The sequence below is a fragment of the Odocoileus virginianus genome, chromosome 20 (assembly GCF_023699985.2).
Source record: "Odocoileus virginianus isolate 20LAN1187 ecotype Illinois chromosome 20, Ovbor_1.2, whole genome shotgun sequence".
In the NCBI taxonomy this organism is placed as follows: Eukaryota; Metazoa; Chordata; class Mammalia; order Artiodactyla; family Cervidae; genus Odocoileus; species Odocoileus virginianus.
In genome coordinates, this window is record NC_069693.1 from 46727255 (window position 1) to 46868842 (window position 141588).

The 141588-nt window shown below is 53.3% G+C and overlaps 2 protein-coding genes across 4 annotated transcripts; one reads left to right on the forward strand and one right to left on the reverse strand.

Annotated features, from left to right (window-relative positions):
- The first annotated feature begins 5708 nt into the window (after nucleotides 1–5708).
- Nucleotides 5709–37704, forward strand: KLHDC4 (kelch domain containing 4). Of its 3 annotated transcripts, none has more exons than XM_020890174.2 (12): nucleotides 5709–5907; nucleotides 9155–9246; nucleotides 11709–11787; nucleotides 12362–12460; nucleotides 16345–16481; nucleotides 27777–27869; nucleotides 28880–29039; nucleotides 33129–33204; nucleotides 34979–35187; nucleotides 35637–36039; nucleotides 36508–36639; nucleotides 37192–37704. In XM_020890174.2, the coding sequence occupies exons 1-12, from the start codon at nucleotides 5809–5811 to the stop codon at nucleotides 37359–37361; spliced, it is 1749 nt and encodes a 582-aa protein (XP_020745833.2). In that variant the 5' UTR covers nucleotides 5709–5808; the 3' UTR covers nucleotides 37362–37704. The 3 variants fall into 3 exon arrangements, with proteins under 3 accessions (XP_020745833.2, XP_020745834.2, XP_070307524.1); XM_020890175.2 differs by lacking the exon at nucleotides 5709–5907 and adding an exon at nucleotides 7291–7554; XM_070451423.1 differs by lacking the exons at nucleotides 5709–5907; nucleotides 9155–9246; nucleotides 16345–16481.
- A 2200-nt stretch (nucleotides 37705–39904) lies between these two features.
- Nucleotides 39905–117765, reverse strand: JPH3 (junctophilin 3). Its single transcript, XM_020890177.2, has 5 exons — nucleotides 116737–117765; nucleotides 85621–86398; nucleotides 45115–45239; nucleotides 43206–44104; nucleotides 39905–41631 (listed from the first exon to the last, which is right to left on the reverse strand). Exons 1-5 carry the CDS (start codon nucleotides 117116–117118, stop codon nucleotides 41551–41553), a joined length of 2265 nt encoding a protein of 754 aa, XP_020745836.2. The 5' UTR covers nucleotides 117119–117765; the 3' UTR covers nucleotides 39905–41550.
- Nucleotides 117766–141588: the final 23823 nt, after the last annotated feature.

The window sequence follows — 141588 nt, forward strand, 5'->3', positions numbered from 1 at the left end:
CTGAGTTGGTTCCTGGGTCAGGGAGGATTAAAGGGCCAGAGACTCAGAATTGTTGTAAGGGTGATATTGTTGTTGCTGACACTAAGTCGTGTCCGACTTTTTGTGACCCCATGGACTGTAGTCTGCCAGGCTCCTTCTGTCCATGGGATTCCCAGGCAAGAATACTGTAGTGGGTTGTCATTTCCTTCTCCAGGGACTCAGGGATTGAACCCACATCTCCTGCACTGGCAGTGGGATTCTTCACCATTGCACCACCTAGGAAGCCCATGTGATGTTATAGGAATTTAAAAACTCAAAGAACCACACTGATATTGCCAACTATTTGGTCAAGGAGTTTTACCTTTTTAAAAACAAATTTAACCTTAGGAACAGTTTCACAGACCGCATGTCCTCTAGGCTGGTGCCTCCGAACCCCATGTGCACGGGAGCTGGCTTCGGGCTGCATCTGGGTGGGTTTAGGGGATACAGTGACTAGTAAACAGATGCATGGCTGCAGGCTCACAGGGCAGCATGCAAGGTCCTCAGCTTCCTCACACCCTGCCTGCTCCCAGACTCTCTGTGATGCAGCAGTTAGCATAGCCGCATGGCTCTGTCTTCTGTTCCATTTCCTGCACTACTGCCTGGCAATAGCAAGAATGAAGGAGGCCCTGCACTTGAAAGCCAGGCAGCTGAGTGAAACTACAACATGGAACTTTGCTTTTCTCCCCCCGCCTGCTTTTCTAAATTAATTCATTATTTGTTTATTTTTGGCTGTGCTGGATGCTGGGTTTTCACAGCTGCGTGCGGGCTTTCTCTAGTTGCAGTGATCAGGGGCTGCCCTCTAGCTGCATCTGTGCAGGTTTCTCATTGTGGTTGTTTTTTTTGTTGCAGAGGATGGGTCTAGAGTGAGGGCTCAGTAGCTGTGACCCATGGGCTTAGTTGCCCCACAGCATGTAATCTTATCAGAGCAGGGATCGAACCTGTGTTGATCCTGCATTGGCAGGTGGATTCTTAACTGCTGGACCACCAGGGGAGTCCCAGATCTTTGCTTATTATCAGTCAGCAGGAAATTTCCTCCATGCTAAGCATGCTTGTGAGTGGAAGGAAGATTGTGGGTGACTTTGGGGTTTCCTTCATCACACGTGCCTGTATTTTCCAAATTTTAAACTTAGTATACGTTAACGACACTCTGAAAAATCCATTTGAAGACTGAGCAGTGCTGTAGTATGGTAGACTAGGTTATTTGGACCAATCCTCCTCTTCAAACTAGAAAATGATGGATAACCGTTGAAATGAGTCTTCTTAATGGCATCAGAAAGCTAACAAGGAGTCAAGAATCACCAAATGGGAACCTAACGGGACATACATATGAAAAAATTGGGTAGAGGCTGGGCTCAGGGATGAGTCTCTTCTGGGCATGAGCAGGCATTGCCACACTTTACTTCAGTTCAACAAGCTTGAAGTGTAAGGAGTGCTGTTAGTCGCTCAGTGGTTCTGACTCTTTGCAATCCCAGGGACTGTATCCTGCCAGGCTCCTTTGTCCTTGGGGGTTCTCCAGGCAAGAATACTGGAGTGGGTTGCCCTCCTCCAGGGGATCTTCCCAACCCAGGGATCGAACCCAGGTCTCCCACATTGCAGGCAGATTCTTTACTATCTGAGCCACCAGGGAAGCCCTGAAGTGCAAGGAGAGCTCAGTAAATCCTCAGGGGCAGGGGGCGGACCTGAGAGGAAACACCCTGCAGATGAACAGAGATTCCCTGAGGATCCTGACACAGCAGAAGTAGGCGGGCTCCCCAGAACCCCAGCAACTGGGGAAGTCACCCCAGTGCCAAGCAGGGTGGGAAGGCAATATCCCTGAGACACTGTGACCACATCCCAGCCCTTCCTTGGATTTGCAGCCTCAATTTGCCTCACCTGGATTGTCCAAAAGAAAATCAGGACTGAATGTCATGAGCTGGCAGTGCCCATGGCTGTCTGGCAGCAGCAAAAGCAATTCCCCCTGGGAGAAAGATGCTCTGGCTGAAGTCTTTCAAAGGTTATTCACAAACAGTTCTTCAAGACAGAAGCAGCGTCACTGCAGCACAAACGGATTGATATACTTACTCCAAGGACAAGACACACTCGGAAATGTCTGCAGGGAACTGAAAGCTATAAAAGCTATCCAGCAGATTTGATAAAAACAGAACCTTTGAAAATTACTAATCATGATCAAAAGTTATATGGACAAATTAGACAGATTTGATGGGGTTCAGCAAACAATTCATGAACCAGTAGGAGGAATTTTCCAGAAGGAGAGATTATCCAGAAGTGCAGCACAGAGGGACAAACAGAGGGAAAATGGGGGAAATGAAGAGAGGTTAAGAAAGCCAAAGGAAAAGAGAAGGGAGCCCCAGAAGAGAAAGGAGCAACAGCATCTTCTGAAGGGAGGGTGACAGAGAAATCCTGGACCCGGTAAGGCTGCCACGCGTGGCTTCATGGGGACCAGCCATTTCCAAGCAAGATGAATAAAAAGAAATAAACAAACATATCTTAGTGAAATGGCAGGATAATAGAGAGGAAGGTAAAATAAAAAGCGGTTAGAGAAAAAGAAAATTAATTTCCAGAAGGATCTTTAGAACATCTCCAAATATCTGGAAACAAACTAACACACTTCTAAGCAACCGAAGGGCCAAAGAAGAAATCAAAAAGGGAATTAGGAAGAAGCTCGAGTGGAATGAAAATCAAAGCACAAATATCAAATTTTGTGGGATGCAGTTGAAACAGAATTAAAGGGAAATGAAGAGCTCTCAAATCAATGAATTGAATACAAATAAATAACAAAAAGATCTCCAAATATTTGGAAATTAAACACTTGAATCCCAGAAAGGAGAAAATTTTGCTATCAGCCATGATGAAGCAAAGAGTCTGGATTTACCCCTTTCCCTCAAATGTCTAGAAAACCGGACAAAACACATGAAACAAAGGTTTTGAAGCCACTCCTTCCCTTCTCTTCCCTCTTTCCGTTCTCCCCCATCCCCTCCTTCTGTCCTTATTCCCAACTTCATTTCACAAAGCATTTGAGGAATGCCATCAAGCTTGTCTCATTAGAACAAAATCGCCTGGAAGCTGGTGGCTGGGTCTTCTGTTTTGTATCTCATGTGTCCTGGTACAACATCGCCAAGTTGTAGTAACCACTGAATGTTGTTAAATGAAATGATCATCTGTCAGTCCACAACCATTGTGACCCCACTTTGCAGCACACAGAATCTCTTAAATTTATATGTTGCTTTTTATTTCTCAAAGCTTTTGAAAAGTTTTATTTCATTTGATTCTCTCAGGAGTTCTGTGCAGTAGGTGGGCAGGTTTAATATGATCACTTTCCAGGTGGTTAACTACAGAGATCAACTTCATCTGTAGCACACTTTGAACATCTCTCCTGTTACACTGATTGTTCTGGTAAGGATGATTAGACGCATTGTTAATCTTTTTTTCTCTTCTGGATTTCATCTTGAAGACAGCAGAGGGCGCCTGACTACACAAAAGGTACGCTCTAAATGTTAATGATAGGTTAGATTGAAGATTATTCATTAAAGTTTCAAAAGTGTGAGTTTCACTAAAATAGGACTCTGTTCATCTTTCTACTATTTTTGGATTCTGATCTCATTTTAAATGTTCTCTTCTTCTTTTTTGGTAATGAGAGTTTCAACCTCACGTAAATCACCATGACACTATTAATTCCAAGAACCTTCCAATTTAGCTTCAAGATACTTTCAGATAATTCAAGTTTTAAATCCTGCATCTACCAGATCCTTCCAAATCTTCAGTAGGGAATAGGATCCCCCTTTTGTAACTCTTAAGAGGCGACCACTATAATGTGTTGCAAACAGACATGCTGTGACTGAAGGGCCATCTTGCTTCAAGTGCATTGCCTCCAGATTACCCAATTGTCAGAAAAGAATACCAGGATTAGGTATGTTCTTAGTTGTATTGCACTAAAGGGAATGTAACAATTTCTGAGAGGCAGTATTGAGGCTTTGACCCCTTGTTGCTCACAGTTGAGGGTAATTATGTCTGCAGGCTCAGGGGCCAGCTTCCTGTGAAGTTATGTATTCCCTTCTGACTGACTTCTAGCTGGTTCTTTTCTCTGCCATCTGGAATGTCCTCCTATTCTCCTACCATCAGTTCAGGGGACAGCAGCAGCAGCCTGAATGCTAGTCTACCCTCGCACTCATAGTCCCCCAGTTATATTTTTCTTCCTGAAGACTAGGTTTATGGACAAGGCTTGGAGTTGGCTGAAAAAGCACTCCTCCCTGGCTGCTCACTGATTAATAAATTGATTGGATCTGAGTTGATTTTGCTACCTAATCAGGATTCTTGGACTTCTTTGGCAACCCACTCCAGTATTCTCGCCTGGAGAATCTCATGAACATCAGAGGTTGGTGGGCTACAGTCCATGGGATTGCAGAGTTGGACACGACAGAAATGACTTAGCACAGCACTCATAATCAATAGAAATTGATAAGAGGCTAGAGAAGAAATTCAGGCAAAGTTTTATTGGGACTTCTGCTGCAGCAGGAGGGAGCGAAACCAAGTAGCGGGTTCCCTTGCTTGCTCCCAGACAGGGGATGGGGCAAGTGAGCTGGTCCCTTATACAGGTGAGGGTAGGGTTGGTCCAGGGGTGGCTTGCTCACTCCCTTGGTGGTGCTGTGTGCATGGACCATGTACAGTAACCGCGCTTTTGTTTCTGACTTATCAGAAGTGGCAGTTGGGGTTTTTGTCTTTTTGTATCTTGTTCATAATTTGCCCCAACTGTGCACGCATGCATGCAGTTAATTTTTAATCCTTTATAGTTTCTTTGCATTTTGTTTATGGAGGAGGCATTTGTCCACGTGCAAGCACTGAGGGAAGGGTCCCAGGTCCCAGCCTGTATCAATTTCTTTAAGGCTGAGTCTTGCTGTGGTTCACTCACAAAGCAGATTATTTCCTCGTTTATGCTTTCCCTTTGCTGCCTGTTTGCTTGTCCTTGTCCTTAATTTTTTCTATTTCCTGATTCCGAGCATGAAATGATACCTTCTAAGCAATGAGAGACATTTTCACTCTGCTCTGCCCAAACCTCAGCAGTCCACGTACTATGTGTGTTTTTTCACATTTATTACGTTTAGTCAAAAGCTAGCGGGCAGTTTTGGTTTTCCAGACTTGGAAACTGACTGCTCTTGGAGAGGGGTCATTAGCCCTGCGCCATGATGGGGAAAACAAGTCCGCTCACACAGTACATTTGAGGACAGTCACCTAGAAGGCGGATGAGCAGGGCTGTTTTACTTGCTGAGCACAGTATCCTCAGCCCCTAAGAGTATCTAGCCCGTTTTACATCTTCGCTCGGAGTCTGCGAACCCTGTAAGTGCATGACCAGGGCTTCCAGTGCTGTGGCTTCCTGCCCTTCCAGGGCAGGAAGCCACAGCAATCATTTAACTTGCACAAGGGTTCGTGCTACCGAGTAAGCCAACTAGGTCACTGTGCACGGGGCTCAGCATTGCTGAACAAACACGTCGGAGCGACAGGCGCCGCGTACCCGGTACAGCTGAAGGGGGGAGGGGAAGGGGCGCGGCCTCGCTGCTTCTCGGCGGGCACCACCCAGAGCCCAAGGCCCCCAGGCCCCTTTGTATAGGAGGACCATAAAGGACTACGAAAGCAGCCATCTCCAAACCCAGGCCCCACTACCAGCCCAGAACCGCGAGCGAGGCTAACCGGAAGTGACGCCCTCTCTGCGCGCCCCCCAGCACGTATTTCCCTGCGCGCCGCGCGCCGCTAGAGTCTCACAGGCAGTTCAGAAACCTCCTTGGACACGGCACGATGGGCAAAAAGGGCAAGAAAGAGAAGAAGGGCCGTGGGGCGGAGAAGACGGCCGCTAAGATGGAGAAGAAAGTGTCCAAGCGCTCGCGGAAGGAGGAGGTGAGCGAGCCCGGGGTCGCGGGCTTGTCCGGGACCCCCTGTGAGGGGCGCTGGCGGCGACCGGGCTGAGCCGGATCATCTCTGCAAGCCTCAGTCCTTGGCTTTAAGCGGGGCACGTGAGCCTCAGGGCAGCCCGGAGCAGTGAGCGTCGTTGGAGTGAGTGGGACTGTGGGAAGTTCCATAACGGTTGATGGTGACCAGGGGTCTTTCTCTGTGTCTGTCCCTGTCTCCCTCTGTCTCTCCCTTCCTCTCGCTCCCTCCCTCCTTCCTCTCCTACCCTCTTTGTCTTTTCACATCTTTAGCAGGGTGTGCAGATGGGTCAGTGCTAAACTTAGAGGCGAGCGCTCTGTTCCTAATTGACTGTTGCTCAGGGACTCCCCAACCCGGGATAGTTTATAATGGTTAATGAGTGTTTGCTGCCTCCAGGCTTTGTGCTCTCTGGGCTTTCTCACAGCCATTTGAGTTAGGTAGCTTTGGCGTCTCCATCTGACAGTCAGGAAATCAGAAGCTAACAGGTTACGTAGTTCAGCTGTGAGGTGGCTGGGAGCTGAAATTTGACCAGACATCTCACATCCCGAGCTATTGAATACATACCCTTGTCCCTTTTCTTCCTAAGGCATTCATGTTTCCATTTAGTTATCTGTCAAATAATGAGGTTGAGCTCTTTCTATCTCCATCTCCCATCATTTTTCAGCTGGGTGGCTGTGGGGGAGGGACTAAGCTGGCGGTTTTTAGGGACAACTTAAAGAGTTCTGCCCAGCACAGAACTCATGTCTCAGATACCTGGTGACATCTGCACGCAGCTGGCAGTCACACAGATTGATTCCTCCCCTTCTGCATGGTCCTGCTGAAGCCCCATTTCTTCACCCTGTCTGGGCGACCTGCATCTCCTGGGCTTTGCCTCCTCAGCAGCTCACTCCCCAGAGGCTTTCAGGGAAGGTTTTTAAAGACAGGGTGAGGAAGGGAGCTGGACATGTCAGCTCGTGGACATTCTTCTGGTTGGTTGATAGTGAAGTAATTGGGAGTCAACATTATCAACCTTCTGATTCCAGTTGGTCTGGGGACTCCATCCTTGTGGACAGCATGCAGTTAACTTCTTCCACCTGGTAAGGGTTTCAGTATCTGCAGAACAGCTCAACGGACATGGCTCAGAGTATCATCTGTAGGCCTTGGAGAAGAACTAAAAGCCCTGACTTTAAGGCTAAGTTACTTTTATTTTGTCTTGCTTGTTTTCTGCAATTTCCCACTCTTCTGATTAAATTTGCTCTTTGGAACTCGAGAAGGCCTGGGAGGCTAAAGTTTTTCTGCAGACAAGAGGCAGGCGGAGGACATGGCAGGGGTGTGCAGTGGGGTGGGATGGGGTGGTTCTGTCCCAGGAAGACCCCAACAACCCCAAAGTCTTGGTTAGAAGATGACAGGGCCTGTGCTTCTAACAAAGGGGGTGACCAGGCCTGCTCCCAACCAGAGACACCATGGTCACTCCTGCTCTCGAGTGATGGGGGGTTCAGTGCTTCCTGCTGACCTCGGCCGGTGTGCATCAGTGCTATTCGCCCCATGACTGATACAGCAGCTCTCCCTCCAGGCCTGCTTGTCGCAACCACGCCTTCCTTCCACCTTGTTTCCATCTTCCCTTCTGCCTTAAGGAAGGTAATGACACTGGACTGGGACCCCTGAGCTCATCAAGGTTCCAGTAGTCCCTTGTTCACCTGTCCCTTCCTGTAAAGAGCCAGTGGTTCAGTAACTTGTCTTTAGTACCTAGAGGGGCATGTTTTGCACTCAGGACTTGGAGACGGCAATTACACAGAAGTAACAGGACAAAAGGTGATTCTGTGGACTCTTGTGAGGGTGCAAATTGGTAGAGTCAGTTGGGTCTTAAATTACATACAAGAGTGGCAGATACAACATAGCAGTTGCACACATAAAGATTTAGCTTGGAAAAATTACCCCCAGCTCCGCAAAGACATGTCCTCCAACAGCCATGGTAGTGTTGCCTGTAAGGTTTTGAAGTTGAGTCAGACATTCAGCAGCAGCAGGATGAGTGGAGAAGCCATGTGGCGCTGCCGCCATGACAGCGAACAGACTCGGGGCATCAGACCGCTCCTTCAGCAGGATAAAGCAAAGAAGCAAGTCGCAAGGGAATATTCAGTGTGATGACATTTATATGGAATTGGAAAATCTGAGACAGTAATGCACAGGGATATGTTAACAGGTAGTGAAAGTAGAGAGAGAGATGCCTGAGAGTCAGGAGCCCTCAGTTTCAGACAGCGGCTCCTTCTGGGAGGTGAAGGGGGTCAAGTGGGGAAGGGGGTTGCAGGTGGCTGTTCAAGCCCAGGGCAAGTGATGTTCTGCTGAAAGGAGCCAAGAGGGAGCCTGGGCAGCTAGAGAGTGAGGAGGTGGGGTGAGACATGCGGTGGGCGAGGGAGGAAGAATGGCCTGAAAGTGTTTGTAGGTGCAGGAAGGACGCCTCACCGACTTTCAGGCCCTGCAGAGTGTGGAAGCTGGGGGAGAGCTGGTGTGAGGTGAAGTGGGGAGGAACGATGGAGGGCAGATGCCAGCTGTTAGCATGAGCCAGGTGCTGGGATGAGTGTTGACGGGCAGGTGGGAGACTTTCCCTTGACAGATGGGTCAGCATCCCTGTGGGCTGGGGGACACTAGTGTAATTGCAGAGACTGGGGGTGGGAAGTCTGAGCTCCAGCACTGCCCAGCTGTGTACAGAAATAGGCACCTTAACCTCTAAATCTGTGGTTGTGACAGTGGAGATGTTCTTACACAGATTGGTTGCAGCTGGTAGATGACGAGCCCCCCGCAGCGTGCAGGCACATGTCAGTAAGCAGACAGACATGTCTGGGTCACTTGGAACTTACATTCTGTTATGTTGGTAGAAGGTAGAAACTAAATAAATGAACATAGAAATTTCAGACCCTGCTCTGCGGACAGCAAAGCAGGCTGGTGTGGTGGCCCGGGCCTCGGTTTCCAGCGGTGATTGAAGGTGTTGGTGTGAAATTGGGTGTGTTGTGGCGTGAAATTGTCTGAGAAGAAGGCCTTTGGTTGGTGTGGGGAGTGAGGGTTTGGAATGAGATGACGCATGTGCCGTGTGCCAGAAGCTCAGGTTCTAAGTGTTTGTGTCTGTGTCAGGTTTTGTATCTTTTAAATGGAAGAAACAAGTTCTAATTCTGGTCAGGTCAGGGGGGTCTGAGGAGAGCTGACCCAGGCATTTGGCCACGTGTAATTGCTTATCTGTCTGCAGGAGGACCTGGAAGCCCTCATAGCCCACTTCCAGACTCTCGATGCCAGAAAGACTCAGGTCGTGGAGACACCCTGCTCGCCACCTTCCCCACGGTAAGCAAGCTACAGGGTAGCTTCTGACAGTTTTCTGGTAGAAATTGGGAAGCTGCTTGAAACAGGCACTATGTTTTCATAAGTAACTGGGCACTTGGGGCATTTTCATCATTAGAACCTACTAGATCAGCTCCTACAAGACAAGGCGGTTTTTTTCACTTCTACCTCTGACAAGTGGGAGGGAGGCAGCTCAGCTCTGTTGTCACACGGAAACACGGAGAAGAGGTCCCCCAGCACTGCTGCTCATCAGGGAGGTTATGTGGGTTTGAAACCCCATCTGGTGACAATCTGTGTTTGAGGGTTTTCTTTCTTTTTTTTTTTAAACAATGTTATATTAGTTTCTGCCATACAGCAAGGTGCCTCAGTTATACACACATACATATTGTTGTTGTTTAGTTGCTAAGTCATGTCCAACCTTTTGCGACCCCATGGACTGTAGCCCGCCAGGCTCCTCTGTCCATGGGATTTCCCAGGCAAGAGTACTAGAGTGGGTTGCCATTTCCTTCTCTATGTGTCTGAGGTTTTTAAAGGCTCCTCAGAGGTCCAAAAGTTAAAAAATCATGATGCTTTTCACTGTGCTCATTCATAGCGCTTTTATGTTCTCAAGCGTGACCATTAAACATAAAACTGTAAGCCATTTTAGATGAGTTCATAGTTTATGTGAGGGGCTCCAATGTCTTTTGTAGGATTTCAGACCAGGTGGAAGGAGGAGGAGGGAGCAGGCTGTGGTTTTTCCCTGGCTCCTTATCCCTTCTTTCTTGCCTCCTCAGCTCTTGAATACCAGCGGTTCTCTGGTTTGATGCAGGACCCAGGGCTCCGTCATTCTTATCCCTTCTCTGGGCAGAGCAGGGCCAGGACACAGAGCACCTCGAGCTAGGAGCCCAGGGAGGCCAAGTGACCCTGATGGGGAGATGCGTGCCCTTCGGAGAAGGGGAAATGCCTAACTTCCCGCGCATCCAGGGCTGTCTTGTTAAGCTGAGAAATGATTTGCTTCATTTCCTTCAGGCCTGAGTGGAGGCCTTGGTCCAGCACATCAGGAAGGGAGGTGGTGGAGTGTCCCCTCTGCCTCAGTGGGGTGCAGGGCATGGCTTGAATCCCACGACCTCACCCCCGGCATGTGGTTGTTACCTTTCAGGGTCAGGGTCAGGTGCTCACCCCTGAGTGGACACCAGGGGCTTTTCCTTAGCTCCCAAAGGTCCCTCCTGTCCTTCAGTTCATAAATTCCCCTGGGAGTCTGGCTTTATTTTCATTTTATTTGTCATGTTATCTTTGGGTCAAGCCTAAGGGTCACATGTGGTAGCGGACATGTTCATCTGAATTGTTGAAGCAGATAAATCCATGAGATCGTGAAGTCTTTATTTGTGCAGCACCCTTGAGGGAACTCACTTTGAATGTGGGTTGATTTTTTTTTTTTTTTTTGGATGACATTTGCCTTAAAGTATGTTGCCCTAAAAGCCAGTGTAATGTACCAGTATAATTTGAAACCTTGGTAGTGCCTACATCACCAGGTCACTGGGCAGCCTCCTGAAGGAAAAGGGCCGGTATTCGAGCTGAGATCTACTGGGACACAGACCTTTCAGGGGTTACCTCAATACCCTCTCATTTCCTACCTCTCCATCGAATTATAGGAAAAATCCATGAAAATCACCAAGTTTAAGTGTGTATATCCCCACATCTTTGCTCAGAGGTAGCTTAATGGTAGTATGAGGGCGAGGTGCTTGGTTGTATTGGAGACTGGGGTGCGCTATTTTGACTTGAGGGTTTGACTGCAGGGTTTCTCAGCCTATAAAAGGTCTCTGTGTATAATAAATCCCCAGTTGAAAAAAAAAAACAACAGTTTTCCCTTTCCCTTTGAGAAGCATCGTTTGGCATTGATGTGGTAAAGGACACCTCAGGAACACTGCCCCAGGGGCTTCAGCACAGAGAATTTTTCCCTCCCAGTGGCCTTACCCTTCAGTGCTTCCTGCTGAGATGTCAGGGCACACTTAAAATTCCCCTAGAGCTGTTGCCTTGTTCTCATGTGTGAAAGTAAGCAGAAAGGTGTTTGTGTTTTCCAGATGGAAGCAGTCTGGGATGTATATTTAAAAGCTTGAATAGTGGACCTCTGAGGACAGTTAGATTATAATGTAGAGGACAGAGCTGGAAGCAGGACAGCTCTGGGAAGAGTGGCGCAGAAGTCGGAGTCCCCAGACCCCAACCTACCTGATGATTTTTAGCCAGATGCTGTGTGAGAGGCCCTGGGCCCTCCTGGGAGGCTAGCCTGGGTGTCAGTGTCCCGAGGGTGAGGCTGCCATTAAGGGCAGTGCCTCAGCTTCTGTCCTCAGCCCTGGTTCCTCTTGCGCAGAAGTTCAGGATAGGCTGTTCCCCGGTGGCACAGCCTATGGAGGGAGGGAGACGGGCTCTCTGTCTCGGCGTCATATGGTTTGATTTTTGTGTTGAGCTGCTGCTTGTGTCTCTTGCAGGTTAAATGCCTCCCTCTCCACTCATCCTGAGAAAGATGAATTAATCCTTTTCGGAGGTGAATATTTCAATGGCCAAAAAGTAAAGTATATATTTTATTCTTTCCCTTCAAATTTTCATGAGTCTCATTTAGAGGAAAATTCCTTTTAGGCACTGATGTCAAATACCCATTGGTCGTTTAACTCCGCCCCTCATGTGTCCTGCCTCCATGAGGCAGGACTGGCTTGGGGTGTGGTCCTTTAAGCCACCAGGATCCTTCCAGGCCCTTGAGTGTCACAGCTCTTCCTGCCTGCATGAGGTGGGCCAGCGCCCTGCTCTCTTTCCTCTTAAGTTTCCAAAGGTGTTTGAATAGGCAAAGTGCTGATATATGGTAGAGCAATTAATAACATCATAAAAACTGTAATTTTGATTTTTGAGCAGAGCAGATAGCCCTCTGTTTCAGAGCTACAGATGAAATAGTTCCAAAGTCCTGAGTTCAGCTTCCCTGCATGGTGATCCAGAGGCGGTCTTTGTGTCACCATCCTGGAGGGTCTGGGAACTGGCCTTAGGAAGCACACTGCCCAGGGAGAGCTAGTGATTGAGCTCCACCTTCTGCTTGCCGTCAGTTGTGTGGAAGCATCATTCATAACACTGAAGTTCCTCTTCCTTCCTGCAGACTTTTCTTTATAACGAACTCTACGTCTACAACATCCGGAAGGACAGCTGGACCAAAGTGGAGATCCCCAACCCACCTCCGAGGCGCTGTGCTCACCAGGTACGTGTCTGTGTGACGTCGGCCTCCCCTCTTCTCATGCTGGGGTCCGGACGCAGGATTCCGTGACGGACTTTCGAGCTGGCAGCCTCCTCACTCTGCTGTCTCCGCCTGGAATGTGTTTTTTCTATTTTTTGGCTGTGCTGGGTCTTCGTTACTGCGTGGGCTTTTCTCTAGATGAGAAGAGCGAGGGCTGCTCTCTAGTTGCAGTGCATTCTCATTGTGGTGGACTATCGCAGAGCATAGTCCCTAGGGCACGTGGGCTCAGTAGTTGGTGGTGCACGGCCTCAGTTGCTCCGCGTCATGTGAAATCTTCCGGACCAGGAATAGAACCCATGTCCCTTGCATTAGCAGGCGGACTCCCACCCACTGGACTTTCTGAGACCACCAGAGAAGTCCTCTTGTTCATTCTCATAACCAAGTATTTGAAACAGTGTTGGGGCTCAAAAGGTAGTTTGAAAGAGTGAACCCTCTCCAGTGTCAGCCTCCCAGGGCGTGACTGAAACATCCCTCCACACTGTGGTTCTCCTTCTGATTCAGTGCTCAGAAGTGGCCTCCTGATTTGAAATTGGGTCCACAAGGAGGACTGCCTGCCTGAACTGCATCGACATCTCGTGCACAGCAAGGCTTGCAGCCATTTGGACTAGTTCATATTTTGAAAGAGAGGCATGCACTGCTTTTTGATTTAGAAAGATCTTGGTAAGCCTGGGTTTTAATTAGTAAATGGCTCTTGATAAGTTCGAGTCCATTCACCTGAGCCTATTCCAGCTCTGAGAATGTATTCACCCAGGCCTCCGGGCTAAGCACCAAGTCCTGTCCTGGTCCAGGGAGGAGTACTGTAAGTGACCCCACCCGATGCCTGGCCAGTTCCTGGGCCCCAGGCATGCAGACTGAGGGGCTTCTTTGGTGTTTGTTTTCTTATCTGTTTCAATTAGTCCTTGAAGAACTAGTATCTTAAGAGTCTTTGAGATTTTAATTCAGTCATTTGGGCAGGTTCTGATTCATACGCATATCTTGTGAGCACTTTTTGAGTCTGGGACTTAATATTATCCCTGTAGGTGAGGTTGGCTTGCTATTTACTCTGTGAATTTTTCAACAAATCAGAGCTATGGGAAATAGAAAATTGGGGGTGAAGTCTTTCGCCTAGAGGTCATTACAGTTCAAATTCCACTACATTATATTTGGAGCTGTAAAAATTTCCTCATTTTGGACTAGTTTAATCAATGTGATAACAAAAGCCACGTTCTTCTCTCTAAATCAATCAGGGGCAGAAGGAGTAGAAAGAGAAAGCTTATATGTGCACCCATCATTTGTCATTTCTCTGAGATCCTGGACTTTTGGGGGTGAAGTTTATTTTAGCTTGTAATTTGAAAATTTAATGCCATTTTCTAAAACTAATATAGCTGGTGAGAGGAAGGAAAGGGTCACAAGGCCCACTGACGGTGTACCCAACAACCTCTTGGGCCTCACTTGTCGGGTCCTGCCTGGTGCTCCCCTCCCGGGACCCTCCCTGGGTAGAATGTTCAGATGCTCCTGTTCGGATGGACTGAGCAGGAAGGACTGTTGAGAATTGAAGGGTGGGGGAGGAGGAGTTCGGGCGCTGCTGAAGTTCTCCTCTTCTTACTCACCTGATGGTTTGTTTTTCCCAAAGCAATAACTCACTTGAAACAAAATGCTTTCTTGCAAACAGTAGAACAGACAGTTCCCTATGGTTTAAGAGAGCCACCTCTGTTCTCATCAGCCTTTGTGTGTGCATGAGCAGGAAGTAGTCAGTGTTTACGGAATGCCTACTCCCGGGTGATCAGAATCGTGCCCACAGTGCCCAGGGGAGCTGCAGAAGGCAGTTCCTTGCAGCTCAGCCACGGCTCTGTCACACTCCACCGGAGCAGCAGGGGTGGCTTGTTCACTGGGAACTCAACATCATACACACGAGCTGCGCTTCCAGGGCTGAGATGCAGCAACAGAAAGGACACATTTGCCATTTTTTTATTATGTCCCCCGGGTTCTATTTTCTTTGGTCCTGGTGGCCTGGCAAGTTGTTAGGACTCGACTTTCACAAAGCTGATGCATGTGGCTGACATCAGAATCTAGTCAGAGTTTGTATGTTGTTTTGGACTCCATTGTGTCTTTTTTTTTTTTTGGCCTTTGGAGGGAAAGTTGTGACCTTACGGTTTTCTGGACATGATTTTATTCCATTGAAGACAACAAGACAGAAACCCAAATGCCTGGGAAGCGTACAGCCTTGTGTGACACGTAGGAAAGTAGACGCTGGTGGGGGAAGCCTTGCCTCAGCCCCGGAGCAGAGCCGTCCTGCTTTGGTCACGGGACAGTGTTCGACCTTTGTTAGGTCCAGGGAACGTTGGCTGTCAGTCCATCCAAACCGTTACTTCAAAACCACTGTGTGTATGTATATGTGTGCGTGAATGTACGTATGTAAAGGAGTTTATTTTTATTGATTTATTTCAAAATACATAAATTAATCACTCCGAAGATGGCCGGGGGCTCAGTGGTAAAAAAAAATCTGCCTGCAGTGCAGGAGACACAAGAGATGCGGGTTTGGTCCCTCATCGGGAAGATCCCATGGAGGAGGAGATGGCAACCCACTCCTGTATTCTTGCCTGGAGAATCCCATGGACAGAGGAGCCTGGCAGGCTACAGTCAATGCAAAGAGGGGTTGCAAAGAGTTGGACACAACTGAGCGTGCGCACACGTGTGTGTGCATCTACATATGTGTGTGTGTATATTTTCTTTGTACTGTTCTTTCCAGTTGATGCATTATTTGTAATGCTATCTCAGGCATTAAATAGCTTCTATAATAAGATATTTCAAAACCACATTGTATTGCATAGCATGAATAGACCATCCAAACTTCATTAAACTCAGAAAAATGTGTTAAGTTTGGGCCTAAGCTAATTTTCATGTCTCATTTAAAGATTTGAAATAGCTCCTTACAATCACTGGGGTTTTAGAGTCACAGGAAACTGATTTGTCTTCTGATAGGTCAGTGCTGAGAGGATGCACAGAACTGAGTGGAAATGGGGTGGGGGGGCCACATCACCCTGCATGTGTCATCAGGACCCTCCAGTTAGTCCAGGGCAGGGGCAGCATGGTGATGGAGCTGCAGTTCTGCGGCCTTAAGCTTAGTTAAGTGACAGGCTGTGCTGCAGTGGAAGCCTGGGGTGCTCCGAGGGTGCCTAGGGGTGGGCATCCTGGGAACCACTGTCTGACCGCCCAGCGTGTGCTTGTCCGTGGAGGTTTGCAGGGGCAGGAGGCATTCACCCAGAATGCTTGGGAGCGCCTGGCATCCAGCTGCCCCAACCCACTTCTCCTGCCCCAGCCACACTGTGCTTCCTGCCGTGGGCACTGCTTCTGAGCCCCCGGCCAGGAGCTTAACTCGGCCACTTGGTTTGAAGATGTGCCCTGTGGCCTGCTTTGCTGCCAGAGCCCTGGGACTTCTGACACTGGGGCAGGTTGGCCCCCAGTCTGCCCCCTGCAGGCATTCATTGACTAGGCAGCACCCCCACATTTCTGGGGTACTGGCAGAAGAAGTGATTTCTGTGAAGTCTGTTCCCTCACGCGATTCACATAAAAGCCAAGTTGAGACTATCTCTGCAGTTGTGCCCTCCTTGGTTAGGGGGCACTCCAGGGAGGAGTACTCCAGGGAGGGGCTCCATTGGCCACTGGCCTCCAATGACTTTGTGGCTCTGTCGGCCCAGGCAGTCCTGCATGGTCCCGTGTAACCTGTGAGTCTTGGGCCTTAGGCAGAACCAGAGGGGCAGGCCTTTGAGGCTGGAGTGTGGGCTTGGAACTGAGTGACTGGGGGCAGGTCTCCAGTTGGACCAAAAGCTGTCTGGCTGTGCCCTGACCCATTATCGTTCTCTCAACAGGCCGTGGTGGTGCCCCAGGGTGGTGGGCAGCTGTGGATCTTCGGTGGGGAGTTTGCCTCTCCTGATGGAGAGCAGTTTTACCACTACAAGGACCTCTGGGTGCTGCATTTGGCCACCAAGACCTGGGAGCAAGTCAGGTGAGGTGCTCGGTGATGAGTCCAACCCCTGGGCCCGCTCCTGTCCCCTGCCAGCATTTGGAGTTCACAACAAGTGGCTCCGGGAAAGCACATTCGTGCAGGCCTGATGGTGGTGGTGGTGGCACGTGATGGGGTGTCCCTCAGTGACCTGCCAGGCTGTGTGTGACGCATGCTGTCTCGTGGCCTTCAGACTTTCCAGGTCTGTGACAGGTGTTAGTTCCAAGGAAGCAGGGAGGCACTGGGGATATACAGTCACTGTCCTTTGCCACGGACTCCAGCCCCCGCTGAGTGCCCCACTCAAGCTGCGTTCTGCTGCTGTTAGCTCGGTAATGCTTACAAAGCATTCGAAGCCTCTGTCCTGAGTCAGAAGTTGTTCCTGCTGAGCAGGTCATTATTTCATTGTTGATTGTAACTGAAGGTGAAGAATTCTTTAAGGAACATTGTGGAGCCTGCTCCATGCTAATACAGAGGTGCAGAGACAACTCGGCCTCTCTGTTCCAGCCTGGGTAAAGTGGTATGGCAGGGGAAGTGTTGGGTGCTTTATTTCTTATCTTTTTTTGTCTGATGGACTTCCAAGCCTGCCTTCTGGGCCGTGGTCTCTGGTTCTCAGTGAGGAGATGAGCAGAGGAGCGGAACTGTGCTGAGCTCTAGGAAGAGCTCAGTGGCAGGGCGCAGCTGTGCGACTGACCAGAGCCCTGGTCCCTGTGAGGTGTAAGTCAGGGGATGGAGGCTGTGTCCCCGGCTTGGCCTCTTCCTCTCTTTGCCTCCACTCCCCTTGTTACAGCGCTGGGCTGCAGCCCCTGCGCCGCCCAGCCCAACATGGTCCGTAAGATGGCACACAGCATGCCTCGTGTGGCCCCTTCTCCTGATGTTACAGGGCCTGCGGACACCACGGGTCGGGGGCAGGTGTCTCAGGGCGGGGTCCTCAGTGAGCCACACCCCAGAAGCCACAGGAGAGGGACTCCTGAGCATGGCAAGTAGGAAGCCTTCTCTAGCGGAGATGACGCCACCAGGACAGTGGGGAGTCATGGCAGCTGTACAGCGGAGAGTGAGCTCGTGTCCAGAATAGACTTTTGTTGAGCGGTCAGCAGCAAGCCCCTGGATGTGAGACAGCAGCCTCGAGGGCTCCCAGAGCAGGTTGGGGCTGTCCAGTGGGGAGGGCGGGGCGAGCACGGTCATGCTGGCCAGAGCGTTGGCAGCTTGCTGTTGCATGCCTGCCATCGACCCCGTTCACCTTTAGGAACAGACCCTAAAGAAATACTGCCTTTCGTTTCATACAGAAAAGCGTGTATGGAAATATAGTATATGCATGAAAAACTAAGATGCAGAGCAACACATGCCTGAGTGTGTGTGCACACAGGTGCCTGCAGAGTGGGCCAGAGAGAGGTGCAGGCCCATGTGTGTGCACACATACACGCACACACGAGTGCATGTGTATACACATGGTCCAGAAGGGTCTGGATGTTTCCAAGTTTTCTTTTGACTCCTAGATCTTCTATTTGTACCTGTTCTAGTATCGCTCCATTTTAATTGCTATATGGTTTTATAGCCAGAAGGTTTTTCTCATTTACTTAAAATATTTCTTTGTTGTGCACTCATTGTTTTCATAAGAGCTTTAGGATCAATTTTTCAGGTTCTGTCTTTAACCATTCTAATGGGATTTCGATTGGATTGCAGTTTTTAGATTGCACCTAGGGAGAATTAACACCTTTCTAATCCTCAGTGTCTCCCTCCCACACCGCATCCCAGGAACGTTTCACATAACCTGCTCTTAGGAGTCTTAGTTAGATTTAATTTTTATCATTCAGTAACCTTTAAACTGGCCCAGAAGTAGACTTTCCAGTCAGAGAGCATGTGTTCCTAGAGCCTTCTCCTGTGGCACTGTGGGCACAGCTCTGAGCAGCGCCCAGGGGTCTTGTCTGGGGTGTTTCTACTTGTTCTCAGGCTCCATCCTCGCTTCACAGTGCAGCAGGCACTACTGCAGGGTGGCTGCCTCGTCTGCACTAAGAAGGGGTGTCCTATAGGACTCAGGAGGTTCAATAGCACGAGTTGGTGGTGGAGTGGCTGGAGGACTTGTCAGCCTGTGAGGAGGGCTCAGAGCCGAGCGGACACCTGTGTTGATGATTCTTGGACTGTGATGCCCGGGGAGCTCTGAAGATGCATGTTCTTGCCTTCCTCCCTCCAGATGTCATCTGATCCAGACCCGCTTTCAAATAGGGCTCAGGAATCTGCATTTAACAGCAACCCCTCTGCACTCCTCAGTGACCCTGATCCAGACGGCCCTGGATCTCAGCTGAAGGCCTCGCCTACCAGTGGGTCTCATGCTTATCTTAGGCACTGTTCACTAATGTGAAAAACGTCTGCTACCCTGTAAGAAAACTCACATAAAATGCCTCTTAGATCCTTCACGTTGAAAAAGAGTGTGGATATGGCTTCTGTAACTTACTGCTTACTGCAAAATGAAAGCATCTCCCCACTTGTTTGGCAGGGACGTGAGGGCCTAATTGACGAAGCCCAGCAGTTTGAGGGAAAGAGAGAGTGAGAAAAGGTTACCCAACAGTGAAGGCCACAGAGGCGGGCTTATATCAGCACTGGGGTCTGCGGAACCTTTCTCAGCTTGTGAATTAGGGTTTATGAAGCCGTGCCTTAATACTGGCATGGGAGCTGATCCACGGTGCTCTTAATGTATGAAACCTGGACATTTCTGCCAGTTTTTCTTGAGCAGTGACACCAGGAAGTTGATAGCTAAGTGGATATTGTGCCCGAGCTCCTCCTCTGTCATCTCCATGGGGCCAGCAGCCACTGCCAGACCCAGCACCATCTCCATCTGGAACTTGATCCTGGACTTCACTTCATCCACTTTGGCCTCCGTGTTCTCATTGTGTCTGCAAAGAAGGGAACCTGCCAGCCTTCTTCCGGCCTGGGCCCCACATTTGTGGGGTCTACTTAATCAGACTCTGAAGCCAAAACCACATCGTTCTTCTTGGCCGGCTTATTCCTATTGAATTCCTTCAATGTCTTGATGTCCGCGTGGGGGATAACCACAGCCTTGGCCTTACGACAGTGCTGCTGGTCCCCCAGAACATGTATGGAGAATAGGGACGGGCAGTGGGCTTAAGCCTGATGGTCCTGAGAAGCATTTGAGGGTCATCGTTCTTTTCATTGTTGTTTTGGCCAGGCCATGCAGTGTGGGATCTTGGTTCCCTGACCAATGTTCGAGCCCATGTCCCTGCATTGGGAGTGTGTAGTCTTCATCACTGGATCACCAGGGAAGTCCCTTCTTGGCTTTTAAGCGGGCTTTTCTCCTGGGAAGCAGGGTGATTCCCAGATGTCCGCTTTGTCCTTGATGTTTGCCCTACTCATGTTTCTGTAGCACGTTTACGAGTAGCCCCTTTGGAGACTTTGCTGTCTTCCTTTATGCATGCTCTCCATTCTAGTAACGTTTAATAGACATCATGACAGTTTGAAAACAAGAGGAAAAGTCCTGGTGTTACTAACGTCAAGGAGACCAGAGCTTAAATGTCAGCACGGCCTCCTGATTTATGTTGGACAAGCGTGACCAGCTTTACCAGATGTTTTGAGAGTCCTTTCAGTCTCTGCCTTTGGTGGTAGGTGCCTGCACAACTGACCTGATTTTAAGATTCTGTCTACTAATCCTGTTTTTACTTTCATAACATATACAGCCTCTCTCCCTATCCTCAGCTGCATTTCCTCCAGAAAGTAGAGGAGGAGAGTGGGCTGTGTTCCATGGACGTGCAAAGGCAGGAGTCAGCATTTACCCACCTGTCCCGTCTCATGTCTTTCCTGAGGAAAAAAATGGCAACCTGCTCCAGTATTCTTGCCTGAAACATTCCATGGACAGACTGCCTGGCAGGCTATAGCCCATGGGGTTGCAAAGAGTAGGACACTGCTGAGCTACTGAGCACCTGTCTCTTATAGCACAGACTTCTCTGTGGTAGTTTATTATTATATGGACACCCCACAAATGGCGGTTTCATTGCTGATCATTAATAGTTAAAAGAAGGACAGAGCTCTGATAGGCTGCCTGGATTCTAGAGACTGCTGCTAATTATTCTGTGCAACATGATTAAATACTTACTAACCCCCCAAATCTGTTTTTTGAGTGGTGCTTAGAAAAGTGGGGTCAGATTCTGAAGGTACCTGTTTGGTTATGGGGAAGATGCTGTTGCCTGTGGTTTGAGTCTGGCTTCCGGCCATGTCAGAACCAGTCTTGCAGGAAGGTCCCTTCTTTTTCTGAGGATGGGCCGATAGATCAAGTTAGCTGTCATCTCAGCCTGTGTGGCCTTGAAACTCTGGGGTTACGAGAGAAATTTTTCCTCTACTCAGTAAATGTCTCAGGAACAGCATGGTACTATGGCATATCTTTTGTAAGGTGTAAACTTTAAAATAACTCGGGGACGCATTTGCATACTGAGTGCCTAACGCTCTGTTTGTATCTGAAGCCCATGGAGTTACTTGATGTGTGTGCATTTTCTGTAAATGTCACTGCAGCGGCAGGTTGGAAAGGGCCTGGGTGATGCTGAGTGGCAGCGTGCCCTGCCAGAGCGCCGCACCACACGTAACTCGGATGTGCTGAGAGCTCTCCCTCCCACGGCGGGACACATGTATTTTTGTGCCGCTTATAGATCTGGCTGAGTAGGACATGTGAATTTTTTAAGACTCCATATTTAGGAGTGACGGCAGTTGAAAAGTGCCTGTTGAAGATTCAAATATAAACAGGTTTTTTTGGGTGAGTTTATTTTTCTGATGGGGCATATAGAGCCTTTTTATAGAAAAAAAATTCCCGTTTTGGTTACAAAACACAGCGATACTTGGCTACTGCCAGGAAAGTTAATTGAGTCCTGCGTGCCTGGCCCATGGAAGGACGACACTCCCTTCAGATTCTTGGGCCGGTGGCCCTGACCTGGCCACCTGGGGGTCATCTAGCGGTGGCTCGGCCTGCTGGCACTGTTTCCGTAGGCCACTGCGCCTCTGCAGTCACGGCTACTGGAGTGACACCGGGAGCAGTTGGGCTCTCCTGCGTACCTTTTCTTGAAGTAGAGTTGGAAGCGAACCTACTAGCTTTTGAATGAAAACCTGTTTCCCAGGTTGTGTATTTGTAAAGTGTTATAACAGAAAGTTTCTCAGAAGGGGAGTCTGCTGCGCACCCAGCAAGGTGGTGTTTTTCTCATTCACCTTCTCTGTTGTGTAGGTAGCTGTATGGTATGGCTCATCACCACGGCACCCGGCATGGGGGCATGGGGAGGTGGTGCGGCAGCTTCTGCCTGCGGCCTGCTCCAAAGACAGTGCCGCTTCCTCTTTGCAGAGAGCACAGGCATGGACCTGTGGTGTCACGGCCTGGCACAGCCCCTCCTTCTGAACCTTGTCCTTCTGGTGTTTTTTATTACGAATTTACATGAGAAAACATGCTTACTCAGTTTGTGGGTGATAAAAAGCTAGGAGGGAAAGCAAATAAGTTGGTTGGCAAATTCAGCTTTCAGAATCATCTTTGTGGACCAAATCAAGCAAGATGAAATTGAAGTGGGGTTGAGTTTTCCTTGTAGGTTGCATTTGAAAGAACTGCCCTTGCTAGAAGGGAAGAAGGATTTAGTAAGTTGAAATCCTGGTTGTCTGCATCTGGTGACACTACCCCAAGGCTGATGCTTAAAGATTGGATTAGCAGGATATAGTCTTCAGGGACAGGGACAGATAGTTTTTGGTTGACTTTCCATGGCTGAGTACATTGGTCAGTTTGAATGACATGTTAAAAGGGAAGTTAGTAAACTGGGCGTTAGGAGAGAGAGACTGGGATGCTGAGGCGTTTGAGGAAAGGTGAGAGAAAGGGATTTGTTCTAGATTGGAATAAGGGAGGACTCTGGGGGTCCTCATGGCCTTATGTGATGAGTCATTCATCTGAGATTTGCCAGTGGGGAGACGCTAGGTTGGGCAGCTCAAGCTTCTCGTTCATTTTGAGAGTTTCTGTTGTGTCTTTTAGGGCCCATGGTTTGGGGGAAAGCTTTGCAGAAAAAAGTGGAAATAAATGGAGAATAATGCCTTCTATAGAGAAGAGCTGGGTTGGGGGGCTCAGGTTGTAACCATCCTTTGTAGCCTGGACTTGGTGGTTGGCTTGTGTAGGTGGGAGAGTCAGATGGAGACAGCACCAATGCAGAACAGGGTGAGCAGAGGTGGCCTGGCAGACGGGTCTGGCCTGACCATGTCAGCTCTTTTTAAACCAGCTCATTTGTTTCCTTACTCTTGAGTTTTAAGGGCTGCTTGTGTATTTTGGATAACAGTCCTTTATCAGGTGTGTTTTTTGCAAATATTTTCTTCCAGACTGTGACTTCTAATTCTCTTGATACATATTTTGCAGAGCAGAAGTTTTACATTTTAGTACAGTCCAGCTTGCATGCGTGCTCAGTTACTGCCGTGTCTGACTCTTTGTGACTCTGTGGACTGACTACAGACTTCAGTCTGACTACTGTGGACTGTAGTGCACCAGGCTCCTCTGTCCATGGGGTTCTCCAGGCAGCAATACGGAGTGGGTTGCCTTTTCTTCCTCCAGGAGATCTTCGCTACCCAGGGATTGAAACCAAGTCTCCTGCATCTCCTGTGTTGGCAGGCGAATTCTTTACCACTGAGCAATCTGGGAAGCCAGCTTGTCTGTCATTTATTTTACATGTAGGCCTGTGACCCATTTTGAGTATTTTTTGCAAAAGGTCTGCAAAAGGACACAGAAGGTTTGTTTTCAGGTTCATTCTTTTGCATGTGGACATCCAGTTGATCCAGCACCATTTCTTGAAGACACTGTCTGCTCCATTGTATTGCCTTTGCTCTTTTGTCAAAGATCAGTCGACTGTACTTTTAAAAAGTTGATTAGTTAGTTTTTGGCTGTGCTGAGTCCTTTGCTGCACAAAGGCTTTCTCCTTGCGTTGAACAGGGACCATTTTTTATTGCGGTGTGCAGGCTTGCAGGCTTCTCATTGCAGTGGCTTGTCTTGTTGCAGAGCATGGCCTCTAGGGCAAGTGGGCTTTAGTAGTTGCTGTGCATGGGTTCAGTAGGTGTGGCACATGGGTTTAGTTGTTGCCTCATGGCATGCACGGCCTTCCCTGAAATCGCGGCAGGCTGACTCAGCCACTGGAGCACAAGGGAAGTCCTGGTTGACAGTACGTAGGAAATCTGTTTCTAGGCTGTCTTTTCTGTTCCACTCACTTGTTAATTCTTTCACTAGTACCCCACTGCTCTGATTACTGTAGCTTTGTAGTATAGTCTGATGTCAGGAAGTCTGGTTCTTCCAGCTCCATTTCTCTTTCTCGGGATTGTTTTGGCTATTTGAGGTCTTTTGTGTTTTCATACAAATATGAAAATCTTAGTTCTATGAAAAGCACCCTTGGTAATTCAATATGGATTGCACTGAATCTGTAGATTGCCTTGGGTAGTATCCTTTTTTTGACAACGTTGATTCTGCCAATCAAAGAACATGGTATATCTTTCCATCTGTTTGTATTGGTTTCAATTCCTGCCCCCCACCCCATCTTCAGTTTCTTTCATCACCGTCTTATATTCTGAGTACAGGTCTCTTGTCTCCTTAGGTAGATTTATTCCTAGGTATTTTATTTATTTATTTTTTGATGTGGTGTTAAATGGGATTGCTTTGTTAATTTCTCTGTGATCTTTCATTGTAGTATATGGAAATGCAACAGGTTTCTGTGTGTTAATTTTGTATCCTACAACCTTAATGAATTCATTGATGAGCTCTACTAGTCTTCTTTTCTTTTTTTTGTAGTTTTCTGTTAGCATGTTTAGGATTTTCTGTATGTAGTAGCTTGTCATCTGCAAATACTGACAGATAATTACTTCTTTTCCAATTTGGATTCCTTTTAATTTCTTCTCTGATTGCCATGGCTAGGACTTCCAAAACTGTGTTGAATAAAAGTGGCAAGAGTGGACATCCGTGTTCTGTACCTGATTTTAGAGGAAATGCTTTTAGCTTTTCACTGTTGAGAATGATGTTAGCGGTGAGCTTGTCATATATGGCCTTTTTTATGTTGAGTTAGGTTCACTCTGTGCCCACTTTCTGGAGATGTTTTGTCAAAAGATTTTTCTGCATCTATTGAGATGATTATATAGTTTTTATTCATCAGTTTGTTAATGTGGTGTATCACACTGGTTGATTTGCAAATGTTGAAAAATCCTTGCATTCTTGGGATAAATCCCACTTGATCATGGTGTGTGATCCTTTTAATATGTTGTATTTAGTTTGCTAGTATTTTGTTGAGAATTTTTGTGTATATGTTCATCAGTGGTGTTGGCCTGTAATTTTCCTAATGGTATCTTTGTCTGATTTTGGTATTAGAGTGATGGTGGCCCCATAGAATGAATTCGGAGTATTTCTTCCTCTGCAGTTTTTTGGAATAGTTTCAGAAGGGTAGGTGTTAACTCTTCTCTAAATGTTTGGTAAAATTGATTTGTGAAGCCATCTGGTCCTAGACTATTGTTTGTTGGGATGTTTTTAAGTCTCAGTTTCAGTTTCAGTGCTTGTGATTGGTCTGTTCATATTTTCTGCTTCTTCCTGGTTCAGTCTTGAAAAGTTAGAACCTTTCTAAGAGTCTGTCCATTTCTTCCAGGTGGTCTTATTTTATTGGCATATAGTTGCTTGAAGTAGTTACTTGTGATTCTTTGTATTTCATGATGTCAGTTGTAACTACTCGTTTTTCGTTTCTCACTTTATTGATTTGACCCCTCTTTTTTTCTTGGTGAGTCTGGCTAAAGGCTTATCAGTTTTGTTTATCTTTTCAGAGAATCAGGTTTTAGTTTCATCAATCTTTTCTGTTGTTTTCCTTTTTATTACGTTTATTTCTGCTCTGTTCTTTATGCTTTTTCCGTCTGCTAATTCCAGTTTTGTTTCTACTTCTTTCTCCAGTTGCTTTCAGTGTAAGGTTAGGTTTTTTGTTTGGGACTTTCCTTGTTTCCCGAGATAAGATTGTATTGCTCTAAACTTCCCTCTTAGAACTGCTTTTGCCACGTCCCATAAGTTTTGGATTGCCATGTTTTTGTTGTCATTTGTTTCTAGGTTTTTTTTTTTAATTTACCCTTTGATTTCTTCAGTGATACATTGGTTGTTTAATAACATTTAGCCTCCACATGTTTGTGTTTAAAGTTCTTCTTAGGATTGATTTTTATCTCATAGCGTTGTGGTCTGAGAAGAAGCTTGATATGATTTCAGGTTTTCTTAAAATTACCACAGCTTGCTTTGTGACCCAGCTTGTGATCTGTCCTGGAGAACTTTCTGTGTGCACTTGAGAGGAATGTGTATTCTGCTGCTTTCAGGTGGGATGTTGTATAAATATCACTTAATCCCATCTACTCTAGTGTGTCATTTAATGCATTGGAGGATTTTTGCAGAAGCTAACACCTGTGGCTGGCAATTTGTTACATAAGTGAGTTTTTTAAACAACTGTTTATTTGGCTGGTTTGGGTCTTAGATGTGGCATGTGGACTCTCCAGCTGCAGTACATGGTGTCAGTAGTTGCAGCACACGGGCTCTAGAGTGCATGGGCTTTGGTAGTTGCAGTACCTGGGCTTAGTTGCTCTACGGCATGTGGGATCTTCTCAGACCAGGGATCGAACCTGTGTCCCCTGCATTGGCAGGCGGATTCCTGTCCACCGTGCCAACGAGGAGTCTCCCTTGTGAGGCTTTGATAAAGTAGTCTGTGTCTGTACATATACAGGATCGTTTCAAGTTGCTAGTATAGTAATTTCAAATGCACTTCCAATATCCTACATTTATATTCTCCTCACGATTGCTGAGTTTGGTGTCATATTTGTGTGTGGGTCATTTCCTACCTTCACTGTGTGTTTGCCTTTATTGATGAGCTTTTCTGTTCATAATTTTCTTGTTTCTAGTTAACGGGCTTTTCTGCTTAGAGAAGTTCTTTTAACATTTGTCATAAAGCTGGTTTGGTGGTGCTAAGTTACCTTAGCGTTTGGATGGCATCACTGACTCGATGGATATGAGTTTGCGTAAGCTCTGGGAGTTGGTGATGGACAGGGAGGCCTGGTGTGCTGCAGTCCATGGGGTCGCAAATAGTTGGACACGACTGAGTGGCTGAACTGAACTTGCTTATCTGTAATACTCTTTAAACGATGTGTGCTTACTGGGCTGCACTGGGTCTGTGTTGCAGCGTGCGGGCTCTTTGTTCAGTCTGGACGCCTGCTGCCCGTTTCCTGGTGTGTGCTGGCCGCCATCCCCTCGGCACGGGGGTGCAGGTGCTGTGGCCCATGCACACTCCTGACGTGGTGGGGCAGTGGCCAGCGCCTGCTTCCGAGTCTCTCAGAGGTGTCGGCCTGCGGGCTCCTGCGACGGCCAGGACAGTGACTGGCGCCTGGCACACCCCGTGCGCACTTCCCATGTGGAGGGGGCCGGTACTTGTCACGTGCTCGCGGGTCTCTGGACAGTAGTGGTGGACTGTGTCCTCGTACAGTGGGAGCAGTGCCTGGTGCCTGCTCGTGGATCCCGTGGTGGTGAGGGCAGCGCTTGGGCCTGCCCGTGGGTGTCTTAGCTGTTGCGACGCCCACGCGTCTGTGGAGCTCATGTGGGTGCGTCCTGCTCGCTGAGAGTATGTGTGCAAGGACGGGAGCCCTGTGGCGGTCCTGCCCCTCCTCTGTGTGCCCTAGCAGTGGCGCCTTGCCTTTGGCAGGCCTGGGCTCCTTCCCAGTGCTCCCTCGGTGGCCACAGTCCAGCCTCTGCAGGCTGTCTCTGCAGCTAAGCCCGATCCTGCCCCTGAGCCTGACCTCCGATGCCCAGGCATCAAGCACAAGGCCCCTGCACACACCTGTGGACACGCGTCTGAGGCTGGGCCGTGCAGGGTGGCGGTCCCCCTGCCGTGCAGGGTGGCGGTCCCCCTGCCGTGCAGGTCACCTGTTGTGCCTTCTGCTTGCTGGGTCCTGTGCTCTTCTCTGAGGCTCCAAAGCCCCTCCTATGTCCAGGCTGGTCTCCCCGTCGGTGAGGGGCCTGCCTCGGGTGCAGAGCCTCTCCCCCTCCTCAGCCCCTCCACGGTTGTGGGTCCCTTTTCACATCCGTTTAGTTTGTTTGCTTTTTTCTTTTCTCCTGCCTGGTTACGTGGAGGTTTTCTCACGTTTTTGAAAGCCTGAGGTCTTCTGCCTGGCACTTAGTGGATGCTCTGTTTGAGTCGTTCCACGTGTAGACGTGCTTTGATGTGTTTGTGGGAGCTCACGAGCTCCAGGTCCTCCTCCTCCGCCTGCCAAGCACCTGTTTTTTGTGTTTTTTCAATTTAGGTCACCAGGTGGTCCTTCAGGCCGGAGTGGACATCGGATGGTGGCCTGGAAGAGACAGCTGATACTTTTTGGTGGCTTCCACGAGAGTACAAGGTCAGTACCAACAGGAGGGTCCTCTTTCCTGGCACAGTAAGGAGGCAGCCTCTCTACGGGAAGATCCGCTTGGAACACACGTGGAGGACGCCGCCCATACCTTAAACCAGGGCTGATAGCACGGGCACGTTGCTTGGGCAGTCGCACAGGCGGGCCCTGAGGTTGGCTTACTGCTCTGCTGTCCCTGTTGTGGGATTCTTCATAATTGTTAAAATGACTGTTTATGAAGTATTTCAAGAGTACAGAAAAAATTTAAAGTTTCTCGAAGAGATAATCTGTGTGGTCACCATCTGTATCAAACAAATTAGTTCAACCTTCAGAACCCAAATACAGTTTTTATTTATCCTACATGCAGAATTTTTCTGCTAGATATCTGCCATGTGAAATCTGAGAAAACAGTGGAATGTGATGGTCTTTTAAGAACTGAGCCCCCAGCTTCCTTAGTTCACCTACTGAAAGCCTTGCTCCCACGGAAGGGTGCATTTGGTGGTGGGTGCCGGTCAGAGAGTTCACATGTGCCCCTGTCCTATTCCCAATGCCCTGCTGTGGATGGGTCTCCCAGGGCCACAGTGGCCTGCATGTGGGCGCAGGGCCCGAGGCCTGGGTGACCCGAGTGCAGCAGGAGTGACAGGAATCATGTCTAAGGGGTGAAGCTGCTTGTTCCTTCCACGTGTCCGTGCGTCCTTCCTGCGGAAGCAGGCCCAGCTCTCTCATCATGTGACTCTGACCTGAGCCCCTTGCCTGTGGCTGCCTCTGACCTTCCCTCAGGACACCATTCCCCCTGTGTGTGACTTGGGCAGACCCACCCTTCCCCATACTCTCCCTTCTCAAGACCCCATCTGAGTTTTGAGCACTTTGCCTCTGAAGTCCAGGAGTGTGGAGTGAGCAGGACCACCGTGCCTTTTGGAATGCCTCAGAAAGCACAATGTGTAGGAAAGGTACCTCTATTTTAAACGAAGTTCACATTTTCATGTTGCTGCCTCTTTGTTTTTGTTCTTGTATTACAACAGAGATTACATCTATTACAATGATGTGTATGCCTTCAACCTGGACACTTTTACATGGAGCAAGCTGTCCCCATCCGGGACTGGGCCCACACCCCGGTCGGGCTGCCAGATGACCGTCACCCCTCAGGGCAGCATCATCATCTATGGTGGCTACTCAAAACAGGTAAGACGTGAGGGATGCAGGGGACTTCTGTCTGCTGTGCTTTCAGTCTTGCCGATGATGAGAACCTCAAATAAGATTGCATGTTAGTTTAACGTGAACGGTCTTTTCTGTTATTTAGATGAGACATGGACAGAGGTGTGTTGTCCACTCCTGTGAACGCACTGAGGTTCTGTATAGCCTTGCTGTGTTCTCACCCACGTGCCACAAGGTGGCCCTTTCTCCTCCTCCTGCCCTGCGCCACCCCGACTCAGCCAGTGGTCATCCCTTGCTCTGGAAAAGAAAACGGACAGTTGTGACCTGCCCGGGCCTTGTCCAGACGTGAGAGACATGGGCTGTGGCCAGAGTTGCCTCTTAATCACAGCAGATGCTCCGCAGAGCCAAACAGGATGACGAACAGCAAGCTGCATTAGGCTGACCCTGTTTTAATCAAGGCCCTCTTTCCCCACTGCTGGTCTTTGACAGCTGCACAGCAAGGGGGCAGTCCTAGCACTACGATTCAGAGGCGACTGACGCCAGGCCTTGGCATTGGATGGAGTGAGAAGCTGGTCTGTTTGCCCTCATGGTGGTTTACCAGAATTGATGAAAGACGTGGATGTGATGGTGTGGTTGGTCTGGGTGGGGACACTAGTCACAGGAGCAGCACGTGGCTCCTCCTGCCCAGGTCACCACCCAGCCCGGGGTGTCTGGCTGAGCTGGGCAGCATCCAGTGAGGCAGCCTGTACCACCAAGCCCTTAGCTCATGAGGATAGATCTCGTGGTGGCTTCCATGTTCCACAAACAGTCCATCTGGGGACCTCAGCCATCATCACCCCCAGTTCTGAAAAATTCCTGCCGTTGTCAGACTAGCAGAACCAGTGATAAGTGGTGATAAAGACTGACCTCTTGTTGCCAAGGTGCTGAGGGCGGCTTCTGGCTGGCGGTCATGCTGGCAGGCGGAGGAAGGCCCCATGTGCCTCACTCTTCCGGACACAGAGCCAAGAAGCAGTCCTGGCAGGTTTATTGCAGTGCGTCCTGGCCTGTCCAGAGGGCGCCTCCAGCACACACAGTAGGGCTGTCCGTCCACCTGCTGCGAGGCGGCCCATCGTGCCCTTGGCCTCCCTTGGTGTCCCCCCATGCTGACCAGGCCTCCTGCTCCGCTGTCAGGCTGCTGCTGTGTCAGCGCTCAGGCCAGGAGTGACATGGGGGCCCTTGGCCCCTCCCTGGCAGCTCTGTCCCCCTCATCTTGGTGCTCCCACGCCCCCGCTCCAGTCCTCCCCCAGTGCTGTTGGAGTCCTTTCTTAAGAGTGGCCGGGAGTCTGGTCCACTGCAGTGCTGCCCTTGGAGCGCCAGAGCGCGTCCCCTGCTGGGACCAGGTGCACCAAAGTCGGGAGCCTGGCCAGGGCTGTCTCCTGCTGACAGTTGAAGGGCTCGGCTCTGAGTGTGAGCCTGGGGCAGTAGGAGACTCAGGACACATGTCCAGAGCTCGTGGTCCAGGCAGGAGGGTGTGGGGTGTGTGTACAGGCTGTCCTGGGCTCTGGGGTCCCTGATGGTTGTGCTGTGACAGCTTAGCGCTGTCACGCTTGGCACATGTCTCTCAGATGTCCGTGTGAGCAGAGGAAGGAATCCTGTGTGAAGTGCACGCCCTAGTCACCACTCTGTGGAGTTAACGTCTGCTCACCCAGAAGGAGAGCTGAGACCCTGGGTGGACACGCCACAGCCCCTAGGAGTCAGGCCCACCCCATGTCCTCTTCCAGCACAGCTGAGTGTCGTGCCAGCGTGCTGCGTGTCACCTGGAAGGACCGCACAGGCCACCACAGGAGAAGCCAGCGCACGGTGGCCTCCAGTCACCCCCATGTGGATCAGGGGTGGAATGGGGGCGTTGCACACTTCGGGAGGAGCCCCGACAGCTGTAGCATCCTTGCACCCTGGCTGCTCTGTGGAAGCCATAGACCCGGCTGGCAGAGCGTCTGCTTGGGAGGGGCTCTGGCTTATAGGCCACAGGGGGTGTATTTACACATGACGGCCAGGTAGACCCGCTCCGCTTATTGGTCTAGGAAAGATAGAGCAACACCACGGATACCACAGGTGCGGGAGGACGACGGGAGGAGAGGGAAGGGCTGCACTGGCGCTGTGATTGGTTTCTAGTGATCCGTCTGCGGTGCCAACTTCCCTTAAGTGTCCCCGCGGGTGAGGCCTCAGTGTGGGCTTAGCTCCTGTGAGTGCAGGGCGTTGGCCTGGAGGGTGGGCCTGGGAGTGGCAGCCACTTCCTGGTCAGCCTGCAGGACGGGAGGACTGTCTCGGGGACTGTGGTGTGCATAGGCTGGCCGCCTGACTGTGAGAGTCCCCGCAGACGAAAGAGGAGGCAGGGTCCCGGTCTCGTCCTTGGTTCTAGGATGCTCAGGCCACAGTCCAGTCACAGACAGGTGGATTGTTTTGTTTTCCAAAAGGAAGATAGCTTTCCCCCTTACGGTAAACAACACGAACTCATTAGTAAACAAGACAAGATGAATTTGCGCACGTCAGCTGAGAGAACAAAACCATACTGCCCAGTGATAAGGCCTCGCACCCAGACTTGGGATTCTAGGACTGTCCAATGAAGTCACAGGGTTCTGTGGGGAAGTGGCTGATTCCAGAACTAGGGCAGGAAGTGTGTGAACAGTGCCGGGGCCCAGGAAACCCAAGAAACCTGCACCAGTGGGGCGCATCAGGGGCTCATGACCTGCCCTCGAGAGTCCCCAGGGGCCAGAGCTGGAAGCATGTGAGCAGTGGGATGAGTCAAGTGGTATCAGACTGTAGTCCAGAGGAGACCCAACGGTGCACGGGTGCATGTGATCACAAGCCAGTGACTGAATAAATTCAGTACACGGGGAGGAGAGGCAGATGCCCTGTGCACTGTTCCAGCCCAGGGCAGACCCTCCACCCTCCAGGAGGTGGAGCATGACAAGGGGCTGCACACAGGGATGCTCTTCCCACAAGGACAGGCTGGGAAGTTGGGGTGGGGGCGGTAACTGGACCACAGAGAAATCCGATGAACACCTCAGCCAGCTGACCCAGGTCCACGTCTGCGATGGCGGTCATGGTGACAGCATGCACCCTTGGGAGGGTGGGATGGAAGGGCACTTGACCTCTGAGACCCCACCCGGAACCCATAGCCTGTCCAGTCATGAGAACAGTGTCGGACAGGTCCCAGTGGAGGGCGCTCTACAGGACACATGACCAGCACTCCTTAACGGCAGGGTTACCAGAAACAAGCCAGTCTGAGCAGTCTTCATGGCCCAGGAGGCCAAAGGATCCACGACAGCCTAGTGGGCCCTGGGACAGGAGAAGGATTTTGGGGGGAACAGGAGTGTGAGTGAGCCATTGGCTCAGGTATGGCTCACTGATGGTGCACACACACCCATGAAGGCAGGGGGTCAACAGGAAGGGGAACAGTGCAGGGCATATGGAAACTCCGTACCAGCTGCTCAGGTTTTCTGTAAACATAAAAATAGTCTGGAGTTAAGAGTTTATTAAAAATCGGGAGTTTGAAGGACAAAGACCTGGAAGTAAAAGCTGCTGCCCCCAGCAGCTGGAGCCCCCCAGGAGAGTTGTACTGCCAGGTCGCCGTCCAGACGCCTGTGCCCTGAGGGGGAGGTGCAGTGTGCACACTGGGTGTGCTCCAGAGAGCCACAGTGTCTGCCTGCCCAGGCCGTGAGCCTGGTGTGAGGCCGGCGGCGCTGCTGAGAAGCTCAGCAAAGCTTTCGGGCGGGTATGCTGGCGTCTGCACAGAGTTTCATCTGGTCCTTGGACCAAAGCTTGAGTCCCGATATTCGGAGGTGATGGGGATGGAGGGCACATGGGGTGAAGGTGGAGGAGGGCCATGTGATGACTGGAGAGGTCCCTGCGCCAGCCCATCCACCCTGAGCAGGGCTCGCCTCTCGGCCGCAGGTATGGCCCTGAGCAGAGGGCTCTGGGGGGCTTGGAGGGAACCTGTCCTGTTTCAGATTTTGAAGCTGATCTGAGTGAAGTCTCCTGTGTCTCCTCCACAGGAACCGGGACCACGAGCTTGAGGGGCCATGCATGGCATGGTATGGCACGTGTTCTTCTCACGGCTCCCTGTTCCTTTTGCAGAGAGTCAGGAAAGATGTGGACAGAGGCACCCAGCACTCCGACATGTTCTTGCTGAAGGCTGAGGAGGGGAGAGAAGGTATGTGTGCTGTGCCAGGGACAAGCCACGTGGGCGGCTGTGTGTTGGCGGAAAGGCAGGCAGAGGGTTTGGGGCTGGCGGGGAGCCCCTGCACGTGCCCCCTCGCCTGCGGGCAGGCCAGTGGACGCCTGCGAACAGCTCCCACATCCCCTCCGGGGCACCGAGGATGCACTGAGTTAAAAACCCTGGTGGTGTTGGTCCACCCACGGTGCCTGTGTCAGCTCATTTCTTCATGCTCAGTGTTAGGACGTAGACTCCTGGAAGGCTTATGGTGGGGTTGAAGTCACCACTGTTCTTTTTTGTTAATTGCAGTATAGTTAATGTTCAATGCTGTGTTAGTGTCAAGTACTCAGCCGAGTGATTCAGTTATATCTAAGTATATCTGTTGCTTTTCAGACGGTTTTTCTTTACAGGTTGTAAAATACTGACTGAGGTCTTGTGCTCCACAGTAGGTCTCTGTTGATTTTACACATAGTGGCGTGTGTCTGTTAATCTCATACTCCTAATTTATCTCTCCACACCTTCCCCTTTGGTAATCCTAAATTTATTTCTATGTCTGTGAGTCTGTTTCTGTTCTGTGAGTAAGTTCATTTGTATTCATTTTTAGATTCCACACATAAACTATACCGTGTGATATTTATCTCACTCAGTATGATCATCTCTAGGCCCATACATGTTGCTACAGATGGCATTATTTCATTTTTTTTAATGACTAATATTCCATTGTGTGTATGTATGTGTTGCATCTTCATCCATTTCTTCTGTCAGTAGTCATTTAGGTGTCTTCCCATTTTCCATTTTTTAAAGCTCAAAAACTAGTGATTTGGTGAGAGAAATCACTACCTCCTCCCCGACCCTACTGCCATCCCCTGCACTACATATGAGTTTAAGTTTTATTATTGCTGTAACAGTGCTTTATACTGGCTTTTCTCAAAAAACAAGGGAGTTGTGGGGGAGGCGGTTAGCTGGCATGGTGCCAGTGGTGGGAGAGGCTTAACAGGACGGGGCCTGTCTCGTCCTGGGCTGCCCCTTGGCCCTGGGACGCACGTCTCTGCGGGACCAGAGGCCTGCTGGGCAGGGACCTGTCCTCTTTCCTGCTGTGACGTTCTTTCTGTACAAGGCGTTTCTCTGGTGCAGAGGTGATGGGGACGTGGAGCCAAAGTCTAGAGCCCCTTTCACCTGTCAGCGAACCTGCACTTGAAAGTGGACTGTGTTCTAGGCAGTGGAACCCTAGCCCTTTCAGAGTTGGGGGAGTACCCCCCCCCATGCGAGGCACGCTGAAACTCTCTTATTTAAACACTGAGCCGCTGGTTGTCAAGAGTGATCTTAATGGCCTGCTAATGCATGCAACTGGGGTCGTGCCTCCAGGGGATGCTTGCTGTGGGTCGCTTCATTACAGAAAAACATCCCTGTCCTTTTCTAAAATCTGCTGGGGAGACTCCCTCACGTTCCACGCCCAACCCCCTCTTGAGGGTTATTGTGCAAATGCAGTGCCCGCCCAGAGGGAAGGACTGCAGTGCTGGCCCGCCCTAGGGCGTGGTGTGCAGCGAGGGGGGGGGGGGGGGCGGCAGCGGGCCAGCCTCCTTTTCACGCCTGCCTTCACAGCACCACTGCTCAGTACCCCAGGCGAATGTCGGGAGGCTGTGTGGACGGGTGACCTCTGCGTAGACTGGCCCTCGAGGAGGATGCATGACCTCCGGGGTGGCTGGCCCAGCACAGACCACGGCTGCGCCCTCCTGTGGGTCCATGGGTCCCCACCTCCTCTTCTTGGCAGACAAGTGGTCGTGGACACGGATTAACCCTTCTGGAGCCAAGCCCACACCGAGATCCGGATTCTCAGTGGCTGTGGCCCCAAACCATCAGACGCTGCTCTTCGGAGGGGTGTGTGATGAGGAGGAGGAGGAGAGCCTGGAGGGGGACTTCCTCAACGACCTGCACTTCTATGACCCTGTCAGGAACCGCTGGTTCGCAGGGCAGCTGAAGGTAGCGTGGGCCCCGGACCTGCGACACCTCCCTCACCTCAGGGCCGCCCCTGTCCCCGTGTCTGTGGGGCTCTGTGGAGCCATCGTCACCATTTCACCGTCACTGAAGGCGGGGACTGGGTCGCCCCTGCCCTTGCTGCCAGCACAGGCTGGGAGCGGCTCAGGGGCTGCTGTCCTGGGGCTCAGCTCCCTGGGGTGCGTCAGGTCGGGGGCCTCAGAAACAGGGCCCTAGGGCCCAAAGTGGGGGCAGTGCACCCTGTGGGGAAGACTGGCTCCGGACGAAGTGCCCTGGCACCTCTGACGGGTCGGACGGCGTGAGCGCTGTCTGTGGCTCGTTCCTCCGAGAGGTCACACCGGCGGGCGTGTGGCCCTGGGTGAGCCCGGCGGTGGACAGGGGTCCTCTGACACTCGGGCGCTCGCCTCATTGTGCTGCCTGCTCTCTGTCTGCAGGGGCCCAAGGCGGAGAAGAGGAGGCGTAGGCGGGGCAGAAAGGCGGAGCCCGGGGGCGCCGACAAGCAGGAAGTGAAGGGGCCCAGTGCCCAGGAGCCCCTGGAGGTAGTCAGGGAGGTGGTCTCAGAGGACGGGACCGTGGTCACCATCAAACAGGTGCTCGCTGCCCCGGGAGCGGTGGGACAGCTGGAGTCGGATGACGACGACAGCCCCGAGGAGGCAGGTGTCGCCCCGGTGGAGCCCAGCCCTCGCTCCAACGCCATGCTGGCCGTGAAGCACGGGCGCCTCTACCTCTACGGTGGCATGTTTGAGGCCGGCGACCGCCAGGTGACCCTCAGTGACCTCTACTGCCTGGACCTCCATAAGATGGAGGAGTGGACAGTCTTGGTAGAGATGGACCCAGGTGAGGGGGAGCGCCGTCCACCCCACACCCACAGAGAGTGCCTACAGGCCAGGGGAAGGGTGTAGGCTCACCCAAACACCACTCGTGACCCTGGACCCGCCCCAGGCAGTGTGGACTGGATGCCTGCCTCCCCGAGGGGCCCTGTGTGCCCGGAGTGGACCCTGGTCCCCACCGCCCCGTCACACCACAGGCAGGCTGCATGGACGTGATCACTGCTCAGTCCTGGGCTGAGGCTGAGATACCTTCAGATCCACACGTGTGGGGAGAGGCTCTGAGTGGCTGAGTGTGAGACCCTCCTGTCTCGGGAGCACAGCCTCGGCCCAGCCCTACCGGGAGACGCAGGGATGAGGTGTTGGCCTTGAGCCCCAGACATGCTGGGTGGGCCCTGCACTCACGTCCCGGTGTTTAGGCAGACGGTGGCGTCCTCGGGGCAGCCGTGCTGACACTGATTTTCCCCTTTGCTTAAAGAATCTCAGGAGTGGCTGGAGGAGACCGACTCGGACGAGGACAGCGAGGAGACTGAGGGTGCCGAGGGCGGCGGAGAGGGGGCCGAGGAGGAGGAGGAGGAGGAGGAGGAGGACAGCAGCGAGGAGGGTGGGGGTGAGTGCCGGGGGGTGGGGGGCACATTGGGAGGAGGGGGAGGGGCCAGCTCCCCCAAGCTCACAGCTCCCCTCCTTTTTTTTTTGGTAACAAGATTTTAAAGTTTACTAAGTCTTTGTTAAAGCTTACTTTGCTGTGTGGCTTAGATGGTTAAGAATCTGCCTGTAATGCAGGAGACCCGGGTCCGATCGCTGGGTTGGGAAGATGCCCTGGAGAAGGAAATGGCTACCCAGCCCAGTATTCTTGCCTGGAGACTCCCATGGACAGAGGAGCCTGGTGGACTACAGTCCACGGGGTCGCACAGAGTCGCACACGACTGAGTGACTAACACTGTCTTTCACTTCTTTCACTTTGCTGTGTAGACATGCCCCCGAGGCAGGCAGCTGGCGTGTGTGTCTCACTGTGTGGAAGGTGTGTGAGCACCTGCTGTGAGCGGGGCCTGTGCTCTTTCCTCGTGCAGTCCTCCATGGAAGTGGGGTGCTCACACGCTCGCTCCGCAGGACGTGGGCCCCTTCCTCACTGAACATGTTTCTCTCTGCTTCCCCACCAAAGAGGAGCACCCCTCGGTGGCACCAGGCGAGCTGTTTGCAGACTACCTGCCCAGGACGGAGCAGCACTGGCTGAGGTGTGCGCGGGACGACATCGGGCCTGGCGCCCCGGAGAGGAGGGTGCTGCGGGCCGCCCAGGCCCTGGCCCAGGCCTTCTACGACGGCTCGGCCTGAGCGCACTGCGGACGGAAGTTGGACCGAGGGAGGTGCAGTCCCCTGCAGCTCAAAATAAACTGATCTGGCCTGAGGCCGCTGCCCCTCTCCTGTGCTGCACGTCCGGCTGGGCCGCTGGCAGGTCGGGACTGGACTAGGGCGAGGGTGAGCCATGCCCACGGTGCAGCGCCTGGTGGGATGCAGGGCTCACAGGGCTTCCCCTTGGCACAAGCAGGTGTCCAGCTCTGCCTGACTGCGCGGTCAGCCGTCTCATTCCTGTCTAAAAAGTGCTGGAAGCCTCCCACCGCTTGCTGTACAGTTTTCTTGGTTCTTTGGAAAATAAAGTGCCTGTCGGTGGGTGGTCTGCTCGCTGTGCCGTCGGGCCTGGCCTGGGGTCTCCTGGAGTGTCTGCCATGTCAGGGTTGCCCGGGCCCTCCGTGGGCCTCCTGCCTGCTCTGTGCTGTGTTGACTGGCTAGTGAGCCCACCTCCTCTCCCCGCCTTTGGATGGGCTCACCCCTTTGTCTCACTGGCTCCCCAGGATGGAGTGGGGGCTCCCCAGGATAGAAAGGGGGCTTCCCTGGGTGGAGAGTGTTCCCCTGGATGGAGAGGGGGCTCCCTTGGGTGGAGAGGGATCCCCTGGATGGAGTGGGGGCTCCCTTGGGTGGAGAGGGATCCCCTGGATGGAGTGGGGGCTCCCCTTCAGGGGACAGTCAGTGTGGCGCCTGCTTCCGTCGCCCTCGTGGGGCCCTCTTGCTGGCCCCCCTGCCTGGCCTGGCTGTCTCTGTCCCGCCGCTCCCTGGGGTGGCCAGCGCCCCAGTGTGTGTGTGCCCACACCCTCACACCCCCACTGCCGGGGCACAGTCTGTCCCAGAGGTCGTGTTCCCAGACTCATGGACACGTGGTGCAAGTACATCTTTGTCTCTGGTTTTACAAAGGCAGCTGCGCTCTTCCTTTCTGAGTCAGAGACATGGTTGGTAACTGGGGCCTGTGGTTTCTCGGTCTTGCTTCCTGCCGGGTTCCTGACGTGGGCAGCTCTGGGCAGAGCAAGACCAACCAGCCTGAGCCTGGCTGCCCGTCACTCCGCCCTTGTCTGGGCTCCTCCTCTTACCAAACTGCCTGGTGGAAAACCCTTATCCCCCACAAGACTCACGACACCAGGACAGTCCTACCTGGGTGTCGTGAGTTGACCATGTGTAGCTGTGGGCAGAGGGGTTGTGATGTGTGGAAGGTACCGTTACGTCAAGTTTCTGAGAGAAAAGCAGGAAGAGTTGGAGGCGAGCCCTGTGGGCTGAGCTGAGCTTCACCCAGAGGAGATGGCCTTCGCCCAAGGGGCCCGGGGGACCTGCAGGGCCGGTCCTGCTGCTGGGTCAGGAAAACTCAAACTAAAAAAGGGTGAAAGACAGAGACAGCTTGTTTCACTCTCCCCAACATTCGTCTCCTTCAACAAGTCCGCCACGTCCTGGGCTTGTTACCTGGACCTCTCCCTGGGGCTCTTGGGTTTTTAAGTGGGGTGGCCATATGACTTACTGTCCAAAGTGGGGCTCTAGAAATGAAAGGGAGCCGTTTGATGAGCAGGCCAGCACGCTGGGGTACGTTCACCAGGCCGTGCAGGAGTCTGGGCGCCCGCCCTATGCTCTGCACACTACCTGGGGGAGTCGTGGGCTTCGTGAAGGTGGGAAAGTGGAGAGTGCCCTTAGCTCCCACACAGCCCCTACAGAGGTCGTCCAGCAGGGAAGCAGGCCCACTTGTGTTCCTGCAGCCACGCTGAGCTCTTCTGCATGGACCCCATCTTCCCTGTCAGTTGTCTGGGTGCAGGTGCAGCTCCCAGCCTGGGGACAGCCCGGCCCCACTCTCCAAGGCCCAGCCGAGCAGCCCAGGTCTCGGTTTCTCCGCCCTGGTTTTCACATCTCGAGCTCGGAAGCAGCTGTCAGGGGACAAGACGCCTCTCGCGAGGCTGCTTTGGGGTTAATTAAAGCCTGCCAGCGCTCTGCACTACTGGGGCCGCCGCTCCACTCGTTCTTCCCCGTCCCGCATGTCCACCAGGGATGTGCCCGGCAGTGGTGGGTCAGCCGGCCTGGCCCTGAGGGAGCCTGTGGACGTGCTTGTTGGGAAACCCGGGGTGCTGACAGGTAGGCCGGCCAGCCTGCGGGGCAGTCCAGTCTTTGACCACCGTCTGGAAACCAGTTAGAAACTAGCTTGTGGAGCCCATCGGCCCCAGGGTGTGATGGTCTGGGTGGAACCCACTTGGGATTCCCTGGGTGCAGGGAAATGGCAGCAGTCCAGGCGGGTGCTGCTTCGCTTTTCAGGGGTGCTGCCAGCAGATGGACGCGGGGTAGGACACCAGCCTGCCCCTGGTGAGACCCCTGCCTTGAATGATGGACGTTTGTGCTGCCACTGTTTTGCAGGTGGCTCAGGATGTTTGCGTGTGAATGAGTATGTGCCCTGCCTGTGTGGGTACCATCTGGGTCCTGCAGTGCCCAGAAGGTACCAGAGGTCTCTGACCTTTACCAAGTGTTGCAGACGGAATCACAGGACACACCCAGCACGGACAGACGCGCAGAGCTGCGAGGAGCAGGCATGTTTATTTGGTTCTCTCCAGGGCTGCGGCAACCACGCGGTAGTAAAAAAAAAAAAGAACCAAAGATGTACAAAAACATGGAACATCCCTTTAGAAAGTAACAGCATCAGAAATGTATCTTCTGCAGATCCTCCCTCCCTCTCTTGTGTCCCCCACTCCCCCAAAGAAGACCCCCAAACTCAACCCAACTGGGAAAAGGAACAGGGGGTGAGTCTGTAACAGAAAAAAAAAAAAAATAGAACTGAATTTAACTGGAACATGCTCTAATCTTTAGTTTATTTCTGGTTAAAAATATAGCAATCCAGTGCAGTGTAGTAAAGAAATCTGCTCGAAACGTAGCAGAGAGACAGCTGAACAAAAGCAGAGCAAGCAGAGCCCACGGGCGCCGAGCCCCGGGCCCCCCCAGGCTGAGCGCGGGCCCCACACACGTGTCCACGCACGCGCCCGCCGGGCGGGCACCCAGACGGTCTGGGACCTTGGTGTTTAGTTTGGACAGTGGACAGCGCTGGCGGCAGACACACCAGAACCTGGTCTTGTGGGGCTGAAACAAGTACGTTGCATATTCTGGAGGTGGATATGTCATGACTGCTCAGGAGCTGTCAAGCCCCCCCTGGGTTGTGACCACATTCCTGTCTTGGGACCCGACCAGCCCCTGAGTGCGTGTGAGGCATTTAGGAGGAAAATGCGGGTCTGCCGGGGCAGTGGAGGCAGGCACAGGACGAGGTGGAGACCACGGGCTCAGAGACAGCCAGAGAGGACCACGTGGTGTGGGGCCGACCAGGCTGTGGACCTCGGCAGGAGCCTGGACAGGCACTTGCGCCCGCAGTGCACCAACGCCACGTGCTGGGGCCCGGCCCGACGACAGGCTGTCCCCGTGAGGTCTCCCCCCGGCCCCCAACCACAATGTGCCCCCTCCCCTGCCCCCACTGCCAGTCCCCTGGAAGCCCACTGTGCAGCAGCCCTGGGGGCCTGGGTTGGTGGGGGAGGGAGAGACAGAAAAATAAGGACTTTGCTGTAAGACGGTGTGGGGAGGCGGCCTCTAGAGGGCCATGGGGCAGCGCCAGGGGCCAGGGTGTGATGGCTTCACGGGCGCCCCCCGGGGTGTACAGCAGAGGTCTGAGATGGAACAAGGCCCAGGGGGATGCCCACGCCTGTCACACGCTCGTCCAGAACAGGAACGTAGGGTTACCGGACTCCCCATGTGCGGCCATCCCCAGCCGCTGGCCCCCGCCCCGCCCCCCACAGCTGGACCACTGATCCTCCGCCCAGGCTGCCCCCTCCACATCCCAGATGAAGTGTGATGACAGCGACGGTTTGATTTTTTTTTTTTTTGCCGCGAACTTGCCGGGATCCCTTTTCTTTCCACGTCAAGCTGGAGGGTCGGCGTGCTGGCCTCCTTCTGCCATGCCACACAGCATAGTGTTATACAAGCAAGGAACTGTGGCTAAAATCCAAAAAACATTACCCAGAAAAAAAGGCAAACTGTGAGTAATACCCAATCGTGTGGTTCTGTGAAAAGACTCGGAAGTTGTCATTGGGTGTCCGAGCGACGAGCCTTCCCTTTTGTTGTTTCGCTTTGAAACGTCCCCCGTTTGTACCCCAACTGTTTTTTTGCGAAAGTGACAATCTCCTCAGATGAAAAAGTTAATAAACAAAATGGCAACTCCGATGTTTAGCAAGATCACCATGGCAACCAGGATCGGCGCCGAGCCCTGAAACAGAAGGCGAAAAGGTGAGGTGAGCCTGTGGCGTGCCCCTCCTCCTGAGCCAGACTAGGGGTTCCCAGGGGGCTGGGTGGGGGGAAATGGACATGGATCGCTTAGGAACCGGTCAGAGGCTCCCATGAGCGTCCAAGTCTGGACTCTGAAGCCCTTCAGGTCTGCACATCTCCCGCCCCGGGTCTCTGAACACAGCCGCCCCCTGGCCTGCGGTGTCGTTGCCTCCAGCTCTGCACAACCAGTCTTCAGAAGCGGCCCCTCTACCCAAGCGTGGCCCCAACCCAGGGAGGGCGGAGCTCTCTCAGTCCTCTCCCTGAGCTGGCGGTGTGCAGCCACGGGAGCGCCCTGTGCAGTCCTGGGGCAGGAAGCCCACCGGGGCACGCAGACCTTGGCCCTTCCCTCCCGGGGCCCTTCATCCTCAAGCCTCTGCAGGCCCCAGGGCTGTACAGGGAGAACAGAGCGGCTGCCCCGGCCACCCCAGGTCGCTGTGGGAAGCCTTTCCATGGAGGGGTTCGGCACTGGTGGCGCTCCTGTAAGTAGCTTTGTCTTAAAGCACCCAAGACGCGCTTTAAGAGGTTTTAAAGCAGGAGCGTGGTTCAGGGGGCTAAATATAGAGCCCTTCCTGCATCTCCCACCCTGCCCGATGCTCGGCTTCCTAAACTAACCGTGTGCATGTGCACACACACCATGCGAGTTTCTGGAAGAGAGCTGGGCGTTCGGTCCGCGAGGACCGCCTGAGTTCAGAGAGGGCGGGCACGTCTCAGGACCAGCCCTCCAGGCTCACAGTGGCTGCTGGGGGCTGAGCACGCTGCGAGGGGCCCCAAGGGCTGGTCACATGGGGCGTCCGTCAGCCGCTGGGCTGTGGTCGGAGAGGTTTCATGGGTCCTGCCTGCCGTCATGCGGTCGAGGAAGCAGGGGGCGTCTGCTTCCAGGTGGGAGCGAGCCAGCGGTGGGGGGAGCAAGGGACCTGGGGGGTGTCCCTCGGGGTGCAAGAGCCCCAGCACTCAGTCTGGCTCAGGCCTCTGTCCTCTCCTCCAAACCGCCTGCCCTCCGTGGGGGGGGGGGCGTGCACGAGACAACGTGGACCTCACAGCTGAGCAGGAGGCACCCCACCCCCCACAGGGCCCCAGGAACCTGGGTCACAGCCTGCCTCGCCTATCTGATCCCACCAGCCCGAGGCACTGTGTCCATCTCACCCACGTGGGAGCGGACATGCGTGTGTCCCGCCTGCTCTGTCTGGCCTCTGGGTTTCCCTCCAGGACACAGAACTTTCCTTAAAGGTGAGGACAGCAGGGGGAGAGGTCCGAGAAAGCTGAAGGAAGGTTGGGCGGGGGGGTGTTCCAGGGTGCCCGTTTCTCTTGCGGGAGCTTTCAGAACCACCCAAGCGCTTTTGCTGGAAAGATGGCCCGGGGGAGTAACCCTCGCGGGGACCTATCAGAGGCAGTTCGGGAATCCCTGTAGGTGGGCTTCCTGCGGCGGAGGGTCCTGAGAGCTGGATGCGCCGGGTCAGGCTCTCGCCGCCCAGCCCCCATCCCCGACCCCGCCGCGGACGGCTGGTGCCCACTCACCGTGCTGGCCTTGAGCTCGTCCCCGTTCTCGTCGTCAGACTCCAGCGCCACGGGCGAGGACCTCTGGGGCGGGGAGAAGGTCAAGTCCCAGCGCAGCAGCCGCGGCTCTGCCCGGTCCCCCAGCCTCAGGCTCTCCAGCCTCTGCACTGCGGGCTCCGTGCAGGGGGCCGGCCTGGCGTGCTCTTTGTTCTGGGACTTGGACCGCAGTCTCTGGGCCCCGAAGGCCCGGTCGTCGGCGCGGTGGTCCTCCCCGGGGCCCCGGCCGGCGCCCCCCTTGCTGTAGCGTCTTTTTGGGGGGTGCACGTCCTGTGCATACGAGTCCATCCTCAGCAGGGGCTTCATCTCCATCTCGTAGTTGCTCAGCTTCTCCTCGTCCAGCTCCAGCAGCTTGGGGCCCCCGGGGCCGGGGTTGCCGGCCCGGTGGTGGGAAGTCCAGGAGAACGTGGTGGGGGACTCCGTCCGCCGCTCCCGGGGCTTGGGGTTGCCGGACTGCTTGTGGCCCGCGCCCCGGATGCGGAAGTCATCCGCGGGCTGGCTGCTGCGGAGGGCGCCACTGCGGATGCCGCGGGAGCCCCCGGCCTTCTCCTCGGCCCAGCTGTTGCGGGCGTAGTCCCCTCCCCGGCCCTCCAGCAGCATCTGGATGTCCCCGCCCCGCTCCTCGTCCACCGAGACCTGCCGGGAGAAGTGGGCCACCTTGTTCCTCGCGGCGGGGGCCGGGGGTGGGGTGGCCGTGGGGCTGGCGGGGAAGCTCTGCAGGGGGCTGTCGTCGGGGGTCAGGTCCGAGGGGGTGGTGCCCTTGCGGTACAGCTCGGGGCTCTCCTGCTGCGGGGGTGTCCCCGTGGAGGTCACCTCGATGTCGTCGCTGGAAAGCTGATGCTTCGGCCGCTGGTACTCTAGCCCTGAGGCAGGGAGAAGACAGGTTAGGGTGGGCTGGTTACTCGGGTGTTCTGTGCTCAGGCCCAGTCTCGCCTGAGAATGGAGGGGACCAGGATTGGGCCAGATGGCACTCACTGCCTGCCACCTGGGAGTGGGGGAGGCGGGGCAGAGAAAGTGGGAGGACAGTGTTCTCAAAGCCCCGAGAAGACACCCATTCTCATCTGTGGGCACTTTTGAGGGTGACTGGATCAGGATGATGGGGTGGCCCCCAGCTGCAGGGTTGACCTGAGAGTGCATCCCCAGGTTGCACCCCCATGCGTTCCTGTTGAGGACAGAACATCTCATGCTGGGTGACTTTCCGCAAGGCAGGACGTGGAGCCTAAGTGACAGTCCCACTGCCTGTGTCCCCATCTTGGGTTCTGGGGTTCTCTAGGCTGCCCCAAAGGCAGGGCTGAGAGCAGAGCTCCGGAGGGTGGTTCCAGGATGGGACCTCAAGAGCCCACCCCAGCGCCTCAAGAGCCTTCTAGTTGTTCTCAGAAACGTGTGTCTAGAGGAGTGATCCTGAGCTGTGGGAGGAGGGTAAGGAGCGGGCTGCTAGGAAAGACCTCGGCCTTGGCAGACCCTTGGACCAGTCACCCCCCACCGCTCCCGAGGAGGGAGGAGGATCTTGGCTGACTCGAGGGGCTTCTAACTCCTTTCATCCATTCCCCACTCCGAGAGGACAGGTGGGGGCCCCTTGAGTATCTCCGAGCTTCACTGACCAGCTCGGCCACCAGCTTGGTCATGTGTGGCCGCTGATGTTTAAATGTGGACTGAAGAGCAGGCCAGGGGCCACAGTGGCCACAGTTTCTGCGTGGCGGGCAGCCACCTGGTTGGACAGAGCAGGGACAGAGTTTTAGAACAGCCCTGGTGGGGCACGGAGCACACTGGAGTCTTGGGGGAGAGGCAGGCAGGAGGGATGCAATGGGCTGGCAGGGGGCTCTGGGGCACAGCCCATGGGAGGCATCCGGGGACCCCGGCCACACGGACTCACCATTTTCCCGGTGCTGGAAGGAAGGGGAGAACTCTTTGGCAGTGATCCGGGCGATGCGCGCCTCCTCCTGGGCCTTCTGGGCCGCGGTGAGGGCCGCCTCCGCCTTGGCCCGGGAATGGGAAGTCCTGGGTGGGAGAGACAGGAAGGTGGTGAGGGCATGGGACGGGCCAGGACAGGGCGCCTGACACCTCACTGGAGGGCATCTCACCCGACAGCCCCTCCAGGGTCTTGGTGCCCTCCAGCCACTGCGGGCACAGGGCAGGCCACACTCGAGAGCGGGACCTGGCCTGGGACGAGCCCAGTCCTGCTTGAGGACCCCTCCTCCCCAGGTCCTGGCCACAGACTAGACCCAGGCTGACTCGTCTCAGCCTCCAGGGGTGGGCTGGTGCTCAGTGTGACCCTGAGCAGAGACGAGGGTTCTGGGGTGGCTATTCCCTGATGGGCGGGGAAGCCTGGCATGCTGTCGTCCACGGGGTCGCAAAGAGCCGGACATGACTGAGCAACTGAGCTGAACTGAACTGATGCCACATCCACCAGCGCGCAAAGTGGGCTGTGCTGGAGCAGGAAGGGGTGCGACCTGCCGGCCTGGCACAGAGAGGCTGCCAGGGCCCAAGGAGTGCAGCCTGCCTGCACATTAGCTCTGACCTGCCCCAGGCGACCGCTTAGCCTCTGTCCCACCCTGTGTGAAGGGGCCTTGCTCAACCTGGCTGAGCCAAGAGCTGCGCAGCTCCTATTCCCAGGACACAGGCCAGGATGGGTTTGCTGGCCCCTGGCCCCCAGCCCAGCATTTCTTCCCTCCAGACCCTGTCCCGGGCACCACAGTGCCTCCACAGGCTGGTGCTGCTAACCCTGTGGACATGGAGGAGACACACCCAGGGAGTCTTGAGAAAACCTCCCCTAGTGGGTGGGAGCCGTGGTCTCCAGGCACTGAGAGAAGGCGGGGCCCAACTCCCCCTAGCACTCAGGGTGATGGTTCCCCACAGTTACTCAGAGTTGGTGATAGCACTGCCCTTGTGTGGGGGCACAGACCCAGCGTGGGGACCCCACACCCCAGGCTGGACACAGGGGCCACGACTCCAAACAAGCTTGATGTACGGCCCAGAAACTTGAAGAGGGACAGCTTCTGGCCCGGCGCTCAGGCCTGTCCCTCCCCAGCTGAGTCCGCATGAGACACGCTGAGGGCAGGGCTGGGTCACCCAGATGGAGGGTCTCACCTGCCTCTGGGTTCCACTTCTTCCTGCCTCTTGTCCTGGCTCCAGGGGTCTGCTTCCCAACAGCCAGTCCCCCGAGATGATCACAGCCTGATCCTCCAGGGGCCTCCTCCCTTCCCCGGAGCGCTCTGAGCAGCCTGGCCACACACCCTTGGCGCCCATGGGACCCACTCCATGGGCTCCACCTGGAGACCCCTCGCTACCTTGTAAGCCACGGGGTTCTGTTTATTTCAGACTGCCCCTGTGCTAACCAGGACACAAGTTTACAAGAAAACAGGGTGTGCCTTACACAGAGATCATGCACGTCATCACATGAGCAGGAGTGCAGGGCCCGGAGCAGCCGCCTCCAGGATCCCCCCCACCCGCCAGCCCGCCGCCTCACCTGGGAGCGGGCCGCCAAGACAGAATTAGCCTAGGAGTAAAAACGCAGTGTTGGGGAAGTTCTTCCCTCATATGGTTTCTAAGCAATAGGGAAAGACTGCGTCCCTCAGTGTGGCTGCTGCCTGGGCCCCTCGGAGAGGAAGTGGAGAAGCGGCGCCCTGTGGATGATCCCTCGGGAACCCGTGCTTGTCATCACGACAGACGAGGGACAGGAAGCTCGTGGGGGCAAAGCCAGTAACGCGGCACCAATTAAGAACACGGAGCTCATCGGTGTCATCTTGATAAGCTGTGGCTGCAGCCCACGGGCTCCCGTGTGGCGTCCCCCACCTGCACCCCTGAAGGCACAGGGCAAGTCTGCAGCTCTCAGAGGCTGTCCCGTCTGCCCTGATGGAGGGAGGCTGGCCAAGGCCCGTGTGCACTTTGAGAACCAGCAGGGTCGCGTCAGACCCAGCAAGGGCCACTGTGAGGCCCCAGTCGTCCAGGCCCATCTTGGTGCCAGAGACCTGGGGACACGGGGGGGAAGGACCGAGGCAGGGTTTCTGGATGCGGGGATCCCGTCAGTGGAGCCAGCTCCCCACCATGTCTCCCCATCCTTCTCTGTCCGTCTGCCGCATGGGACCCGGTGAGCGACCCCTACACAGACACCCCGACCTGGAGACCAGGGCACCCTGAAATCATACTCAAAGTGCCCCACGTGCTTCCTGCTTCCCCCCAGCAGGGGCCCACGGGTTTCATCTGACCCCGTGAGGCCCTACAGCCCCACACACGCTGGACTGGACATGGCCCGTCCCGAACCGGCGGTGTGACCTGGTTCCAGCAAGGCGGCTCCCATAGCTGAGAGGGCTGTGGTCGGGGCAGGTTCCGGGGATGGCTCCCTCGGAACCTGCCCATGGGCCGGGGCTTACCTCAGTGCACGCTGCAGCTTCTCCAGACTGTCTGAGGGGCTGGCTTTGGTATTAACACTTCATTGAGATATAACTCAAAGTGTGTATATACGTATTATATACATAGTCATGTATATATGTATATATATAATAGTGTGTATATACATAAAACAGTGTGTGAATATATATCAGTGTGTGTATATGTAATAGTCTGTGTATATATAATTGTATTCATATATAATAGCATGTGTGTGTGTATAATAGTGTGTGTGTATATATGTAATAAGTAGTGCAGTGGTAAAGAATCTCCCTGCCAATGCAGGAGACGCAAGAGATGAGGTTCAGTCTCTGGGCTGAGAAGATCCCCTGGAGGAGGAAATGCAACCCACTGCAGTATCCTTGTCTGGAGAATCCCATGGACAGAGGAGCCTGGTGGGCTACAGTCTATGGGGTCACAAAGAGTTGGACCCAACTGAGCACACATCCACACACACATGTATATAATAATGTGTCTGTATAATAGTGTCTGTGTATATACACTAGTGTGTGTATGTTAGTGTATTATTTAATAATGTGTGTGTATATATATATATAATTGTGTGTATATAATAGTGTGCATGTATATATTGTAGTGTGTATATATGAAATAGCATGTGTCTCTGTAATAGGGTATCTATAATAGTGTGTGAATATGTATAATTGGGTGTATAATAGTGTGTGTGTATGTATAAATATTCTCTCTCTATATATATATATGTAAAAGGGCTTCCCTGGTGGCTCAGTGGTAAAGATCCGCCTTCCAATGCAGGAGACATGGGTTCAATCTCTCGGTTGGGAAGAGCCCCTGGAGAAAGGGTTCCTACTGGAGTGGAATGCAACCCACTCCAGTCTTCTTGCCTGGAAAATCCCATGCTTAGAGGAGCCTGGCTGGCTACAGTCCTTGGGGTCACAAAAGAGTCGGACATGACTTAGTGACTAAACAACAATATGTACATAATAGTGTGTGTCTGTATAATATATACAATGTGTATATATATGTGTGTATTTGTAACAGTGTGTGTGTATATATAATACTGTGTGTACCTATAATAGTGTGTGTCTATATAATAGTGTCTGTATACATATATATAGTTAAGTGAAAGTGAAGAAAGCGAAGGTGCTTAGTCGTGTCCGACTCTTTACGACTCCATGGACTGTAGTCCACCCGGCTCCTCCAGCCATGGATTTTTCAGGCAAGAATACTGGAGTGGATTGCCATTTCCTCCTCCAGGGGATCTTCCCCACCCAGGGATTGAACCTGGGTCTCCTGAACTGCAGGCAGACTCTTTACCATCTGAGCCACCAGGGAATCCCATATATATATGTGTATACACACACACACACACACACACAATGGTGCGTATATAAAAATGCGTGTATATATAAAACAGGGTGCATATATAATTGTATATAATAGTGTGTATCTATAATAGTTTGTGTATATATAAATGTGTCTATAATAGTGTGCATGTCTATAATACTGTGTATACATAATAGTGTGTGTCTATAAAATTTTATCTATATAATAATATCAGTATATATAATAATCTAAATAATAGTGTGTGTATATATAATAGTGTGTATACCATATCTAAAATAGATAACCAAAGGGAATCTGCTGTGTGGCTCAGGAAACTCAAACAGGGGCTCTGTATCAACCCAGCGGGGTGGGATGGGGAGGAAGATGGGAGGGAGATTCAAGAGGGTGGGGATACATGTATACCTATGGCTGATTGATGCTGAGGTTTGACAGAAAACAACAAAATTCTGTAAAGCAATTATCCTCCAATTAAAAAATAAATTAAAAAAATAATAGTGTGTATATACATTAGTGTGTGTATATATATTAGTGTGTGTATATATATAATAGTGTATGTATATATACGTGGATATATAGTATATATATTACATACACACAACTATTATATACACACACACTATTATATATAAAATATTGTGTATATAATACTGTTATATATAACATATATATAATAGTGTGTGTATATATATAATAGTGACTATATATATATAATATATACATATATAACTCACCCATCTGAGGAGTACAATTCAGTGGTTTTAGTCCATTTGTGAACTTCCAGATGTTCAAGCTGGTTTTAGAAAGGGCAGAGGAACCAGAGATCAAATTGCCAACATTCGCTGGATCATCGAAAAAGCAAGAGAGTTCCAGAAAAACATCTATTTCTGCTTTATTGACTATGCCAAAGCCATTGTGTGGATCACAATAAACTGTGGAAAATTCTGAAAGAGATGGGAATACCAGACCACCTGACCTGCCTCTTGAGAAACCTATATGCAGGTCAGGAAACAACAGTTAGAACTGGACATGGAACAACAGACTGGTTCCAAATAGGAAAAGTAGTATGTCAAGGCTGTATATTGTCACCCTGCTTATTTAACTTACATGCAGAGTACATCATGAGAAACGCTGGGCTGGAAGAAGCACAAGCTGGAATCAAGATTGCCGGGAGAAATATCAATAACCTCAGATATGCAGATGACACCATCCTTATGGCAGAAAGTGAAGAGGAACTAAAGAGCCTCTTGATGAAAGTGAAAGAGGAGAGGGGAAAAAGTTGGCTTAAAGTTCAACATTCAGAAAACTAAGATCATGGCATCTGGTCCCATCACTTCATGGCAAATAGATGGGGAAACAGTGGAAACAGTGTCAGAATTTATTTTTGGGGTCTCCAAAATCACTGCAGATGGTGATCGCAGCCATGAAATTAAAAGATGCTTACTCCTTGGAAGGAAAGTTATGACCAACCTAGATAGCATATTAAAAAGCAGAGACATTACTTTGCCAACAAAGGTCCGTCTAGTCAAGGCTATGGTTTTTCCAGTGGTCATGTATGGATGTGACAGTTGGACTGTGAAGAAAGCTAAGCGCTGAAAAATTGATGCTTTTGAACTGTGGTGTTGGAGAAGACCCTTGAGAGTCCCTTGGACTGCAAGGAGATCCAACCAGTCCATCCTGAAGGAGATCAGTCCTGGGTGTTCACCGGAAGGATGGATGCTGAAACTGAAACTCCAATACTTTGGCCACCTCATGGAAGAGCTGACTCATTGGAAAAGACCCTGATGCTGGGAGGGATTGGGGGCAGGAGGAGAAGGGGACGACAGAGGATGAGATGGCTGGATGGCATCACCGACTCGATGGACATGAGTTTGAGTAAGCTCCGGGAGTTGGTAATGGACAGGGAGGCCTGGTGTGCTGCGATTCATGGGGCCTCAAAGAGTTGGACACGACTGAGCGACTGAACTGAACTGAGCTGAACTACAACCACTGCAGTCAATCTTAGAACCTTCTCAGTTCAGTTCAGTTCACTTGCTCAGTCGTGTCCGACTCTGTGATCCCATGAATCGCAGCACGCCAGGCCTCCCCGTCCATTACCAACTCCCGGAGCTTACTCAAACTCGTGTCCATCGAGTAGGTGATGCCATTCAGCCATCTCATCCTCTGTCCCACCCCCAAAGACCCCGCTCCCTCTATCAGTCACCCTCATCTCCCCCAGAGCCTCCCCACCAGCCGCTGGTGGTCAGCAGGGTTGCCCGCTGCGGACGTTTCATGCATGTTTGAGTTGACCGAGGGGAGACTCACGTCATAACGGGCACCACCTGGGAGGTCACGCGGCAGGGGCATCCGGCACGTCCACAGGCCACGCAGCCGCCACCCCTGTCCAGTGCCAGGACCTTCCCACCACCCCCAAACAGTCCCCTCCCCAGGGCAGTCACTCCCACCTGCACCCCAGCCCAGCACCAGGGGTCTGAGCCCCAGTTCAGCCCCTCGCATCACTGCGTGCAGACGGTGACCCCCTCCCGAGTGGAGTGGCGGGGCGAGTCCGGGGCTGCTGCTGGGGTGTGAGCGGAGCGCCCCCACCACACTGTGCTGCCCCTACTCCCGGGGACCCGGGGTCGTCACCTGGCTAACGAGTGTCCCCCAAGCCAGTGACGTCCACCCTGAGCCTCCTGAAGGCCCTCAGACGTGACGTCGGGACAGGCCTGGCCCCCAGGGTGAGTGTGCTCCTGTCGCAGACAATGGAACCCTGAGAAGTAAATGTGTCCGGGTCGTGAGCCTAGCCGTGGAAGCGCCCCAGGCGAGGAGGCTGCAAGGACAGGACGTCCAGGAGGCTGAGGGTGGGGACAGGGCTCATGTGTCTCCAGGTGCACCTGTCATTGGAGTGGGTGTCTCAAAGCCCTAAGAGTGACAGAGACAAGGTAGGTGATTAAATCGTGAATCCCACCAGGGGTTGGAAGTAAAAATGTGTGGGAGACCCTGTATGTTCATGTCACTCCAGAAAGCAGGTTTGCTTAACTACAAAACCAAGCAATGGGAGCGCGAGACATACCCCAGACAGCAGGACGGTGGTGGCCACGAGACCCGCACCCGGCCCAGGGAGTTCGGTAGTTACCGATTACTAGACGTGTTCATTAAAAACAGAAATACAGGGAAAAGGGGACATAATACTGAAACCTGGGATGATTTCCCATTTTTAGCATATGTTACTGCCTTTTTCCAAATATTTTTGCTCATTTCCAATGCCCCACAGCAGTCCTGGATTGACCCTGTAGGGACAAGAAGACTCCCTGCCCAACCTGGAGGAGGAGCTGATGATGGAAGCCTGACGTCTACTCAAGAATGAGGAAGAAGGTAGTCTTTTTCTCCTCCCCACTTTTCCTTTGATTATAGAACTGCAGCCCACCTCACCCACCCACCTGTAAGCCTCACAAGCGTCCTATTCTAACAAGTCGCTTCTTATCTATGACGTTGCGTGCTTGTGCGCAGTGTGCTAAGTCGTTTCAGTCGTGTCTGACTCTTTGCAACCCCATGAACTGTAGTCCACCAGGCTCCTCTGTCCATGGGGATTCTCCAGCAAGAATACTAGAGTGGGTTGCCACGCCCTCCTCCAGGGGATCTTCCTGACCCAGGAAGATTAAATCATTAATCGTGATTAACGATTAACCCTGACCCAGGGATGGAACCCGAGTCTCTTACGTCTCCTACATTGTCAGGTGGGTTCTTTACCACTAGTGCCACCTGGGAAGCCCTATCTATGACTTTGCCTCTTGCTAAATTCTTTCCGTGCTGAGTAGGCTGATGCATGAACTGACAGTGGGTTATTTTAGGGTCAGGAAGAAGGAAGGACGCGGAGTGAGCACAGAGACGGTGCTGGAGGGCCCGAGCCATGGAAAGACTCTGAGCTCCCCGGGGGCCCAAGGCAGGCTTGAAACAGCACTGATCCCATTCAGGGGGCTTGCCAGACAGAATCAAAGCCCTGGCTCAGGAGAGAGATGGCCAGCCTGGGCTCTGGGCCTGGAGGAAGCTTCTTGGCTTCCAGGCTTCCTCGATGCAGGATGGGGGGCCACACAGGCTGAGTTCAGCACTAAAAGTGAAAGGCTGGAATGACCAGCACTGTGGGCCTGGAGGGGACAGTGCGCGTCTATGTAGGTTTGGTGACTCCGAGTTGACACGCCCCCCCCCCCCCCCCCCCCCAGGGAGCGTCCCCTGACACCTGCTAGTGGCAGGTCCCAACACTCACTGTGACAAGTGCCGATGCTGGAGCCCAGACCCCCCTGCCCCTCCCCAGGGATGGGGTGGCAGGAACAGGACCGTGGGGGTGGGTGGGCAGGGCAGGCCCCTGGGGCAGAGACAGGGCCAGGTTGCGGGCCGTGGGGGGATGTGCGCTGTGAACTAATGAGATTGCTGGTTCATCATTAGAGGAATGATGTGAACCTTACTATATCAGTGCCCACTTCGAAGAACTCAGTGCAAATCCCCCCAAAAGTCAGGCCAACAGGCGTCACCTAAGTGCATTTCTGCACACACATCCTGTGTAAACACACGTGTGCCATCCCCTCTGTCCTGAGGGACACGTGGCTCAGACACAACAGCAGCTCCGGGGACGGGCTCATCCAAGAGGCTGATGGAGGCCCAGCTTTCACAGCACGTGCTTCCCTGTTTATCCTGAGCCCATGGAACCAAGAACAAGCACCTCCGGCCCAGCCTCCTGGGAGGCCCAGCTGGACAGCGGGAGCTGGGTCCCTGCCCTCAGACAGCCACCTTGGCCTGGCCTCAAAGCCAGCATAGTGGGTGTGGCTGAGCCCTGACCCCCATATCCGGTCCCCTTCCTGGTGAATGTGGTGAACACCCCCTTAACCAGAGGCTCCCAGAGAGGAGGTCCTGCTGTTCCCGCCTGCTTGGGAACACGCACACAATACCCCCAAGAAGCAGGGATGGGAGACATCCCAGAGGGGCCGCCACGGTCTGGTTCCTGCAGCTTTGCTTAGTAAAAACACACGGACGTTAACCCCCAACATCATACATATATTTACACATATACGTTCACACGTATATAAAAAGAACACGCTGCAGCAACCTGAAAATAAAATTAAATCAAGCAACTGCATTTAATAGAGAAGAAACCTCCCAAGGCATCACGAAGGCTCCCCGGAAGTGAGATGGGCAGGGCTCTCAGCTGGCAGCCAGGTGACGGCCCCCATGGGGACCTGCCCTCTGGGGATGCTGAGCAGGGGTCGGGCCGGCGCCATGAGCCGGCTGGGAGTCCTGGGTCCCCACCCCCTGGCGGCTCCACCTGGTGCCCTGCATCTCCGCCCCCTGCACCCCAGCTCCCAGAGAGGAGGGCCCAGTGTTCCCACCGACCAGGTGGACACCACTTCCCAGACCCAGGGCTGCACAAGACAAGGCCATAAGTGCGTCAGACAGATGGACAGCTGGGTGGCCGTGCAGTGACCTGCCTGTGTCCCCCCAAGCTCTGTCCATCTGGGAACTGGGAATGTCACCTTATTTGAGGGGGGTGTGATAAAACCCCAAGTGGCCAAGCCCCTCCAAGTGTCTGACTCAGCAGGTCTGGGAACCTGAACTTGTCTGCAGCCAGCCCTCTGCCCCCAGCTGACAGCACAGTGGACTGGTTCAACATGTCCCCGCACCCCAGATTGAGGCGCGCCCACCCCCCAGGGCTGCCCCAGGCCCCCCAGCTCACCGTCTGCTCAGGAGGAGGTGTGTGGTCCCATCATGGCCGCCAGCTCCCCTCCCCAAGTCCAGGCTTGACTTTCTCATGCCCAGATTCAATTCAGCACTTGTTGAGCACCCGCTGGGTATGTGCGGAGACACCCAGGGTCAGGGGTCCTCTACACACTGTCGTGGGCCCTGGTGACCCTGGCAGCCGGCTGGTTTCCACGCCCGTGATGACCCTGAGGTTGGCGTATGGGTCACTCCTCACTGACCAGTCAGGAGACTGAGGCACGGGGATCTGGGCGCGCTCTGGGGCCAGGGTTGGGACAGGTACACACGCTTCTCCAGCCAGTGAAGGACAGTCTTTCAGAGGTGGAGACGTGCCTTGAGCACATTCAGGGGGAAGGCGCCAAATGGAAGCCAGGTGTTAGGGCTCCCACCCACCCCACTCGTCCTCCAGGTGGCCTTCTTGAGAAGGAGCCTCAGGAGCCCACCCACACATGATTCCAGCCAGGAGAGCCGGGCTGGGCATGAGGGCCTCAGCGCCAAGGGCTCCTCCACAGGCCCAGAGGTGTTCTTGGGCCCAAGGAAGGAGGATCAAGGCCCTGCCTGCCCAACAACCCCAGGCTCTGCCCTTGCTGCCCAAGGCTGTGACCGAGCTCCACGTCCATCTCTCATCCCCACAGCCCCTGCCCTCCAGCCTTACGCTGTCCTCCCAGCAGGTCTCCCTGCGGACGACATCTGACCTCATCACCACCACCTCCTCCCTCTGGTTTTGTAACAGTTTAACTGAGGTCGGTCCATGTCCCTCCATGACTGCCTTCACGGACTGTCTTCTCTGTGTACAGCATCCCCTCCCCCGACCTCTGTAAGGGCGCTGTCCTTGGACTTGGACCACCCCTATCTAGGACAACTGCGTCTCCAGACCCTCTCTGTGGTCGATCTGTTTCCCCAAAGGGCTGCGCTGGGTCTCCAGGGTGTCTGCAGATGGATGTGACTTTTCAGGGGTACCACTCAGCCCACCCTGGCGGGGGGGATGCCAGGCTGGGGGCAGGGTCAGAGGAAGGGCAGGTGCTCCACTGACCCTCCAGCCCTGGCCCCGCCTGCCGGCCACAGGATCTCTTCTTTCTAACTGTTGTGAGCAAGGCTGCCCCCTGCCTGCAGGAAAGCAGAGCCAGCCCTCTATCTGTCCCCACCTACACGTGGCCTGAGGAGTGTGGCCGTCTCTAAGGGCAGAATCCAGGGCTTAGTTCCCTTGAAGAGAGACTGGTAGGCAGGCAAGAGTCAAGCAGAGAAAGAAGGGGAGACAGAGGCGCACAAGCCTTCTTTTTGCAGGCAGGACCAGTGCAGTAACCCTTTGCCTTCACACTGTTAGGTCCTTGCTAAGGGCTTCCAGCCGAGGAGCTGTGTGTCCCTATAGATAGAAATGTGCAAGGCCGTGTGCACGCCAGTGAGAGTGCAGTCCCAGGTATGGCCGCTCCCCCAGGATGACCGGGCTAAAGGCAAGCGGGTGAGCCCCAAGCCCCGAGTGGGCAGACACAGCAGAGGGGCCCCCCGCACTGCGTTACCAGCAGACAGGGTGGGCAGTCAGGCCCCTGAGCAGCTGGGCTTCGTCTCCTTCTGACACTTCAAAGTAACGGTAAGGCAGAAGGGAGGAGCTGGACCCTGTTTGAGTAAAGGTAAGGAAGCCACATATTTCTCATTCTCAGGGTCAAGGAGATCTCCCAGACTACACGTGTGTGGAGATCAGAGGAGGGAGGGGTGCCAGACCATAATATGTCCTGCCAACCTCCCAGAGACCCTCGCGCTGGAATCCATCTTGAGTAAAAGATGCACGCATCTGGGAGGGCCCTGGGTCAGATCAAATATGGACACGAAGCCAGACAACGCGAGATGACTGTCCAGAGAACACCTGGAAACTCCGCTGTGTGAGCATTTGAACCATTCCCAAAAGTGCAAGACTCCCTGAGCCTGCCCACATATCCTTCTGCATGTTTTACTTCTAATAAACATTCTGCCTGTTTCACAAATTTTCCTTCTCTTTGCTGAACATTTTCTTCAAAGAAGAGAAGACCTGGAGACCCACTTCTAGCCGCCAGTCTCTGGTGGTCTAAGTGGCTAGGATTTGGTGCGCTCACCTCCGGTGCCCGGGTTCAATTCCCCGTCAGGGAACTAAGATCCCACTTCAAGCCGCTGCAAGCTGTGGTCACCCTCTCTTCAGCCCCACAGCCCCCTTGAGGTCGGCAAAGCCCCCATCTCACAGATAAGATGACTTGGGGCCCCGGGGTGGAGAGGCTTGCCCGGGGTCTGGAGAGGTGGTGCAGAGCCCAGGGTGCACGGGATAGGTCTGGGGAGGACTCCTGACATCTCTGAACAGAAGCCGCATCCAGGGCCTCATGTGGCCCCGTCAGCTGCTCGCTGGTTCCCCATTCAGGACTGTCCTCGTGTTGTCTCTCCCTGTCCACACCTTCGGGCCACAGAGGAGAGCAGAGACGGGGCAGAAAATGGAGCATGGAGGCTTTTTCACTAGGAGAGGCGCCGACCAGAGCCTGCTGCCTGATGGAAACTCCGACAATGCCAGCCAGGAGGCAGGCTGCGGCGAGCACCGTGGTGGGGGCACGTCAAACCCCCACATGACCCAGTTCACAGGGGAGAGAAGTGAGGCGGAGGACACACCCAGCATCACCCTCAAGGTAAGCGTGGCTCTCAGCCCCCACAGCCAGGTGCGTTACAGAGAATACGTGTATGTTGCAGACACCGAGAACGCGTGTATGCTGACTTGTGCTCCCCCAGATACACACGCTGAAGCTCTAACCCGGGCACCCTCGAGTCTTTACTGAGGTCACCGAGTTAAAATGAAGTCACTTGGGCGGGCCCTGATCCAGTTTAAACCCTTAAACCCTGATGATCGGTTTAAGAAGCGAGACCAGCACACACACATAAAGAGGGATGACCACGTGAGGACACGAGGAGGCAGCAGTCTACACGCCAGGGACAGAGGCCCCCAAAACCAGCACGCCTAAACCTCAATGTCAGACGTCCGGCCTCCAGGACTGGGGAGGAGTAAACCTGTCATTTGAGCTCCCGCACACTGCCTCAGTCCATCCACACAAGTAAGGCAGGGGACCGGCCGGATCTTCAAAGATGATTCAAGTCAAAAAAGGACAGTAGCTGGGACTCCCTTGGCGGTGCAGTGGCTAAGACTCCACGCTCCCAATACGGGGGGCCTGGGTTCAATTCTTGTTTGGGGAACTAGGTCCCACATGCAGCAACTAAAGATGCTGCACATTTATGACACAGTGCAGCCAAAAACAAAAGCAAACAAAAAATAAACCAGAATAAAACAAGTCCCTTATTGCAGCTATTTTAATTGCATTTTCTACGGGAGCCAGGAAATTGGTAAGGGTCTGTACTGCCTGAATCCCACCTGGGTCCCTGCAAAGGGTATTTCCTCTGGTCAGACCCAGTTAGAACGTCTAAGATGAGCAGCCCAGAAAACCAGGGAACATTCTGGATCAAACCGCGACAGCTGGCCTCTCTTCCTCCTGCCATATTTCCCCACTTCCCCCTCCAGCTCTTTTTTTTTTTCCTATTAAAAAAACCTTCAAAGGAAGAGAAAAGAGAACTCAAAGTAATGAAGGAACTGCTGTCCAGTGCACCGACAGGTCCAGCGAGGCTGACTCACAAAGCACAGAGCAGACGGGGGTCAAGATGCCGCACAGAGGGATGTCTGGCCCCAGTGCTGAGACGAGAGGGGGTGGGGGAGGACCTGAGGTCACGGGTCTGACACTGAGACCCCGCCCGGCAGGCCGCCTTGGGGTCTGTAGGAGATCCTGGGGCTGCAGTAACAAGTGACCACCAACTGGGGGCTTCAAAGAGAAACCTATTCTCTCCCAGCCCCAGAGGCCGCAAGTCCACACCCCTGAAGTCCCGGGAGAACCTATTCCAGGCCTCCTTCCCGGTTCCTGCAGGGCCGCTGGTCCCCGGCAGTTCTTGTCGTGGGGCTGCGCCGGTCTCTGCCTCCATCCTCCTGTGGCCTCTTCCCGTGTCTGCGCCTCTCCTTGTCTGCCTCTTATAAAGACACTCTTCATTGATTTGGGCTGCCCTAAGCCAGAATGATCCCATGTCAAGATCTTTAATTACATCTGCAAAAACCTTTCTTCCAAATAAGGGCATGGTCGAAGGTTCCAGCTGGACAAGTCTGCTGGGGCCCTCCATCTAACCTGCTGCAGGGTACTGCCATTGTTCAGTCATGTCCGACTCTCTGTGACACCAGGTTTCCCTGTCCATCACCATCTCCCGGAGTTTGTTCAAACTCATGTCCATCCACTCAGTGATGCCATCCAATCATCTCATCCTCTGTCGCCTCCTCCTCCTCCTGTCTTCAGTCTTTCCCAGCACCAGGGTCTTTTCCAATGAGTTGGCTCTTCACATCACGTAGCCGAAGTATTGCAACTTCAGCTTCAGCATCAATCCTTCCAAAGAATATTCAGGATTGACGTCCTTTAGGATTGACTAGTTGGATCGCCTTGCCATCCAAGGGATTCTCAAGAGTCTTCTCTGACACCACAGTTTGAAAGCATCAATTATTCGACACTCAGCCTTCTTTACAGTCCAACTCTCACATCCATACGTGACTACTGGAGAAACCATAGCTCTGACTATACAGACCTTTGTCAGCAAAGTGATATCTCTGCTTTTTAATATCTATCTAGGTTTCTCAAAGCTTTTCTTCCAAGGAGCGTCTTTTAATTTTGTGGCTGCAGTCACCGTCCTACCGGTAAGTATAGTCCTACAGTCACTACAGGGTATTAATTCTCCACTCCTCTGGTACCTCTGATCTCAGGCCAAAATAACTCCCAGGAAGTGACCCCCCCACCACTCGCCCCTCTGAGAGCAACCCAGGTTTCCCAGGACCCCCATTAGCTCCCAAGAAGGTGTGATGGGGGCAAGTGTTGGCATCCAGCCTCCATCCATCTCCTTCTCCATCTGGGGCACGTTATGCCTCTCTGGGTCTCAACTGAAAAAGGTACAGTAACAAGGATCCTGTGGGATCTCAGTAAAGGTTCCTGAGACAGGGCATAGAGGGCACAAGCCCAGTTTTCCTTATTAGTGGGTATTTCATAGACGAGGTTTGCACTGTGGTGTAATTTACATATCATAATTATGACATAATAATTTCTCCTATTTAACGGTGCAGTTCAATGATATTCAGTTAGAGTACTGTAAGCATCACCATAACCAGATTTTACGTTTTTAGCACCACTAAGAAATCTCATGCCCATTAGCCCTCACGCCTGTTCCCAGGCTCACGGCAGCGGCCAGTCTGCTGTTCTGTTGTTGTTTTGATGGAAGTATTTCTCTGGGGAGGAATTAAGGGCCGGCGCTGGCAGGGGAAGGGCGGCTGTGTTTGAACTGGGTGCAGCTGAAGGGGTGGGAGACCGGGGGGCACGGCCACACTGCAGCCCCCTTCCTGCTCTCCACAGTGCCTGGCCACTTTTGAACTTCCTTTATTTTGCACAGTTCCTTTCTGAGTTAGAAAATACAACAAACTCCATGGATGGCAGAAACCAACACAATACTGTAAAGCAATTATCCTCCAATTAAAAATAAATAAATTTAAAAAATACACCAAATTCTAGAAAACCACCCTCCTGGAGGGTGGAACGAAAGAGGAAATGGCAGAGAGGAGGGTCTAAAACTCAACCCAGACACAGACTTGCCCTCCCACGGCAGGGCTCCGTCACCACCAGACACTCCCCGGGAGAGCAGGGCTTGCTCGTCCCCTCGCTCCAGGCAGGCTGACCGCCATGCGCTGGACACGTCAGGGCACCAGGGACTCCAGGCACAGGGGGAGGACCTGCTCTGAGGGAGAGGACCCTCCTCCTGATGGGGAGGCTGGTTTGGACACGACCACGGTGCGGTGTGCACTGGCCATACTCTGGAGTGGACACGGGCCTCCTCGAAGCCTGAGAGGGAGGAGCTGGCCAGGCAAACAGTCCTGGGATGAAGTGGCAGCAAGGGCCAAGGCCCGGGGCAGGGGATCTAGCCGTGTGCTGGAGAAGCTGGGGAGGCCGAGGCAGGTGTCTGCCTCAAAGTGGGGCAGTGGGACCAACCCGGAAGATGTAGGTTTAAAACCTTTCAGTGCTGCGCTATTGTGGCTGGATGCTCTCTCTTTTAAAAAAAACAATACACACACACACACACACAGACACACACACACATGTGTATATATAGAAATGTGAGTTCTTTTTTTAAAAAAAGGTTTAAATAAAAACTGTGGAGAATGAGTGTAAATTCCCCTTCCACCCTCCCCATCTACTCAGCTCCACAGTGCTGAGTAGATAGTGGCTCTGTCCTGCCTGACTCTTTGCGACCCCATGGACTGTAGCCCGCCAGGCTCCTCTGTCCATGAGATTTTCCAGGCAAGAATACCGGAGTGGGTAGCCATTCCCTTCTCCAGGGGATCTTCCCGACCCAGGGATGGAACTCGAGTCTCCTGTGTTACAGGCAGATACTTTAGCGCCTGAATCACCAGGGAAGCCCCAGCCCCACAGTAACTACTGTTAACTCTGGTCAGTGCCCTTCCAGCTCTTTTTCTACATAAAGGGTTTCCTTGCTTCTCCGAAGTTCACTTTATGCCACTTTGTTTTTAGGAAAAACCTACGTTCATCCCTGTTTTCCATAACTGAAAGAGGGTTTTCATTCTTCTGCTGCTGCTGAGTCATGTCAGTCGTGTCCGACTCTGTGCGACCCCATAGACGGCGGCCCACTAGGCTCCGCTGACCCTGGGATTCTCCAGGCAAGAATACTGGAGTGGGTATGAGAAGAGAGGAAACTCGAAAACAGAGTTCAAAGCCAGCTGTGTGGCAAGAGGGGCCAAGCCCCTTCCCAGGGAGCCACAACCAGAGTCTCAGCATCAGTCGCTGGCACTATGACCTCTGTCGGAATCTGTGGAGTTTTCTTAAAAAATATGATGTTATTTATGTATTTATTTTGGCTGTGCTGGGTCTTTGTCTGCTGCATGGGCTTTTCTCAAGTTGCGGCGAGCAGGGGCCACTCTTGAGTTATGGTGGGAGGGCTTCTCACTGCCACGGCTTCCCCTGCTGTGGAACACAGGCTCTAGGGCACGCGGGCTTCAGTAGTTGTGGCTCACGGGCTTAGGTGCTCCGTGGCACGTGGGATCTTCCTGGAGCAGGGGTCGATTCCGTGTCTCCTGTGCTGGCAGGCGGATTCTCTACCACCGAGCCGCCCGGGAAGCGCCTGTGCTCTGCCTGGACTTTCGGGTGCATCCGAGAGCCGGGTGTGCCCTGAGGTCCTTGGTGTTCAGGCGCTCAGTCGAGTCCACCTCTTTGTGACCCCACGGACTGAAGTCCTACCTCTTTGCTTCACACCATCCCAGCTCAGCAGAGAGTTCATACACGCGCTCTGCTTTTGGATAGCTGGGGAGACCGCATTTACAGGCACGCTCGTTTGAATACCGCTGGGGTCACACTCCACGTGCTATTTCCTGAGGCTTGCTTTTGCCTGTCACATGTCACACACATCTCGACGAATGAGTTCCCCACGGTTTTCCATACTGTTTCTGAAGCCTGTATGGGGTGGAGAACACAGGCTCCCACGCTAGGAAGTCTGCACACATCAGCCCCGCCCCCAACTTGGTTCTGCCTCTTGCCTCTTCCGTTGTTTTCACCTTCCACTGTGTCTTGGAGATTGTTCCACACCAGCAAACGCAGGCCTTTCTTGTTCTCTTTCGTGGTTTTTGCACCAAAACACCTTGGGCCTGTCCCGCTGACAGACGGGTAGGCTGCTCTCTACTCTCAGTTGTTTTTTATTTTTTTTTTTCCACAAATCAAGGGCCAGTGACATCCTTGTGCATTTGGTATTGACACACAAATCCACCTTCAGGACACGTTTCCAGAAGTGTGGTTGCTCGTTTCCCAGATCTCCAATTCAGTGGGACCCTTTTTTCTTTTCCTTCCCAAGCTGACAGGTGAAACAGCACTATACTCTTGTAGTTTGAATCTGTACTTTGGTTATTAACAGTGAGGGTGGGTTTGCTTCTTGTTCATTTCAGGACCATTTGTAAAGAAATGTCAAGGCTGCCACCACCACCCCTCTCCCCATTTCACAGGTGAGAACACCAAGGCCTCTGCAGGTAGGGCCCTGCTGGGTACAGCTGGTGCGTTGACAAGCCCACCTGCGGTCTGAGCTGGGCAAGCCCAGAGAGAAGGGCCGGCCCCGGCCTTGATCATGGGGGTGGGGGTGGAGGTGGGGGGAGGCACACCCTAGTTGCCATGGCAACCCACAGGCTCTCACGCTCATTAGAAACGCAAGTCTCTTGAAGAGTTGATTTTCCACCATCATCTCTCCCTCCTTCCCGCCACCTCCCTCCAGGCTGTAGTCTATGTTTAGAGTGAGCACCCCCCTTCTCCCTCACCCCGCACCCCAAGCCCCCGCACACCAGGAATAGCAGGCGAGCTGCCGCCCCGTGAGTAGCCTATATACCCACCCAGCGAGGTGGAAGATGGCTGATGCCAGCACCACGTTTCCAGCGGGCAGGCCGCATCTGCCGGGGGTTGTCTGGGCGCTCAGAAAGGGTGGGGTCTGGGGAGGGGGCTGGGGTAAGGCCCCAAGGAATCCACAGTCACTTAAAAATCGGTTTAAAAAGAAACTTTTTTTTTAAAACCATTTCAAAAGGAAGCAGGTCCCTGTCCTCTTTGATTTGCCTACTTAATGCTTGAAACTTGAAATAACTCAGTCGTATTCAGTTTCAAAAGGCACCAGACTGTCCATGACATCTGGACTGGGCCCAGAACTCTGGCCTCCATGGCTCTCCAGGAACCCTGAGGCGGCCTGCACCATCATCTGCTAAATTTCTGTGACCCGGCTCAGCTCAGCATGGCCTGTGTGCCCAGCCCAACATCCCAGGTCCCACGGAGCAGCAAGCAGTGGTGGGACGTGGGCCCCTCACCAACCACACTGGCCACACTGGGATTGGAAGGGGAGGTGGGACCAGGAGAGGTCAGGGGGCAAGCAGCCGCAAACTTGCCCCTGGGATAAAGGCCAAGACCCTACGTGCTGTCCCATTGAATTGCACTGACTCAACACAGACGCCAAGGATCAGGCATATCAGGATGGTGACGCTGAGCATCAGGGCCTTTTGGGTCAGGGGGCCCGGATGATCACTCAACCTACAGCCCACCCATTGTCCTGCTTACCCCCACGGCACCCTCTGTGATGGCGACACTGCATACCGAATCCAGGAGGGCCAGGACCCAAGCCCACTGGTCCCGGGATCTCTGACCAAGGTCACTTCTGTGGGGAAGTCCTTCCTGCACCCCCCACCTTCCCCCCTCGGCACTCAGGGCCCAGATCCTGTTCCTGCCTCAGCATGGATGCTCCGTGAGCAGCATCTTCCTTCTTCCTCCCAAGTACCAAGGACAGTGGCAGGGGGGCAGACTGGCCCCACCAGGCATCCGGGGACTGGACAGATGGTGGACGGATGGTGCAGGTGGGTGATTCTCCAGGAACACCGGCTCCCCGACCCCGCCCCATCCCGGTCCCTTGAGAACGGCTGTGCCCGTCTCCAGCGTCCGTCTGGGGCACAGAGGTATCTCAGGAGACACTCTCCTGATGAATGAGAGGATGGAAAGGAGGATGGAACGGTGTGGCCAGCTGGGGGATGGTGCCGTGGGTGAGGGATGGATCGTCGTCTAGGGTCCACCCGCGGATCCAGCACCTGGCCATTCACACAGCAGAACCCACGGGCGCTGCTGGCTGGTTGATAAACAAAACCAGGCCAGGTGGGCCACATGTGCCCAGGCCTGCGGGCTGGCCCTGCACTGAGATCCTGCAGGTATTACCTCCTCCTGGAGGAGGGTGGGCTCCCTCCTCCAGGCCTCAGTTTCAGGAGGAGGGGAGACAAAGGCGGCTCAGAGGCAGTGCCAACTTTCTGCCAGGTCCCTGTACCTGGGCCCCCGTGGGTGCAGCAATCACCCGCCCGAGGCCATTCAGAACCCCGCCTCATGACCCCACCACTACTTTTGCTCCTGCAGAGTGACAGCGAGCTCGATAAGGGCCTCAGGCTTGTAGGAACTGGCTGCCAGCAGTGGGATGGGCCTCACTCAGTCCCTGACTTGCTGTAGGAAGTCCCCACAGTCCAGGAAGGGCTGAGCTGTGCTGGTGAAAAAGTCAGTCGCTCAGTCATGTCTGAATCTTCATGACCCCATGGACTGTAGCCCGCCAAGCTCCACTGTCCATGGAATTCTCCAGGTAAGAAAACTGGAGTGGGTAGCCATTCCCTTCTCCAGGGGATCTTCCTCACCCAGGGGTCGAACCCAGGTCTCCTGCATTGCAGGCGGATTATTAACCGTCTGAGCCACCAGGGAGAAAGAGCTAAAGGAACAACTCCCACAGCCGCCTGGACACGGGGCTGGTAGCTGGATTCTTGCTGTGTGATGCTAGCCCCCATTTCCTCTGATGTTTGTTCCCTGTCCTCCCTCCGACTGCTCCAGGTCCTCTGCCTACAGTGGCACTCCCTCCAGGAAGTCCCCCGGGTCTCCACCAGCCTCTCTGAGCCCTGGAGCCCCTAAAGGTAAGCTCCTTGGCCAGAGTGAGCACATGAAGGCCCCTGCAGGGATGGGCATGGGGTCGTGCCCTGGATCAGCTGCTGGTCTTGCCACGAACATCAGGAATACTCCTCCCTCTGCGCCATCCAGCCTGTCCCCCGCCCCCTCACCTGGGCTGGTGGCTCTCAACCGGCCTACCGGTCCCAACAACCCAACGCCCTGCACTTTCCACGCGGCATCCATCCCAGTGGCTGGTGTGAGGATCACCCCGCTTTACAGAGGAGGACGCTGTGGCCCAGGGGAGGTTCATAAGCTGCCTCGGGTGACAGATATGGCAGGGAGTAAGATCTGCCCGCCGAACTCAGGTGCCCACTCCTCCCACTCTGATGAAGCCCCAGTCTTGAGCACAAGCTGCTGTCTAACAGTAACCAGTCTCTCCTTTTTCTTTTTCACCATCTCCCAAGTCATGTGTGGGTGGAACGAGACACCTGGTCTGGGCTCGGAGCCCCACCCTGCAGGTGAGCGTCCTGGATTGGGAATCTACCCACTGACCTGACGTTTACTGCAGGTATGCAGGGGGGACCAGGGGCTTTCAGCCAACTCCACCCGGGAGGACCCAGGGTGGATCCCAACCCTGGACTGCAGACGTCCCTCGTCCCATGGGACACGAGACGGTAGATGCCAGAAGCACCTCCAGGCTCCGCGCTCAGCTGGAGAAGCTCGGGGAGATTTCGTAACTAATAGTCAGTTCTCCAAAGGCAGAGCTGCGCGGACTTAAGCTCACGGGACCTCACAGAGGATTAATGAGATGTTTGTAAAAAGTCTGGAGCTCCCTGGAGGCAGATCCCGGCGAGTGCTAGGAGCAGGCAGGAGGAACCCCGCCCAGCAAGGTGGCCCGAGGGGGTGGGGGCTCGGAGGCCTGGTCCCAGGGGAGGAAGGGGAGGAGGTGGCACTGGCGTTTAGCTCTTTCATCGGTAATTTGAGGGCACAAAGGGCTCAGCACCAGCCACGAAAGATCTCTTTAGAGATTGAGCCCCAACCACTGCCAGGGAGGGAAGGACAAGACCTTGCCCCCTCCATCGGCTCTTCCGACTCTCCCTGGATACTGGGCAGGGCCAGTCTGACAGGCCACTCTTTGTGAAATGAAGCCCCCTGGCCCTCACAGAACAGACAGGGAGACATCACCTGCTCTATGAAATTAAGCAGGATGAAGGCTCAGCTGTGCTCACCGACTCCCCACCCAAGTCCCACCAGTGGGGCTTGGATTTGAGATGGACCAGAAAGGGTGTGAGTAGGCACCTCACCTCCAAACACCTGTAGGAGGGGTAGGGCTCTATGGGACCCTAAATCCTGGTGTCCACATCAGAGAATGCAGCATGGTGCTGGAGCAAGGCTGCCCTCAAGTGCCAGGTCAGCCCCGGCCAAGGCCCAGCTCTCATGTGTTCAGGCAACAAATGTGGGGAGTCTGGGTGGAGACCAGGAGGACTTCCTGGAGGAAGTGCCACTGCAGGCAGAGGACCTGGAGGAGTCAGAGGGAGGACAAGGAACAAACATTGGAGGAAATGGGGACTTCTTTGGTGGCCCAATGGCTAAGAATCTGCGCTCCCAATGGAGGGGGCCTGGGTTCAATCCCTGGTCAAGGAACTAGATCCCACATGCCATAACTAAGACCCAGTGCAGCCAAATAAAATAAATAACTTAAAAAAAACAAAAAAACATTGGAGGAAATGGGGGGCCAGCATGCTCTGCTTGCCGATGCACAGCCAAAGAAAAGAAACACCCAAAGCAGGATGGACAGGCCCTGAACACTCCATTCGTGGGCCAGTGCCCGTGGAGCTGGAGGGTAGTGTGACACTTGTAGACAGAGTCAGAGGCCCCTCTTAGCACAGGGCACTGCCACTCACGGCCCACCAGCCAAATCCAGCTAATGCCTGGAGCTGAGAGTGGGTTTTGCGTTTTCAATGATTTTAGGAAAAACGGCTTCCTTGCTTGCTCCTTGGAAGAAAAGCTATGACAAACCTAGACAGCGTATTAAAAAGCAGAGATGTTACTTTGCCGACAAAAATCCACACAGTCAAAGCTATGGTTTTTTTCAGTAGTCATGTATGAATGTGAGAGCTGGACCATAAAGAAGGCTGAACACCAAAAAATTGATGCTTTTGAACTGTGGTGTTGGAGAAGACTCTTGAGAGTCCCTTGGACTGCACGGAGATCCAACCAGTCCATCCTAAAGGAAATCAGTCCTGAATATTCATTCGAAGGACTGATGCTGAAGCTGGATCTCCAATACTTTGGCCACCTGATGCGAAGAGCTGACTCATTAGAAAAGAGCCTAATGCTGGGAAAGATTGAAGGCAGGAGGAGAAGGGCACGACAGAGCATGAGATGGTTGCATGGCATCACTGCCTCAATGGACATGAATTTGCACAAGCTCCAGGAGATGGTGAAAGACAGGGAAGCCTGGCATGCCGCAGTCCATGGGGTCGAAAAGAGTCAGACAGGACTGAGCAACCGAATAACAACAACAAATGGTGGTCCAGTGCTAACACTCCAAGCTCCCAATGGAGGAGGCCAGGGTTCGATCCTTGGTCAAGGAACTAGATTCCATATGCCGAAACCCAGTGCAGCCAAATAAATAAGATAAAAATAATAAATATTTTTTAAAAGAAATAAAGAGATGATTCTATGACAGGGAGCTCAGGGCCGCCAAAGCCTAAAATATTTACTGTCTCATCCTTTACAGAAAAACGTGTTGATTCTGATGGAGGGGAACTTCGCAGGCCAAGGACTCACCACTCTAGCTCGGAAGCCCGGAGATGGAGGTGCCGTGCTCAGGAGCTCAGCTGTCACCACCCAGGACTAGGACCGGGAGATCCATGCAGGTGTGGGGGTAGTGGTTCACGGGCTGCCTGGGGTCAGGGTCGACCGTTAGATCTAACCTCAAAGCCGAGGATGGAGCCATGATGACCCACCTGCCAACTGGGGATGGGATGGAACATTCTGGACAAAAGACAAAGTGCTTTGTCTGAACAGCCTCAGGAAATGGAGGAGTGTGGACGTGGTCGACGGCGTGAGCTGGGCCAGGCAGGACATGGGACGTGGGCAGGCAGGTGCAGGTAGGGGACAGTGTCAGAGGCTGGTGAGTGGACAGCACCCTGTGTCCGGTCCCCTCTGCCCCCAGCTTGGAGCCACAGGGGAAGGCGTGGTGAGGGTTTAGTGTCACGGGCTCACAGGAGACCATTCCCACAGTGGTCAGGGATCAGCCTACAGTCATTATCATGGGCACAACCTCACAGCAAGGCCTGAGCTCAAGGCCCAGGGAGGAAGGGGTCTCTACCCTGACTGGCAGGTAGGAGAGACCACAGCCCTTGCCAGCCCTGACCTGGCTTCTTGGACCAGCCCCCGAGGTGAGGCAGGAGGTTCCAGGCAGGCCCAGGGTCCAGGGCGGGGTTCCCTGAGCACTCCCTGGGGAAGAAGGGTCTAGTCCAACCACTCGCAGTGAGCCCCTTACCTCCCACTGAAGACAATGCCTGTTGGCACCTGCCCCTTGTGGGTACAGACCCAAAAGAACTGAAAACAGGGTCTCAAAAGGATATTTGCACACCCATATTCACTCCAGGATTATTCACAACAGCCAAAATGTGGACGTGACCCACGTGTCCAGCAATAGACTCATGGATAAACAAAACATGGTCCATCCACACAGCGGAGTATCATCCAGCCTCAGAAAGGAGGATTCTGACACACATCATCACATGGATGTACCATGACCTTAGGCTCAGTAAAATAAGCTGGATGCAAGACACTGTACAACTCTACTTACGTGAGGTTCCGAGAACCATCAGGCTCACACAGAGAGTAGAAGGGCTGTGACTGGGAGTTGGGGAGGGGGCTGAGGCTGGAGAGGGGACTGGGAAGGGGCTAGGGAAGGACTGGGGATCGAACTCTTGCTCTTTCGTCTCCTGCATTGGCAGGTGGATTCTTTACCACTATCACCACCGGGGAAGCCCATACATAATGGTGGCACTACTGGTCAAGAATCTGTCTCCCAATGCAGGAGATGCAAGAGATGCAGGTTCTATCCCTGGGTCAGGAAGATCCCCTGGAGTAGGAAATGACAACCCACTCCCTTGTTCTTGCCTGGGAAATCCCATGGACAGAGGAGCCCGGTGGACTACAGTTCATGGGGTCACAGAGAGTCGGACACGACTGAATGACCTAAGCACAGCATGCTATGTATGTTTTACAAAAATCTTTTACATTAAAAAAAAAAATGCTGCAGGCACCAAGGATCAGAGAGGGTGAGCAGCTCACTCTGGAGAGGTTCATGTCCACACATGGGAGCCCCGGTCTGCTCCCATAGCCCCTCCTGGTATTCCTTCCACCCCCTGCCCAAACCCACAACAGACGGTCTGGAACACTGACAAGGCCCCTCCACTGAGCCCAGACTTGGCCTCAGAATCGTTCTCAACCCAGAGCCCAAGGCGGCTTCTGCCCATCAGACAAGGTGGGCGGGCGGGCGGGGAGGTGCTCACCCAGGGCCGCACAACTCGTGCAGTCCAGCGCCAGGCCCCAGACGCAGGGCAGGCCATCTCAGGCTTTGGCTGGGCCCCGTGTCTGGCCAGATGCCTCCTTCGGAGCCAGTGTTGACCGAGGTCACGGCCACAGTGGCACCCTGCCTGTGATTGCGCCCTTGTTCAGCTATTTCATGCAATTACTGGGTCTGTCAAGTCTCCTGCTGGGGAGACAGCTAACAAGGGCACGTTCAGTCAGAAAGGGCAGGAGCCAGGCTGCGGTGGGTGGGGCAGACGCCGCGCTCCAGGCCAGCAGCCAGCCCTGCTCCCAGCCACCCGCCCACCAGGCTGGGGTTCAGACTCCCATAGCAGCCGCCCAGCAGCTTGTCCAGCTTCCCCACAGCGGGAAACGGGGGCACAGCCCTGCAGCACCCCACCTCCCTGCCACCAGCGCCCACATTTGGGGTCAAGGGCAAGTCCCCTGTCTCACTGTCTTCCCTGTGCCCAGGGTATGTGTCAGAACCCATGGTGGAGAGACGGGGGCAGAGGGAGACACAGAGATGGAACCCCTGTCCCAGTGCTTTTCCCAAAAGGCAAACACAGACCTCTCCACCCAGATGTCACGTTTGGAGTTCAAATCATGGCCCCACTGTTGGAAGAGCTTGACCCCCAGGAGGGGACTTTCACCCACTCCTGCTCATTCATAAAGTATTTGCTGAGCATCTCCTCAGTGCCAGATTCTCGACCTGGCCCTGGAGATGCCGGTCAACAAACAGGCAGCGCCCTGCACCCAAAGAGTGAGAGTCTGGGGCAGGTGGGGTGGAGGAAGCCAGGTCCCACCGCCCTAAGACGAGCAACACAGGGCACACCGCAGGGCCCAAGTCCTGGGGCTCAGGGAAGGCTGCACAGAAGAGTGGACACTAGGTCCTCAAGAATGACTGCCCTGTGACTAGGTGTGGCCGGAATGGCTGCTGCCCATCCAGGAACCAATGGCCCCACTCCTGCATAGTAGCCCATGGCTGCCCAGAATAAGGACTACATTTCCCAGCCTCCCTTGAAGCTGGGTGGCGATGTGACTCTTCTGGCCAATGGGGTGTGAGCTCAGTGCCATGTGCACCTTGGAGGGAACAGTGTGGATGTTCCATGCAAGACATAAGCACATGTCTTTGCACTGCTATGAGCTTCTTATTGTGGCAAACTATATGGAGTTAACCCTTCTGGAGCGTGCAATTCTGCAGCAGGGGTGACATCCACAGTGTCGTGTGACCATCAGCATGATCTATTTCAAACCCATTTCCAGTGCCCCGAACAGAATCCCAGTACCAGTACCAGGGACTCTCTGCCCTCCCCTGCACAGCCCTGGGAACCTCTGCTCTCCTTTCTCCTCTTCCACGTATTTCACTTGAATGGAGTCAGACAGGACTTGTCCTTTTGTGTCTGGCTTCTGTCACTCAATACCATGTCCCCAGGGTTTATCCACATTACAGCCTGTATTAGACCTTAAAACCGATGTTATTTTAGGTCTTGTCACTCTGCCTCCTTCCTAACACACCAGGTGCTGTGGACTGAGTTTGGTACCCCCTGAAATTTTTATGTGAAACCCTACCACCAAAATGTGACTGTACATGGTGACGGCACTTATAGGAGGTCCTCAAGGATAAATGATGTCATAAAGGTGGGGCCCCCATCCAGCAGGACTGGCGTCCTTATAAGAAGGGGAAAAGAGTTCTCCACACACATGGAGGACACGCCACGTGAGGGCGCAGGGATGGCGCTGCCTGCCCCCCAGGGAGAGAGCCCAGAGCCGACCCCACAGGCACCCTGACCTCGAACTCTGCAGACTCCAGACCTGGGAGAGACCACGTCTCGTCTAAGGCCTGTGTCTGTGAGATTTTGTCACACGTCTAAGGCATCAGGGAAAAGAGGAGGACGAGGATGCCAGGAGTGGGTTAGGGTGAGGAAGGTGCTGTGTTTCCTCAGTTGTGAAGAAAGCACACGGGCTCCTGTGCTGTGCTGAGGGCCAGTGAAGACGGGACACAGAGGTTCCAGCTGCATCTCGCTCATCTGACCAGCTCAGGGAGGCCAGTTCATGGTTGGGGCACCGACGAGTGAACTCTGGGGATTCAGAGTTCAGGCCCCACTGTCATGGCCCCACCTTTGGCAGCCCCACTCAGGTCAGCTTGCAGAGGGTGGCCGGGAAGAGGCAGAAGGTAACCTGTTGGGGGGCATGACGGCGGTGGAGCAGCTGAGATTCCACGTGCTCAGGCCCTGTGCTGTGTGCACTTGCCTCCCGCCTCATTTAACCCCGACTCCCCAGGAGGCGGGCCGGGCAGGGGCATGGATGGAGACAGGTGCTCGGTTCTCCATGTACTGGTAGGGATGCTGGCTGACGCTGTGCTGATCGGTAGTAAGTATTCTGACTGCCACTCCTGGGAATAGTCATGATTGTTGAAGGGAAAGAGGAAATGAAAATCAAAACCAAAACAGAAAATGATCCTGTTGTACAGACAGAGAAACCAGCTCAGCAAGGAGAGGCAACACTGCCAAGGTGGACACTGGCCTGGGGCCAGCTCTGCACCTCGTGTGCGGGATTCTGTGCTCACGGGGGTTGGCGGGCGGGGCTGTTGTTGATGGAGGTCCCTACCTCCTGCCAAACACACACCAGCAGGACCCTGAAGGAGGAAGACCAAGGCCATGACGAGGCTGGAGACACGAGCCACACCTCTTTCCAGCCCCAGAGCGCCACCCGCTGACCCCCAAGGGAAATGGTGGCACACAGCCCTCGTCCACCGTGGACCAAGGGAACCTGCATAGCCACGCCCTTCAGGTTCTTGGCAACAAACAGCAGCTTGTCTGCAGTGACAATGTTTTCCTGGAGCCAAACCAGGGCAGGGATTTATTTTGAGTCCTTGTCGGGAGGTGCCAGGTGACCAGTGCATGTGTGTGGTCACCCTTCCACAAGAAGACGGTAGACTGGTGACCAGAACCTGAAGAACAGTGTCTGTGGGCTGTGAGAGGGCCAGAGTCTGGCAGGAGAATCCTTCTGATTCCTGAGTTAGTGTTTAGGCAGTCTGTTGTGAGTTCCCACCGCCCTGAAGATCCCAAGGTGGAAATACAATTCCTGAGGGCTTTCTGGAGGCAGGGACGTGCTGAGCATTCTACAAGTGTCCTCCTGGTCCATCCCAACTGCCCCCAAGAGTGGGTCTATCATCACGCCTGACATACTGACAGGGAAACCGAGGCTCAGTGAAGGCTCATGAGAGGTCAGCCCAGTCCACCGCGGCTGGCCTGACCCTACAGCCCCAAATCCTTACTACTCAGACATGTTTCTCTTTATTAGAGAGGTCCCCTCCTTCCCTTTCTCACTGCTGTGCCTACTGGGTGCTGAGAAGGAAACAGTCACAGCTTCAGGGAACTCACAACCCAACAAACAGACAAAAACTCCTGCACCGCCAGACAGACGCCAACCCAGAGGGGAAGAGAAAGTGCTTTGGGATCACAGAAAGGGAGCAGCTGATCCCTGCCTCAGTCAGGGATGAGTTCAGAAAGGTGTATCTGAACTGGGTCTTGAGGGGTGCACAGGAGTTGGCTGGTGGAACTGAGGCATTCCGAGCACAGGGAACAGCGTGTGCAAAGAAGAGGCTGCCCAGAGGGCGGTGGGGCAGGTGTGTGGGACAGAGGGCCAGAATACAAGGGCAGCCGTCCAGCCGGGGATCTGGACTTTCTCCTGAGGCCTGAAAGCACTGGGACAGAGAAGAGCAGACTCCTGACCCTACGGCTGCAGATGCGCCCGTCCGTCCACTGCAGAGATGACATCTTCCATGTACGCGGTCTCTCGGCAGCCCCCCACCGCTGGGTGGCAGCACTGGGACCTGAGACTCAGCTGGGACTCTACCGCCTACACCGCCCCCCACCCCCAAGCCCAGAAGCCCAGGGCGGGGCTGGGGCTCGAGAGAGAGAAGCCAGAGAAGCCAAGGTGGGATGGGAGAGCGACCAACAGCCGCCAGCATCCCTGACACTGCAAGGCCCTGGCAGCCCAGTGGCACCTGTGGTTCGGAGAGGGGTCAGGGGTCAGGGGTCAGGGTCCTGGGCAGCTTCAGTCTCTTCCCCGAGGGACCCCAGCCGGGGAGGGCTCTGCAGTAACCCCTCTGGAAGATGAGCTCACCCGGGCCTCAGGGCTGGAGGGACCGGGTCTCCCTGGTGACAAGTAGAGACGAGTCGGTTCTGCCCCCAGCAGGGCTCTGCTGCTCCCCCAGGACAGCACTGCAGTCGCAGGCTCCGAGTCAGGCAGGTCGGTACAGAGCGGCTGCACAGCCTTGCCGGGGAAGAGGGCCCTCCCTTGGTGCCTGCCAAACCCAGCCCAGAGCTCTCCCGGGCACCACCCCGGGGAGGCCCGCCCTAGAGCACAGGGCAGCTCTGCCTCCCGGGACGGGTGCCTCCAACTAACACACAGACCCCACAGGGGAGAGACACGAACATTCACTAAAACCCAAGCTGCTGACAGGTTTCCCAGGAAGATGCCCAGATGGCCAACAAGCACAGGGAAAGATGCTTGAAATGTCAGTTGAAATCACAAGGAGGGACTTCCCTGGTGGTCCTGTGGCTAAGACTCCACGCTCCCAAGTGCAAGGGGCTGGGGTTCGAGCCCCGGTCAGGGAACTAGATCCCACATTCTGCAACTGAAGATCCTGCATGCCACAACTAAGGTCTGGCAGAGTCAAATAAAATAAATAAATATTTTTAAAAAACATGTAGGGAGATCCACTCCACACCCACGGGGGCGGCTAGAATCAGAGACGCACGGGAACAAGTCCAGGAGGATGCCGAGACGCGGGATCCAGTGCTGACGGGGAAGTCAAAGGAGCAGACCGTGGGAAACTGTGGGGCAGCACCTCTGAACGTTAAACCCAGAATCGCCACTTGGCCCAGCAATTCCTCTCCCAGGTACCCACCCAAAAGAACTGAAAATGGACACCCACTCAAAGATTCGCACATGAACGTTCACAGCGGCACTATTCATGACAGACAGAAGTAGAAACAGACCACTGTCCATCAACAGGGGAGTGGATCGACAACATGAGGCCCCTGCACATGGTGGGCTATCACCCAGGTGGAGACGGATGACGCTCAGACACAGGCTACAATGGGGCCGAACCCTGACGACATGACAGCACTGCACAGAATGAAGAAGCCAGACATAAGCCATGCCACGTATGGTGTGACTCTACTTACACCAAGTGTCCGGAATAGGCAAAGAGAAAGAATTTACATCTGTGGCTGCCAGGGGCTGGGGGAGGCTGCTAAGGGGTACAGGTTTCTTTTGGGGTGTGCTGGAAATGTTCTGGAAGCAGCAAGGACAGCTGCACCACTCTGAACACACGACCAATGAGTTGTGCTCTTTAAAGAGTGACTTGATGGTATGTAAATGTGTCTTCATGGGAAGAAGCGCGGCTGAGGTACCTCTAACCTTCCACACGGACAGGAGAACATGACCTGAGAGTGCTCCCTTCTGGAGCTGGACAGAGGTTTGCTTGCCCAGTGCCCCCCATCAGGGACCTTCCCTCCTCCACGGCACTCCTGATGGGGTGTCAGGATGTCCATCCTCCGACCACACCCCTCACATCTCAGATGGGCACATGACCCAGCCTGGCCAGTCAGCAAATTCCATTGTCAAGGGCAATTAGCAGGCAGGTGACTCCTGCAGAGCCAAGCTGAGCCTTTCCAGACCATCATGAGAAAAGCATCTCCCCTTCCAGCCAGGACCGAGAACTCTAAGGAGCACGTGAACACAGACCTGGTGGCCTTTCCCCCCACATGCAGAGAACCTGTTGGAGAGTGAAATGAACACACAGAGGAAAGCAGAAGCAAGAAAGGGAGAGAGTGACAGAGCCCTGACAGTATCTGAATACCTGGACCCAGCTGTGCCTGAAGCCAACCCAGCGACTGGCAGCCAACACAGGGCCTCTCTGCTTGAGCTGATTTGAATGATGATGCTACTGCTCACAACAGAGTCCTGATTAATGGAGCCAAGTCACGTTCCACATAGACTTTAGGTTTGGAGAAAACTTCAAGGGGTCAAAATGACTCTTCAAGATCCCCCAAAGTATATACACTGAGCGGCTCTACTGTGCAGAATATATAGGTCTCTACAGTGGAAACGAGTAAGCTCAGAGGTGCTTACACACCAAATGTTATGTTCTTCCCAGCTTCTGTTTCTCCCTCCTGCCTTGTCGCTGGTAGGGCTGAATCCATAACTTTTTTGGCCTGTGTCATGTGGCATGTGGGATCTTAGTTCCCCAACCAGGGATCAAACCTGGGTCTCCTTGCAGTGGAAGCATGAGGTCTTAACCACTGGACCACCAGGGAATTCCCAAAGCCGTAACTTCAGTGCTCATGTGGTATGACTCCTCCAGGTACCAGACAGGCTGGGAGAAGATGACTCTTCCCACCTGGCAGAGCCCACAAGTGGATCTTTCGAGAGGCAAAGGGGAGCCCAGGGTGGCAGCGAGGGTAGGTGTGGGTGCTGATGGCAGACAAAGCCTGAAGCTCATACTGGAGCAGAGGCTGGGCATTGTGAGAACAGGGTGGTTAGCAAGCAGTGACCGAGGAAATCCTTTCTATCCCCTCAAGCCATCTGCCAGCCCCCCCACAACACACACCCCTTAGATGAAGATAAGGCAGCTTCTCATAGAAGACGCTCAAGGTTAGAAAAAGTCTGGGAAAGCTAAAGTGGCCCCTCAGAGCTTGGGACACCATGACCCGGAGCACATAAGACCCTGAGACCCAAAGACACTTTGTAGTAAAGCAGGGAGCTCCCCGGGAGGGTATTAAGTTCTGTCCCAAGCCCCCTGGAGGCTGGCCTGACTCCAGAGGCAGAAGCTGTGATCACAGGAGTTCAAGTGAGGTGGTGGAAGAAGGCATTCACATCCAGAGGAGCCATGGCCGTGGGGCAGCCATGCAGAGTGCGGACCCCAAGTTCACATCCACTGGGAACCTAAGAGTGGGGCCTTCTTTGGAACAGGGTCTTTGCAGATGTAATAAGGTGACACTGGATGCTGGCGGCCCTTATGGCATGTCCTCATAAGAAGGAAGGACAGACACCGGCAGAGGTTGGAGGGATGTGGCCACCCCGCAAGGATGCCTGGACACCCAGGAGCTGGAAGAGACAGGAAGGACTCCCCCCTTACCCCCCGAGAGCATCCAGAGAGATGGTGATGCTGCCCACACCCTGACGTTGGACTTTTGGCTCCAGGACTGTGAGAAAACATTCCCGTTGTTTAAGCCCACCCCATTTGTGGCACTTTGATGTGGCAGCCCCAGGACACTCACACGAAGGATTAGGAATGTCCCCCCAGAGGACTAATGGTCTAGCGTGGCCGGACCCACAGTGTGTGCAGACAAGCACAGTGATCCTTTTACCCAGGACCACCCACGAGGGCCATAGCAGTTAGCGATGCCAAACAAATCCCCCATCCCCAAAAGGAGGTGATTTAAAATACTCCTTTATTCTTGCTTATGCATCCAGGTGTCCCCAAGCGTCCCTCTCCCCCACCCCCAGGGATGGGGGCTCCCAGGGTGTGTTGTCACAGCAACGGCAAAAGTACAAGGAGAGTGAGCAGAAACACAGCAAGCCTCCCAGGGCCTCAGCTAGGGACGGGGCCTCCATCACTCCAGGCCGGTCCCGTGGACCAGACAAAGCCCATGGCCGAGCCTCCAGGGGGCAGACCACAGTCACACGGCCAAGGGCATGGGATGAGGAACAACCATGTAACCTACACACGTGCCTGCCCATTCCAGACTGCATGAAGTGAACTTCGATTTGATGAAACTCCTCAGTTTAAACTCAAATTAAACTCCTCGGATCTGACGAGCGTGGACATGGTCATTTCCACATCTAGGGAGGCAGGCACCCAGGTGGGGAGACTGAGACTCCATGGCTGCCCAGGGGTAGAGGGGCAGCCTCTAACACATCACGGGGAAGACAGCCGGTGTCCTGTCTTTCCCGAGACGTGTCAGTCTTCACAGCGACCCCACTGGGCACACCACCTCTTCAACCCATTTCACAGGGTTGAAATTGGAGACCCAGGGAGTTTCTGTCCCTTGCCCGAGGCCACAGACCTACTCACAGCAGATCATTTTACTATTTCCCTCAACGATGGGAAAAAAACAGGCTCGGGCAGTAACAGAAGGGCTTAGGTTTAGATTAGGATGAAAAATCCCTGCGCCACCAAGTCTGGGGACAGGTCACCAAGGCCACGTGGGAGGCTCGTCCTCCAGGGCCGTGTAAAAGGCCACAGCTTCTCTGTGAAGGGGCGAGTTCAGCAGCCCCCCAGCCCAGAACCCCGGCCCAGGGCTCTCCTGGACATGGCCAACACAGGGCCCAGGTCACCCCAGGCGCCTTCCGATGCCAGGTGGGAAAGCTGCCCGCGGGTGAGTCAGAGCTCAGCGCGTCTGTCTGACAAGTGGCCCAGAGCAAAGCGGGCAGCGATCCTAATCCCATCTGACAGCCTGAATCCCTGACCCCACGCACGAGGACCGGAGGTGACAGAGGTGTGGGCACAGGCTGGCACCCCAAGCCGACACCCTCCAGGCCCCGGGAAGCAGCTTACAGACGAGACTCGCGGGCCCAAGGCCAAGTGCTCCTGGGTCTCTGGGGTGGAGCCGGGTCTGGGGGCTCCGTGGCCTCTCACCCCCGGGGGCACTCGGGCTGGCCCCTGACCCAGGCATTTCCAGGACTTGGCACCCCAGTCCCCAGCCTCTTCTGCTCCTTTTTTTTTTTTTTTTAATGTCGTGAGGCCAGAGCCGGAACAGATGGCTGTCGCCCACCAGAAGGTCTCTCCTGGCGTGTGGCCGGCCCTCCCCCGGAGGCAGGAAGCTGCACGTACTCCTCACCGAGAGTCCATCTCCGCAGGGCCTGGAATCACGGCTGCAGAGCAGGTCTCCTGCCGGGGGCGGGAAGGGGATGGACCTGCTCCTTCTAGAAGGGGGACACCAGGTGACACAGCCCACCCGGTGCCAGAGCTGGGGGTGCACGGGCTTCCACGGAGCTGCAGCAACCCAAACAGCACACATTAGTTATCCTACAGCTCTGGAGGTCAGAAGTCCAGAACGGGTCTGTCTTAAAGGCTGAACTGGGGCTGGTTCCCGATGGAGGCTCCAGGGAGATCCATCTCCTCCCCTCTTCCAGCGTCTGGAGGCACCAGCACCCCCTGGCTCGTGGCCACATCATCCCAACCTCCACTTCCAACACCACTTATTCTGCCCTCCCACCTCCCTGCAACAAGGACCCCTGTGACGACACTGGGCCCCCACCCCGGCAATCCTGAGTAGCGCCGAATGTAATCACATCCGCCAAGTCCCTTTTCCCTAGGAAGGTCACACATCCGCAGGTTCCAGGGATTATTAGGATGTGGACTTCTTGGGTGCGGGGCGGGGGCGCTGTTACTGGCTGACTGCAGGGAGAAACCCCTCAATGACAGAGCAGGTCACTCAAGGCCACTCCACCGCCTTCTCTTGCAGCCCTCCCTCCCAGCCAAGGTAAGGTGATGGAGCCTGTCGCCAGGCGATGAGACAGCACCTTACACACGTCTCAGCCACACACACTTGCTCTGGGGGGTCGTGGTGGGAAAGACCTGTGCCAGCAGCAGAGCCGGGAAGACAAGGACAGTCTTAGCTGCCTTGTAAGACTGCAGGATGGGACGCAGCTGAAACATTTGTTTAAAGAGTAAGAGTTGGACCAGGCTTCCCAGGTGGTGCTAATGGTAAAGAACCGCCTGCCAATTCAGGGGACATAAGAGATGAGGGGTCGATCCCTGGGTTGGGAAGATCGCCTGGGGAAGGTCATGGCAACTCATTCCAGTATTCTTGCCTGGAGATTCCCATGGACAGAGGAGCCTGGTGGGCTACAGTCCCTGGGGTTGCAAAGAATCAGACACGACTGAAGTGATTTAGCATGCGCCTAAGAGTTGGACAATGGTGGTGCACCCATAACATAGACTATGACGCAGACACCAGGGGGAAATCCTGACAAGGAAAGAGGTCTTTGGCATAAGTGAGGGAAAAAGGAAAACAAGCCACAGAACAAGTCGGCAGTATAATTCCTTCACCGTGACCCGAAATCCTGTAGGTATGATACAGTTATCTGCACACATGCTGAAAAAACTGTGATTTCCTCTAAGGGAGACGGACAGCCCATGGTGGGACATGGCTACTCGATACTGGTCTGCCTTATGGTGTGGGTGCTCCATCACTCAGCCGTGTCCGACTCTTTACAGCCCCAGGGGCTGTAGCCCGCCAGGCTCCTCTGTCCATGGGATTCTCCCAGCAAGAACACTCCCAATGGCAACAGTGGGTTGCCATTTCCTTCTCCAGGGGATCTTCCCGACCCTGGCATCAAACCCTCATCCCTTGCATTGGCAGGCAGATTCTTTACCACTAGAGGCACCTGGGAAGCCATCTCTCTTATTCCTTTAGTATTTTTACAAGGATGCATTACTCTTACATTTTAACAAGGAGTGATATGAATGTATTCTAAACCCATAATAAACCATGACCCCCACTCTGATTTCAGATCCTTAAATATTCTGTTTTCTTTAAGATGGAAAGATACCCCAGTTAGAGAGCCCCAGGCAGTCTCCCCTGCAGATAACGCGCCCTCCCTGTCTTGACCTACATGAGGCTCATGCACTGTCCACCTGCCCCCAGGGCTCTGGGGATGACCTGCTGAAGACCCGTAACTCACAGGACCGGAGAAGCCACAGCAGGGCTTCCCTGGTGGCTCAGTGGTAAAGAAGCCATCTGTTGAAGCAGGAGACATGGGTTCGATCCTTGGTCCAGAAGGATCACACATGTTGTGGAGCAACTAAGCCTGTGAGCCACAACTATTAAGCCTGCAATCTAGAGCCCAGGAGCCACAACTACTGAAGCTGGTATGCCCTAGGACCTGTACTCTGCAACAAGAGAAGCCACCACAATGAGAAGCCTGCACACTGCAACTAGAGAGCAGCCCCTGCTCGCAGCAACTAGAGAAAAGCCCTCACTGCAATAAAAAAGAGAGAGAGAGAGAGAGAGAGAAGCCGCAGCAGAAGGCTTAAAGCAAACAGGTCTCCCCGAGGCCCAAACAGACACCAGCCCAGGATCGACATAAAAAAGACGACTGGGGACGTAGAAGCCTGTCCATGAGCAGACCTCATCGAGGTTTCATGCATGAAGCCCTCCTGTCCAGGGGCAGGGCTGGATTTCGAGAGCACTTCACGGAAGGCAGCCAGCACCCCTCTATTCACAGAGCCCCCAGTCTGGGTCCAGGTCTGAAGGGGCTGAGAGCAGGCGCAGGGCAGCAGACAGCGCCAAGATGTGAGTTCTAGTCCTGTCTGGGCCACTGCCCGGCTCTGAGACCGGCTCTGCCCTGCCTGACTCTCAGCCAGGCTGCCTTCGGAGCTTGCTCTCCCATCTCGCCGGCGGGGACCACCACCGTCCTTCAGAAGAGCCGGCCGGCCTGGTGCGAGGATGCGATTGCAGCCCCCCATGGGTACAGGAGGCAGGAATAGCTGCCCCTGCCAGGAACTTGTCACCTTCCATCTAAACATCAGGTCAAGGTCCCTCCTAGCTCCACCTGCCCACAACTCTGCTCACTCAGCAAAGCATCACAAGACGGAGTTATGAGCTGATGGGCAGCACGCGGGCCTGTGGCCACGGCCCTGCCGACCACCATGACCACTGGCAGCCTCAGCGCACCTCCTGCCCCCACACCCCTGCCCCATGGGGACCCCGCAGCCTGGAACCACAAGGCCGCCCCGCCCACACCTCCTTCCCTCTCACCCCCGAGCACAGCGGTCACTCCCAGGAAGCAGAGCTGGCTCCAAGCTCCAGGCTGCAGTTTTAGCTCCAGAGGGCAGCCTGGCCAAGAAGAGGCGGCGGGGACAGGAGCGTCTGTTCCACCACCCAGCCCCTCCCTCTCCAGTTCCCGCAGGGTCTCAGGGTGAGGACAGTGAGCTGTCACATTCACCAGACTCAGGCTCTGGTGTAACCCCCACAATCCAGGACCTTGGGGGGAATTTACCTCTCCTCCCCCCGTGGAGCCAGCTGACCCACCAGGCCCCACAGTGCACCTGGAACAGGACTGACCACGTCTACAGGAGGTCAGGCCCGAGACAGACTAAACCCACGGGAACTTGCAGTTCTGTCCTGTGGGCTTTGCCGAGGACGCTGCCCTGCTGGACCACGGTGGGTCCACCTCACCCTGGAGAATCTGCAGGCACCCAGGAGCAAGAGGGGACCTGCAGTCTGCCTGGGATGGACGATGCGGCTGTGGCTCCTGGGGAACCTGGCCCAGCCCCACGGTGGCCACGGCCTTGCCTCCAGGTCTCAGACCAAAGGAGGTGGCCGGGCCCCTGACGTCAAGAAGAGGCAGGGCTGAGCATCTTCATTCATTCATTCATTCAGAACTAGCTTCTGTGCAGACAAGACATTGCTAAGAAGTCCCCGGGGTAGGCCAGTGGGGCCTCTGAGCCCGCCTGTCTCTGCAGACCGACCAGCCTGGCACACCTCCCCCTTAGCCCCAGCTCCACATTACCTGACCGAGCAGGAAGTTCCTCCACCTCCCACCTTGGCCGCAGGCATGTCTGCTCCCCTTCTGGGGGCCCAGCCAGCACCAGCATCCCAGGGGCTCCCCAGGAGTGGAGGTGCTCAGGCCCCACCCGGATCTGCTGAGGCAGAAGCTCTGGGGGTGAGGGGCATCTGCATTTTACACACAACCTGAGGGGGCTGGGGCAGGGCTCTGGAGCCCAGGTGGCACCCCCATCGAGGGGCTCGGTATCTCTGGGTGGGCTGCCTGGGTGTCCCCAGTGATGCCAGCCTGCATGACAGGCAGCGATGATGGGGGCCAGCCTGCAGACCCAGCGCTCAGGAGGAACCCCAGCTCCACATCTCAGCCGTGTGGCCTGGCCCCGGCCCCAGAAGCCAGGGTGGGTGCGGAGCACCCTGAAACAGAGGGAACAGGACCCCGTCTGAGACCCCGAGCTCCATGCCGCCCTCTTTCCCAGGAAGGCCCGTGCCCCTCCTCACAGCAGCCACCCCCCAGGAGGTCCCCGCACTGGGAGAGAGGACACACACCCCGAACCGTTTCTGGCTGGCTCGGCTCAGCGACTGGGCCCGAGGACGCGGCTCGCTGACGCCAGGCCGGCTCCTGGCTGTGACAGTGACCACAGCCCGCCCGGGGCCAGCCACTCCGTGGCCCCACGCGGCTGCCGCGGCCGCTTTCACGCTCCAGTGGAGGGCGGGCCTCGGGGCTCCCGGGCGTCCACTGGCTTCGCTCTCCAGGACAGCAGCCTCTGGCTTCTCTCTTTTTTTTTTAATCTAAGCCCATTGAGAAAACGCAGGCAAGTGCAGCTCCTGCAGCAGCTTGGAATGGAGGCTCGTCCTCAACATGTCTGGGGACCGAGGACACTGTCCCCTCCCACCTCTGACGGTGGCCCAGGGCACCATGAGGCCGCCAGACTGAGACCACATCAGGGTGTGCATTCACACCCACCTCCCCACAAGGCCAGGGTGCGAGGGGAGGGGCCGACCCGGTTCGGGGGTCACCTGGGAGGGTGGCCAGGCCCCACACTCGCTTAGGGCACTGCATGCTGCTCCATGCCATATGTCCACAAGGACCCAGCCCAGAGACGGTGAGTGCCCTCCCCAGGCTGCTCAGCAGCGGTGGGCCAGGCTGGGTGTTCAGCCAGCCAGCATGCGATACACAGAGCCACTCTCAGGCCTTTGTGCCAGGCAGGCAGCTGCATGGGGGTCCAGGTGGGGGTCCTCGGGGACCTGGCTCTGAGCTCCACCCACACCACCACCTCCATGTACTCCTTCTTAGAGACCAGCACCCCCCAGGTTCTGGGGGTGTGTCAGAAAACGGCCCTGCATCCCATGCCCCCAGTCCCAAGAGGCTCACCTGAGCGTCAGACTTTCAAATAAAGTCAGAACTTCCCTGGTGGTCCAGAGGCTAAGACTCCACACTTCCAATGCAGGGGGCCCGGGTTCAATCTCTGGTCAGGGAACTAGATCCCACATGCCGCAAGTAAGAGCTCGCACACCACAACTAAGGATCCCGCATACCGCAACAAAGATCGAAGATCCCGTGTACTACAACCAAGACCCGGCGCAGCCGAATAAATAAATATTAGCAAAAATAAAATAGCCAATTCTGGGGAATACTGTCCATGAAATCTTTGTGCTTTTGCCTCACAAGCCCCTAAATTTCTGACTACACTGTCCCCCTGCCCTGTAAAGTGCCTTGTGTCCACTGAGGTCAACAAGATGAAGAAACACAAAAGGTAAAAAATAGATGAACTATTTGAAATGAAAAGAAAAATGCCCAACACCAGCGGGGTCTCTGGGTGATGCATGAGACCCGCCCTCAGGCTGCTCCTTGCCTTTCATGTTCCATCATCCAGTTTGTCTATGTGGAGCAAGAGTTATATATTCATAAAGGAAAAAATAACTAGAGAACCAAATTTGATTGTAAAATACCAGAGGAGCAGTGATAAATGATGCTCCTATTTATTGTGTGCCTGAATACTTCTGGGGGAACAGGCAGGGGTGAACAGAGCTGGACCCCAACATTCAGGCAGTAACTCCTTTTTCCCCTTGGCTTCTTGGAATGGGTTTCATTCCCCTCTAAGACCTTGGCTGTGAGCGGCAGATATCCTGCCAACAAACCACAGCCACCTTTTTTTGTTCTTTCAGTATGGATGGAAGGTCGCTGAGAACCAGAACCAAATGGGCTAAAGTTTTATTAGCAATGAGGCTGGGATGGCCTGAGCCATAACTGAGCTGGGTGTCTCCCTGGAATAATCCCAGGCCTACCCTGGCCAGGAGTTCAGAATTATCCAGAAAGACTCAGCGTCTGTCCTCCTGGACACGTCCTATACGGGCAGCCTGAGGCATCTAAAGTGCCCCAGACTCCTATCCCAGGCCCCACGACCCTCGGAGCTGACCTCAGGGCGCTGCCCTGACCCAGGAAGTAGACAGATGGCCAGAGGCTCTCGATACACTCAAGTTAGGATTGGTTCCCTGAGAACCCAGCAGCGTGGCCACCTGGGGGCTCTGGTTTTCAACCGAGTGGCTTCCTTCAACCTGTGGCTGGCGGTTCGTGCTGTCCACGGCCTCCCGCAGCAGCACGGGGCAGACCCAGGCTCACACACTTTCCTCTGAGCTTCCTGGGGGGACCCAGGGGCCCCTTCTACCCCAGCTCTGAAGTTCCCACCCCCGCACCAATACAAAGACACCTCAACAGCCAACACAGTGCCTGCCTATAGTCAATTCTGGGCCCCGCTTAGTGTCTGGAGGCTGCTGAATCCACACAGTGAGTCCCATGTCCCGCTGAGAACAGCTGATGGCTGACAGCACCAAGTTGCAAGTGACTCCTTGGCCGGGGCCTACAGCCCGGCCCTGCTCACTTGATGCCATCTCCAGGGCCTGGAGACAACCTGGGCCTCGGGCTGGGGTGGCCAGGACAGCTGCCCCCTGCCTCCCACATCCCTGCAACACCGGGCACTCCATGCCTGGCTGGGAATGTGGCCGTGGGGGCACACACCTTCCTCTCACCCAGCAGCTGTGCTATGCACCCTACCAAGAGAAAGGCCAATATCATTCTCCATCAAACACCAGCATATAAAACAAGGAAGAGACAGGGAGGGAGGTTTGCTCTATTTGAGGGGAGGTTGTAAGACCTGGAGCCTCCTTAGACCAACCATCTCTTTGCTCCACCTCTGAGAACCTCTGAGGAACCCCAGGTTTCCTAGGGCATAGTTTGAGAAACACCTGCGTAGGCCTCAAAGCAGACAGCACCATCAACCAGACCCGATCCGGAGACCCAGAACCGCCCCGCGGCCCCCCCACCCCCTACGCAGGCCCTCACCCTCCTACCTGGAGGCTGCGATCTCCGCCTTCTGCTTGGCGATGGTGGCCGCCCGCTCGGCCGCCTCCACGGCGCGGTCCACCTTCTCGCGGATCTTGCTGGCGCGCAGCGGGATGAGGTTCTTGCGCTTGCCGCTCACGAGGATGTTCTGCTTGTACTTGCCCTCCTCCTTGGTGCCGTCGGGGAAGGTCATGCAGCCGTAGCCGTGCCGCCGGTTGCCCGCCCACTCGCCCTCGTACTTGAGCCCGTCCGAGCGCTGGCTCACGCCGAAGCCCGAGCGCTTGTCGCTCTTCCACTCGCCCACGTAGGTCTCGGTGGTGGTGGCGTCGATGTCGTCCTCGATGGCCGACAGCTCGGCCTCGCCCTCGCCCAGGCTGATGGTGGAGTGGATGTCGCTGGCCGTGGAGCTGACCGAGCTCATGCCGGCCTCGCTACGGAAGGAGCTCTGCTTGCTGCGCTGGCTGGCCAGGCTGCTCTTGGACTCCGACTTGCGCAGCTTCAGCCCGCTCAGCAGCGAGCGCCGGAACAGCCCCTTCTTCTTGCTCTTGAGGATCTCAGAGTCGCTGTGCGCCACTAGCACGAAGCCCCCGCGGGACACGGCAGGGCTGCCGGCCACGGCAGGCGAGGCGTCGGGGTGAAGCGCCGCGCCGTTGCTGTGCTCACTGCGCAGGGAGTTGATGGAGGTCCTCAGTGGCGAGCGGATGACCGCCGCCATGCCGTAGGGGACACTCTGCCGCACGCCGTAGCCCTGGCGCATGCCGCCGACCCACTGGCCCTGGTAGGTCCCTGCGGAGACAAGCGAGAGGGTGAGGCTCGCGGGCGGGAGGGGTGACGCGGCCGCCACGGTTCGCCCTGTCCTGGGGCAACTCGGCCAGGTTAACATCGAGGCAGACAGACCGTCAGCCCCCGGTTGGTTTGATGGTTTCTATCACGGGTGGTCATTTTATTTATTATTTTTTTCTGGTGCTGGCTAAAGTATACCATTCTTTTCTTTTTTTAAAAATTAATTTATTTTTATTAAAGGATAATTGCTTTACAGAATTTTGCTGTTTTCCATCAAAACTCAACATGAATCACCCATAGGTATACATATATCCCCTCTCCTTTGAACCTCCCTCCCATCTCCCTCCCCATCCTACCCCTCTAGGTTGATACACAGCCCCGTTTGAATTTCCTGAGCCATACAGCAATTTCCCCAATGGCTATCTATTTTACATATAGTAATGTAAGTGTCCATGTGACTCACGAGTGGTCATTTTTAAAGACCCTTCCCTCCTGTTTCTCGCAGCTGAATTCTGCTCCCTTAGGGCTCGGGGATGGGGAGAGAGGAGTAAGAGTCCGATGCAGCCAGGAGTGAACCGCAGAGCTCGTCAGGCACGTGGGCACAAAGAGGGTGTGGGACACCCTATGTGAGCGGCTCCACACTGGCCTCGTGGGGCCCACGAGTGACAGATGTAAGGACGCACAGCCAGGCTACCAACTGGGTACTGACGAGACTGTCTTGGAAGGTAGTGAGTTCTCCATTGCTGGAGGCATCCAAGAAGAGCTGGGAAGACCACCACACCTGAAGCCATGAGAACTGGCAGACCTGATGTCTCCAAAAGAATCCAAAGTGGAGACTCAGGCACTCATACCTGCACGAGCCCAGCAGCATTACTCACAAAAGCCAGAGAAAATGTGGTCCATCCAACAATGAAATATTGTTCATGCAGCCTTCAAGAGGAAGGCCACCCTGCCATTTGCTACATGGATGAACCCTGAGGACACCACGTTCGGTGAAATACATATGTCACAAAGGACACTCGCTATTTGATTCCTTTCACAGGAGATATCCAGGAGTCAAACCAGACAGCCTGCAAGTAGATGGCGGGGCTGGGGCTGGGGGCAGGGAATGGGCAATTATTGTTTAATGGGTACAGAGTTACTGTCTGGGGGGACAGAAGTCCTGAAAGCAGACAGAGGTGATGGCTGTGTGACACTGTAAGAGTGATTGATGCCACTGAACTGTGCACTTAGAAATGGTTCACGTGGCGAGTTTTATGTTTTCTATATATCTTACCACAATCAAGCTAAAACATCACAGCACTGGGCTCATATTCTTGCTCTGCTTATTGGCTGTGTGACTCTTAACAGGACGGGTCTCCATTTCTCATGCAGTAGGCAGTTATGCAAATTAAATGACACTCAGCACACAGCAGGGCGGGCTCCCCACCTTCTCCCGTCCTGCCACCCCCCCAATATCAACAGCTTTTCCTGCCTGGGGCCGCAGCTGCCCAGGCTGGGACTGAGAGCCGGGACTTGCACCCTGGGTTGTGAGAGGGACGCTGGACTAGCCTCTGGTCCTGGATGGCTCCTCCCTTCCTGGGTGGGTGGCTGTGGGAAGCTGGTCCTTTAAGGCCAGACCCTTCCGCCAGACAGCAGCCTTCCTCTGGCCAGTTCAAGCTGGGAGCCAGCTTCTGTTGCAGAGATCTCTCAGTCCTAGCCTTCTGCCACTTCCACTTGTGGGTTGGGTCAGATAAAACACAGGACCCCCAGTTAAATCTGAATTCCACATGGACAAGTAATTTTTAGAGAATGTTACATGGGACATACTTAAGCTAGAAATGATCAGGCTGATGATCTGAAATTCATTTATTTGCTGAATCCAGCCGCCCCCGCTGGGGTCTCCCATGATGTCAGCCCGGGTTTCTCTGGCAGTCCCCCCACAAAGCTGAGGATGCCCTTGCATGAAGAGACTCAGCCCACCTCCCCACCAGCACCCCTGCCCCCCCTCAAGGCAGGCTGAGCACAGAGCTGAGGACACATGGGGGCTCCACACCTAGCCTTGTGGAGGTCGTGGGTGTGGGGGTAGAGGGAGGAGTTAGGAGGGGGCAGACAGGGGATCGAGTCCCAGCTCCACTCTTTCTGCATGTGTGACCTTGGGAATATCTGCTTTAAGTCCCCATGCCTCAGTTTCCTCACCTGTAAAACAGGGAAGGTGGCTGTGTAGATTAAATGCAGCAATCTGCATAAAGTGCAGAAAAGTCTGTTAACGCTTGACAAATAGCAATTGTTGTTCATCATCGTCATCAAAACCTTAGGGATACGTGTAACTGAATCCCTTTACTGTGCACTTGAAACTATCACAACATTGTAAATCAACTCTACTCCAATATAAAACAAAAAGTTTGCAAAATGAAAGAAAATTTGGTTAAGGAAGAAAACCTTAGGGATAAACAGCACTTCACCTGGCAGGTGAGGAAACTGAGGCTCAGAGAGTGACAGGATTCAACCCCAGGGTTCGTGTCCTCCCCCTGCCAGGGCTCTGCACACAGATGAGGTCCTGCCCACCCTCGTCCAGAGGGCACCAGGCTGGAAGCCACACCTGGCATCCTGCAAGGTGCAGGCCACCTCCATCATTGAGAAAATGAGCGCCCACACTCCCTCCCTCAGATAAAAGGGTGATAACAGCAGGGAGTCAGGAAGCGGGCCTCCTTGTGCCGATCTCAGAGTCTGCACAACGTCCCCGCAGGCTGGAGGGCATCGTTCCACCTTCCAGACGTGGACGTGGAATCTATTGCATACGCAGAGACGAAGGCAAGCAGCAGCTTGTTCTGAGCATTGGTGCAGGTGAAGCAAGGGTCTCAGGTGGGGATTCGAGTTTCCCTGACACTCTTAGCTCCTGGGTCCTGCTGCCCTGGCCTTCCACAAGCCACGCAGCCCTGCAGAGCTTAGTCTGTTTTCACATCAGGGAAAAAGCTGCTCGGCATACTATTCCTGAGTTCCGTGACTCCAGAGGTCCCTGGACAGGTGAGCCGAGGCTGGAGAGGGTCAGAGATGTGTGCAGAGGGTGGGCCTAGACAGGAGCGAACGCTAAGAAAAGGGCCCGCACAGCCAGCCTCCGCTTTAAAATACACGGCCTCAAAGGACAGTCCAAAGAGATAGCAAGTTGGTGGTCGCCCGGGGCTGGGGGAGGGGGGGTGAGAATGACGGCCATCGGGGTTAGGGTTTCCTTTTGGGGTGACGAAGATGGTCTGTAATTAGATAGGCAGTAATAACCAGTAACAGAAAAATGAACGGAAGCACAGTGAGAAATGGGCTTCCCAGGTTGTGCTGGGGTAGAGAACCCTCCTGCCAATGCAAGAGATGTAAGCGACACTGGTTCTATCCCTGGGTCGGGAAGATCCCCTGGAGGAGGACATGGCAACCCACTCCAGTATTCTTGCCTGGAGAATCTCATGGACAGAGGAGCCTGGCAGGCTACAGTCCACGGGGTCACCAAGAGTCAGACACAACTGAAGCAAATTCGCATGCACAGTGAGAAACATAAGACAGAAGATGAGCTGGTCATGTTCTAGGTGATTTGAGCAGAGTGAGGGCGTCGGGGCTTTGGAACAAATGCCTGTGGTTGCTGGGGCCCTGATGGGCCAACCTGGCCAGCAGTGCTGGAGCCTGGGGCGTGGGCACCAGGAGTCAGGAGCCCCGAGTTCAGAGCCAGGGCTTTCCACTTACCCAAGACCTGGGGCCCTCACTCCACCTCTCAGATATCCTAATTCACCTGTGACATGGGGGTGACGACCATAACCATCCGCTAGACACATGGAGCCATGGGTGTGGCCTCCTGCACATGGTGTGATGCGGGCAACTGAGCTTTCCTTGCTCAGGGCTTGCAGTTTTATTGTATTTGCACTTTTGTTCCCAGTCGGAACACATTTCTGAATTTACAGCTGACGTCAGTAAGAAAAATGGATTTCGATATTACAGAAATATACTCCTGATCAGCTCTGCTGTGACCTGCTGGGGTAGCTGGGCCCGGCTTCAGGGCTGGTCCAGATTAGGAGAAAGAAGACAGGGCTTCAGCCAGGAGCCAGTTTCTCCCAAAGTGGGGCTCTGGGCTGGCCCCCGCTGGGCCAGGTCCTTTCTTCTCTTCCCATCTCCTTTTCTTGTTTGGGGCCAGCAGAGGACGGCTTGAAATCAAACCCCTGGTTCCCCATGGCTGTTTCATTGAATCTGGTCAGTTATTTAAAAAGACTAAGTCCATCATTTTGTTTTATATCCCAAGCAGCTTGCATGTGGAAAGACAGAAGCCAGCCCAGTGCAGAGAGAAGACCACGTGTGGCCCCGGCAGGGGCGCCCTGACCCCCGCGGTGCTGCGGGGTCAGCCTGGGTGGTGCAGACCCCAGGGCAGGGCAACTTCCTGTCTGCACTTTGTACCCCAACCTGGGGCCCCGCAAGCCCTGTGTCCGCCCCTCATGGGGAGACACCCAGATGAAGATGAACCATCCAGGGGGCACCTGGGGGTGGGGGGCAGGTAACCTTAGGGGGGGTATGGTGGCACGCAGGTGACCCACTCAGGGACTCTGCACATCGCAGTGAAGATGAGGGATGACCCCGTCACCCAGAACTCAGAACCAGATCTCAGTGGACCTCGGGTGAGGAACAAACCTCCCAAAAGTGGCCTGTGAGATGCCAACTGGAGCGACCCGGGGCCTGCAGAGAAGAGCCAAAGAGGTGTGAACACCAGCAGGTCTCAGGCTTGTGGGGCTGTTTCCAGCATCCCCTGAGCTCCTGGCCACAGCCCCTGCGTTCCTGATGAGCCTTCCGGAAAGGCCAACACTGTGTTCAGGGACCCACTCGGGGGCCACTGTGACCATCGCTCTGGGCACACCGTGGACACTGCGCCCTCTGGTTCTGGACACCACCAGGCCCAAATTCAAAAGCTGGCTCCACCCCATGGCCCTCAGCCGGTGGAGATCCGGGCCTCACTCCGCTGCCGGCCCCCTGGGTGGTGTGCACAGTCTGCCCTTGCTGACTTATTCAGGTCTCCCCAGGGCCCTCGCGTCTCTCACACACTTTTACTTTCTTATTCTGAAACCCCTCCCCAGCCTCCTCCACTGCAGTTCTTCCAATGTGTTCATCACGGACACAATGCGTTCCACTGTCAATGTTGTGATAGTTTCAGGCACCAGTCTGGGGACAAGACAGGTCAGTCCAGCCAGATGCTGTGTCCTCCAAGAGCAAGCCCTGGGCAGGATCAGGACTGTTCTTTCTGGGACAGGCATGGCGCCCACAGCAGACGAGGGTGGGAGGGGTTGGTGCTCAGGCCAGGGCACCATCCTGGAAGGATGCTCACCCATGGCACCTGACAGTGAGGTGGCAGGAAAGAGCCCCACCTAGGGGAAAGCTGGAGGGAATCATGGGAAATTCAAGGTGTGGACACCAAACAGTAAATCCTCACAGAGATAAGATAGATGATGAACCTTCAAAATGAGAATCAAATGCAGTTTTTTAAAAAAGGGAAAAAATCAGGGAAAAAGAGTTCTTGGAAATTAAAAGTGTAAAGGCCAAAATAAAAATTTTGATGTGAGTTGGATGATAAAGTCAAGGAAATCTTTCAGAAACTAGAACAAAAAGAGGTAGGCAAAGTAGTGAGAGATAGTGAGAAGAAATTTAGAGCCATCCATGAGTCATGTAGAAGGCTTCAAATCTATATACTAGGAGTTCCAGAAAGCAAGGAAGGAAAATTACCAAAGATGTAAAATGGGAAAGTGTCCCAGAATTGAAGGATGTGAGCGTCCAGGCTGAAAGGGCTCAAGACACCCTGCATGACCAAGGAGAGAGACACAGGCCAAGTCCAGTGAAACTTCAGAACCTCAGCGAGCAAAGGAAGACCCCAAGTGCTTCCAGAGAAGAAAAAGAGATTTCACACAAAGGACTGAGAGCATGGCATGAGACCTTTCTGTAGCAGCACTGAGACCGAGACCTCGGTGGGGAATTTTTCCCAATCCATTTCGGAACAAAAATGATTTTCAGTCTAAAACTACATATACAACCAATCGATCAAGTAATTAAGCCACAACAACTATCTTTCACGCATCCTTTCTCAGGGAGCTACTGCAGGATGTACTCCACCAAAACGAGGACACAAACCACAGAAGAGGGAGGACACAGGGGGATCCAGCAAACACGAGGGGAAACAATTTGATATATACACACAAAAATACCACGGGTTTGAGGGTCCAATTATACATGATTTTTTTTCCAATTAAAAACTACAGTGGTTGAATCCACAGATGCAGAACTGCAGATACTGTGGAACTGCACACACTGAGGTTAACTATCAATTATACATAGATTTTCAAATTCGTGGAGGGTCGGAGCCCCTCATCCTGACATTGTCCAAGGGTCAACTGTATATAACTTAGAGCAAGCAACGAAAGAAAATATGAAATATGTGAATATGAAATGTGTGTATACCGTATATATGCAGAGAATTTGGTGGATTTGTTCAGGCAAAAAGCTGTATGGAGTAGTATTTTACTGAGCATTTGGAAGGTGGGGAAAGAAATGACCAGCATAGTGGTGAGTATTCCCGCCTGTCATGTGGGAGACAAGGGTTCAATTCCCTGACGGGGGAACCAGGGCTTCCCTGGTAGCTCAGCTGGTAAAGAATCTGTCTGCAATGCAGCAGACACCCGTTTCGATTCCTGGGTCAGGAAGATCCCTTAGAAAAGCGATAGGCTACCCACTCCAGTATGCTTGAGTTTCTCTGGTGGCTCAGCTGGTAAAGAATCTATCTGCAATGTGGGAGACCTGGGTTCTATCCCTGGGTTGGGAAGATCCCCTGGAGAAGGGAACGGCTACCCACTCCAATATTCTTGCCTGGAGAATTCCAAGGACAGAGGAGCCTGGTGGGCTACAGTCGATGGGGTCGCAAAGAGTTGGACACAACTGAGCGACTTTGACTTCATACATTTGAAAAACTGAGGCAGTTACTAACTTATGCTGCACAGAAGAAGTACTTGAGTGTATACAGAATTAGGGTATTGCTTGCCCCGGTAGTAAGTAATGCTTAATAGTCTTGTAATAATGACAACTCCTGATGAATTTAACAGAAGAATTGTAACCATGCTGAAACAGTTAAAGAAGGGAAGAGGGAGCTGGTTCTAAAAGACTGAGAATCTTTTATTTAAGTCTGTCTCAATTATACATATAAATATATATAGGCTATGCTGGCTCTTTGTTGCTGCACAGAGACTTTCTCTAGCTGTGGTGTGTGGCTTCTCATTGCAGGGGCTTCTCTTGTTGCAGAGCATGGCCTCTAGGGCAAGTAGGCTTCAGTAGTTGCAGCACACGGGCTCAGTAGCTGTGGCTTGTGGGCTTAGTAGCCCCTAGGCACATGGAATCTTAGTTCCCGGATCAGGGATAGAACCTACGTCCCCTGCACTGGCAGGTGGATTCTTAACCACTGGACCACCAGGCAAGTCCCAAGACTGAGAATCTTCACTTAAAAGTCCCATGCTGCCTCTTAGGAAGTCAGTGCGTGCATGTTAAGTCACTCAGTCGTGTCTGACTCTTTGCAACCCCATGGACTGCAGCCCCTTAGGAAGTCAGTACCTAACAGCTCAAAGAGATGATGAACCAAGGAAGCAGTCAGCACACAGATGGAGAAACTCAGAGGTGAGTCTCTGAAGACACGGCTGCAGGAGTTTAAAGTCATAGTTCTCGGCAGCAGTAGGGATCGGGATCCTGCTGATTTTGTTCTAAGTGCTATTGTTTGTAGCACCCACTGACATCTTAAACTATGAGCACATCATCATGATAAAGATTAAATTTTTCAAGGGGGATGAGACTTTCATGAGAAAATTCTCACAACAGCGGTCTTCTGCCTGTTTCCCCAGCTATAGAAACTCGGCCTCAGGATTTGTGTCTCGTGGGGGCCTGAAGGTGAACTTGGGTGTCGAGGTAAAGCCCTGCTCCTCACAGAGAACGCTGACCTGGAAGATGCCCAGCCCTAGTATTTAGCAGGTGGGTAGAGGAAGTAGAGAAAGCCCAGGTGGCAGGCCGGTGGCCGTCTTGGAGGGATGGAGGGGACAAAACTCTCTGAGAAGGCATCAGACATGTCAGAGAGGCAGGAAAGGTCAGTGGCCTCAGAGGCCATGAGCATCGGGTGCAGGTGACGGCCACTCCCACACTGAGAACAGGACCAGGAAGCCACCCCAAGGCTGGGAGGGGCTGAAAGCAAAAGCAGAGCCCGTGGAGACCAGCAATCACGGGCCCCCGTGCTGCCCAGAGGGGAGGGCATTCAGGCGGGGTTGGCCTTGGACCTAGGAGCCACACAGGTAGGCCCACCTCCACGGCGGGGGCAGGGTCCCCAAAGGCTGGGGGAGAATCAGGCTCAGAGCCAGCCTCAGCCAGCATCCTAGGTGGTGCCCACATGACCCACTTCACACCAGCATTGCTCCTTCCGCACCACTCATCTTTTACTGTCTCCTTATCCACTCATCCTGGGAAGGTTTAGTTTAGCTTTTTTTTTTTTAAGATGAATAAATGCTCTATTTATCTGTTACCAGATATTTCTTACAGATTAAAATAGAAAAAGCTTTAAAAAAGATTAAACCTCAAGAGGGGATGACAGAGGATGAGATGGTTGGATGGCATCACCAACTTGATGGACATGAGTTTGAGCAAGCTCTGGAGGTTGGTGTCCGTGTCCATCACGGACAGGGAAGCCTGGCATGCTGCAGTGCACGGGGTCGCAAAAAGTCAGACACAACTGAGCAACTGAACTGAACTATAAAGTCTACAGAAAACCAAGTGCCAGTACAGACACATACGAGTGTGGTGCATGTATTACAGTCAATGAGCCAATACTGACGTATCTCATCACCCCTGGTGTGGCCCATCGATTCTGGATAAATGTAACAACATGTATCCGCCGTTACTGAGTCATGCAGAGTCACCTCCTTGCCCTAAAACCCTCTGCACTCCGCCTGCTCACCCTCCCTCCCCCAGTGCCTGGCCTCCACTGAGTTTTTAGTGCCTCCACAGTTCTGCCTTTCCAGAAAGCCACGGGGTTGGACTCACTATGAAGCCTTTTCAGATTGGCTTCTTTCACGTTGCAACACACTCTTCAGACCTCCGCGCCTTTTGTGGGCCTGAACCATACTGTGTCCTCCACTCCAACTCAAGAGTACCTTTGTTGCTTAAGTTTTGGTGATTATGAATAAATGGAAGGTCTTTTCCACATCAGAAAAACAAGAGATGGGTCTAACCTCAGATGAACGAACACTGTTAAGTGAAGTGAAAGTTGGCTCAGTCGTGTCCAACTCTTCGCGAACCCATGGATCATACAGTCCATGGAATTCTCCAGGCCAGAATACTGGAGTGGGTAGCCTTTCCCTTCTCCAAGAGATCTTCCCACCGCACGGATGGAACCCAGGTCTCCCACACTGCAGGGGGATTCTTTACAGCTAAGCGCTGTTAAGTCAGGGTTCTACTGAACTTCCCTGCACTGGCTGCTTTCTCAGTTGGAGGCGCCAAGAAAACTCTCTGGGGCACTCGGGTCGGGAACCACGGCCACGGCGTCCAGGGACACTGGCCGCTGACATCTGCTGAGCTCTCACCGTCTACGGAGGGCCAGGACCTGTCGTTGCATCAGGGAGCTCAGAGCAGTGGGGTGACTTGTCCGAGGCCACGCAACAGGAAGGGTTGAAGATCTGAACCTCCCTCCTCCGCTGTCCCCAGAGCTGGAAGGGGCTGTGGGGATGAGGGGTCGGCCCACCCCCTGGCACTGTCAGCTGACAAGTGCACCTCTGGGGCGAGTCTGAGGAGCGGCCGGTCTGTAGACTCCAGTCAGCGATCCTTTCCTTAAGCTTGGTTCCCTCTGGGCTGCACTCCTTGGGGAGAGCCCCCCTCTGCTTGCCTGTCAGTCACCCTGACCTCCCGGGGAGGGTGGAGGTCCCAACCTCCCTACAGAGTGCTCACAGCGGGCCCCAGGGAGCCACGAGGGAGACGCTGCCCATTTTACAGACAGAAAAACTGAGGCGTGAAGAGGTTAAGGCTCTTGCCCAAAGTCCTGATAGAAGCGGCTCAGCTAGGACCCCTGCTACATGTGCCGGGTTCCAAGGCCCGCAACCTTTCTCTACTGCCCACCAGAAAACTCTGAGAGGGGTCTGCATCGAAGTACACAGCCTCCAGCTCCCACCACACCAGGCCCCCCGGCCCAGCGGTCCTCAGTCAGGGTGGCAGGATGACTCACCCCACAGGAGGTCCCTTTAGGACACAGCTCTGCGCCCAGCACTGAGCGGCTGGCCCGGGGTGGTGGGAGGACCCCGGGCTTCGCTCAGAGGCGGCGGCTGCTGCTTCTGACTCAGTCATGTCAAGTGCAGCCTCCTCTCTGGGGTCAATGGTTTTGAGGCACAGGCTGGGGAGATCCGGGCATCCCTCCCGCAGCTTCCAGGTTTCAGCCCCACATCCTCTCGGGCCTCGGTGAGCACCCCTGCCCACCTCTCCTGTCCCCACCCCCCCCGGGCCTGAACAGGGCAGACAGGAACAGAAGACAGGGTTCCCAATCCTGCCACCCAGGAAGTCTCCTTGTGGGCCCATGCCTTCCTCTCTGGTCACCCAAGGGACACTGTGATTCAACTGCTGAGGCTGGCAGGGCTGGCCTCTTAGAAGGTTCATGGAAGCAATTATGAGGTGCATTGGGCAGGAGTGGGAGGAGAAAGCAAGGGAGCCCCCTCCCCGGGGAGGGCCCTTCAGAGTGGCAAGAAGCCAGGCAGGTCTGAGCACAGATCCTGCAAGGATGACCCGACCTGAGCCTCTACTTCCCCGTCTGCAAATGGGGGTAAAATTATTTCCTCTCGGGCTAAAGAAAGGGGGGAGGAGCCAGGAGTTGGAGCCAGACCAACACTCGACGCCTCCAGAGCTGCCCTGAGACATCTGACACGGCTGTGCCTCTGTGTCCCCGTCTCAACCCCGTGGGACACTCAAGGGGAGAAAGTGGATTTGTACTTGCAAAGCACCTCACGATGGTGCATGGCAGGTTTTGCGTTAAGTACATCATATCAGAAGCCACGACTGTCTAGCACGTGACCAGGCAGAGGACTTGGGGGCTGTGAAGGACAGCGGTGGCTGTGGCTGCTCTGGGCTGGGGTCTCCGACAGCATCCGCAACCCAGGACCTCAATGCAATGCAGATTCTCGGGCTCCCCTGGGCCCCTCAAAGCAGAAACTCTGGGGGTGGGCAGACCACCAGGGCTATAACACCCTCTGGGTTTCTCAGCACTTGAGGTCAAGAACCCAGGTTGTTCTTAAACTAATGACTGAGGCCCCATTCACCCAGAGAGTCTGACTCAGCGGTCAGAGGCAAGGTCTGAGCAGAGGTGGGTTTTAAAAACTCGAGGGGGACTTCCCTGGTGTCCAGTGGCTAAAACTCCACACTCCCAATGCAGGGGGCCTGGGTTCGATCCCTGGTCAGGGAACTAGACCCCACATGCCGCAATGAAGATGGAAGATCCTGAGTGCTATGACTGAAACTCAGAGCCGCCAAATAAATAAATAACCATTAAAAAAAAAAAGCTTCTGTGTGATTCTTATTTCAGGACCAATAAACGTTTTCTTTGTTACATTACATTTTTTGAGGAGCAAGATTTTGCTGAAGAGCTGCCAGAGGTCAAGCTCCCAGCTTCCCCCCCTCCCCCCAGGCTGCAGCCTGTTTCACACTCTCCGGGGAGCCCTGCCGGCTCTTCTCAGGGACAAGGGCTGCACACACACACCATTCACCCCAGAACCAGGGCCTGGGCCCAGGCTATAGGCCGAGCACCAGGGGCAGGATGGCCGATTGGGGCTCAGGTGGGTCAGATCCCTTCGAGATGTGACTTGAGCCCGGAGCCATTGTCACAGGAAAACACCCAAGCCCACCACCAAAAGCAGGGGCTCCACACCCCCGCCAGCCTGGGCCCTAGTGTGCAGGCCCAGAGGACCCCAGGGAGGGGGAGGGCTGTGGCCTGGGTGGGGCTCCTGCTCCAGGGGGACAGGGAGAGGGCGCGGGAGGCAGGGGCAGGATGCCCACCGGACCCCAGGCTCACGTCCAGCGCTACCACTAAGCCGCAAAGCCAGGCGCGTCCCCCACAGCTTCCGCGTCTATAAAATGGGAATAATCGTAGCTCCCAGCACGCCAGACTGCAGTGAGGACCCCGGCCAGGCACTAGCCTGCAAAAACTGCCGAGCGCCTGGGGTTTTCTACCCACGGAGCTCCCCCCTCCCCCCCCCCGCCAGGGCCCTGCTACAGCTCCAGATCTCTGTCATTTCCTTGTGGGTGCCCCCACCCCTGGCCCAGTGCACCCTCTCTGAGAAGTATGAGTGGGCTGGGTGCCAGTTGGTCCTGCAGTCTCTTCTTCCAAAGCCCTCAAACGTGCAGAACAGACTCACTGGTCACGCTCAGTGGGAGAGCCTCCCCAGGGTCCCTCCCTGTCCCCTCCCCGGCTTCCTGTGGCTTGGGGACAGCCCCTCCTCTAAACAACCAGTTATCCCGACCCATAACCACCAGACACCTTCTGAGTGCCAGGGGCTGAGGGTATAGCGAACAAAGAACTTCAAGGACCTGAGAGTTAGGGGGACAGATTTAGAGACACTAGGTGAACCGCACCCAAAGAAAGCTAGAGCAGGGCAGTGGGGGTGGGGGGGAAGAACATGGGTGTGGCCGCCTGCAGGGGGCGATGCTGAGCGGTCCCCATGCTCAGCACAGACCACGTGCTCAAGAAATGACTTTCTCCAAACACAGACTTCACCACGTCCAGGAACAGATTTCCAGGTTTGGGTGAGGGGTGGGGGGCTTCGTAAAGATGTCTTAGCTTCCAGGAAACTTTTAAAAAGAAGCTGAAATGTAAAAGGATTCAGACGCTCTGGAAAACAGTCTGGCAGTTTCTCTTAAGTGGAGAGGTCCAGCCTGACCCAGCAATTTCATTCCTGGCTTGATACCCAAGAATGAAATGAATAAAACACACGTCGACACATAAACCTGTGCAAGAATGTTCACACAGCAGTACTGTTTACAACAGCCCAAAGCGGGAAACAACGCAGACGTCCATCACTGGACGACTGGATGAACTGAATATGGTCCGTCCACATGCTGGAACATTACCCAGTCTTAATACCGACATGGCCAATAGTCAAGCTATGACACGGATGGACCTCGAAAATGTTACTGTGAGAGAAAGAAGCCAGACAGCACAGGGTTCCAGCTCCATGAAGTGTCCACGGTGGACAGATCCGCAGAGACAGAAAGCAGATCCCTGGTTGCCGGGGGCTAGGGGGTGAGCAGGGGCTGATGACAGCTGTGCATAGGGCTTCTTTTTGAGGTGATGAAAACACTCTAAAATTGACTGGTGACGGCTGCACAACTCCGAATATACTAGAGGTCACACGATTGCACGCCTTAAATGGGGGAACTGTGTGTTGTATGAACTGTAGCTCAAACAATAAAAAACAGAGCCTCGGTCCACAGAGCCCCTGCAGTCGGGGCAGGGTGGGCCCCGGGGAGGAGAGGGCCCCTTCCTCTGCCTTGGGGAGGGGCCTGAGGGTCTCCTCACGTGCCCCCCCACCAACAGGCATCACAGCTCCCCTGACCATCCCAGTGGGGACATGACCACTTCCTGTCAAGGCCAGAAAAAACCTGCTGACTACTGGGTTCCATGGGAGCCCCCGCAGACAAAGACTCCCAGAAAGCCTGCTCTGCAGCCCAGGGGGCCCCACAGCTGAGGAGTATTTCCAAGCTGTGCCCTGAACCCCCACAGAACACCCCCAAACCCAGAGGCCCTGGCAGCAGGGTGGAGAATGCTCTGGGGACTCCCCTCAGGACACGGAGGTGGGCTCTGATTTCAGGCGATACATCTGCTCCCTGGGTGGGGGGGCTGGGGCAGGGACCCCCAGGATCAGTGGGCTCCCAGGGGGAGGGAGGAGTTGGGGATTATGGGGGAAGAAGTTGTATCCTTATTTCACCGGCAGCAAACCGTGGTGGCGGTTGCCAAACCCGGGACTCTCTCACCCCTGGAAACGGCACGTCCAGTGAGGGTGGCTGCAAACACCCTGGAAGAGCGTTACACCCAGGCCTGCCGGCCGGAGGGCTAAAGACAAGGCTCACACCCACCTTGCCGGATGCTGGAGCGGCCAGCCAAGGGGGGGCCTGGGCCTGGGCCACGTGGCACCACTGCCCTGAACACGCCCCGTGGACCCCAAGGGCAGAGGGAGGAGCAGAAGAGGTCCGCACGGTGTCCACTGGCCAGCAGACCCCTCCACCACCACCGCCCCAGGCGACTCAACGCCCAGGGGGCCTGGGGACCTTCCAGAGAGGCAAGGGTACAGAGAGGACTCAGGAGCCCCCAGCACTGCCCCCTGCAGCCTGGCTGGCCCAGGCTCAGAATCACCCCTGATGACCCTCAGGCAGCTTTCTGGGCAGGGGTCCAGGCCTGGGGTCCTCCTACAGGATGGCCCAGGGGGCAGCTCCGGGCAGAAGGAGGGGGTGTCCCCACGTCAGGGGGTTCTGCTCCACAGGAGGTGAGGCGGCCCTGCGTTTTCATCCCAGGACTTTGGATCAAACTGACAGCAGCTCAAGTGGGATCAGGCGGTGGGCTGCTTGGGGGGTGGGGCCCCTCACTGACTGGAGAAGGGGGTGCAGGGCTGGACACCGAGGCAGGGGTGCGTGCCCGGGGCACGGGAGCAGCCTGGCCGCCGGCAGTGGGACAGACCACCCCCTGCCCCAGTCACCCCCGGCCCTGCTCAGGCTGCTCTGGGCTACAGGACAGCCGGCCTCAGGGGACAGCTGCTGGGGCTTTACGGGAAGGTGCGTGGGAGGGGCTGGGCTCTGGGCTTCTGAACAAGGTGGGTGCTGAGAAAGAACACGTGTGCCCTTGGCGGGGCGGAAGGGCTCATTCTCCCTCGCTGGCCCCAACTCCTTGGCTCTTACCCCGCCAGCCCTGCCACTCTGCCCTCCCTCTCTGCCCTCACTGTTTCTCCTTCCTTCTGTCTCTCTCCCCTCTTCTCCTCCCTTCCTCTCTCCTGTCTCTCCACTAACACGGCAGCCTCCAGGCCCAGGAAAACCCTGACTTCTGCTGTATTTCTGCCGCATTCTCTCGGGGACTCATAAATTCACTTCCTCCACATTTGGACCCGGCCCCGTGGACACAGCCGCTCAGCTCCCCATGCAGGGTGTGCAGGTCCCCAGTCTGTCTGGGCAGCGTGGGATGCTGGGAGAATCCGGCCCGGCTGCGGACTGGGACCTTGGGCCCCGGCAGGTTACCTCCTGGCTCGTTTCTCCTGACCATTGGGTTGGTTCTGTGCAGGCAGAAGGGTCAGGCCATGGTCCCCATGCACCGGGCGGGGGTCTGGCCCCCAGGCATGGCCCCTTGTGCCCAGCCAGAAGCCACACTGGTCCCCCACCCCTCAGCCGTACTTCCTGGGGCTGCCTTGTTCTCCCTGCCTCTGGGGGTGATTAAACATCCCCTCCTTGTGCACCTCTGACACCTGCCTCTCTCCTGCCACTCTCGGGTCTCTGTGGAAAAGCGCTGCCCTAGAAGGTGTTCCCAAGTGCCCAGACATCTGCCGGTTCCATCCAGGATTCGCTGACACGGGCCCCCAGCCTGTGCAAACACACACCCCGCCCTAGGGCTCTTGGACCCCTCTCTCCCCTAGGTCTAGCTCATGCCTGGCACAGTCAGTGCTCAGTAAATACCTGCGTGGGTCCCCACTTCCCCACAGACACCACTGCTGTTCTCTCTTGGCTGGTAACACGAAGCCTAATGCAACCCATCACAGCCACCTCACTGAGAAATAGACAGGACTGCCTGGCCCCTTAGCTGGTGTGCTGAGGTCCCAGTGTTTGCTGAGCCTCTGCTGTGTGCCTGGCACCGTGCTAGGTATTCCGGCCAAGAGAGGGGCACCCACAATGTATGAAGGAATCTGTCATCCAAGGGGGCGGCAGCAGGCCAGTGGACACCCTGGGGGTGGCTAAGAGTCAGGTGCTTCAGTTTAAGTCACTGTGGTATCTAAAATACATGAAGAAAAAGCTTTAGAACTGAACAATAAAAAGACAAATAACCCCATCTTAAAGTGGGCCAGGATCTGGACAGACATTTCTCCAAAGTCTCACAAATGGCCAAGAAGCACGTGAAGAGATGCTCAACATCACTGGTTATTAGGGAAACACAAATCAAAACCACAGTGAGATACCACTTCACACCCACCAGGATGGCCATAATCAAAAAGACAGATATGACAGGTGTTTGAGAGGATGTGGAGGTATTGGAACCCTCAGACCCCTGCTGATGGGAATGCAAAACCATGCAGCTGCTCTGGAAGACTCCCGCAGCTCCTCAAAAGGTGAAACACAGTTACCATCAGATCTCACAGTCCCACTCTTGGGTATTTACCCAAGAGAATGGAAAACATTTCCACACAAAACTGTGTCCACAAATGTTCACAGCAGCACTATTCACAACAGTCCAAGAGTGGAACCAATACAAATGCCCATCAACGGATGGATGGATAAACAAACCGAGGTCTATCCGTATAGTCCACTGTCACTCAGTCTTAAAAAGGAAAGAAGGGGCTTCCCTGGTGGCTGGGCAGTAAAGAATCCACTTGCCAATGGAGGAGACATGAGTTTAATCTCTGATCCCACATGCTGTGCACTGAGCCCGTGCTTTAGAGCCCAGGAGCTGCAACTACTTTAGCCCATGGGCTGCAACTACTGAAGCCCGCATGCCTAGAGCCCTGGCTCTGCAACAAGAGAAGTGTCCCAATGAGAAACCTGTGGAGCACAACTAGAGAGTAGCCCCTGCTCTCCACAATGAGAGAAAAGCCCGCGTAGCAATGAAGATCCAGCACGGCCAAAAACAAATTTTTTTTAAAATTTAAACAAAAAAAAGGGATGAATTTCTGATATATGGGGTGTGGATGGACCTGGGTGCTGAGTGAAATAAGCCAAAGCCAGAAGACCACATGCAGAGTGTAGGATTCCATCCACATGAAATATCTGGAACAGGCAGGTCCACAGACAGCAGAATAGGGCTTGTCAAGGCTGGGGGGTGGGGGGCAATGGGGAGTCACTGCTTAATGCAGAACAGGGTTTCTTTTGTGGGTGATACAAATGTTCTAAAATTAGGTGGTGGTGACAGCTGCACAACCTTGTGAACACTCTAAAGAGCACTGAATTATGCACTTTAAAAAAGTGGATTTTGTGTAAATTATATCTGAATAAACACAGTACGATTTGTCTTCTCTCAGGGCACAGGCGTGACCTGGGACCACCTATGGGATATAAGAGGATAAGTGGGGAGGATGTGAAGCACAGAACGGGGGCTACCACCCACCCCTGGGGTTTGTGAAGGGTCTACAACAGCAGCAGTAGCAGCTTATTCATGGAGCATCCGTGGGTACCGGGTGCCAGCCCGGGAATCTTCGCCTGGGCTCATGTACCTTCAGGAAGGCCCTCGCAGGCTTGTAACCGATGGCCTGCGTGCGGTCTGAACTCAGCCCTGTGCTCTGTGATTCCAAGGCTTCCGGAATGCAGCCCTCCCTCGTGACTGGGGCAGGTCCCTGCTTTCCCGGTCTGTAAATGGGCACACTACGTGGGGGTGATCAGAGGACCTGATGAGGGAACATGGTGGCCAGGGACAGGACAAGCGAGGGCTGAGTCCCTGGCCCGCCTCTGCTCCTGCTGTCCTCCTGCCCCCTCGGTCTGTCTCCCCACCCTCCTCCAAATCTGAGTCCTAGGGCCCCTCCAGGAACACGCCTCCCCTGGCTTTCAGCATCACCTCCCACAGGACGATGTCCCCTGAGACCCAGACTCACAACCCCCACTACACCCGGTCCTCACCCAACCCCACATCCACCCCTCCCTGGGGTTCCCGGGCACTGTCTGCCTGCACTCCACCCCCCTGCTCTGCCCACCTCCAAATTCTCAGGCCTCCGGTTCTCCCCTGTGCACTGTCCCCACCCAGACCCAGGCCATCATCCCCTCCCTCCTGGACAGCTGCACCCCTCCCAGGGGCCCCCAGCTTCCTCTAGCACCGACCCCCCGCTTTCCTTCCCTACCCAGCAGCCAGAGTGATCATCCAAACACAGCCATACAACTGCCGCACGGCCCAGCAAGCGCACATCTGGGCGTTTATCCCAGAGAAATGAAGGCTTAGGTTCGCACAGAGCCTCTGTGTGGAAGAGCGCAGCGGTGGTATTCACAGAAGCCCCCCACGGGAACACCCCAGACACCCCTCAACCGGGAAAGGGCACCTCTCCATTCACGGAGGAGCACAGTGGGCAGTGAAAGGAACCAACTGTTGGTGCGAACAATGGCCTGGATGGTCTCCAGGGAACCACAGCCGACAAAGCCAGCTCCCAAAGGCTACATTTGTAGAACATTCTTGAAACAAGAAATGACAGACATGGAGAGCAGATCCGTGGTCGCAGAGGTTGAGCTCAGAGACTGGTGCGGGGGGAGGAGGGACGGATGTGGCCTTAAAGCAGGACGGAGGGTCCGGGTGATGACAGGCTTTCTGTCTGGGACAGTACCCATGCTGCCATCCGGACTGTAACACTGTACTAGAGTCTTGCAAAATGTTACCACTGGGGGCATGTGGTGGAGGGTTCATGGGATACCCTTGTATCATTCTCACAAGTGCGTGTGAATCTACAACTATCTGGAAACAAAACATTTAATTACAAAAGCACAAACACCAGATCGCATGCTACCCTGCTTAAATCGTTTAGAGCCCTTCCCTGGCCTCTGGACAAAATCCAGCATCCTTCCTGCAGCCCGGAAGCTGAGCTCGGATGCTGTTACCCTCTGCTTCCCTCTGCTGCAGACCAAGCCCTGCCTCCTGGCCTTCTCCCCCTCTCCACGAAAGGCTGCCCTCTCACATCTCCAGCTCCCTGCTAAGGGGATCATTCATTCACCATCCAACCATGGTCCCCTGAGCTCCCCCTGCTGCAGGCGCTGTGGCCAGACCGGGGGTCACAATCAGGAACTCGACAGATGGGCCTCTGCCCTCCTGGAGCTTCCAGTCCAAGGAGAGAAGATGCCACCAAACCAATGCACAAGCACGTGTGCACGCGGAGGCCCAGGGGTACCGGTGGGCCAGAGGCAGGGGGAGGGGGCACCACACCTGCAAACCACAGACCACCCTCACTGTCCTCACCAAAGTGCATCTCAGAGCGGCCCACAAGCAGCCAGGTCTCCAACCTCACCAGCGACAACCCAATGGTTGGGGGCAGGGCCCGGAAATGCACATGCGTTGACTGCACATCCTCAGGTGGGCAATGGGGCCCCAGCTCATGCCCCCTGGCTTTGCTCCTACAACCAGTCTCTGAGAAAGCCTGTGCAATTTGTGACAGTTGCCAGCCAGGTAGGATCTCATCTGGCATTCACTGAAGGGCCCCCCAAACCCCCTTAGTCCCTGAAACTCTCCCATTGAAAACCCCTCCAGGACTCCCCACAGTGCAGGTGCTGCCCGGCCCCCATGGAAACACCCCCTGTCCCCATTTGCTGCCCGGCCCCCATGGAAACACCCCCTGTCCCCATTTGCTGCCCGGCCCCCATGGAAACACCCCCTGTCCCCATTTGCTGCCCGGCCCCCATGGAAACACCCCCTGTCCCCATTCGCCGTCCTCAGCCCTGATGCAGAGACCCGTTGGGGTAGGGGGACAGGTCTTCTCAGCGTGGTGCTCATTACCACCCACAGCAGGCGGCCCCACTGCAGGCCCCTGGCTCTCCTCTGGGAGCCTGTCCAGGTGGCCCCGGTCAGACCACAAAGTAGCTCAGTCCCTGTTTCAGCATTTCCCATCTCCCCTACCCCCCTGAGCCTCAGGCCCACCCCCTTCTGTAAAATGCAGGGGTCACGCTTATCTCACAAGGGGACCACAGGGAAGAAGCCTGGGCAGGGACTTCCCTGGTGGTTCGGTGGTTAAGAAACTGTGCTTCCAATGCAGGGTTCAATCCCTGGTCAGGGAACTAAGATCCTACATGCTAAGGGGCAACTAAGCTTGCACACCCCAACTACTGGGTCCGCACTGCAATGAAGAAGCCGCACATGGCAGGGAAGTCTCAGTGCAGCCAAAATTAAAAAAAAACGGAATAAGAAGGCCAGGTCACTCCCAGCTCAAAAGGCCAAACACTCACCAGGCACAGGAGTGACGGTAGCTGACAGAGGGTAGCTGCAGGGAGCAGGATGGGAGGAAGGTCAGGGCGTCAGATGCTGGCTGCAAGCGTGGACCCTGGAGTCCTCTGGGAGAAGCCTCGGGCTGTGGGCCCCTGGAGAGGAGCATCCTGGGAGGAGAGGAGGGACGGAGGGGCGGGGGAGGCCCACTACCCACTCCTGCCCTTTGCCTCGGACTCAGGCCTGTAGGAGTCCACAGGTCCTCTGTCCACTTCCCACTGGCTGTGAAATCTCAGTGTGTACGGACACCTGTGGAGAATGGCGGGGTTCTCATCTGGGGTCTATGGAGAAGCCTGGGGAGTCTGCAATCCCTAGGGGTGCCCATAAAGTGTCACAGGACTTGCCTGCCCCTGGGAGATGGCCACAGCTCTCGGAGGGCCTGGGAGAACCCACACATTTATGAATGTGGACGAAGGTCCACCAGAGGTCCAAACTCAAAAGATAGTGTCACCCTCTCTGGCCTCTGCTTCACCGTGAGATGTGGGCTCCTCTGATCCTAGCTTCCTCAGCTGTAAGGAGGGGTATGAAATGATGGCTCCACTGGGGAACACCATTGCTTGGGACTGCAGACAGCTCTGGGCCAGCTGAGCCCACAACCCAACAGTCATGCAACGTCCTAAAGCCACAGGACATGCACACTTCACTTTCTCATCCCCTAAATGAGACCCCATGCCTTACCCCAAGGGCTTCCCTGGTGGCTCAGTGGTAAAGAATCCACCTGCAATGCAGGAGACGCGGGTTTGATCCCTGGGTTGGGAAGATCCCCTGGAGAGGGAAATGGCAACCCACACCAGTATTCCTGCCTGAAGAATCCCATGGACAGAAGAGCCTGGCAGGCTACAGTTCATGGGGTCGCAAAAAGTTGGACACGACTGAAGCAACTAAGCATGTCCACCTTACCTCAAACCACTGATTTAAGGGCTACAACTGATGCTTGTGAACTGTGGTGCTAGAGAAGACTGTTGAGAGTCCCTTGGACTGCAAGGAGATCAAATAAGTCAATCCTAAAGGACATCAACCCCAAATATTCATCATTCAAGGAATGATGCTGAAGCTGAAGCTCCAATACTTTGGCTACCTGATGGAAAGAGCCGACTCACTGGAAAAGACCCTGATGCTGGGAAAGACTGAGGATAGAAGGACAAGGGGATGAGAGAGGATGAGATGGTTAGATGGCATCACTGACTCAATCAACATGAGTTTGAGCAAACTCCGAGAGATAGTGAAGGGACAGGGAAGCCTGGCATGCTGCCGTACATGGGGTTGCAAAGAGTCGGACATGACTTAGTGACTGAACGACAACAAAGGACTAAAAGAAATAACACCTGTGGTAAGCGTACAGCTCAGTCCTTGGACGTAAAGGATGTTAAGTGGATGTTAAGACAGTGAGTATCCTTCCTCCAAAGGAATCTCCTGGCTTCAGGATTCCAGTTAACACATATTCACCTTGGAGCTGTTTAAAACCAAAACTGGTATGACATTGCAGTGGGTTGATGTCCCCCAAAAGAGATGTCCAAGTCCTAAACCCTGATACCTGGGGATGTACCCTTATTTGGCCCACTTTTGGCTGGGCCAGGTAGCATGTGGGATGTCAGTTCCCCAACCAGGGAGCCCCACGTGCCCTCTGCAGTAGAAGCGTGGAGTCTTAACCAATGGACCATCAGGGAAGTCCCCTGTGTGCTCTCATTTAGAAAAAGGGTCTCTGCAGATGCAGTGAACTTAAAGTCCTTGAGATGAGATCACCCTGGATTTTGGCTGAGCCTTAAATCTAATGAGAGGCATCCTTCCAAGAAACACAGGGGAGACACAGACACAGAGAAGGAGGCCACTGGCGATGGGGCAGAAGTGAAACATCGCTTACCCGCATGGACGTGATACTGGGGAACGCTAGTCTATTTCATTTCCATGAGCCATGTGACCCAGAGTTTAAAAAACTCTGTCCAGAGCGGTGACTCTCAGCCCTGCCTCTTTCGTCACACACCCAAGCTAGATGCCACCGTCCGAGATCCTGGCTGGAGAGGTGCCGCGTGGAGCCCAAACACATCCCTCCCTCAAACCATCCCAGTGATCCCAACGTGTGGCTGAGGCTGCTCTGGATGCAAGGCCATCGACCATGCCACATGTAAGAAGCACCTGGGCAGCTTGAAAAAGACTCAAACACCCAGGCCACAGCCAGACCACCCCGTCAGCAGCTCTGAGTGGGGCCAATCACCAAGAATTTTTCATAGTGCTCAGATGACTCTGCATACAGCCAAGGTAGGAACTCCAATGGAGCTGCCCACATGTGAACCTCCTGGGCATCTTGCAAGCATGAGGATTCCAACCCTGCAGGTCTACGGCGGGGCCTCAGACTGCATTTCTCACAGTCTCCCCGGACACCATCCTTGGTGGAGATACTGTGCGGCCGGGGATGAGAAGGGCTGCCTAGCACCGTGGTTCTACAGGTGGGGTCCTCGGATCAGTAGCATCAGCATCAACTGAAACGTATAAGAATGTAAATTCCTGGGGGTACCTCTCAGACCCAGGAGGTCAGCAACCTATTTTAACAGGGGGCCAGCAGTCTATTTTAACACACCTCCAAGGTGACACAATCAAGTGGAGGACGCACTGACCTGGGGTAACAGTCAGTGGCAGGCCAGCACCATCAGCAAGCCTGACCCTTGATTTGATCAGAGGTCTCCAAAAGCACCAGGGAGCCCTCCCTGTGTCCAAACCAATACCTTTGACATTCCTGGGAATTCGCGAGGTGACACATATGGAAAAAATTGTTATGGTAGCTCAAATGGTAAAGAAACTGCCTTCAATGCAGGAGATCTGAGTTTGATCCCTGGGTTGGAAAGATCCCCTGGAGAAGGTAATGGCAACCCACTCCAGTGTTCTTGCCTGGAGAATCCCATGGACAGAGGAGCCTGGTGGGCTACAGTCCATGGGATTGCAAAGAGTCAGACACGACTCAAGTGACTAACACTTTCATCATGGAGATGAGAAAACCTAGGCTGAGGACAAGCCTCCTTCAAGGCCAGCAACTTCAGTCCTGGGGTAATGACCACACTGCCCACCGTCATTCAGACTCAGCTCAGGTGCCACCCCAAGGATGCCTCTGGGGCTCATGTAAGGACAGACATGCCTCTTCCTTCCCTTCACAGAACCCTCACCTGTGCCATTTCCTTTTGAGATGCCCAAAGTCTGGCATGAGAAACTCCTAATTATTTTACATATTATAGTTTTGCACCCAGACTACACATTCTTCTGTAAAAGTCATGTCATGCTGTTTCTTGCGTTTTAGATTTTATTTGCTTATTTCTTTTCCAACAGCCTACATTACTGCAAACTATGTACTGTATACATAGTGCTATGGACTATGCTCGTGTCTCTCCAGAACCATATGGGCTTTGGGAGGTGATGAGGTCATGAGGATGGGGCCCATCACGACAGGATTGGTGCCCTTATGAAGGAGACCCTACAGAACTCCTCTGTCCTTCCCCGCAAGTGAGGACACAGAGAAGCTGGTGGTCTGAAACCCAGAAGGTCCTCACCAAACACTGTATCTGCCAGTGCCCTGATCTGGGACTTCTCGGCCTCTGGAAGCATGAGAAATGAATGCTGTTGTTTATAACCTCCCCACCCCCCACCCGGTCTACGGTTTTCTGTTGCAGCAGCCCAAAGGGACAAAGACACAGAGTCTGGCACAGCAGATATTGCCAGGTGGACCCACTGAAAGTGAGGTTTCAGTCTTTATGCTGTGAGCATAGTAGGAACTTGGTAAATGTTGCTCAATTACTGAACGAATCAAGCTGAGGAAAAGGGACCATTAGAAAGTGGACAGATGAAAGGGTACTTATTTTTCTGCTTGTGTTTCCTAGCACTTAAAAAAAATATTTATTTATTTGGCTGCACTGGGTCTCAGTTGCAGCACATAGGCTCTCTGTTGTGGCACGTGGGCTCCAGAGTGCATGAACTCAGTAGGTGCAGCACATGGGCTTCGTTGCCCCATGGCACATGGGATCTTATTTCTCCAACCAGGGTCCAGGCTTTCCTGGACCACCAGGAATGTTCCTTGCCTAGCACTTTACAATGAATACTGCTCATTAGACAGTGTTCCAACAGCGTCTCCTGGCCATGACTGCCTCACAGCATTAGAACATCTTCTCTATTATTCACTGTATTCAACACCATCCACCTTACTCATGTAAAAACGCTGGCAGGTCTGTGAGCAACAAGAGAGATGATAACAAAACAAAACCAATCAGGGAATTTTAATAGCAATGCTTTGGAGGGTTTTAAAATTTCCCTTTAACTGTCTACATCCAACTCTAAGTTCTTGCAACAGGATGGATGTGTGAAATGATGACAGTGAATGAAATTACCAAATACTGCTTCATTTGCCCAATGGATTCATCCCACACATATCTACTGGGTGACCACTGTATGTGGGCACTACTTTAGTGACGGGACACACATCCCTTCCTGCATGACTCTTATGCTCCACACTGGTGCTGTACTAGAAGACTTCCTGTGATGACAGAAATGTTCTGTCTCTGCACTGTCCAAGGCGGTGGCCTCAAGTCACAAGCAGCATTTGAGCATGTGGAAGGCAGCTAGCATGGCAGAGGCACTGAGTTTCTAAATTTCATTTAATTGCAATTAATTCAAATTTAAATTCAAATGGCCACATGCAGATTGGGCAGAGTTGGTTCAGATGACTAATCCATTGACGCTGATTTAAACAGAACAGAGGCAAGACCATCTTTCATTGTCTGCAACAGACAAAATCCTTCCTTTGCTGCCATGTGTGCACTTCCTGCGGTGCACTTTTTCTCTATTTGGCCGTGCCCCGTGGCACGTGGGGTCTTAGTTCCCAGACCAGGGATTGAACCCACACTCCCTGCAGTGGAAGCTCAGAGTCTTAACCACTGGACGACCAGGGAAGTCCCTGGTGCGCACTTGTAATCCTTGTACACCGCATGGGAACTGAGCACACACAACCCAAGGCAGAAGTAAACCTCGGGTTTTATTTGCATGAGTTCTACTAAAGGACCCCATTCCAACCCCATTTCCCACCCTAGCTGGGAAATGCCCCCTTGGCTCACCAGGAGACACCAAGAATGCATTCAACCGGCCAGTAGACAAGGTCTTAGTGGACGAAGTGCCCAGAGGGAATCGGAGCAAGGCAGTCTCCCAGCAGCCCAGGCAGAAAAGGGGAGCGCTCTCCAAGGTGCTGAACAGGCCGCTCCGTCTCCAGAACAACGGGCGAGCCGGCCCCATGCTCTAGTCCAGGGCCTGTTTGGCAAAGCCAGGACCCCACATAGCCCTATTTTCATCAACCACATGCCCTTTCCCAAGCCAGGAAACTACAAACTGGGGAGCAGTTGATCCAAGAGGGGACGAATCGCTGCAGAAAATTCAAACATCACCCATCCTTCCAGGGCTCACAAATCTAATATCGTGCTGACATTTAAGGACCTGAGGAATGTTTTATACAGGCTTATCAGCTCAGGGTTGATAGCTAGCTGTCTTTAGAGCTGTGGAGGCCTGGCAGAAAATGAGGAACAGAAAGTCCTGAGGAAAAATGGCAGACGCTCCTGGCCCTGCCCTCTTGCCACCATCACTGCCTTTTCCCAGGGGCTTCCTCTCTCCATAGGCATCCTCAGAAGATGGACCCACAGTGCCCTGTCCTCGGGTTCGTTGCATGAACTGTTAGCGTCAGTGAGGGCTACTCACTAGCTACCCGGTGGATGGCTATTTTCGGAGGGTGCTGATCCTCACCAGCTCAGTTAGGCTTCCTAATATAAAGCCCGTCAAATTGCTCCAGGGCTGTGCTGGGTGAGGGGACTTTTCAGTAACACTCCTCTCTCAGCTATAATTGGCAACAAAGAACTAGTTATTTGCTTTCCCTTCTCCTTTCACCTCACGGAGACTTCTCCCTCCCCAAAGGGGCTGAAAGACTCTCTGAAGACACACTTTCATCTCCAATTGCCTTTCGTTTCTGAAATGAGTCCCTACTGGCGCAATATTCCTGTCCATGGACCTGCTTCCTCCTAAATTAAGCATTTGGATTAAAGAAAAAAAAGTTCACTTTTCACATATTCCAAGCACCAATGGTCATTTATTTTGAAGAGGGTTTCCCCCATTTAAAGGGGGGGGTTACTGACTGCCTAAATGTGTATTTAAAGTGGAAACAAAGCTGCAGAACCGTATGGACCTGAGCCCTGCTCTGTGGCTGGCACCCTCTCTTTATGGGGAGAGCCGCTTCTCGGGAGGAGTGGAGGTGGGGGGCCCTGGAGTACCTGGCAAGTGAACAGAGCTGGAGGGCGCACATCGCTGTGTTTTGGGGGACAGGGCAGAAACCATCTCCGGGTGACAGGTGTGCTGTGTGCGCACACGCAGGCGCACGGGGATCTGAATTTTGGCTGTGGGCGTGTGTGATTCGTGTGGGCCGAGGGATCTGGGCCAGTGAACGGAATCTGTATGTGAGGGGGAGCGGCCGGGTGTGTGCAATGACTCACATCTTTCGGGCCGTGGGAGGGTTTTATTTGCGGGGGGTAACTTTTGGTCTGAGGGACCCTGCACACATGGCCCCCAACAGGAAATATTTACCTGTGCAGCAAAGCAGGGGTCCATCAAGTGGAGAAGAGGGCCCCGGTGGGGCGTCTGGCCGTGTGCACCTGCCTGCAACTCATCTGCTGCACCCAGAGAAGGAGGGTGTGGAGGGAGAGGAAGAACAAGGATGGAGTTTTGCACAAGGGAGTTCAGAGAGAGGTGTTCTGCACAGAAGCAAGAGCTTGGGAACTGCCGCCCTGAGTGTGATTCCAGGTGCTGCCCAGCTCTCAGCAGCCAAGTCACCTGGCTCCTCTGAGCCTCTGCTTCCCAAAGTGGGAAATGGGAAGAAGGAGAAAACCAAGCCCGGAAACGAACAGGGACTGAGTGCTGTAGTCATGCAGACACTCGCCACATGCCCGGCACACAGTAAGTGTTGAGCATGGCCATTTATTAACATTTTCATGATCATTATCATCATGTCTGGCTGTTGGTTCTAATAACGATCATTGTAAGTGACAGTCATTACATGTGAACTCTAATAATAAAACGGTGCTAAATAATAATGAGTGCTTACTCTATTCCTGGTGCTGCCATGTACACCACCTCAATTAAGCCCCGCCCACTCCACAGTTGTTGCTATCGGCCCTTTGTATGGCTTCAGAAACAGAAGCTCGGAGACGTTAGGCAACCCACCCCAAGGTCACAGAGAAGAGCAAAGGCACAACCAGGATTCAAGCCCAACGGGTGTCGACCCCACCGCGTGCGCTCCTGCCACCCCTGTGCCCCAGGCCTCACCGTCTCTTCAGGGTCACCCGACAGACAGTGGAAGCCACTCAACTCGGTTGAGTGAGCAATGCCGGCCTTGTGCCTGGGGGAGGATGAACCTGGAGGAGGAGGAGTTGGCAGAAGTGTCCCCAGTTGAAATGGATTCCATACCAATTCCAGCTAAATGTAGAATACATTTGCCGTTGGTGCATTATTCATGAAAATCGCCGTTTTCCCCAAGTCAGCACTGGGAGCTGGGCGGCTGCCCGCCCCACATCCCCATCCCGTGTGCAGAGGAAAGCAGGGTTGGAGGCAGGACCGCGAGCTCGTTAAGGCTCTGCTGCGCCTCTCCAGGCATGACCCACACCACCCACCAGTTGACTTGGGAGCAGGCGTGGAGACCACCGCTCAGTTCTGGTGGATTATGAAACATCACGTCAACCCTGCTCACCCCGCGTGCTGCTTGAGGGCGAACATTCTCAACAGCCACCCCCTTCCTAGTGAGGGGTGGGGTCCGGGTTCCAGCGGCCCCTGATTATTCCAGGCCACAAAGGTCAGTTCGACTTTCTGTCCTGCCTTGTCACCAACCAAAAGGCAGCAAGTCGGCCTGGCACCCCGCATCCATGTGCCCACTTCAGCTGGCACACAGGCGATGGGATGTGAGTGAGGAAAGGGGGTCCCACCCTGAACAGACTGGGGGTTCAAACCCTCGCTTCTGCCACCAAAGGCTGGGGGCTCGGTCCTGTCCCATGGGCTCCAGGGCCTCCCTGGCTCAGAATGTGGCGGACACGACTCCCTCCCCTGCAACCTGTGAGACTCAAGCAAAACGATGTGGAGGAAGGCGTTTTAGAGGGTGGACACAGTGGAGCTGGTTGGTAGCCGATGGAGACCCAAGGATATCCACCCAATGAAAGCAGCGCTTCTCCCAACGACGCAGCCCATCCTACACTCGTGGCCCCACAGAATCGGACCCTCTCCTCCCAGTGAAACCACCACCCTTCCCTCTAAAATGGAAGCTCCGTGAGGGCACAGATTTCCATCTGCTGTCTTCCCAGGGCCCCGAGCACCTGCTCATAGTAGGCACTCGGGAGGTGTCTGATGAACAAAGGCTAGAATTTCATGGGCCACTGAATATATCTGGGGAAGGGGGGCGCTGACCAGGGTGCTGGACCTCCTTCGCAGACACCCTGCCGAGTCCCATGGGGGACCGGCCCAGCCCCTCTCCTCCCAGACTCCAGTCTCCAGGCACAGACACAGCTGGCAGAACCTCCGGAGGGACGGATCTGCAGAGCAGCCAGACTGGAGCCGCGGGTGACGGCGGCCCTGGGCTCCCAAAGTGCCCAGCTGGGAGCGCCAGGCTGCTCGGCCGCCCACCTCAGCCACCCACATCTGCTGCCTGGGCCTCACAGTGCCTGCACACACACACACACACACACACACACACACACGCCCACGCCCACGGCCTAGAACCCAGGGAGGGCTGTCTGTTCGGCCTGGCCCCGGCACCCCAGGGTCAAGGAAGCTCTCCAACCCACTCCAGGAAAACAACAACAGCACAGAAGAGGCCGCCTGGGACGGGGCGCCATGGCTTTGACAGGCAGGACCGTTATATAATTAACTGCCCCCCACGCCTCCTCCCCTCGGAGGAATAACGAACCCTGCCTCTCAGTTGCATAAGCCAAAATAATAATTACTCTCCAGCCCTCTGACACTCCTGGATGTGGCCGGGGAGCAGGTGTTCAGCACAAGCTTCAGGAGCCTCAGAGAGTGAGCAGGGACCGCATGTACATTTGTGACTCCTGTGCCCAGCAGAAGCACACAAGTCCCCTCCAGTCCCCACTCCTTTCCCAGGCATCCAAGCCTGAAAAATTAGCCAGCCGCCAAGAGGGAGCCACTCATCAGGATAAGCTCCCAGGGTGGGGAGGGGGCCTCTGGGGAGCAGGCTTGCTTGGGGTCTGGCTTCCAGGAACAGAAGTGCCCCACACCTCTCAGATGCCCCGAGGAGTGGACATTGGAGTGTCTGGGACAGCGATGGGGGACAGCCAGGGCTCCCTGCACAGAAACCATCTTAGAGCCGCGGAGGGCGGGCAGCACGCTGGCTTCCGGCGCCGGCTCAGCCGGGAATGTGGCGGCATCTTAGAATGAAGGCACAGAGCATCCCTAAACTAATGGTGAAAATGATTCAGCCACTGAAAGGCGAGATTCCTGGGCTCGCGCTAAACAGATGGGCCTCCCTCCCTCCCTCCCGCCAGCAGCCTGCTCCAACAGCGCTAGCCCCGCGTCCAACCACCTAGAAGTTTATTGCCTTGTTGTGATGGTTTGGGTTCGCGTCCCCCGCCTCTAGCTCTCCCAGCCGCTCTCTTTCCATTGGCTTGGGCTGATCAGGACTAAGGGAGGCCCGGAGGCACCGCAGGAAAAACAAGCAGCAGAGCAGGGGCCTGACTCCCAGAGGCCGACACCCAGGGAGCAGGGCCCGCAAGGGGAGGGGGCCCTCTCCCAGCCCCATTGCGCCCTTGCTGGGTCCCAGAGGAGGCCGCGGGCCCAGCCTGGCCTTTCCGGCCTGCTCTTGGACGATGCACTAACACCCGGCTCAGCTCCGAGGCTCCCGGGCCTGGCACTGCTCCCAGAAAGCCCCCAACACCCTTCCGCTGGCACAGGGGCGCTGTCCCCCACCAGGCAGGGAGGCAACCTGTAGCCAAGGCCGCCGGGGCCTCCAGGGAGCCCTAGGAAATGCCCCAGGTGCCCACGGCCCTCTGGAGGGAGAAGCTCGACTCCCCAGAGATAAAACAGAAGAAGAGAGAGAAGAAGGTCCCTCCTCCGCCAGCCCCCGCGCGCCGGGCGCACCTACCTCCATCGGAGTAGGTCTCCGTGCCGTAGCCGTCCTGCAGCCCGTTGCTCCAGGTCCCTTCGTACTTGGCCCCGTTGCCCGTGCACTCCCGCACCCCGTAGCGCCCCTTAAATCCGTGCGTCCACTCGCCCTTGTACACCCACTTCCCCTTGCTCTCCAGGCCGATGCCGTGGCGCTTGCCCTGCGCCCAAGTGCCCTGGTACGTGTTGCCGCTGGGCCAGGTGTAGACGCCCAGTACCTCGAAGCCGTGGCTCCACGAGCCGGTGTATTCGCCTTGGCCCTTGGGGCCGGTGCAGACGCCATGGCCGTGCGCCTTGCCGTCCTCCCAGCCTCCACAGTAGGACCCTCCATCGTCAAAATTAAACCTGCCCCCACTGGACATGCATGTAACTCGGTTTGCAAATCCCGCAAACGGTGAAAAAAAAAAAAAAAAAAGGCGATCAACAAACCGGAGTCTTGGTTGGCTGGCTGGCTGGTTTTGTTTTGCTTTTTTTTTTTTTAAAGGAAGAATGGAGAAAGCAAAAAACACAGCGAGCAGATCCCGGGCGGCGGACGGCCGCGGCGTCGGCTTCGGAGGAATTCAAGTCAATTGGGGGCGATTATTCATTTTCGAGCTGCGCCGCGGAGCCTGACCAGCGTCTCGCGCTCCCGTTGGAGACAGGACCGGAGGGGAGGAGGGCGGGGGAGGGGAGGGAGGGGAGGGGGAGGGAGGGGGCAGGAGCAGGAGCGGCTGGTGCGAACGGCTCCACCTCAGCGGCAAGTGCCCCCTCGGAGGCGAGCCCGCCGGGCTGGCCGCGCAGGCCAGGCGGGGACGGCGGCGCTCAGGCCCGGGGCGCAGTCCCCCACCTGCGGCTGCCGCGCTGCGGGCGCCCGAGGGCGGCGGCGGGGCCCGCGGGCGGCGGCGGCACGGGCGGCGGCGCGGGCGGCTGCACCATATTGGGGGCCGCGGGCCGGGCCGGGCCGGGCGGCGGCGGCAGCAGCAATGCGGCGGGTCGGGCGGCGGCGGCGACGGCGGCGGCAGCGGCGGCGGCGTGCGCTCTGGGCCCTGCTCGCGCGCTCGGGCAGGCGCGGCGCGCGCCCGCACCCCGCGCCCCGCCCGCCCGCGCGCCCCCGCACCCCGCCGCCCGCGCGCCCCCGCCCGGCCCCCCGCCCCCGGCGCACCCGCGGCCTGGAGAGGGGAGCTGGCCCTCCTTGCTGAGGGCGCGTGGCGCAGGCGGGGACCCGGGGCGCCCCGCCCGCCTGGCGTCACCTCTTGCTTCGATCGGCCTGGAAATAGGGGTCCAGCCCCGGCGCCCGAGACGCCCCAGTTCCCCCCGTCTTTCCCGGGACTTGGGTTTAAAGGGACAGGAACTGCGTAACGGGAAGGCGCCCAGCACCCAGGGCGCTCTTTACCCCTTCCCGGGAGCCGCGAGGTGAAGCCAAGCGCCGTAGGCCTTGGGCAGGCCAGGGGCGCCCCGCGCATTTCGGCTCGCCCACCGCGCGCCTCGCCCCTCGCGCCCGACTCCTGTCTGGGACGCCTGGCCCTGACTTGACTGGAGAGGCTCTCGGCGGACCACAGGTGGTTTTCTCTATGACAGATGATCCTTCCTTTTTCCTTACAGGCGATTTGGGTCCACATGTGGGGGAAGGGGGATGCTCGCCGTAGAAAACTGGTATTTGTCCATTGGCCCCTCCCCATAAATTAAGAGAAAGTCCAGCTACGCACAAACCTTGAAGTAAAGACACCCAACTTCTGTTCCTTCCCTGCGCCCCGGCCAACAGGTAGCCCCCCTCTATCCAGTGAGCCGTTGCGCTTTGGGGGAACAAAGTGAAATCGCTTTTCAGGCGTAATTAGGTCTCTCTCCACACATACTCCCAGCCCCCACCCCCAAGAGTGGTGTCTGATTCCTGGATCCGGGTATCCTGGGACCAATTTGAAGTGCATTTCCTGGACCATAAATCCGCAGGCAGGAGCCCGAGTTCCCAGCTCTCCGGAATGTGTTGGGCAAATGGCAGCAGCCAAGTGCTGCGCGGCGAGATTACACAGGGTCTCGGCTGGTTGCAGTGGGGGATGGGGGGTGGGGGCTACTCAGCGGAGCAGGCCTTGCAGCGGAGGTTTAGGCAGGCCAGGAGAGCTGCACTTCCAGCGGGAGCGTGGGGGTACGGGGTTACACCTCCTGCCAGCAGTGTTCCCACCTTTGGCTCTTAAGAGAAAACCAGCCCCACCTCCTTCTCCTAGAATTCAAGTCCAGTTTCTTTTCTCCCCGGGATAACCGAAGCCCCCTCTCTGAAGGGCCATCGGCCTGCAGGGCTGTACCCTCTTCACCACACCCCAACAGAGGGACAGTTAGGGAGTTTTCAGTCTTGCTTTGTGACTTGCAGTTACTGGGATTCGGTGCACCTTCTAGGTGGTGCCTCCCTGTACCCTCTGGGAGGTTGTCCTACATGCCCAGGGGTGGAGTTCTTGGGCCCAGCTTCTCTTAGACTTAATGGAAGTAGCCAAACAGCCCTCCAGAACACCTGGAGCAATTTCCTTTTCAGCCGGCATTGCCCTGGGCTTCTGGTTCTCTGCTTCCTGGCTGAAACTCAGTGTTATCAGGCTTAGGTCTGCTTATATTGTATTTTGTCTCTCTAAATGGATATGAAATAGCATCTCGGGGCTGTTCCGTGTAAATGAAAGATTAAATGTTGTGAAGGGCTACAGACTTTCCTCACAATTCAGATTGAAATCCTGCCTCCAGGGACTGGCAGCTGTGTGGCTCTGGGCAGTCCCTTAAAGTCTCTGAGCTCATTTTTCTCATCTGTAAAATGGGCACAATAACAGTTCTCATCAGAGCACTGTGAGAATTTATCTGAACTGAGTGCCCAGCCTGGTAGGTGCTCAAGATGTGGGATGTTACTAGAAGGCCAGCCTGCAGCGAAGGTCATGGCTTTCTACATGGGACACCCAGCCTTCGGCCTGCTCTCCTTAACATAGCTGACATAAAATTGCCATTTCTCTTGGACACTCTGCACTTTCTTCCATTTTATTTCCAAGCTGTCTTTTGCTGATTCAGCGGCCCTTCCTCACACAAGCAGTGGATTGCAACTGAGATCTCATTGGGAAATGATTGGTTCCAAGTAATTACTGGCCAGCACCTTATACTTCTGGCTAATGCATTCCCTTCCCCCAGGCAATTCCAGTACACACCCCCTAGGACCCCTCCCTCCTCTCCAGGTTTGGTCAGATTAACTCTAGCGGTTTCAGACTTTCTTTCCTGAAATGCAGATATTAGAGGCATTCATTTTGTGTAATTTGGAAATCATTCTCCCATAAAGTAGGGCTGACAGTATTGATTTCATTTTGGAGGAAACTCTCTAAGGTTATAAACATAGTACCACCCAGCAATTTCAAAACACAGACCAAGGAGAAAAAACAAAAAGCCAGACCCCCATGTGGAATTTCACGTCTCTGTGCACCAGGCTCTGGGGTGACCTCAGGGCACTCCTTAGGTGACCTGGGCTTACCCACTCAGCTTCCACAAAGGCCAGCTTGGAGGGGACTTCTCTGGTGATCCAGTGGCTAGGACTCGATACTCCCAGTGCAGGGGGCCCGGGTTCCATCCCTGGTCAGAGAACTAGACCCCACGTGCTGCAGCTAAAGATCTCCCATACTGCAATTAGGACCCAATGCAGCCAAATAAATAAATAAATACTAAATTTAAAAAACCACACAAAAAAACACCAGCTTGGAGCTCTCTCTGTGAAGTGCCTGGCCAAAGGAAAAATAGTGACTGAGCAGGATTCCAGCCCAAGCTGCCCAGTTTTCCAGCCTCTAGGACTGAGAGCTACCATTTCCCTGCCCACTCCCTCTTCCTGCAACCAAGAAATTTTCTGGTTTTGGCTTCAGAAAGTCTTCTTGGTTTCCCTATCTAAAGAACGGCCCCATTTCACCTCCACAGAAGCCTGTGTGTTTGCTTCAGAGAACTGAGCTTCAGTCTACAGTTCATGGTTCATCTTCATGAATCACGGCTGATGGTGACTGCAGCCATGAAATTAAGATATTTGCTCCTTGGAAGAAAAGCTATGACCAACCTAGGCAACATATCAAAAAGCAGAGACATCACTTTGCCAACAAAGGTCTGTGTAGTCAAAGCTATAGTTTTTCCAGTAGTCATGTGCGGATGTGAGAGTTGGACCATAAAGAAGGCTGAGCACTGAAGAATTGATGTTTTCAAATTGTGGTGATGGAGAAGACTCTTGAGAATCCCTTGACAGCAAGAAGATCAAACCAGTCAATCCTTGAGGAAATCAACCCTGAATAATTCATTGGAAGGACTGATGCTGAAGCTGAAACTCCAATACATTGGACACCTAATGTGAAGAGTCGACTCATCGGAAAAGATCCTGATGCTGGGAAAGATTGAAGGCAGGAGAAGAAGCAGCTGACAGAGGATGAGCTGGTTGGATGGCATCATCTACTCAATGGACATAAGTCTGAGCAAACTCGGGAGATAGTGAAGGACAGGGAAGCCTGGCGTGCTGCAGTCCATGGGGTTGCAAAGAGTCAGACATAACTGAGTGAATGAACAGCAACTTCATGAGTGTGCCTGTGTTTACCTGACACTGTGAGATGCCAGCATCAGGAGCTCCCTTCCTTCCTGTTCTCTTAGAACACAATGCTGATACTTCTCCTGCCTGGAGGTGGGCTGGCTGGTGAGTGTAGCAGAGGGGCGCAATGTGGTTTTGAAGGTCACAGCGTAAACACAGCTTCTGCTTCATGCTCTTGAGATCCTGGAGAGCTTGGACCCCACTCGCCAGGATGTCAGGAAGCCCAAGCAGCACTGGGAGAGAAAGAGGTCCTCCAGCCCTCAGCCCAGCTGGACTCCTGGCCCACAGCCAGTCCCAGGTGACAGCTCTGTAAGCGTACCATTTGGAAAGTAGGTCCGCCAGCTCCTGACTATCTACTCCAGCAAATGCCACGTGCATCAGAGATCCCACCCGCAGGGCTTTCTTCACCATGCCTTGTTTAAGTCCACATGAATATTATTTTATCATATCTATATGATGATCTATATTTCATCTATCTCACATGGATAAAGAATATGGTGTACATATGTATACATACAATGAAATATTAGCCATAAAAATGAATGAGATAATGCCATTTGTAGCAACCATGGATGGACCTAGAGATTTTCATACTTTTTTTCTTTTTGAGGTATAACTGACATACATTATACTAGTTTCAGGTGTACAACATAATGATTCGATATTTGTATATACTGCAAAATGACCACCACGATAAGTCTAATTAACATCCATCACCACACAGAGTTATAGAATTATTTTTTTTCGTGATGATAACATTTAAGGTTTACACTCTTAGCAGCTTTCAAATATGCAGTCAGTGTTGTTAACTAGAGGCCATGCTGTGCATGACATCCCCTGACTTACTTGTTTTATACATGGAAGTCTGTACCTTTTGACCTGCTTCACCCATTCCGCCCACCCACCTTCCCTGCAACCTTCAATCCAATCTGTTCCCTGTATCTGTGAACTTCTTTCCCCCTTTTATAAAAAAGATTCCATGCCAGGCGGGTAGGTAAGTAAAAAAAAAAAAAAAAAAAAGATTCCACACGTAGTTGCAATGAAATATTTGTCTTTCTCTGTCTGACTTAATTCACTTAGCATAATGCCCTCAAGGTCCATCCATGTTGCTGCAAATGGCAAGATTTCATTGATTTTTATGGCTGAATAATATTTCATACCTATATCCATCTATCTCACATGGATAAAGAAGATGTGATATATATACAATGAAATATTACTCAGCCATAAAAAATGAGGTATTGCCATTTGCAGCAACATGAAATTATTATCCTGAGTGAAGTTATCATCCTGAAATGAATTAGAAATTATCATCCCAAGTGAAGTAAGTCATGCAGAGAAACACAAATATCATATAAGATCACTTATATGTGGAATCTTTTATAAAAAGATACAAATGAACTTATTTACAAGACAGAACTAGATCCACAGACACAGAAGACAAACTTATGGGTACCAGAGGGGAAAGGGTGGGGGGGATAAATCAGGAGGGCGGGCTTAATTTATACACATGACTATATGTAAAATAGATAGCCAGCAAGGACCTGCTGTATAGCACAGGGCACTATACTCAATATTTTATAGTAACCTAAAAGAGAAAATAATCTGAAAATTATATATATATATATATTATATATATAATTTTCAGATTATTTGTACAATGTATATATATACACATGCATATGATACAAATAAAATATATTATATATATATGTAACATATATACACATCATCGTATCATCACATCATATATATATGTATATGTGTGTGTATACATATAACTGAATCACCATGCTCCCATCTGAAACTCATACAGCATTGTAAGTCAACTATAGTTCTATAAAATAAACTAGGATATGTTTTCCATCAATAGGACAGATGATTTGAAATTGAGAATAAAAGAGCTTTGAAAAATAGCAGGCATCATTTTACTTCCTTATTTACAAAGATCTAAAACTATCTATGACCCCGGGGATCACTGTCACTGGGTAATTTCTATTTCTAGATAAAGACAATTATGAAGAAGATAGAGGTGGAAGAATAAAGAAGGAAGAGAAGGATAAGGAAGAAGTGATTTGGATGGACTAATGAGGAGAAAGAGAGGATGTGGTGATGATGGTGATGATGGCAGTGATAATGTTGATGACAGTGGTGGTGATGATGATGGTAATGGTGATGGTGGTGATGATGGTGATGATTGTGGCAATGGAGATGGTGGTGATGGTGATGATACTGGTGATGGTGGTGATGGTGGTAATGGTGATGATGGTGATGGTGATGGCAGTGATGATTGTGTTAATGGTGATGGTGGTAATGGTGATGGTGGTGGTGATGGTGATGATTATGGTGATCAGGATTAATTACTACATTTGTGTGCCTGGCTCTGTGTCAAGCACTTGACATTTGCTATCACATTTAATCCTACGACAACTTTATGAGGCTGGGATTATTATTATCCCCATTTTACTCATGAGGAAACCTGAGACCTGGACGGGTCAAATCAGTTGCCCAAGATGGAAATGAACCCAGTCAGCAAACAGTAAAGCACAGGCTTGCAAGGACCACACTGTCTCGAGTGTGTAAACATCCCCTCACTGGGGAAGACCAGTTGTCGTCTATGGTCAAGCTACATGTTCATACATTTTAATGAATGGTTATATAGCATTGTCCATGAACAACCACCCAGTTGAAGGAATTGAACATTATCAGCATCTCAAACCCCCTAGCGTGCTCCCCTTAATCATAACTTCTCTCCCAAACAGAACCATTTGTCCGAGTTTATCAATATCTTTTTTTCTTTACAGTTTTACCACCTCTGTCTGTGTATTCCTAAGTCCTGTAGTTTAGTTTAGTTTTGGAACTTTATGTGACTGAACTTTTAATACATGCACTCTCTTTTACCCAACATAGTTCTATGGGTCATTCATGTGGTTGTGTGTCTCTTGGGTTCATTCATTTGCTTAACAGTGTAATATTCCATTGTATAAATACATCAGATGTTACTCGCTCCATTCTGCCGTAACTAGACATTCAGGTCAGTTGTTTCCGGTTTGGGGCTATTAAAACAGCTACTTTTGCTTTCTAGTTTATGTGTTCTGTAACGTGTGCACACACCTCTGCACCAGAAACACTTCCTCATTCATAAGACTCAGCATCCCTACCCAGGAACTAGGCCAGGCAGGTGCATCTCCTCTGAGTTTTGTTGACACTTGTGCTCATCTGGTTTCAGCACATGTCACTCTGCCCTGTAGTTATTTGTAAAGTCACCACTCTTAATTCATGGTCTCATCCACTCACAGGCAGGGGAACACTTCAAGGTGGGACCCCATCTGATTCCTCTCCTCTGCTCGCTGTGCTTGGCACGGTGTCTGGAACATACCAGGAGTGTGATCGTTGCATTTTGAGTCAATGATGAATGAACAAACCGATGAATGAATGAACAGTGGGCGTTCCCTAAACATTTGTTAAACCAGAGCTTGTCACGTAAGTGAACGGTGGAGCCCGGAGGTGCTGTCAGCTGGGGCTGCTTTCGATCCATGTTTGACCTTGTTTGACACTCTGATGTCACAGCGGTGGCACTGGGGACACAGACTATGTATGGGCAGAGGAGTGGGAGGATTACGGAGGCCTCACGCACACTCCCTGCTCAGCAGGCAGGGTGTCAGGGTGGAGGGGCAGAGAGGCGTCCAGGAAAACGCTTCCCCACCCCCGGCCAGATCGCTTGTCTCTGTTCCCTCCTCCTTCTCTGCCTCCCAGGGCTAATGAAGGTGATTAGACCTCATTACACTGAGGCAGCTAGTGGTTTCCTCCTGCCATTCCCTTATCTACTCTGTATCCGATTTGTCTGTCCCCGTGATGATTAGCGAGATGGCAGCAGGGTTGGTGGCGGGGGTGGGGGGGTTGTGTGTGTGTTCTGCAGGATTGGCCTGAAGAGGCTTGTAAATCTGCTGGTTCATCAAAGGGGAGGATGATAGTCCTGGAGTCTGGGCGAGGGCCATGGGCAGGGGCTGAGCTGCCATAGGTGGGGGGTGTACCAGGATCAAAGACAGTGTAGAAGGGCTCAGCGGCTGGGGAGGTGAAGTCACAGTCGTGGATGGGAGCCCCAAGCAGTGTGGACCAGGTATGCGGGCCAGGCCAGGTGAGTTCATGCCTGTTCTGTCAGTGAGTGTCTCATCAGAGTCCACTGCCCTTGGGATCATACCCAGCCTCCCTAACCTGGTTTCCAAGGCCTCCCTGACCAGTGCCTGCCTCTCCATCCACCTCCTCCCCTCCCGGCTCCTCCGTCCCCTTGGCCTGGGCTGCTGGCTCTGCCCTCACTTGTTCTGCTCCCCCTCCTGCCGCATCCTGTCAGGTCTCTGCTCTGCAACTCCTTCTCCCAGGAAGTCTGCCTGGCCCCCTGACCACTTCCAAGGCCAGGGTGGGTGGCCCCGCCTGTGGTGCCCAGCCCCTGGGGCCTCTGCGCACCCGCTCGACACAGTCCAGGCTTGCTCCTCCCCAGCGTTCTCTGCCACGTGACTGACGGCAGGGACCGGGGTTGCTGGGCTAACATTCTACCCTGACTCAGTGTCAGTCCAGAGCAGGTGCTCGAAGAGTCGCTCGGGATGACGCATGAAGAAAGTGGGCCAGTGTTTGCCCAGAACCATAGAGTGACTCAGAGGCTCTGGGGTCTGGGGGCCCCCTCCTCCGCTCTTCCAGCCCTGCCCTACCCCCACCTTGCTTTCCCGTGGATGTAGCCTCCCGCAGCCCCTCTGTGCCAGTTGGAGCCTGCAGTGCACACAGGGCTGCTGAGAATCCAGCACTCTGCTCACACAGACGCACTCAAGAGTCTTCCCGAGTCTCAGCCCACGTGCTGGGAGCTTTTACCCAAGGGCTGAGGACCTGAGTTAGTCCCCGAATCAGGTGGTACCTGAAGGCCGGTGTTGTCTGAACTTACCCACTTACTCAAGTACAGAAGCGAACGAATCCCTTTTTGCGCGTACCTCTCTGAGCTGGGTTCTCCAGCTTTTGCAAAAGGGTGTTTTTAAAACATCTTTATTGAGGGACTTCCCTGGAGGTCCAGTGGTTAAGAATCCACCTTTCCATGCATCTGGAAAGGTGATGTGGGGATGTGGGTTCAATTCCTGTTCAGAGAACTAAGACCCCACGTCTTGTGGCAACTAAGCCTACACACTGCAAGTACTGGGCTCCCACGACACCGCTAGAGAGAAACCTGCACACCACAACAAAGATCTCTGGTGCTGTAAATAAGACCTGATGCAGCCAAAAATAGATTAAAAGGAAAAGACTACATAGTACATAATTCATACAAGATATGAAATACTCGGAAAAGGCAGATTCATTGAGACAAAACTAAAGAGTGGTTATCTAGGGCCAGGAAGGTTGGTGAGAAGTGGAAAGTGACTGCTGACAGGTACAGGAGCTCATTCTGATGTAATGAGAAGGTTCTAAAGTTGATTGTGGCAATGACTCTGTGAATATACTAAAAAGAGAAAAAATTTTCAAAAACTTTATTGAGATATAATTCACAGACTGTATAATACAGGGTATAAAGTGTATAATTCAGGGTTTTTAGTATAAAGTTGTCAACTATCATTGCAATGCAATCTTGCCTTTTCATCACTCCCAAAGAAGCCCTGTACATATTAGCAGTCACTCCTTACTGTCCCCTCCCCCAACCCCCATCAAGCTCTAATCTGCTTTCTGTCTTCACAGATTTGCCTGTTCTGGACGCCCCATATAGAAGGACTCATACAATGCAGGCTCTTCGTGACTGGCTTCTTTCACTGGGCGCAATGTCCTGAAGGTTCATTCATGTTTTAGCATCAGTACCTCGGGCCTGTTTGTGGCTGAGTAACATTCCATCATGTGGATGGACCGCATTTGGTTCACCCATTCATCAGCTGATGGACATTTGGGTTGCTTCTATTTTTGCCCACTGTGAACAATGCTGCCATGAACATTTGTTTTCAAACGTTTGTGTGCATATATGTTTTCATTCCTCTTGGGTATAAACCTAGCAGAGAAATTGCTGGGTCACATGGTTACTCTCTTTCACCTTTGGAGGAGCTGCCGGACCATTTTCCAGACCAGCTGCACTATTTTCCTTGTGACTTGTGACGTTGAGAATCTTTCTATGTGCTTACTGGTCATTTGTATGTCTTCTTGGGAGAACTATGTATTCAAGTCCTTTGTTCTTTTCTAAATCTGTACTTTTCTTATTAAGCTGTAGGAGTGCTTTGCATATTTTGGATACAAATTCTTTAGCAGATAGACTGTTTGCAAATATTTTCTTCCATTTTGTAGGTTGTCTTTTTACTTTTTTCATGGTTTTATCATTTGCAGCATGAAAGCTTTTAATTTTGATGAAGCCCTTTGTATCTGCTTTTTCTTTTATCCCTCGTGCTCTTGGTGTTGCTCCTAAAGGATCTTCGCTAACACACCCAACTTCTTTGAGACAACTGACCACTCCTCTTCCATCTGACCCAGCTTGTATCCTCAGAGTGCTATAGTCTTGCGTCCCAGAGAGCCTCATGCTCCGGGGATGGAGGGGTAGTTGAACCAATGATGTCAGAGTCATCAGTCCCCCAGCAATGTGTTCTTGTGGAAAGCATCTCAGGTACCTGAACAGATGGGTTCTGAGACACACACACTCCCATTCCCACTGTAACCAGAGCTGATAGACACTGGAGGGCTTCCTGGAAGAAGGGTCGGTGAGACATGAAGTGGCAATCACAGAGCATGAGCACCAGTCAAGCTCGGACCTTTGGGGGCCTACACCCTGGAGCGTGCTTGAATCTGGTGAGTCCAGCCCATCGAAGCCTCCCTGAACCCCAACCAGTCAGAGAACACGCCAGGCCTTGGGCTCGCAGGAGCTGGTCTGTGCTCTGCTCGGCCAAGTGAATTGCTGAGCAGACAGGCTTCTTTCCCAGCCCCTCCTCCCAATCTCTCCTGCCTCCCAGGTAAAGAGCCTCGAACCCTCAACAGCTCACTCAACATTCATTCAAGAACCCCTGGGCCAGGGCTGGGGATGTGGCAGAGGACAGGTGTGGCCTTTGCCCTGGGGGCAGAAAGCCGTCTGCAGAAGCCCAGCGTGCTCCGCTGACAGCCGCAGTCACAGTCACTGGTGAAGTGGAGGCCGGGCTTGGCTGGCACACAGCAGTCAGCGCAGGAATCCCTGCCTGATGAAGATCTTGTGGAGTCTGGTGCAGACTCGGGGGATGTGTGTTCGGTCCTAAACCTGCCCCTTGCTCCTCTGTGGCCTTGGGCAAGTCACTCGGCCTCTCTGAGACTTGGAGTCATCACCTGTCACGTGGGAAGAAGCATCAGTGCCACCTGCCTGCGGAGAATAGGTGACATGTGACTGTCAGTGTTGACCTGGCTGCAGGCAGTGACAATCCCTTCATTTAATGAAGAGCTGGCCTCAGTGCCACCCACTGAATCCATACAACAACCCCACCCCCTCCCTATGGGAGGTACCACCAGGAAAAGAGACAGAAGCTCAGGAGTAGGGAAGGGCTGAGCCTGCTGGCTCAGGGGTCTCTTGCTCCCTGGAGATCTGGGGACAGAGAGATCAGGGTTCTTGTAACTTCCCACCGGTCCACCCCCCACGCCTTCACCCTGCAGTGGGGCCGCGGCTTTGGGAAAAGGAAGGACAGCCCCCCATCAGGGGGGATCCCCAAAATATAGCTTTCTTCTTTGTGGACAGGTTTTTAAAATGTATTTGGTTCATCTTATAACCATCACATTTACTGTACACACTTTGGAAAATATAGGAATAGACACACAAAAGGTGAAAGTCATCATCACCCCCAAGTCCAGCAGTTACACAGTCAACAATTGATTTCTTTATTCCCAGGCTTTTTCTTCTGGGTGCAGTTAACACAGATAGATTTTACAAAAGTAGGAAGAGGCTTTTTGTACTTCCTTTTTTTCACTTAGCACATGTCCAGCACATTTTCTCATTTCATTAAATTGTCTTCTATGGCCCAGGTTGCTAGTGTCTGTCAGAGCCATCGATAATAACAAATGTTAGATATGAATATAGTTTACATCCCTTTAGAGCTTTATAATGTTTACATTGTGCTCATATGTTCTCAGTGCTTTCCGTATATTAATTCATTTAATCCTCACAACAACTGCATGAGCTCAGTGGACTTTGATGACCCCTTTAACAGAGAAGAAAGCTGAAGAACAGAGAGGTGAAGCCACTTGTCTAAGATCACACAGCTCCTAAGGGACAGGGCCAGGATTCAAACCTGGGCAGTCTGGCTCCAGGGTCCACGTTGCCTCTAAAGTGCCCTGGTTATGAGCAGAAATGGGGCAGGAAGGGCCCTGGGGGGACAGGGTAGGGTAAAGAGGCAGGCTCCCCCTTCTCTGGGGCTCGGAAGACACATGGAGAGGTGTCTGGGTCCAGCTCGTGACCGACGCTGGGCTGTCTGTGCCTCTGACGGTAGGGAAGCCATCGTGCTCGTCTGTGTGGACCTGTGCACCGAGCCCCTTCAAGAGCCTGGGAACCCGTTTACAGTGACGCCCTGGAGCTGCAGCCACAGGGGCTGGGGGGTCCTCTTCTGCCCCTAAGTCCCAGTCCCTTGGTCTCAAGCATCAGGCTCTAGGATGCGGGTTGCCTCAAGCTGCCCGAGGCAACGCCAGCCTGAGTCACCACAGACATGTGCTTTCCTGGCCAACGGCAGCCGTGGCAGCAAGAGCAGGCTCACAGGCCTCAGCTGGGAGAACCAGAGTCCCCCCCCAACCCCCGGGAAGCCACAGCAGCCCTGGGGTTCCGGGGCGTCTTATAGGGGCTGGAGAAAACTGTGGACCTCGGCCCAGTTTGGAGGGTGCTGTTCGAGTGCACAGGCGGGCCTATCAGGGACTGGTATCCACGCCCCCAAACCAGAGGCAGGATGCCTGGTTGTAAGGACAGACCACATCCCCCCACGCCCACCCCCAGTGTGGGAGATGCCCCCATTCTGCCCACTTCTTGTAAACAGCACCACCATGGCCATGCTCACCCAAGAGGCAGGGGACTGCTGGTGGGCAGCTGGAAATCAACTCTTCACCCTACCGTGCCCTGGCAAGCGGCCTGGGGGTCCTTAACTTTTGTGAGCCTCAGTCCCCTCTTGGCCAGCCAGCCCCATCCCAGGGTTACGCCCAAGGACATGAAATGAATGAGGCGTCCGCCGTGTCTGGAGTAAGCACTGCATTGCTGGGTCAGACTTTTCCCTGTGTGCCTCTCTGATCGCTTCCTTGGGATAAATTCCAAAATGCAGACTGGCCACGTCAAAGGACACACACGTTCTGCAAACCAGTTGCTGCTGGATGGTACTCCCTGCTACAGCTCAGCCTCCCATCACAGAGCGTCCTGGCTCTAGTTCTGGGTTGGCAGGACTGGGCGGGCCCTGAGACACTGCAATTCTAAAGCAGGCAGTGCTGACACCCGGGTCCAGGACCACCCCCATGGCAGGGGTCGTCAGGTGCACACAGGTTCTCCGCCAGCCCCCTTGTAGGAAGCCAGGTTCTCGGTGGGGTCGGGCGGACCACAGCCCCAGGCAGTGTCAGTGGCGGGGCTAGAAGGCCGTCCTGGCGTGCTGCCTGCATCTCACCGTGGAGCCCGAATCTGCTGTTAGCCGCCAGTCCAGTGGAGCTGTTTATGCGGCCAATTCCAGCAAATTCACTTTATCCAGAGAGGCCAAGAGAGCCCAGCTCTCTGTACCAAGGCCAGGCGACTGGGGTCCAGCCCCTCACCGCCTAGAGGGCCTTTCCCGCAGCCTCGGGCCTGCGGCTTTGGTCCCTGCGGCGGCGCTGCGAGCAGGCCCGGAGCGGACGGCGGGCCAAGGGAGACCCCGTCTGGACGGGAGCGTCCGTGCAGCCGCCTCGTTCTCTCCCCACCTGTCAGATGCAGTGTGCACGCTGGGCTTCCACTCCAGCCCAAGGGGCTACAAAGCCTGAGCATTTCTTGAAATCAGGGATCAAACAAACAAGCAACTCCACCCGGGGTAAAAGTAGGGGGGAAGGCACAAAATATATACGGTGTTTCTGTTTTCTGTATGAACCACAAGAAATTGCTGGGTTGGGGCCTTTTTTGCCCTGCAAAAGGGCAATTTCATGTGGTTCAGTGCTAAGTTCGTGGCAAACCTTCAAGGCTGTTTTATAATCGGCCTGTTCTCAGGATGCACTGTCACTCTTCACACACATTGCCACCAACACTGACCATATTTCAGGGAATCAGATGTCAAGGGTGCTCGGGGCCCCTCTGTTCCCTGACAGCTGAGCTCCACTTTCAGTCCCCTAGGGGGCATTAGAGGGCCAGGGCCCCAGCATTTTAGGGTCACTTCCTGGAGAAAGTTCCCAGGAGCACTGTTGGCCAACGAGGCGGACAGAGACCCCATAGACTGCTGTCCGTCTCGCGCCAGCGGAAGCTGCCCTCCTCTTGTCTCCCACCAAGACTCCGAGGGTCGTCCCAGGGAAGAGCCGTAAGGCAGAAGGGGAGACGGAAGCCAGACAGCAGGAGATGCCGACCTCTGTCTGATCCTAGGAGACAAGATGCCCATGTGTGATGGACTAGGGACTCACCTGGCCTGGCCTTCCTGCGTCAGGAGGTGAGAGCTCCCAGGTGTCAGAGTGCTGTGACCGGGCTGGAGGGACAGGGCTGGACCCCCCCAAGCGGGGGTATCAGGTTGGGAGAGATGAGCAGCACGTACACCCATGATGAGGCTCGCTGCGGGGAGCAGGGTGGCCTCCCACATGGGTCTTAAATGGCAGGGAAGGGAGACTGGCCTGGGACTTGCTATGATTGGGGGTGAGGTGTCTGCTCTCAGAATGGAGCTGCCAGCAGCCACGAAGGAGGGAGCACCCACTTTCCATCAGCCTGCCCGGAAGTGGGGCGTTGGTGTGGAGGCTTCATAGCTGCCAGCAGTCCAACATCCAAGTCAGAGTCAGACTCTGCTATGCACTGACATGCCTGCCTCCCGTATCGCGACTCAGTGACACGCGTGATGCAATCCAGGCCCACGGAGCAAGATGACTCCACGAGTCTCCAGCACCTTAGAGTCTGGGGCAGGAGGTGCATTCAACCCACCTCTCTCCACAGCATCCTCACAGCAGCTTCGCTGTCAAAACACACTCAAGACTAAATTGTGCCTGGTTCAGCCTGTACCAGACACCCATGTACCACCACCCAGACTGAACAAATGTTCATCTTTCCCATATTTGCTCTGCAGTGTTTTTTAAGGAGATCAGTTTAGAGTAGAACCTCCACCCTGTCCTTCCCCTCTCACCTGGCTTAGAGGCAACTTCTTGCCAAGTCACTGTGTATCCCTCCCACTATATGCCATCGTCATGTGTGTCCCACAGAATTTCCATAAAGATGGTCATACCACTCAAATCCTTTAGCAGTTCTTTTCCCCTCCAGCTGATATAACATTTTAGCTTCATCTCTATTGATTCAAGCAGCTCTCATTCATTTTAAAGGTAAGGATAGAGGTTGGCTTCCCCAGTGGTTCCGTGGTAAAAATCCGCCAGCAATGCAGGAGACTCAGGTTCAATCACTAGTTTGGGAAGATCCCCTGGAGTAGGAAATGGCAACCCACTCCAATATTCTTGCCTGGAGAATCCCATGGTCAGATGAGTCTGGTGGGCTACAGTCCATGGGGTCATAAAGTGTAGGATACGACCATGCAACTAACACACACAGAGGTTATTCTACTGTGAAACTGAACCCCAGCTGAGTTAACCATCCCACATCCTGCTAAGATTGGGGACGGTTCCTGGGTTTTGCTTTTAGTCATTGCTTTTTTTGACAAAGAAGACAGGATGCTCAGCAGGTAAGCGGTAGAGGCAGGAGACTGGTCATCCTCTGCTTTCGCAGCAATCACCACAGTCTTGGAGCCACACACCCCAGCAGGGCAGGGTCATCTGTCGTGGTGGCTTTAAGGTATGTGCACAGGGGACTTCCCCAGCGGTCCAGTGGCTAAGACTGCATGCTCCAAATGCAGGGAGCCCGGGTTCCATCCCCGGTCAGGGAACTAGATCCCACAAGCCGCAACTAAGAATTCGCACACTGCAACTAAGACCTGACGCAGCCAAATAAATCAATTTTTTTAAAAAAGTATGCCCACAAATTCCTGGACTCTCTGCCCCTCAAGAGGGGGAGCTTTATCCTCCTGCCCTGAGTGTGGGCTCTACTCACCCACTCCCTCATCCCTAACAAATAGAACAGGCAGGTGTGGTGTGGCATCGCTAGGTTACAAGAGGACTGGGGCTTATGTCTTCGTCTGTCTGTCTCTCTCTGCCCTCCTCTGGTCACCCACTCTGTGGGAAGCCAGCTGCCCTCCCCAGAGATGTGATGAGGAGCTGAGGCCTTCTGAGAACAGCCAGTGAGGCCCTGCGGACTGCTGGCAACCACAGAGTTACCTTGAAAGTGGATCCTTGATGCCCTGTGTGACACCTTGACTGCAGCTGCTCAGGCACTTCCTGGACTCCTGCCCCATGGAACCATGGGCTAACTAATGCACATGTGCTATTTAAGCCCTTGATTTCGGGGGGTGGGTATTTGTTATGCAGCAGCAGATAACTGACACACCCATTCTGCATCACTCAGAGTCCAGGAGGCAGGCAAACTTGGGAGTCTGGCTGGCTTGACCACCCATAGTCTCGAAGCATCTCCTCCTCACAGCATCCTAGCCTCAGAGTGAGTGTGCTGGCCCAGGAGCCACCAGCATGGACCTGTCACAACACTTGGGGCTGATCACGATGGCAAACGCCTCCTCTTCCCTCCTTCTCCTCTGACTCCACCATTCTTTGCCAGTTCCCTCACAGACCTGACTGGCTGCACCTCCAGGGACAGAAATACTACAAAATAAACTCAGACCCAGCTCCCAGCTACAGACGACTAGCCCCCCATTATGCTTTTTTCCTGGGCTTCCCTGGTGGATCAGATGGTAAAGAATCTGCCTGCAATGCAGGAGACCCCAGTTTGATCCCTGGGTCAGGAGATCCCCTGGAGTAGGGAATGGCTATCCACTCTAGTATTCTTTCCTGGTGAATCTCATGGACAGAGGAACCTGGTGGGCTACAGTCCATGGAGTCGCAAGGAGTTGGACATGACTGAGCGACTTACACAGACACAGACACAGACACACACACACACACACACACACACACTCACTTTCTTCCTGAGGGTAAATTTCTGATGCAGAATCCAACAACTTCTGCCACATAAAGTGTTCTGGAATTTTTAATTAGGTGGGTGCAAATGTAATTATGGTTTCAGACTGTGAATTTTAAATCACAACTGGGCTCAAATACACCTTTATTAATCAAGACAGGAACCATTACAATCAACACATTTTTGCCAATGAAATATAAGTTTGTTTATCCCTGTGGAGTAAAAATCCATGCTTCAGGATTTGACAAACCCTTGGAAAGCATTTTCTGCTTCGTTCTGGTTATGGAAGTATTTTCCCTGCAAAAAGTTGTTGAGATGCTTGAAGAAGTGGTAATCGTTGGCAAGAGGTCAGCTGAATATGGTGGATGAGGCAAAACTTCATAGCCCGATTCGTTCAACTTCTGAAGCACTGGTTGTGCGATATGCATTTGGGCGTTGTCATGGAGAATAACTGGGCGCTTTCTGTTGACCAGTGCCAGCTGCAGGTGATGCAGTTTTCAGTGCATCTCATCGATTTGCTGAGCATACTTCTCAGCTGTAATGGTTTCCTAGGATTCAGAAAGCTGTAGCGGATCAGATGGACAGCAGACCACCAAACAGAGACCATGACTTTTTTTTTGGTGCAAGTCTGGCTTTGGGAAGTGCATTGGAGCTTCTTTTCGGTCCAACCAATGAGTTGGTCATCACTGGTTGTCATATGCTGCTGCTGCTAAGTTGCTTCAGTTCTGTCTGACTCTTTGCCACCCTATGGACCATGGCCCACCAGGCTCTTCACTCCATGGGATTTCCCAGGCAAGAGAAATTTCCCATTTCCCACACAAATGGGAAATTTGCCTGGGAGTGGATTGCCATGTCCTTCTCCAGGGGATCTTCCTCATCCAGGGATAGAACCTGCATCTCTTATGTCTTCTGCATTTGCAGGCATGTTCTTTACCACTCGTGCCCTTGGGAAGCCTGGGTTGTTTTATAAAATCCACTTTTTTCTGCTGGTCACAATCTGAATGAGAAATGGCTCACTGTTGCATAGAATAAGAGAAGATGATTTTTCAAAACAATGATTTTTTTTTATTTGCAGTCAGTTCATGAAGCACCCACTTATAGAGCTTTATCATCTTTCCATTTTGCTTCAAATGCCAAACTGTAGAGTGGTCGATATTGAATTCTTTGGCAACTTCTCATGTAGTTGTGAGAGGATCAGCTTCAATGATGGCTTTCAATTGGTCGGTGTCACCTGTTTATCACTACACTCCTCATCTTCAAGGCTCTCATTTCCTTTGCAAAACCTGAACCACCACTGAACTGCAGGCTCTCGTCTCCCTTGCAAAACCTGAACTGCGCCGTATGTTCATTAGCAGTTCCTGGGCCAAATGCATTATTGATGTTTCAAATTGTCTCCACTTCTTTACAACTCAGTTTTTAAAATTAATTTATTTTAATTGGAGGCTAATTACTTTGCAGTATTGTGGTGGTTTTTGCCATACATTGACTTGAATCAGCCATGAGTGTACATGTGTCCCCCCGTCCTACAACCCCCGCCCACTTCCCGCCCCATCCCATCTCTCTGGGTTGTCCCAGTGTACCAGCTTTGAGTGCCCTGCTTCAGGCATCAAACTTGGACTGGTCATCTATTTCATATATGGTAAAATATACATGTTTCAACGCTATTCTCTCAAATCATCCCATCCTCACCTTCTCTCACAGAGTCCAAAAGTCTGTTCTTTATATCTGTGTCTCTTTTGCTATCTTGCATATATGGTCATTGTTACCATCTTTCTAAATTCCATATATATGCATTAATACACTGTATTGGTGTTTGTCTTTCTGACTTACTTCATTCTATATAATAAGCTGCAGTTTCATCCACCCCATTAGAACTGACTCAAATGCATTCTTTTTTACAGCTGAGTAATATTCCATTGTGTATATGTAACTTTCTTATCCATTTGTCTGCTGATGGACATCTAGGCTGCTTCCATGTCCTGGCTATTGTAAACAGTGCTACAATAAACATTGGGATACATGTGTCTCTTTCAATTCTGATTTCCTCAGTGTGAATGCCCAGCAGTGGGATTGCTGGGTCATATGGCAGTTCTATTTCCAGTTGTTTAAGGAATTTCCACACTGTTCTCCATAGTGGCTGTATTAGTTTGCATTCCCACCAACAGTGTAAGAGGGTTCCCTTTTCTCCACACCCTCTTCAGCAATTGTTGTTTGTAGAATTTTTGATGACAGCCATTCTAACCAGTGTGAGATGGTACCTCATTGTGGTTTTGATTTGCATTTCTCTGATAAAGAGTGATGTTGAGCATCTTTTCATGTGTTTGTTAGCCATCTGTATGTCTTCCTTGGAGAAATGTTTGTTTAGTTCTTTGGCCCATTTTTTGATTGGGTCACTTATTTTTCTGGTATTGAGCTATGTGAGATGCTTATATATTTTGGAGATTAATTCTTTGTCAGTTGTTTAATTTGCTATTATTTTCTCCCATTCTGAAAGCTGCCTTTTCACCTTGCATATAGTTTCCTTTGTTGTGCAAAAGCTTTTAAGTTTAATTAGGCCCCATTTGTTTATTTTTGCTTTTATTTCCATTACTCTGGGAGGTGGGTCATAGAGGGTTCTGCTGTGATTTATCTCAGAGAGTGTTCTGCCTATGTGTTCCTCTAGGAGTTTTATAGTTTCTGGTCCAACATTTAGATCTTTAACCCATTTTATTTTTGTGTATGGCATTAGAAAGTGTTCTAGTTTCATTCTTTTACAGGTGGTTGACCAGTTTCCCCAGCACCACTTGTTAAAGAGACTATCTTTTCTCCAGTGTATATTTTTTCCTCCTTTGTCAACGATAAGGTATTCCTAGGTGTGTGGATTTATCTCTGGGCTTTCTATTTTGTTTCATTGATCTATATCTCTGTCTTTGTGCCAGTATCATACTGTCTTGATGACTGTAGCTTTGTAGTATAGTCTGAAGTCAGGCAGGTTGATTCCTCCAGTTCCATTCTTCTTTCTCAAGATTGTTTTGGCTATTCAAGGTTTTTTGTGTTTTCATACAAATTGTGAAATTATTTGTTCTAGTTATGTGAAAAATACCATTGGTAGCTTGATAGGGATTGCATTGAATCTATAGATTGCTTTGGGTAATATACTCATTTTCACTATAATGATTCTTCTGATCCATGAACAAGGTATATTTCTCCATCTATTTGTGTCATCTTTGATTTCTTTCATCAGTGTTTTATAGTTTTCTATATATAGGTCTTTTGTTTCTTTAGGTAAAGTTATTCCTAAGCATTAGATTATTTTTGTTGCAATGGTGAAAGGGATTCTTTCCTTAATTTTTCTGTTTTCTCATTGTTAGTATATAGGAATGTAAGGGATTTCTGTGTATTAATTTTATATCCTGCAACTTTACTATAGTCATTGATTAACTCTAGTAATCTTCTGGTGGTGTCTTTAGGGTTTGCTATGTAGAGGATCATGTCATCTGCAAACAGTGAGAGTTTTTCTTCTTCTAATCCAATCTGGATTCCTTTTATTTCTTTTCTTCTCTGATTGCTATGTCTAGGACTTCCAAAACTGTGTTGAAAAGTAGTGGTGAGAGTGGGCACCCTTGTCTTGTTCCTGATTTTAAAAGAAATGCTTTCAATTTTTTGCCATTGAGGATAATGTTTGCTGTGGGTTTATTATAGATGGCTTTTATGTTGAGGTATGTTCCTTCTATGCCTGCTTTCTGAAGAGTTTTTATCATAAATGGGTGTTGAACTTTGTCAAAGACTTTCTCTGCATCTATTGAGATAATCATATGGTTTTTATGTTTCAATCTGTTAACATTGTGTATCACATTGATTGATTTGCAAATATTGAAGAATCCTCGCATCCCTGGGATAAAACCCACTTGGTCATGATATCCTTTTAATATGTTGCTGGATTCTGTTTGCTATAATTTTGTTGAGGATTTTTGCATCTATGTTCATCAGTGATATTGGCCTATACTTTTCTTTTTTTTTTTGTGGTATCTTTGTCTGGTTTTGGTATTAGGGTGATGGTGGCCTCATAGAATGAGTTTGGGAGTTTACCTTCCTCTGCAATTTTCTGGAGGAGTTTGAGTAGGATAGGTGTTAGCTCTTCTCTAAATTTTTGGTAGAATGCACCTGTGAAGCCATCTGGTCCTGGGTTTTTGTCTGTTGGAAGATTTTTGATTACAGTTATGGTCTCTATGCTTGTGATGGGTCTGTTAAGATTTTCTATTTCTTCCTGGTTCAGTTTTGAAAGTTTATACTTTTCTAAGAATTTGTCCATTTCTTCCAAGTTGTCCATTTTATTGGTATATAGTTGCTGATAGCAGTCTCTTATGAGTCTTTGTATTTCTGTGTTGTCTGTTGTGATTTCTCCATTTTCACCTCTAATTTTATTGATTTGATTCTTCTCTCTTTTTTTCTTGATGAGTCTGACTAATGGTTTGTCTATTTTGTTTATCTTCTCAAAGAACCACCTTTTAGTTTTGCTGATTTTTGCTATAGTCTCCTTTGTTTCTTTTTCATTTATTTCTGCTCTGATTTTTATGATTTCTTTCCTTCTACTAACTTTGGGGTTCTCCTTTTCTTCTTTTTCTAGTTGCTTCAGATGTAAAGTTAGGTTATTTATTTGATGTTTTTCTTGTTTCTTGAGGTAAACTTGTATTGCTATGAACCTTCCTCTCAGCACTGCTTTTACTGACTCCTGTAGGTTTTGGGTTGTACAACTCATTGTGAACTCAAATAAGAAAATTGCTAACATTTGCTTTTTGTCTAACATAAATACAAAGTAAACAGTAATAAGTCATAAGCAAAAACAAAGCAAAAAATGCATTAAAAATGGTGTATAACATAACCACATTTATGGAAGAGTATATATCAATATCAAATGGCAAAATTAAACAATGTAAAACCGCAACTGCTTTTGCACCAACCTAATTAATTTTTTGGCTATGTGGGGTCTTCACTGCTGCACGTGGGTTTTCTCTAGTTGCAGTGAATGGGGGTTACTCTTTGGTTGCAGTGTGAAGACTTACTGCAGTAGCTTCTCTTATTGCAGAGCATGGAATCTATGCATGCAGGCTTCAGTAGTTGTGACTCATGGGCCTAGCATGTGGAATCCCTAGCATGTGGAATCCCTCAGCATGTGGAATCTTCCCAGACCAGGGATTGAACCCACGTCCCCTGCATTGACGGGTGGATTCGTAAACTCTAGACCACCTGGGAAGTCTGCTGCTGGGTTTTCAAGCCTCTTCTGCCACTTTTCTCCCCAGGCCTCCCTCTCCTCATCTGTGCAGTGGGTCAAATTGTACCTGTCTCCAGGACCACCTCCAGGACAGCAGAGAGGATTCAGACAGATGAGGGAGCTGGTGATTAGGGAAGAATCCTCAGCCAACAGGGCTGTGAGGTTATCATCCACCTAATTAACATCAGACAGCAGGAGCTGGGCAGCCTGGTTGATGCCCTGGTGATTAGTGATGTTGAGCATCTTTTCATGTACCTGTTAACCATCTGTATGTCTTCTTTGCAAAAATGTCCATTCAAATCCTCTGTTTTTAAATTGGATTGTTTTGTGATATTGAGCTGTATAAGTTCTTTATATAGTTTGGATATTAACCCCTTATCAGACATAAAGTGAAAGTGAAAGTCTCTCAGATGTGTCTGACTCTTTGCGACCCCATGGACTATACAGTCCATGGAATTCTCCTGGCCAGAATACTGGAGTGGGTAGCCTTTCCCTTCTCCAGGGGATCTTCCCAACCCGGGATTGAACCCCAGTCTCCCGCATTGCAGGTGGATTCTTTACCAGCTGAGCCACAAGGAAAGCCCAAGAATATTGGAGTGAGTAGCCTATTCCTTCTCCAGTGGATATTCCCAACCCAGGAATCGAACCAGGGTCTCCTGCATTGCAGGCAGATTCTTTACCAACTGAGCTATCAGGGAAGGCCTATCAGACATATGATTTTCTTTTTTTTTTTTTTTTCAGACATATGATTTTCAAATTATCTTCTTCCATTTGGTAGGTTGCCTTTATTCCTTTTCACAGCTGAATAATGCTCTATAGTATGGAATATGTGTATGCACATGTGTTCACACACCTAATAATAGTTATTGAACACTTATGATGGGTCCATTGCTGTCCTAAGAATTTTACACTTATTACTCTTTCAAACCTCACAACAGCCCTATAACTAGCTCCTACCATTATCCCCATTTTGATAAGGGAAATGAGGCTCAGAAGGCAAAGTGATTTTCATAAAGCCACCCAGCTGGTAGATGGTAGGGCCAGGATGCAAAGCCAGACAGCCTGATTCCAGGGGCCACGCTCCGAGCTTCTGAGGCTTGCATTTGAAGATGTGAACAAACCTCTTTTCCCTTCTGAGCCACACAGCGGAGTGATGCCTCCACCTGCTAACTTTCCTTCTGTTCTGGCTTCTTCACAGGAGAGCAAAAAATCCCAGAGCATATCCAGTCTGTACGTTCACTTTATAGTCGGGATGAAGACGTTCAGGGAGAGAAGCGACTCCTGCAAGCTCACACAGCTGGAAGTGACAGGTGGGTCTGGACCCTGAGGACCCAGAGGGGAGGCGAGACCTCCATGTGCCTCCAAATTGCAGAACCGACAGCAGCCAGCAGTCTGACGAGTTGTGTCCTTTCTCCGTCGGCCACCAGGAGGAGGTGAACCTCTGCCCACAGCAACGCAGACTGTGTCCTCTCCCCCAGGCACCTCCCGCAGGCACATTCATTCTTCCGAGAGTGGTTTCCTTTTTCACTACTGCTTTAGTGGGAAAGAAAAAGGCTAGAGACCAAAAACCTGGGAGCAGTGCTCCCGGAGAGCAGAGGCACTCGCTGCCTCCCGCCTGACTTCTGGCTTCCTCAGCCGTCGCTCCTGGCGGGCGGGTCATGGGACTGGAGGCAGACGATGCCTGTGGAGACAGCTGCCCAAGCCCACCCCATCCCCCCGCCCCCCCCAACTTGGCTGACAGACAGGCTGGCCTTGGCCAGAAATTATATGTTTTGAAGCTGTTTCTGAATCAGAAGCCCCAAGACTGTGCCGTCTTTGCGGTCAGTGTTTGAATTCTTCTTGCAATTCCTTGAATTCTCCCAGCATTTCT

What these genes read in the sequence shown, in the direction of transcription:
- KLHDC4 (XM_020890174.2), top strand. Translation starts at nt 5,809, where the DNA reads ATGGGCAAAAAGGGCAAGAAAGAGAAGAAGGGCCGTGGGGCGGAGAAG. An exon ending in AGCGCTCGCGGAAGGAGGAG is followed by an intron (nt 5,908 to 9,154) that starts GTGAGCGAGCCC and finishes ATCTGTCTGCAG; the next exon opens with GAGGACCTGGAAGCCCTCAT. An exon ending in ATGGTGGCTACTCAAAACAG is followed by an intron (nt 29,040 to 33,128) that starts GTAAGACGTGAG and finishes TTCCTTTTGCAG; the next exon opens with AGAGTCAGGAAAGATGTGGA.
- JPH3 (XM_020890177.2), bottom strand. Translation starts at nt 117,118, where the DNA reads ATGTCCAGTGGGGGCAGGTTTAATTTTGACGATGGAGGGTCCTACTGT. An exon ending in CTTCCAGCACCGGGAAAATG is followed by an intron (nt 44,105 to 45,114) that starts GTGAGTCCGTGT and finishes TCCCTGCCTCAG; the next exon opens with GGCTAGAGTACCAGCGGCCG. An exon ending in ACGAGCTCAAGGCCAGCACG is followed by an intron (nt 41,632 to 43,205) that starts GTGAGTGGGCAC and finishes CTTCTGTTTCAG; the next exon opens with GGCTCGGCGCCGATCCTGGT.